Genomic DNA, 105,895 nt, shown 5'->3' on the forward strand with positions numbered 1-105,895 from the left:
CCTTGTCTAGTTCCTGTTCTTAAAGGAAAAGCTTTCAGCTTTTCCCCATTCAGGATGATATTGGCAGTGGGTTTGTCATATATGGCTTTAATTATGTTGAGATACTTTCCCTCTACACCTAACTTACAGAGGGTCTTTGTCATGAATGAGTGCTGAACTTTATCAAATGCTTTTTCAGCATCTATAGAGATGATCATATGGTCCTTGTGTTTGACTTTATTAATATGGTGTATCACATTTATTGATTTGCGTATGCTGAACCAACCTTGCGTCCCTGGGATGAATCCCACTTGATCGTGGTGAATAATTTTACGTATGTGTTGCTGTATTCTGTTTGCTAGTATTTTAGTGAGGATTTTTGCATCTATATTCATCAAGGATATCGGCCTGTAGTTTTCTTTTTTGGTTATATCTTTACCTGGTTTTGGTATCAGGATAATGTTTGCTTCATAGAATGAGTTTGGGAGATTTGCGTCTGTTTCAATCTTTTGGAATAGTTTGTAAAGAATCGGTGCCAATTCCTCTTTGAATGTTTGGTAAAACTCTGCTGTGAATCCATCTGGTCCTGGGCTTTTCTTTGTTGGGAGCCTTCTGATAACAGCTTCAATCTCCTTTATTGTTATTGGTCTGTTCAAATTTTCTACGTCTTCATGGTTCAGTTTTGGGAGCTTGTGTGTTTCCAGAAATTTATCCATTTCCTCCAGATTTTCAAATTTATTGGCGTATAGTTGTTTATAGTAGTCTCAAATGATTCCTTGTATTTCAGATGAATCAGTTGTAATATCACCGTTTTCATTTCTAATTTTTGTTATTTGAGTCTTCTCTCTTCTTTTTTTTGTTAGCCATGCTAATGGTTTGTCAATTTTATTTATCTTTTCAAAAAACCAACTTTTTGATTCATTGATCTTTTGAATTGTTTTTTGGGTTTCAATTTCATTCAGTTCTGCTCTGATCTTAATGATTTCTTTCCGTCTGCTAACTTTAGGTTTGAATTGTTCTTGTTTTTCTAGTTCTTTAAGGTGAAGTGTTAGGTTGTTCACTTGCCATCTTTCCATTCTTCTGAGGTGAGCATTTAATGCAATAAATTTCCCCCTTAATACTGCTTTTGCAGTATCCCACAGGTTTTGGTATGATGTATCATTATTTTCATTAGTTTCAATAAATTTTTTGATTTCCTGCTTGATTTCTTCTTGGACCCATATGTCATTAAGTAGAATGGTGTTTAATTTCCATGTGTTTGTATAGTCTCCAGAGTTTCGTTTGTTATTAATTTCTAGTTTTAATCCATTGTGGTCTGAGAAGATACATGGGATAATTCCAATTTTTTTGAATTTATTGAGACTGGATTTGTGACCTAATATGTGATCTATCCTGGAGAATGAGCCATGTGCTGATGAGAAGAATGAATATTCTGAGGTTGTTGGATGGAATGTTCTGTAGATATCTGCCAATTCCAATTGGTCTAGAGTCTTGTTTAGATCTTGTGTTTTTCTGCTGATTCTTTGCCTAGATGATCTGTCTAATATTGACAGTGGGGTGTTCAGGTCACCTGCTATTATGGTATTAGTGTCTATTTCCTTCTTTAGGTCTAATAGAGTTTGTTTTATAAATCTGGCTGCTCCAACATTGGGTGCGTACATATTTATGATTGTTATGTCTTCTTGATGGATCAGTCCTTTTATCATTAAGTAGTGTCCCTCATTGTCTATTTTTATGGTTTTTAGTTTGAAGTCTATTTTGTCAGATATAAGAATAGCTACTCCAGCTCGTTTTTCTTTTCTGTTTGCATGGTAAATCTTTTTCCATCCTTTCACTCTTAGTCTATGTGAATCTTTATGGGTGAGGTGGGTCTCTTGTAGGCAGCATATAGTTGGGTACTGCTTTTTGATCCAGTCGGCCAGTCTGTGTCTTTTGATTGGGGAATTTAAGCCTTTTACATTAAGAGTTGTTATTGAAAGGTGTTGATTTATTCCTAGCATTTTATTGGTTGTTTGGTTGTCTTAGGTGTCTTTTGTTCCTTGATTTCTGATTTACTGTTTGGTTTCTGTGTTTGTTGGTTCCTTAGGTTGTAGATAGCATTTTTGTTTGATTGTTTTCTCTTCATGAATGACATTTTTATTATACTAGTGCGTTTTGATTTTTCTTGGGTTTTTATGGCAATGGTAGTTATTTTTCAGGAACCAAACCCAGTAGTCCCTTGAGGATTTCTTGTAAGGGTGGTCATGTGGTAGTGAACTCCCACAGTTTTTGTTTGTCTGAGAAATATACTATTTGCCCTTCATTTCGGAAGGATAGCCTTGCAGGGTAGAGTATTCTTGGCTGGCAATCTTTGTCTTTTAGTATTTTGAATATATCATCCCATTCCTTTCTAGCTTTTAGGGTTTGTGATGAAAAGTCTGATGTTAGCCTGATTGGGGCTCCCTTATAGGTGATTTGACGCTTCTCTCTTGCAGCTTTTAAGATTCTCTCTTTGTCTCTGAGTTTTGCCAATTTGACTATAACATGTCTTGGAGAAGGCCTTTTTGGGTTGAATATGTTTGGAGATCATTGAGCTTCCTGGATCTGAAGATCTGTGATTTCTCCTATACCTGGGAAGTTTTCTGCCACTATTTTGTTGAATATGTTTTCCATGCAATCTCCGTTTTCCTCCCCTTCTGGAATACCCATGACTCGGATATTTGAGCGCTTAAGGTTGTCTGATCTCTCTCTGAGGTTTTCTTCAATGTCTTTGATTCTTTTTTCTTTCTTTTTGTCTGCTTGTGTTATTTCAAACAGCCCATCTTCACGTTCAGAGGTTCTCTCTTCAACTTCCACAAGCCTGCTGGTTAAACTCCCTGTTGTGTTTTTTATTTCGCTGAATAACTTCTTCAGTTCAGCAAGTTCTGCTACATTTTTTTTCAGGACATTGATTTCTTTGTACATTTCCTCTTTCAGGTCCTGTATACTTTTCCTCATTTCATCATGATGTCTAGCTGTGTTTTCTTGTATCTCATTCAGTTTCCTTAGAATTATCACTCGAAATTCCTTGTCAGTCATTTCAAGGGCTTCTTGTTCTACAGGATCTAGAGTTTGAGATTTATTAACTTTTGGTGGTGTACTTTCTTGATTTTTTGTATTTCTGGTATCTTTTTTTTTGATGTTTATTCATTGTGGCAGGGGGTTTCACAGTCCACCGGTTTGAGACTATTGACTAACTAAGATGTTGCTGTGGTTGCCAATTTGGTACGGCTACCTCCGTGACTGCTCAGTTGGCCTTTAGTGCCTTGTGTGTGTGGTTGCCTCGGGTCTTGGGCCTCTCCGGGGAGCCACCTTTCTGGTCAGCTTGGACTCTGCTGGGCTGGTGGATCACGTACCACAGGGTGTGTGATCTCTGTTGAGCTTTCACTTCCCGTGCAGGACTTCTCCCTGTTCCGTGTGCTCTGGCCCGGGCTGTTGGATCGTGCAGTGGTGACCCCACAGGGTGTGTGGTTTCTGTCGAGTCTCCACCTCCCTGGCCACATGTCTCTCTGCTCTGTGCGCACTGGGCTGGGCTGGGACGTGTCTTCTGCAACTCTCGTCTATCAGCTGGGCCTTCAAGACCCTGCTCGGCACCGCCTCGCCCAGGAAGTCTACCAGGATTCTGCTAGGCACAGACGACCAGTCGCTCTGGGTGCCTTTGTAGCACTGTGTAGATCTTTCTCGGGACTTATCACCTTCCTCTCTGGTGCAAAGAGAAGAAATCCAAAGCAGTGTTATTTTTTCTTGTTCAACCACAGCACCATAGCATTCCAGCCAGGAGTCTCATTTTAGATATAGAAGGACGTTCTTGCTTTGCAGGAAGGCTCTGGACATCCCAAATTCTTTATCCTGCTTGCCACCTCTGGCTCCAGCTGGAGGGTAAGCACCAGCACTCCTGAAAATGCTTCCTGTGATTACTGTCCTTTGCTCTTCCTGTTTACTCCTGTAATGTAGAGTTTCTGAGCCTGAGAAGTCCAAAGTCCATCTGGTGGTGGTGATAGTGACCCAGGGGTCTCACGTTGCAAGATGGTGGAAGCAGAAAAAGCAGAGAGCAACCCTCTGATTTCTTTTCAGTTATAAATTCTGGCTTATGTCATGCCTTCTCTGCCATAACTCAGGATAGGCTGTCACAAATAGCCATGCAGCTGGCTGAATGTCTTGCTGCTTAGAAATTTCTTCTACCTAACATTCTGGCTCACAGCTCTTAAGTTCTGCATCACATAAAACTTTGGGGCATGAACAGAATGCAGCCAGGTTTACACCACCACAGCGAATGTAGAGGACATCCACTGCCCCAAGAGAACACCCTTGTGTCCATTTGTACCTAAACACCCCCATCTTTAACCACCGATCTGTTTTAATTTACCAGACTGTTCCTTTTCCATGTCATATAAAAGAAATACTGTTATAGCCTTAGGAGCTCTTTTTTTTTTTTTTGTAAAATTAGACGTCCTCTTTGTAAAATTGAGCAAGTATACTTGTCTTTCAGTGTTCTAAATTTCAAAGTTTCTACAGGGCCCAATGCAGGTTAAACACAGATGAAGGCTTCCAACTTGAGTGGTTCCATTGTTATGAGCTACATAGTTTACAAAACTCTGTGCTCCCTGTACTTGACTTTTTTCATTTTCTGATAAGAGGTAATGGATGCTGAGGGAGAAGGTTTAAATGAGATACAAATGATTGTCAAGTCACTCTGCCCTATGGAGTGCTAAGAAAATGTGAGTTAGCATGGAAGATAATGGAGAGATTGGATATTGTTTACTCTTTAATAAAACACTGCAGTGTGGCGGCATTTTTCCCTCTTCCCTAGCTAGTGCTTGAAGTCTAGAAGTGGAAAGGATGCCTATGAAAAGTAAAAAAGGCTTTTGGGGATTTGTGGGTCATTAAAACAAAAAGCTTCCACCCTCGCCTACAAAACACATTAACGTTTTTCCTCTTTGAGGATGTCAAACTTGTCTTCTTTTCTAGTAAATGTTACTCAAATTGATACTCTGTGTTCTGGAGCTCACCTTGAAACCATAAAAATGATCAGACATCTCCTCCTCTTCCCATTATGACCACTGCTGCTGCTTTACCAGTTAGTTTTAGCTCCACTCACTTTTTCTGCCTCCTAGATAAGAACTTTTAGGATTCCCAGAGAATTATATTCATGACCCAAGAGCAACCAATCCAGGCCAAAGACTGGCTTCCTGGAACACTCACCAAAACCAACAAGCACAAGACCAGATCTGATGATAAATCCTTTCAAACGTCCTCTGCCTCATGCAATCCACAGTCCTCCATCATATGTTCAAATCACTTTGACTCAGTGTAGCCAATTTTCTTTGACTACCAGTGTGATCTTGGGTTTTGGCTAAAGAGTACTGACAAAACCATTATTGAAGCTTTTATTATTATTATTATTTTTTTAAAGATGACCAGTAAGGGGATCTTAACCCTTGACTTGGTGTTGTCAGCACCACGCTCTCCCAGTGAGCCAACTGGCCATCCCTATATAGGATCCGAACCCGTGGCCTTGGTGTTAGCACCGCACTCTCCTGAGTGAGCCACAGGCTGGCCCCCATGAAGCTTTTATTATTAACAATGAATAAGAAATCATTTTAAGGGCAAATGTTGTACATATATAATAATAAAAAATTAAATTTATGTAACAGAAAAGTACCTACACTTGTATACCCCTGGTAATATTGATTTGGATTGCATAGTGCTTAACTTAACGAAACTACAAACTTGATTTGAAATCCATAGTTCATAATTCTCTCAGCAAGTGAAAAAATAAAGAGACTAACATGTAAGTGTTATGGGTTGGATTGTGTTTCCCCCCAAACCCATATGTTGAAATGCTGACCTCCCAGCACCTCGGTATGTGGCCTTATTTGAAAGTAGGGTTGTCCTAAATGTAGTTAGTGAAGCTGAGGTTGTTCTGGACTAGGGTGGGGCCGCAACCCAATGTGAGCGGTTTCAGTCTAAACAGAACATCACATGAAGAGCTAAACCTGCACGCGGGGTGGATGCCATGTGAAAACTAGCTATGCTGCCACAAGCTGAGAAACTACCAGAAGCCAGGTGAGGCCTGAGCAGATCCTCACCCGGTATCTTCACAGGGAGCAGGTCCTGCCAACACCTTACTGTTGGTCTTCTGGCTCCAGGACCATGAGAAAAAATTTCTGTTGTTCTAAGTCACTCAGTCCTTTGTTAGGGAAGCTCTAGAAAACTCATACAGTTAGCACACAACTGATTTGAAAGCATAGCAAAGAAGATATTTCTATGAAATAGCTATAGAAGGTTTTCCTTGAAAAAAGTATACATTGTTTTGATGATACATTATCAAACATAATAATTAAACCCATATCAAGGAACTGCATTCAGCTCTGAATAACAGAAATCTCCCAAAATCTAATATATGAGGAAGGTATTTGTTCTTATGTAGGACTGGGTCAGCACACTTAGAAATACAATAGGGGAACAATCTCTCATGTGTTGTTTTCTTGTTTTGCGGTGACATTGTAGCTTTTTCTTGGTGGAATCAGAGTCACAGAGCCACTAGAAGTGTTAAGAGAATAAGATGCCCACCATACAAATTAGACCTTATACAAATATGTTAAGATCGAGAAAGGGGACTCAGAACTTCCGAGACTGCAACTGTGACAGTCTGAGTCAGTGGTCTGAGGGCAGGTAGGGTTTGCAGGAAAATTCAGACTGTGGGTGTCTCGCCACACAGATGTATCCTTGTCACCAAGCTCATGGAGAAGTCTGTGGAAGGCTGCACCTCTGAGAAAATGGACATCAAGCACTTGCTGTTTGTTTTCATGATACTCTTGATGGGCAGGGCCAAGAATCCAGAAAATAAGCTGAAGGCTTCTACCCACAAAGCCCACATGCATCTGTCTGTCTATTTTCATTTATTGGGACCTTAACAACAGTAACGACTTCTTAATTCCTCCCTTCTACGTCTCATGCAAGTGAGCTGTTGGTAAGTTCAAATGTGGAAGCAGAAAGGGAAGGGATTCTGGCAAATGTGGTTTCTAACATTATCCACATTGACATTACACAATCCAGAAGGACTATCTCCAACTCTAGATTTCATTGTTGTATCACAGGTGTTTCTTAAGTCAAAATCTATTGTCCAATTCACAGTTGCAAGCAAAGACAAATAGCAAAGGGCTAATGTTGAAAATAACAATTCACTTGAGACCGTATTCTTTGAAGAATGTTGCATAATTACAAATTTCTGCCAATTATTTGTTAGGAAAATGGAATAATGCCGAGCTCCAGTCACTCCAGGATGAGAGGAGTTTCACTGGGAGTCGCCTGGTGCCCTGACGCCCCTCGGAGCACCAGCTCTTCCTGCCTCACTAGAGGAACCCAGATCCTGCAGTGCGAGCAAGTCCACTCGTCCATTAAAGCCAATTCACAAACATCAGATGCAACGTGATTTGATTTTTGTACCACCGGGAGACTTTTCTTATCCACAAATTTGCAGACAAGGAACCCACAGGGGACGCTGGCCATGCCCTGCCCTGGTGCTTGAGGCTGGCCAGGCTGGGCCACGCCAGGTGTTTGTGGACCAGAGTGGGTGGGGGATTCCCAGGACAGTCCCTGCCAGTGAGACCCTCTGAGAGGACCCTGAGCTGCCAGCCCAAGGCCAGGCTGGCACTGCCACCCACGGCCACCCTCCTGCCCCCACACATCTCTGCAAGGAGAGAAGGGGATCCTAGACCACTTCAGGGGATGGTGTTCAGCTGCAAATGGGGTTGGGACCGGGGTGCCGCCCCTGCCTGAGGTCAGGTGGCTTTGGGGCCCGGCCTTCCTCCCTGGGTGCTCGCTGTGCTGTCACGTCCTCCTGCTCCTGGAGGGTCATGGGCTCAAGGGCGTCCATCTGGTCTCTCTCACAGGCATCCTGGAGCCCAGGCCTGTCTTCAAGAGGGGAGGCAGGGACAGCAAAGAATGAGAGAACACCCTCACGAGAGAATGCCGATGACATGGCCACTCTGCCATGTCGGGGGACCCCAGGGGGTCTGTCCCTTCGCCCACGGCACCCCTGACCCACGAGCCACACTGGGCCAGCCCACCCTCAGGCAGCACAAGGTCCCACCTGGGGGCCCGAGGGAGTCCCCCATGGCCCCACCAGGCACACTGGGCGGGGCTCTTCCTGGCCATGTGCCTGTGCCATGTGCACTTGTGCCTGAGTGTGCATGCGTGTGCCCCTGTGCGTGTGCCTGTGTGGGCACGTGTGAGCGTGTGTGCATAGATACATGGTTCCTATGAGGGGCCCAATGCTTTATCCTCCTTTTTCACTTAATGTCATCCCGTGTCACTAGCAATTATGGAACACCATTTTGAATGTGTGACTTCCACTTGTCCCAAGTGCACTGTGATGCTCTCTCTTCCTCCCGCTGTTGTGATGAGACACATCGTGTTGACCAGCTGTGCACACGCCCGTCATCTGAGTTTCTGGCTATTTCCTTTGTATGTTCTCAGGAAGGCACTCACCTGGGTGGCTCTGGGTGGCCACGGCAGGCGTGGCCATCTAGAACAATCTACTGTGCTCACAGACAGAGGGCAGATCCCCTTCCTGCTGCAACTGGCCTTCCTCTGCCCTCCCTGGGGTGGACGTGTCCCACTGCCACCACCCATCTGCTTTCTGTGTGTGAGGCCCATGCCTGGCGTGGGGGACTGTCTTCCCTAGTGTCCATGACAGCGGCCCTCTGTGTACTACGGCTACTGCCCTGGGCCTCTGCAAGTTGCTGTCAACATGCCAGGCTCTCCATCCACGGTGACTGACCTGTCAGGAGCATCCCTGTGGTCACACACTCCAGGACGCACCTCCCCGGGGCTCACGGGCCTGGTCGCACTGCTCAGGGCCTTCTCCACCAACAGCTCCGTGGCCTGGGCGGTGGGGCCTAGAGGAGACATGGTGCTTTTGGGGAGGCCACGGCCAGCCCCCTCCCACTGGAAGTGGCTCTACTGAGGCTCAGCCTGGGGAGGATCTGGGGGCCCTGGGACAGGGGGCCCCTCCCGGCTCTTTCCCTGACCCTTTGAACTTCTGCAGAGGAGGGTGGCCAGGGGGGCATCTGCCACTCCTGGCGCGGCAGCAGGCAGGTTTCTTCCCCTCTGTAAGCCTCAGTTTCCCCACCTGTGGCCCACGGTACATCTAGTTGGGGTCACACCCCCTCAGCCATGGTGTGTCCCCTCTTCCAAGGAGCCCCCCACTTCCACCCCACAGGTCTCTGTCCTGCCGGCTCCTGAGGGCAGGGTGGGGAGGTGCACATGGTGGCCCCCAGGGCACAGTGTGTGGTGCATGTGGGCGCTTCCACATTCACAGGAGGAAAATGGGTTCCGGGGACTTGGGGCCTCTCAACATCCGGATGGCCCCATACTAGTGACCTCCTCAAGGGGCTGGAGCGGACATTTCCCCTGGACACTGGGCGGACACTGAGGCCGGGGTTGTGGCTATGTCAAGGGTGGGCCGGCCGGGAGAGGGGCGGGCAGCGCCTGCTGCACGCAGCCTGCGACCTTCCTTCCTCCACATGCCAGGCCCAGCCCCCTGCCCGAGCGCGGATGCCCAGGCCGAGTGGCTTTCAGACCTACATGTGGTGTCACCTTCTGGACTGAGAAGGGTGGGTGTGTGGATGAGGGAGGGACAGATCAGAGACAGATTGGTGAGGGGCGCAGTGACAAGACGTGATCCCACGACAGACAGGGACCCTGGGGGCAGGGAGGAGGAGGCTGAGCGGGGGTGGTCGTGGTCGGTGTGGCCAGTGGGGAAGGTGTGGGGGTCAGGCAGGGACATGGGGGGTCTCACTTGGGGGCACGGGGACTGCTCCATGAGCCTCTCGGGGATCCGCGCATCCTCTCTTCTCTCTTCTTTCCATAGGGATGGGCTCAGGGGCCTATCGACTGGGGGGCATTAGGGCTGCAGAGCAGGTGGATCTAGGCCAGGCCACCTGGAAGTCACTCAGCTCCCTGCCCTCTGTCTCAGTCTCTCCCCCCCGGTGCCACCAGGCCTCGGCAAACACCACACACTCCCATGGGCACGCGTTTGCATGCCATCCTGGCTTCATCTGTGGGGTTTGAGGTCAGGTAATGACAGGCAAATGTGGCCGTGGTGGAGTCCTGCTCCCTTCCCATGGGGCTCTGTGACTCCCCACCCTTGTCACCCTCACTTGGGCGAAAGCATACGTCGGCCCCTTTGTGCAAAGCTGCACTCAGGGGAGAGGGCATTTGTCTCTAGGTCACCAGGGCTGTGGAGCTCCGCAGGGATGGCAGCGGGGACCAGCCACCATATGCTGCCTTACCAAGGTTGGCAGGGCCCCCCAGGTGGGCACACACTGGCAGAGGTCCTGGAGGACCCCGAGGACAGTCACACGTGGCTGCAGGCCGCTGGCTCGTGCCTTTGGGGAGGAAGCACACTGATAGTGCTCGGGCACCACGGCCCACGGGAGCCGGGCAATGTGGCCACAGGTGGGAAGAAGCCTGACTCACGGAGCAGGGGGCCCTGATGCGGGTGAAGGCCAGGGAAGGACACAGGGACCGTGACCCAGCCAGCCTCGAGGGCAGCAGGTTGAAACAGAGTCCCCTTCCCCATGAGCACAAGACATTGTGAGACATGAAAACAATCTAAATGTCCCTCCACTGAGGAGTGACAACTCGGCCCACTTGTTCCTGCCGAGCCCTAACCTGACAAGGGTTGGTGCTTGGCTGATCTGGTCAGGAAACTTGGAAGGAGTGACTGCTGCTCTTGGGGTGGGGACACTGCATCCTGCAGACAACCACCCTGGCACTGGTGATTCACTCGAGCTCTCAGTGACATTATGTCCCCTGATTGCTTAATCACTCGTGAGGTGGGGAAGATACCTTGGAACCTCACTGAGCTTCCTTTTGCAGGTGAGGAAACTGAGGTTTACAAGGATGGTGAATCCTTCACGAACTCCATTTTTGGATGCGCCTCTGATAGCAAAAGGGAATGTCTGCCGTTAGAACAACAGTTGTCACCAGCTGCCACCGGACCTCGCTTGGAGCCTCAAAGCTCAGGCTCTGAGATTTGGGGAAAGCCCCAGCAGGCCACAGGGGGTTCTAGGCTGATCAGAGGTGGGGGCTCCCAGCTCTGGCTTGTCCTGAGGGTGAGCAGGGCCTTGGGGAGGGACCGAGGTGGGGATGTCCCCTCACCTGGGCTCACTGCCCTCTTCCTCCTGGCTTCTGCAGTTCTCCTGGACCAGCTTGTTGGACACCAGCTTGGGGACCAGCTCCACATGGGACACAGCCTTCTGGATGGCCAGGAGCTCCTTCTCCATGGGGTAGATGGTGGCGTGCCTACACATGACGTGCCGGTGGATTCCAGCCACCGCCCAGGCGGCAGGGACAGGCAGCGCAATGTGAGTGGAGGGGTCTTGGGGATTGAGGGGGCAGGGGACAAGATGGTTGTATCGTGGTGGCAGACAGTGCCCACAGCAGTAGGAGGACTCAAGAGGGGGCCCCAGGGCCAGGCTGGCTTCAGGGAGCGAGGGACAGGCAGGCAGGTGGCCATGGCCGGCCAGGTTAAGAGGTGGGCAGATCATGGGCACTCACCATGGACAGCCACGGGGTGGTGAACAAGGGAGGTGCCCACCGCCCATGGCCGCAGGCAGCGTGGGTCTGAGTGGGGGCCAGAGGACCCCGCTTGGGCAGTGTTCCCACATTTCCAGCCCAGAGCCTTCTGAGTGAACCTGAGGGTCCTGTTCAAGCTCAGGCGACAGATGCTCTGAGAGGCGGTGTCGGGACAGAGGAACGAGGCTCCCTAGGGGATGTGACAGCCAGGGCCGGGGAGCTGGGGCCCCCATCTGTGGAGTGAGGGGCCAGGCCGTGGAGCCCGGGCCTTTCCAGCCCCCGTACCCTGGAGTTTGGGAGTCTTGGTGCAAGGCCGGGAGCTCCTCATTCCTGGAAGAGGCCAGGTCCTTCCATTGAGGAATCGGGAGGGAGGGAAGGTCCCACTACCTACCGGGAGCGTGGGCATCCCCGGCCTACCTGTGAGCGGAGGCAGGGGCCAGCCGGGCACTGTGTGCTGCAGCTGCTGCTGCCGCTGGTCCTGGAGCTGCGGCTCCTCTAGCTGCCTGCAGCGCACGTCGTACAGCCTGCCGGGATGAGACGGGACAGCGGGAGGTGAGGCCAGCGGTGGGACCCCTGAGCCCATCACTTCAGAAACGCTCACGCCCCATGCCCCACTGAGTGGGCAGAACGTGGCTCACTCTGTGTGCGGCTCCCCACTGCTGAGGGCTGCCCACGTTGGCCTGCAGTGTGCACAGGGAAGCTGAGAGCAGGAGAGGCCAGCAGGCGGGAAAGGTCACCCCTAGGGGCGGCTGGGGGACACAGTAGACACCAGAGGTTGGGGACACAGCAGACACCAGGGGTAAGGAGACACAACAGATGTCACGAGTTAGGGGACACAGCAGAGGACAGGGGTCGGGGGACACTGCAGACACCAGAGGTCAGGGATACAGTAGACATCAGGGGTCAGGGGACACAGTGGATGCCAGGATGTCAAGGGTCAAGGGACACGGAAGATGTTACTGTGTCCCTAGTGCCAGCACAGATCCCAGCATGCAGACAGTGGAAGTGCCCCGGTGCCAGTCTACCCTCATTTGCTGTGTGGCCCCGGGCAAGTAGCTATCCCTCTCTGAGCTTTGGTTTCTCTGACTGTAAAACGGGATGCCAGCACCTTTCTCCTAGCCCAAACTGCACTGAGAAGGCAAAGAAATCGTGTTGTACAAAACACGCTTGGCACCAAGGGCAAGGCTCAACAGATACCCCGACACACCTACAGAACAGCCAGAATCCAAAGCACGACCGACGACAGATCCTGGCGAGGATGTGAAGCAACAGCAGCTCTCGTTCATTGTTGGTGGCGATGCAAAATGCTTCAGCCACTTTGGGGGACAGTCTGGCAGTTTCTTACAAAACTAAACATGCTCTTACATAGGATCCAGCAGTCACGCTCCTAAGTATTTACCCAGAGGAGCTGAAAACCCCTCCACAGAAAACCCGCACATGGCTATTTATGGCCGTTTTATTCATCATTGACAAGACTTGGAAGCGACCGAGATGTCACATCCTTCAGTAGGTGGCTGGATAAACAAACGGTGATGCATCCAGACAATGAAATTTTATTCCGCACTAAAAAGAAATGAGCTGTCAAGCCATAAAAAGACATGGAGGGAACATCAATAAACGTTCCTAAGTGAAAGAAGCCAGTGTGAAAAGGCTCTACTGTACGGTTCCAACTCTATGACATTCTGGAAAAGGCGAAAAGTACAGAAACAGTAAAAAGATCGGTGGTTGCCAGGGGTTGGGGGGAAGGAGGGATGAACAGGGGAGCACAGGGGATTTTCAGGGCAGTGATGCTGTAATGGTGGACACATGTCACACATTTGTCCAAACCCACAGAATGTCCAACACCACAGCGAACACTGATGTAGACATGGACCTTAGTTAATAATAATGGGTGCTGGCCGGTTAGCTCAGCTGGTTAGGGCGCAGTGTTATGACACTAAGGTCAAGGGTTCGATCCCTGTACTCAGGCAGCTGCCAAACAAAGAGGGAATAAGCCTGAGGCTGCAGAACAGCAGCGAGGGTGCGATTTGTCTGTTTGTTTGTGGGGGGGAAAGAAAATACACAGACGTGATTGTTTTGGCAAGGGGACGCTGCTGTGGGGTGGGGGTGGTTAATACTTATTCTAAACACCCTTTGGGATCTTTTGAATTCTATAACCTGAGTCTGTTTTATCTATTGAAAGAAAAAAAAAAACCTGTAAAATATATTCCAGAAAGACTGCTGGGAAAAAAAAAAGTGAAATAAGAGTTTGAATGGGTTTTACAAAGAGGAGTCTGTGGACCTTCGGCAGGGCCAGCGCTCTCCCTCGGGCCCCTGGAGCCTGGGTCTTGGCCTGGCTCACACCTGTCCTGCTCTGGTTCAGTGACTGTTCAGAGCCCAGCAGGGGCTCCCGAAGGTGAGGCGTGGGCTGGGCTGGGGCCAGGACTGATTGAGCCCTTCGTGGCTCAGGCAGACCACCCAGTATTCTGGGAAGACCCCGGGGGTCTTGGCTGGCTCCTGCAAGGGCCCCGTGCGTGCCAGCGGTGGGGCTGGGGGCCAAGCCAAGACTCTTTCGGAACCCAAACTCCAAGGAGGACCACAGTGAGCGGAGGGAGAGTGACTGGAAGGGGGGCCCGTGGGCTGCTCTGTGCCTCAGTTTCCCCATGGTGAAGTCGCTCTCTGCCTGGGTAGCCCTTGTGGGGGCAGGGGATGACCTGTGACCAGGGAACTGGGGGTTCTACTAAGTTCTGAGACTTGGATGTTAAACCAGGTAGGGTGATGGGGTGCAAATCCCCACTCCCCCCACTTTTGGACTAATCCAGCTTTGGGCTGTGAGTCCGGGGCCTCCCACCAGAATGCAGCCAGAAGAACCTCAGGTCTTCTTTCCTAAGACCCCCTCCCTCCAGTCTACTCTCTGCTTCCTCCACCTCCCCCTCTGCTCTGAAGTGGACCCGGTGGGTGCAGTGATGTGGAACCCCATCATTCAGGGCCTGGGCCTCCTTAAGCAGTCTTTCTGGGGGTGCCCAGATAGGCTAGTGCTGCTCCTGAGGGGACTCTTAGCCAGGACAAGGTCACTTCATCCCACCACATCGGCCTCTTGGCCATTATGGGGGTGCGCCTACCTCATTCCAACCTCAGGGCCTTTGTACTTCTGTCCCCTCTGCCTGGAACACGCTTCCTCCACAGTCCCCCAACGCTGGCTTCTTCTGGTCCTTCACGTCTCTCCCTGACTGACCTCACCCCTTTCATACCATCCTGGTTTTCTCTTTCAAGTATAGTCTGGGTAAAACACTATTTTTTTGGGTGGCTGGCTGGTACAAGGATCCGAACCCATGACCTTGGGGGTTGTAAGGCTGCACTTTAACCGAGCCTAACCGGCCAGCCCAAAGAATTTTTTTTAAAAAACCATTTAATTTAATTATTATTTTGGCTGGTACGGGGGACCTAAACCTGTGAGCTTGGTGTTAAAAGGCTGCACTCTAACCAACTATGCCAACTGGCCAGCCTGGGCAAAACACCTGTCTCTTCACTTGGCTCATTTTGTCTATTTCACACTCCAGTTCAGACTGTGAGTTCCAGGAAGGTGGGGACCTCATCAGTCTTGTTTGCTGATGTGACACTGGGCCCGAGACTATACCTGACACATGTAGGTGCTCAATAAATATGTGTTAAATGAATTTTGAGTCTGGACTTGAAACTCTCAGGTCTGGATGGTTTCCCTCCCCCGCCTTCCCCTCCCCCACTCTAATCATCTTCCCATGGGCAGAGAGCGAGAGGACCCCCGACCCCACCCAGAGCCCTCACCCAGGAAAGTGGGAGCCATGGAGGGCTGAGGGCAGAGGAGGGATGGGACCTGATTCAGGTGCTCACACGTGCCCTGTGGCTGCTGTGGGGAGGGCAGACTGTAGGGGACAAGGGTAGGAGCCTGAGGACCAAGATGGAGTCCGCTGTGTTGGTCCAGGTGGGCAATGCTGGGCTGGATCAGGGGCAGATCCGGGTAGATCCTGAAGGCAGAGGGGCTCTTGAGGGGGTAAGAGGGTAAGGACCAGCCCCTCAGTCCTAGCAGGGGCAAGCCTCAGCCCCACGGGCCTTCTCAATAGCCCCGCATGTCCTACCCCGGATGGTGTCAAACACATTTACAGGAACCCCCAGCCCACATTCAACCTTTTTTGGGGGGGCAGCTGGCTGGTACGGGGATCCAAACCCTTAACCTTGGTGTTCGAACACTGGGCTCAACTGAGCTAACAGGCCAGACTCAACCCAACTTTCTAGAGGACTTGGTGGGGGTATAATTTTGCTCTTGAGACCACTTGGCCATCGTGAGAACACCCCCCTTTCCACATTGGGCTGTTTTGGTTCTGATTACCATGACCATCTGTTAAATCTAAGAACTTATGTGTTGTTTCCAATAATAACCAATAATAGTAAAAGAAGTAACGCTGAGTGCCTGCTATGTTGCAGGCCCTGGGAAGTGACCTGCTTTCTGGGCCTGTTTCCTCATCTGTACAGCAGGACTAACACGCATAATAGCACTCACATAGAGCTGTTGTGAGGATTAAATGAGCCTTTAAAATAATAACCTGGCAGGTGGGAAGGGCTTGGTGGTTTCCCCGTTTTGTCTCGCTGACATTTTCTTTGTTCACAGAGAGCTCAGAGACCATTGGTGGGGCCTCAGTCAGCTGCAACCCAGCCACATTCTTGCAGCCTTGTGCCCAAAGGGGTCATGTGCCTCCAGGGCTGGGTCCTTGGGGAGCCTGTGCCCCACAACTCCCCAATACCTGCCTGTGGCTAGGAGGCCCTTTATTGCTCCCCGGTTCTGCCCTGTCACACACACCAGGCCTTTGCTCCTGCTGTGTCCTCTACCTGGGCTGCTCTTCCCTCCTGGACACATCTGGAAAAGCTTCCTCCTCCAGGAAGCCCTCCTTGCCACCCCCAGGGAGGCCTTTGCTCTCCTGTGTTCCAGCCCTGACTGCTTGGGCTGGGAAGGGCCAAGTCAAGCTTGAGGGAAACTCCAGAAGTGTCCTCCGCTGCCCCATGCAGGGGCTGCTGGGGCAGAGGGGTGGGGAGGGGGACTGGATGTTCCGGACAGGGGCCCTCCTTACAGGGGCCTGTGTGTGGGGTGGGCATGACATCAGTCCCTCATGACCTAGTAAATGTTTATGGGCAAGGGGGCCTGGGTTTTGGGGCTCCCCCGAGCCCAGCGAGCAGGCATCCCTTCCTGCCTCATTCTGGGGGGCCTGGCAGGCCTGCTCCAGCACTGGCGGCTGGCCCAGAAATGAATGGGTGGGCGGCGAGCATAGCCCCTGGTCTGAGCTGCCACTCCCTCAAATGCGGAGGGGAAACTGAGGCTGGGAGGTGGGAAGGGGTTTACTGGCTTTGAACTTCCCTTCTTCCCCTCCCTGGGCCTCAGCTTGCACATCTTTGAAAGGGGGCCTTGAGATCTGGTATGGGGTTTGGGCTCCACAAGAGCCAGGACGGCTGGGGGAGGGTGTGCAGGAGGCAGAGGCCTGGACAGGTGGTGGTGCAGGGCTGAGAAGTGACCTCTGTGGGGCTTTGGACAAGTCCCTTCCCCTGTCCCTCAGTGTCCTCAGACAGAGATTATGGGCTATACTGTCTACTCTTGGAACCTGTCACCTCCCGGTTGCCACGGGCAGGATGGACGGGAGGGAAAGGAGGTGAGACAAGGGTGAACTGCAGGGAGGGATGGAATCTGACTCCTCCGTGGCCATCACAGGGCCCATCAGGTCAAGCCGTGGTGGGCTCTGCCCTCTGCAGGCCGCAGTGGGGACAGACGGGGCTGGTGCAGGAACTGGGCACCTGCCGAGTGTGCTCTTCCCAGGCTGGAACTTTCTTCATGGAACCTCTCTGAGGAAGGTACCATCATTCCCACCTGCCAGGCGGGACAGCTGAGGCTTGTGGGGGGATTCCGTTGTCCCAGAGTGGGGAAAGGATCAACCGCTGGGATTTGAACCCAGAGCCCTCGTTTTAACGGTGGCTCTATTAAGGCTTGTAGGGCTCCATCCTTCCTCAGGGAGCCCAAGTCCAGGCTCAAGCACCCAGCCCGACGTGACCCTGAGCTGGCGTCTGGCCCCCTCAGCCCGAATGTTTGTGGACATCTGTGCCAGCTCCAGGGAAGATCCAGGGCAGGATGTCTGGTGTCACATGGGGCATGGAGGGGGTCCAGGGGAGGCTGGGAGGCTCGGCGTGGCAGGCGATGAGGCAGGGCGGAGGAAGGGACCTGGACTCACTATATAGGGGCAATCAGAACAAGGTGGGGGCCGCTGCCGCCGGGCGGGCCATTCTCTGGGCTCTGCACACGTTTAATTTTAGCTGCTCAGCCACTGGCTGAGTTATTACCCGGTGGACAGAGGAGGAAAGCGAAGTCTGGCTTTCAATCATGTCTAGGCCCCGTGGGGGTGCTGGCGAGGAGGAAAGGAAAGGGGCGAGGCTGGACACCGGTGAGGAGGGGGTGCAAGGGCCGCCGCTGGCCCCGCCTGCCCCTGCTGTCCCCACCCAGAGCCACCCAGCCCCCTGCCTGGCCAAGCACAGCTCTGCTCCTGGGTTGGGGCCTGGAGAGCCCTAATTTATGGGCCGCTGCGGTGAGTCGGGGCTTGCCGGGCCTTCCTCTCTGGCTGCCAGGAAGCACGGAGCCAGGGCCCTGCCAGCATCCCGGTGCCACCTAAATCACTCGGCCTGACAGGCTGTGGGCGAGGACCACACGTCTCTCACTGGTCACCACTGCTGACCCCTCACCTGGCCGGGCCAACAGGGTCCTGTCCCATTACACCCCAGCCCCAGTGGCTTCTGGTGACCTGCCCGATGGGAATGAGGCTTCCAGGCCAGGCCGTCCCAGACTCTCTGCTCCAACGCCCAGGAATTTGGAGCTGGGGCCGTGTTTTCCACATGCTCTTGGCTTCGGGGACAGGCCCAGAGAGCAGATGGCCCACAACCTGCAGGGGGGTCATGGCCAGAGCTGAGGAAAGGGCTGTGGGCTGCCAGGCCCAGTTTCTACTCACTTGGTGGCCCCTCGCAGGCTCCCACCCTATCCTGAGAAGCGGGGGAGGTACGGTGACCGGGAGTGTCCTGGCCAAGGCTCACCTCCCAGGCTGGAAGCCTGCTGCCCTCCCTTGTCTGCAGGGCCACTCTGGCGCCCTTGGTCCTGTCGGAAACAAGAGCTGGGATGGCAGGGGGACACGTGTGTTGGGCCTTATCTTTCTCACTTCCTCCCAGATCTGCCCTGAGCCTCCCTTGCTGGCTGGTGCGATGCCATCACAAGCTGTCAGGGACACTTACACACACACAGACACAGAATTTATTTCCAGATGCATTTCGGCCTGCTGAGATCCCGGCGGAAGGCAGGGCTCACATCTTGGGTTTCGCGAACACGTCCCAGCCCTCCAGCTGGCCCATCTTGAACAAGGCGGCAGCGGCGCCCATGTACACGCAGCTGCTGGCGGCGATCCCGTAGCTGTGAGCTGCAGAGTAGGAGTGAGACTGATGTCAAATAGGTGGGGACTTGGCCCGCGCCCACCCCAGGAGCTGGTCCGAGACCCCCAAGAGCTACCTCCGCCTTCGAGTTTTGCTTTGCTCCACCTGGGCTACGGGCTCTTCAGGGATGAAGTCACTCAACCCTCCAACAAACTCAGGAGGGGTGGGAGACTTCAGAGATGGGGAAACTGAGGCACACAGGGAGTCTTGAGCCCAGTCCCTTTGTGGCAGGAACTCAGGCTGTCGGGTTCTCACCACTGCTGCCCTGGCTCTGGACTCTGGGCTCTGGAACTGCTGGGTGCCAGGCAGTGGTGACACTTTGGGGTGTCTCAGCTTCTCCCCTGCCTATGCGTGCCAGGCCAGCCCATGTATCCCCCATCGTCTGTGACCCCAGAGCACAGACGGTGCCCCTGCTTGCCTGGGATTTCGAGGAAGAAGAGTGTCCCATCTTCTGCCTGCTGGGAATGCACACCCCATCACAGATGAGGACAGGGAGGCAGGCTGGGAGCAGTAGCCAGTCCCAGCCAGGGCTGGGCCAAGCGTCAAATCCAGACCTTGGCTTGCCCCCAGCCTCCAACCAATTCTGGTGGGAGCTGGGGAGGGGGAGGGCCTCTCCAAGGTCTTGACACAAAGGCAGCAGCGATGGCATGGGCTTCCTTCCCCGGCACCCTCTCTCTCTTCCCCACTGGAACCCGCCACAAAACACAAGGGTTGGCAGGCTGGGGGCACTGACCCTGGAGCCTGGGCCCAGGGGAGGGGCAGGAGTAGCACCCACCGCTTGTGGTAGGAGGGCTCCCTTGTGCCAGGCTGGCCTGGGCCCTGGCCCTGCCTCCCACCAGGGCTGCACCTTTTGCTGGCTGCTGAGACCACTTGCTCCGGGGTGACCTCAGGCCACCTGAACCCCTTCCCTGAGCCTCAGTTCCTGAATCTGTAAAGTGGGGGTGGTGAGAGCAGCTTCCCTACAAGGCTCTGGGTCTGGCCCGGTTCTGGACACCAGGAGACAGTGTCGTGAGGAGGACGGCAGTGTGAGGACCCCCACCTCCTCTCTGTGCTCACAAGCTAGGGGTGGAGACGGGCACTGAGAAGGCGTGGCAGACAGGAGGGGGTGTGGAGTGAGGACGGTGGGGGTGCTAGGTTGTACACAGGGTGGCTGTGACAGTGAGGAGGAGCCATGCTGACATTTGGGGGAAGAGCATCCCAGGCAGAGGGCACAGCCCATGCAAAGGCCCTGGGGCAGGACCGAGCTTGGTGTGTTGGAGGAACAGCGAGGGGGCCCATGTGGCTGAAACAGAGTGAGCGAGGGGGGGTGGGGAGAGGCGACAGGGCAGGCAGGGAGGGGACAGAACAGGTTGTGCAGTATCCTGCAGGCTGAGCCGAGTGCTGTGGAAAGCCGTGGGGAGCAGTCGGGGGCAGGAAGGCCTAGCGTGGTAGGCATGAAGTAGGTGCTTAGCAGCAACTGCAGTTGTGATCACTGAACTGGCTGGTGTTAAAGGACGCAGGGAGGCTTCGCAGCGACTGCCCTGTTGGGGCAGTGCTCTGTGCACCCCGGCCTCTGTTGGCTCCCCATCCCGGATGGAACAGAGAGCATAGAGGATCCGTGGGTCAGTGGAGATCAAGGGTCATTGTACAGGTTGGGAGGGGGAGGGTTGGGGGAGCCCACTCACTGCGTGCTCCTAGCGTCAGTCCTCCGGCGCAGCCACCAATGAAATAATTCAGGGGGTCATCGGGCTTCTCACGGACCTGGGCGCTGATGCAGGATGTGAGGCCAAACATGGCTCCGATGGCGGCTGCAGGGATAGATGGAAGGCGTGGGCACTGAGTCGGACCCAGAGGGAGCCTCAGTAGAGCACCCTGGGCACTCACTGCCAGAGGGGGCCGAAGCGTCCAGTTTGGATGGAGAGAGACGCCACCAGTCAGCTAGCTGCTGCCCTTCTGGGCATCCTGCTCCCAGCCCCGGAGCTGGTCTCCTGGTGTGTGTCCCCCATGAAGGATCATCCTCTTTCCCCGTGGATACTGGAGGGAGCTGAGGTAGCCCTGGAACATGTTCCGAGAGCCGGGGCAAGTGATGGGGGCCAGGGCAGTGCCAGGAGAGCCCCCCAAAGAAGTTAAGACACCCCCAGCCTTGCCTGGCCCCACCTGGCTCACCTGCAGTAAACGTGTATCGTCCCACCCTGGCCACTCCCTCGAGGATGGAGTCCGCGGGGTTGAGTGCGACACTGTAAGCAGAGACGGTCAGGCCTGTGGACAGAGGGGACAGAGTCTGCTCAAACACTGTCCACCTGGCTGATCTCTCCCCCTGGGTCCTCACAATTTCCTCCAGGCAGCTTTGGCACCAGCTCTCTTTGCCCAGGGCCTTATAGCTGCTGAGCGGCAGAGCTGGATTCGAACCTGGGTCCACCGCTCCAAAGCCTGGGCTCTTCCTCCCAACTCACCCCCAGGCCTCCCGCCCTGCTAAACTACATGTTCTCAAGGCCTGGTCCATGCTACCTCTTGCAGGACACCCGCCTTCAGCACAGCACCAGCCAGCAGAGGTAAGGACTGTCCACACTGTGGGCATGAGACAAGGCCCTGGAGCCATGCGCCACCAGCTCAGACGCCACAGTGGCCTGCAGGTCCCGACTCCAAGCTCCCATCAATGGCTCTATTCTCTTGTGGGGCCTGGGGCTCCTCAGCCTAATCCCCCTTGGCAGAGGCTCTGCTTCCGGGCTGCCAACGCCTCCTCCTTGCCACTCCTGGGCCCCTCTCTGCACCGGCAGCTCGGGCCCGGGCCTGTCCCTCACACCTGGCTGACTTGGCTGCCGCCCATGCCCCCTCGGCCTTGCCACTCTGGTCAGCTTTTTTATCCCTCCCGTCTCCCCTGCTGCCCTGCGCTGATGCTGGCTTTTCTGCATGAGGGGCAGGGCCTGGAGCCTCATCCTGGCCCACCAGCCCAGCCGGGAGCCTGGGGCACCCTGAGTAAGAAGGGGCAGGCCCTGGGGCCACCTCCCTGCCTCTCACCCCCCAGCCCCTCTACAGTGGCGGGCAGAATAAGACTCGCTGGCTGCTTATCACCGAGGCACAGGCTCCCCCATCCTCCAGCCAACCCCACTCAGGGCAGAGAAGCACCCTTCCTCTCCTACAGCCCCCTCAATGTGGTCCAGTTGCTGTACAGACCTCCTGGGGCCAGCCCATCCCAGAGAAAACAACTTGCCACGGGTGGGCGACAAGGGCAGCCCTTGCCCTTGCCCTCAGGACCTGATGGGCTCAGCCTTGTTATGCCCCCTGCAACACTTCGGGGAAGTGAGGGGACCTCAGAGAGGTAAAGTGAGCCTGGAAGCCAGGTGAGTCTGACCCAAGCTCACATGCAATCCTTCATGATGTCTCCAGGGAAGTGGGCTGTACCCCACTTCCCCAACCTCAAACTTTATGGGGCCTTCCAGGCTGAGCAGCACCATCCCCTCGCCCCCAGCCCCTGCCACAGCCTTGGCTGGGACTCAGCTCAGGCTGGTTCTGTCCCACGGGAGCCGCTGGGGGCACTGCTCACATCTGGCAGTGGTGCTCATCTACAGAACGATCCTGAGGAGAGCCAAGACTGCTCCCCCACTGCACAGATGGGGAAACTGAGGCCCAGGGATAGGGGAAAAGAGCTGCATATGGGTAAGGAGTGCTTTGCGGATCTTGTTTCTCCCAATCCCATGACAAAGCCTAGGATCCCTAAGTGAAGTGCTGGGGGCATGGCGCGGGCGAGGGCAGCCTTGTCCAGGGTCAGGGGTGGGAGTCTGATCCGGGGCTCCCTCCAGCCCTTACCTCATGCCCCCTGCCCCGCAAGCTGCCATCCTCAGTCACTTTGGCTCACACACGCACACACCCCAGCTCATAAAGATTCTTAATCAGATTCCCAGCCCACCTGGGACCTATGAGTCCTAGTCCAGGGCTGAGCAGCCACAAGGGTCTTTTAACCCTCTTGCCCACTGAAGTGTAACCACTGACATGATTCAGTGATGGCTTCTGGACCCAGTCACAGAATGACGCCTGGGGGGAAACTTATTGACCTCACCCCCATAGGCCAGTGGTTCCAGCCCAGGGACACCCAGGTTACAGAACATGCCTGACATGGTGAATGCTCCCACCAGCCTATGTCCCCTCCAAAGTCCTTGAACTGGGAGCGGATGCTCCAGGCCTCCTAATTATGCTGTAGAATCCAAAAGCCCCACCCCAGCTCTTCCCCAGAGATCATTCAATATGGTGACTCACCAGACCCACCCCTCCAGGAGTCCCCCAAGCATAAGGATCTCTACTGGCTCGGACCTTTCCACAGCCCCCCATCGCCCTTCAAAAGCCATCCACCACCACCCTGACGCCGCCTGCTGCTGGCTCCCTCTGAGCCTCCCACAGTGACCTTCCAGACACAGTGAGCATTCATTCATTCATTCATTCATTCATTCAGTTACTGCCATTCATTCGCTTGTTCTTTCACAGTGTGCCCACAAGGTGCCTTGCTGGTTCACTCATTCATTCCCAAAGTTACTGAGTACCCACAAGGTGCCACATTCATTCACTCACTCAATTACTGTATGTCCAAAAGGTGCTTTATTCATTCATTCATTCATTCATTTGTCCATTCATTCACAGTTATGTGTCCACAGGTGCCAGACTTCGCTGAAAGTACAGGCTCCCTGCTGTCCAGGGGTGCATCATCTCAGAGAAGCAGACACGAAACAAGTTACCTCCCTCAGGTGAGGAGTAGGGGGAGGCAGAGAATGAAGAGGGGTTGGGGCAGTAAGAAGCACATTTAAGCCAAGGCGTGTATGCTGAGTGGAGTTGGCCAGTGACAAATTCAGGGAACGTGAGCAAAACAGTGTAACACTCAAAGCCCCCTGGGCACCATGGAGGGCTCGTGGAAGAGAGTGACCACCCCGAAATCTGACTCCCTTGGCAACTCCCCGACATGGCACCTCTGTCAAAGGTTCCTACCCCACCCAGCAAGACTCTCAGCAAGGCCCCCAGAGTCTCCTTACTCAGCAGCACCCCACACCCAAGACAAGCTCAGTCTCCCCCAAAAGCCTCCCGAGACTTCAGTCCATCCTACAGCACGTGCATGTGTGAGCACGGGCACGCGCTCCTTCTAACACAAACACCAATGCTCATGTCTTTCTCGTTTCCACCTCTACCTCTCAAAATCCCCCTGAAGGCCCCACATGCCCCTCAGGTGATTCTCTCCTGCTTTAATTTCCCCTGAAATACACCTATGATCCCCCACAAAAAAGCTTTGTCAAAATTTCCCTCAGTGTCTCCCCTTAAGAATTTGCCAGAATAACTTCCCCTGTGTGACACCCCAACACTGCCCAGCCCTCTGAGGCTCTATAAGTGCTCCCTCCCCACAGACCTACCAGACCCTATCACACACTCTGGACTCTCTCAAAAACTCATCATTCAAGCCCACTCCACATAATCCCATCCCTGGGAATCCTCCTTCAGCCCTTTCTCCTGAAGACTGTCCATAAGGAGCCCATGGGAACATTCCTTGTCTCAGAGACCCCTAGGGGCAGGTCAGCAGGCCTGGATTTGCAGTCTGGCTCCAAATGACCCCAAGGCAGTTAGCAAACCTCTCCACACCCACTTCAGTTCCCATCTCCGAGACATGAAGATAATAATGATCAGTCTTATTAAATACGCAGAAAATGATGCCTCCCAGTGGAGACTCTGCCAGGCCCTGTTTCAGAAGCTGAAGACAGGGAGGTGACCAAAACCGTCATATCTACTCCTCAGGGAGACGGAGAATTAAAGGAGACTGGAAGGAGCCAGATTTTGGGGTCTTCCATATAGGGGAATGACAGGGCTGTGGATCCCCTCATGACCCCCCAAGGTTACCCTTATAATAGCTCCTGACCTCCTTCACCTAGGGCCCCTCTGGTGGCCCCAATAAAAGCTTCAGATGTCCCTGTCCACCCAGCAACTCTTGACCCTAGAAAGACCTCATTCCACTCCAAAACTTTCTCAAACTTTTGTACCCCCACAGACGCCCCCAAACGACCCATGACCCCCTCAATCTCAAACTTACCCCGTTGGCAAGTCTCATGACTCCCTCGTTTCTTCGATCCCGTTAAGGGCCCTGCCTCACTCCACAACCTCCCGGAGCCTGGTGGTCACTCCACCAAATCCCTTCACGCCTCTCCACCTGACCCCAGCACCCAGGGACCGCCTCTGACGACCCCAGTGACCAACTTGTCACATGTACCACGACCTTCCGGTGCCCTCCAACCCTGCCTGACACTCCCCCGCACCGCCTACCTCACACGAGAGCCCCCCGTGGCCGCCCCAGACACCCCGGTGACGACCACATGCCACCCCGCGAGATTCCCAGGCCCCCGTGACCCACTGAGACAGCCCCCAGTGACCCTATGACCTCCCTGCGCCCTCCGCCCTCGGCGCCTGGGTGACGCTCACCGACGGCGCCGCCGATAGCGGTGCTGACGTAGGCTTTGCGGTGGCACTCGGTGCCTTCGGGGATGTCACTGTACTGTTGAAAAAGCCTTCGCGCCATGGCCGCGCACCCCCCTTCCCGCACGGAGGACCCCTCCGGCTCCGCGCCACCAAGGGCAGCCTCCGCTGGCTCTCGCGAGACTTCCGGGTGGCGCGCGCCGCCTTCTGGGAGGACGGGCCGGCAACAAGAGCGCAACTTTATTGAGCACCAGGGACATGGACACGGGTCTCGCGCACGGGCCGGGAGCGAGCCTGGCGTAAGGGAGCTGCCTCGGGCCGAACTGAGGCCGACCGCTCTCAGTGAAGACAGGTTTCGCTGGTCCCAGCTCAGGGATCGTTTGACTGCCGGGGTGGGGTCTAATTTAGAGGCGGCACTGCGACAGGGGCTAGCCTATCCGCGTGCACAAACCAGGGCGCGGGACAGGCCTCCACTCGGTAGGAGCGAGGTGTCATTATGGGGCGCGGTGTGACAGGAATATGGCCACTCCCGGAGCCAGAATCTGCACGGGGCGTGCTCATGCCCTGTGGCCGGTCCCCAACCCAGAGTGAACCGCGTGCGACTATTTGGGGGCGTGACCAGGACCGGGGCGGGGCTTAACGGGAAAGTGACCAATCCCAGCACTAGGATCTTAGCGGGCCTTGCCGGTGATCAACCTGAGGCTTGGTCCAGCCCCGCGTCGGATGAAGCAAGTGCTTGACTTGCGGTCGTGGGCGGAACCGGAGGCGTAACCTGAAACGGTATTGACCAATCCGGAGGGGCACAATGGTCATGCCTGGGACTGCCCCTGAAAGGTTCGTGGCCAATCACGTGGATCCGAAAGAAAAGTAGCGGGCCCTGGGGGCGTGGTCAGGCTTGTTGTTTTGCGGAGTTCGGACCAATCCCGGTGTTAACTTCTACATAAGGCGGGGCATTTCTCGAAAGTGTGGCCAATCCCGTTGCCAGGGCCCGAGAGGGGCGAGCCGCCTCGGGACAAGACTAACATGGGGGCGTGGCCTGTCTGGATTTTGGCCAATCTTGGAGTTAGGCCGGGCTCAGGGGCGGAGTTTCAAGGTGCCGGAAGCAGTGAGCGTATTTGGGTTTGAGAACCGCAGAACCCAGCCCTGGGGGCGGGGCCTAGAGGGGGCCGCGGTCGATCGCGCCGAGGACCTGAGGGGCGTGGCCCGTCGAGGGGCAGGGCCTTGCCAGTTTCGGGCCGCCCAGGGGCGTGGCCGGGCCTGGGCTGCGTACGGGGCCATGTCGGTGCCGCCTGCCCTGCAGATCCGCGAGGCGAATGCACATCTGGCGGCCGTGCACCGGCGCGCGGCGGAGCTGGAGGCCCGGCTGGACGCGGCGGAGCGCACGGTGCGCGCCCAGGCCGAGCGCCTGGCCCGTCACGACCAGCAGCAGCGCGCCGCCCTGGACGAGCTGGGCCGCGCCAAGGACCGGTGAGGCCCGGGGCCCGCCAGGTGGACTTCTCCGAGGAGGTGGGCGGAGGCAGAGCCGAGACTGGAAAGGGAGAAAGGGCAGGGGGAGCCGTGTGCATTCACGTGGAGGTTGGACTGCCGGTGGGATTGAAAAAAAACACACCAAAAAGTCGAATTAGTCATTAGTATGTGAAGCTGAGAGATGTGCCACAAGTGTGAATTGCGAACTTCAAACAGGTTCCACTTTCCCACAAGGCAAAATTAGCTGGTACTGAATGGTGCAAGGACCACCGACCGCCTGGCGTAGGCACTGGGAGCCCTGGTAGGTTCTTGAGCGAGGGAGGATGGGATCAAATCAGCTTGTTTGAATAGTCTTTCCAGCAGCTGAGGATTGAATGGGATCAGACAAGCGCCTAGGGAGGAGGGAGGAGCTGAGGCCCAGGTGGGAAACAATTCAGAGCTAACTGGATTCATTCATTTATATTTACTGAGCACCAATGTGCCAGGCACTGTGAGGGGTACTGGAGCACACCGGTAAGACCTACATGGCCCTGCCCTTAGGGAGTTCATGGTCCGGTGGAGAAACAGACACATCACTGGCGGTTACAACATGGGGTGGTCAGGAGCTGTGATGGACGGGCACACAGAGCTCAGAGGGGGCCCAGAAGGAAGGCTTCCTGGAGGAGGAGCCATCTAAGAACAACAAATGGGAAGAGATGATGAGGAAGAGGCAACTGCAGGAAGAGTGAAAGGGAGTGATGAGGGTTGTTTCAGCTTGGGCTGCCATAACAAAAGACTATAGACTGGGTGATTTAAACAACAGAGATCTATTTCCCACAGTTCTGGAGGCTGCAAGTCTGAGAGCAGGGTACCAATATGGTCAGGGTCTACTGAGGACACTCTTCCTGGCTTGCAGACTGCTGCTGTCTTGCTGTCTTCTCATGGTAGAGCCAGTGAGTTCTTTGGTGTCTCTTCTTGTAAGAGCACTAAACCCAACCCTTGTGACATCATCTAACCTTTATTATTCCCTCCCAAAGGCTCCATTTCCTAATACCACTCCATTGAGAAGACACAAACATTTTCCATAATAAGAGGGGACCTTAAGGCAGTGGCGAGGAGTATGGATTTTAACCTATGGTGATGGGCAGCCTCAGGAGGGTAGGGAGCAGGGAGGAGCTGACCCTCTGGTCCCCTAGTACCTTACTGTCCAATCTTGCCTTCCTGCCAGTGAGATTGCTGCTCTGCAGGAACAACTGCAGACCTCTGAGGCCACTGTCCACAGCCTGAAGGCTGCTGTGCACCAGAGGGACGAGCTCATCCAGCAGCTGCAGCCCCGGGCCGAGCTGCTGCAGGACATCTGTCGCCGCCGGCTGCCCCTGGCTGGGCTACTGGCTGCCCTGGCTGAGGCCGAGCGTCTGGGGCCCCTGCCAGCCAATGACCCAGGCCACCCACTCCCTGGTGGGCCTGGTCCACCTCTTGCCAACAGCACTGCGGACGAGAGGGACAGGGACCACCTCCAGCCTGCCGTGTTTGGGACCACAGTGTGAGCCCCGAAGTACAGATTCCAGAATGGAGACTGAAGGCTCCTCTCTTTAGGGACTTCCACTGCTGTGGGTGTCCTTTGGGGTCACCAAGTGTCCTGGAGGGGACCCCATGGCAGAGTGGTAATCCTGTCCAAGTATCAAAACAAGCTAAAAAGTCAAAGTTTTGAAACAAGCCCACAGGCCAAATGCGGATGTTTAGCTCAGACAAGTTTTGTTTTGTTAAGTTCTGTTTTGTTTTAAACTTTGAATCAATCACCCATGTTGAGAAACTGGCAATGCTTACACAAAAAATCTGGATTTCTAGCTTCAGACTTGGCTATGCTTGCCTGGATCAGAGTCCTGGGTACGCTCTGTAGCCAGGGTGTGAGTTTCCACTTGTCCTCTCCCCTTTCTTAGGTTATCCGTCTAGCCCCCAAAGCATCTGAGTTTGAGACCTCTCTTTTTTCTGTCTGGTGGAGGCAGATGGTATCAAGTTCCACATTAGTTTGAATTTTCCTTCCCCTTTTCCTCCTGCCCTGATTCTTATTCCTCATTAAGTATTCCCCATCCTGGGGCTAAAGCTTGAACTTTTTTTTAACCCAGACCAAACTTGGGAGCTTCAAGCCACATGCTATCTATCTTACAGTGGTATGAAGACAATTTTTTAATCCTATATATTTTCCCTAACTATGTCCTTCCCTCAACCTTTAACCCAGAAGGAAGAGCAGGCTGGTGAGAAAGGCTGAGATGCTGGCAACTGGGTTGCCCAGGAAGAAGTGTGCATCCTTCAACCTTTTCCTGATGGCGGCATGCCTCAGGACTTTGCACTGGCTGTTTCCTCTGCCTAGAATGCTCTTCCCCCTGAGCTCCACATGATTGGTCACTCAGGTCTTTTCTCAAATGCCACCTCCCCAGAGAGGCCTTTCCTGACCACCTTATCTGAAGGAATTCCTCCTCCCACCCCCAGACCTTGCCATTACCCCATTTTATTTTCCTTAACAGAACTTTTTACCATCAGAGTATAAGCTCCATAAGGGCAGGAATTTTTGTCTCTCTTGTTCTATTTTTGTCTGTCTTTTTTCTTTTGGGCAGCTGGCTGATAACAGGGATGGAACCCTGAACCTTGGTGTTAACAGCACCAGCCAGCCCTCTCTTGTTCTGTCATCAGTGCCTGATGTATTCTGGAAGCCCCAGCAGGAACAGGATGGGTCCGTGGGCCCTGAACGGAGCCGGGGCTCCCCAGCACATCTGATGAAGCCCCCTGGAGCTAGTCTAGCTTTTGTAGCAAGCAGCTATCTCCTTTTTATATCCCCTAGAGAATCTATTTTTTAATTCCCTCTTTCTATACTGTCCTTCTTGGCTTGAGACATTCAGGGCGCTTTGCTTTTTATTAAACCAGGGAAAGGAGAGAAACTCTGTGCCTTTCTGTGCCCAGCCTGGTCGGCAGCTGTCTCCCAGCCTCCTTACTCAGGGAATTGCCACACCAGGAACCGCCAAGGGGCAGGGCCTGTTTCAGCCTGGAAAGGTCGGTGGCCATCCCCAGCCCTTGGGACAGCGCTGCCTATCCGGCTGGCATCTCACAGGGACCCCTCAGTGCAGTAACAATGGCCCCATTTTCTACTCTGGATGAATAAAGGGGGGCTGTTTTGTACAAAGGGAAGGCAGGCTGGGGCCTGTCTGTGCTCAAGAATAAACCGGATGATTTCTCAGCCTGGGTCCTTCATGGTTTCTTCCTGGCATGGGGGCTGGAGAAGTGGCCTTCTGTGTTTCTCATGGCCTGGGGTGGGGCTCTGCTGGGCCTCGAGAGAGGCGCTTGTGCCAGGCTCTCTACACACACAATTACATCTGATCTTTACAGCCGCCCGTGGACACAGGCCTTGCCCCCATTTTACAGCTGTGGAAAGTGAGGTCTCAGAGAAGTCATTGAAACGGCCTCAGGGTCCGGAGGGCCAGGGCCACTCCCAATTGTGGGCAGTTATTGTTGAAATTCTTACTCTCTTTTAAAAATGAGATGACAGATAAAATAAGTAAAAAGAAAAAAACCAAAACAAACAAACAAACAAAAAATGAGATGACAAAACAGAACTACAATAATTGTGGTTATATTTTACATTTTTCTATAGAAAAAACAAACTGATGCTGCCTAACACTCAAAAAAACACAACGAAGTATTTCTCTGCCTACTTGAAGAATTTTGGACTGCAGGAAGTCATCAGAATTTTTGCAGCAAAATGTCACTGTGGGTTCTCATACAACCAACGGTGTTACTTACACCAGCTGGGGCTTGGAACACTTGAGTCGCTTGTGATCTACTGATTGCTTTCTGACTGCAAAGGCAACACAATGGGGCTGTGTCTGAGATAAGCCCAGTCTTGGAAAAGCCTCCGATAATCCCCGGGTCTGGGCCGGTGGTGGGTCTCCAAACAAGGCCTGCTTTAAGTCCTGAGAAATCCAACCATCTCAGCTGGCAGTTACGTCCTGAGTCTCAATCGAAGGCCCGCTGTGCTGGTGGCCTTGGTGCCTCTCGGTTTATGTTAGGGGTCAGGGCTCATCTATTTGGTATCACAGTGCCCCGGGCCCACCAGCTTGTCCTGAGCGAAACCACCAAATTGTGCTTAAGAACTGAAAACTAGGGCCGGCCCATGGCTCACTTGGGAGGTGTGGTGCTGACAAAACCAAGGCCACAGGCTCGGATCCTGTATAGGGATGGCCAGTTAGCTCACTGGGTGAGTGCGGTGCTGACAAAACCAAGCCAAGGGTTAAGATCCCCTTACCGGTCAATTAAACAAATAAACAAAGAACAGAAAACTAACCCAACAAAATACCTGTAATGAAAAAAATACCATAACTGGCTCAAGACAACAGTAGTGGCTTTGTCTCAATTAACATGGAGATGTCCATAGGACTCGCTGTGTCTTGGCTCAGTTCTCGCTGGTTTGATGACCTCTCACTAGACATGGGTCTAGGCAGGAGGTCTTGGGACCCCAGGACCCAGGCTGCCTTTAGCCTTTTTCAATGTTGATCTCTCAGTAATTTTGTCAGCTCTGGTTTTGGCTGAGCTGCCCAATGAGGCCCAGAGAGGGGGAGGGACCTGCCCTGGGTCACACAGGAATCAGGCCTCCCCCCAGGACACTTCAGCCCTTGCAGGGCTGTGGTCTGCCCCTTCTCGTGGCAGCCAGGGACGCCCACCCGGGCCTAGCTCTGTCCTAAGCCCTGACACTGTGGAGCTGGGAGTGAGTAAGCAAGACCGAGGGTGGAGAGCAGCACCAGGGACAACACAACTCTGCCCCTATCAGCCCCGCCCCCCGGCACAGTGAGAATTACAGCTGGGGCCCCTCCCAGTCTCCAGAGCCACCGTCCCTTAGCAACAGTCTTGCCAGGCAGGACGCGCAGCCAACGCTGGGGAAAGCAGGCAGGACTCAAGACAGACACAGGCCAGGTGAGTGAGGAAGGGGTTGTTGGCCAGGGTGGGCTTGCAGCTCCCAGCCCTGAGCCTGGCCGGCCGGCAGGGAATTCCACCTTGACCTCTCTCCTATTCAGCTGCCCAGAGAGCCCCGACCCAGCATGGATACCGTGGACGCCACTGTGGAGAAGCTCCGGGCACAGTGCCTATCCCGAGGGGTCTCAGGCATCCAAGGCCTGGCCAGGTGAGTTGTCCCCTCGCATCTCCCCGACCCCAGCCCCAGCAATCATTGTCCAACTACGCTTCTTGTCCCCCAGGTTTTTCCGCCGCCTGGACCGGGATGGGAGCCGATCCCTGGATGCGGGGGAGCTCCGGCGGGGCTTGGCTGAGCTGGGGCTGGCGTTGGACAAGGCTGAGGTAGAAGCCGTGTGCAGGCACTGGGACCGTGATGGCAGTGGGACACTGGACCTGGAGGAATTCCTGCGGGCACTGCGGGTGAGGCCTTGCCAAGTGTTCTCTGAGAATGGGGTGTCTGAGGATGCTGAGACAGTGAGATGGGGAAATCACCCTTAAGAGCTACTGTGAAGGGCACTAGCTCAGGGTGACATCCCCAGTGCTCTGCATGCACTGCCTGGTGGGGGCTGGGGACCTCTGCCACCTTCTACCCCTGGTTACTGCCTCTCCCCTCCCCAGCCCCCCATGTCCCAGGCCCGCGAGGCGGTCATTGCAGCTGCATTCACCAAGCTGGACTGCAGCGGGGACGGTGTGGTGACTGTGGATGACCTCCGTGGGGTGTACAGTGGCCGTGCCCACCCCAAGGTGCGCAGCGGGGAGTGGACTGAGGAGGAGGTGCTCCGCCGCTTCCTGGACAACTTTGACTCCTCTGAGAAGGATGGGGAGGTAGGTGGCTGCGTGGTGCCCCCCCCATCCTGAGGCAGCACCCCCAACAGCTGGGTCCCCCTCACAGCCCATGTGCCCCCAGGTCACACTGGCAGAATTCCAGGACTACTACAGTGGCGTGAGTGCTTCTGTGGACACAGATGAGGAGTTCGTGGCCATGATGACCAGTGCCTGGCAGCTCTGAGCAGCGCCCATGCACTCAGCTGGTGTCGCCGGAGCTACTGTAGGACCCCCTGCCCAGCACAAGTCAGGGCCCTCTTACCTGCGCTCCGGGTTGAGCAGGCAGGCACACAGCAGAGACATGGGGAGGGGGGTTGTGGGAGAACTGAGGCCGCAGAACCGGCTAGACCAGGTCTCAGACCCTGTGGGGCCACCAGGTGGGACAAGGTTCTAACAAAGGTCACTGGTTCAGGACCCCAAGGAGAAGGTCCCTGCCTGCCCACACCGTGCTGACCTGAGACCCCCCCCTTGATGTCTCCCCTCCCTTATCCCCAGCCTCAGGCTGCTCTCCCAGCCCCTGTGGGTCCCCCGGGAAGCCAGGTGGTCTGAGAGCAGAGCCTCTACATGGAGATGGCCAGTCTTGGAGCATGCAGTTTGGACACCTGCCCAGGTGTGGAGTGTGAGGCAGGGGTCAGGAGCACACAGGCAGCCTGGCATGCTTAAGGGACCTCATCCTGGGAGGCAGACGCCTTTCTGGGCCAGGCCATGGGCTTCCTGTGGCCCTTGGGGCATGCAGGAGGCCAGGGCTTTAGTTAAAAGTTTTAATGTAGTTCCCAAATACATTTCATATGACAATCTTACATAAATGTTCCAAAACACATGGGCGTTATCTGGTTTTACTTGTCACTAGTTGGCTAAGGCTTAAAGCAGAGAAGTGTGACCGGATCTGTTGGGAGGGTCTCTGGTGTCTTCCCTGGCTCAGGCTTGCTCGGGGGCTGGGCAGTGCCAGCCAAAGACCCTGGAGGTGTGGACAGCACAGCTGGAGAAACGAGGCCTTCTCTTCAACTCTCCAAGGGTGGGACAGGGTGGGCGGTGCCGGCTGGCTCTTGACCACACTCCTGGGTGGGGGTGGGCATGGTGCCAATCCTGTGTGTGCTGCGTGTGTGGGACAGCCTGCTGTCTGGCCCAGCCCCCTGGCTCCTCAGTGAAGTCCTAGCTAGGGTCGCCCTCTACCTCCCCCAGAGGCCCTCAGCCCTGGACAGTTTTGGGGGCAGTGACGCCAGTGTTGGGAAATGAATGGCCAACAGCAGGAAGCAGGTTTTTGCCTGGGTGCCTGATGATGGGTGAACCACATGATGTGGACAAGGAGGATGATGGTAGGAGACCCTGGGGACCCTTCCAGGGATCTTTTCCCAGATAGGCACTCTCCAGATCTAAGCCAGATAGGCCCAACACCTCAGTACCCTATGACTTGGTCTGGAGGAAACCAGGGTGAACAGTGGGGGCCTGGTGACACCCTCTCCCCCAGCTCAGAGGCCAGGACCACAAGAACAGGGACCTCGATGGAGCTGTGTCTGCTCAACGCACCAGAGCATCTTAAGCTAAGAAACCAAAAACAAAGCCTTTGAAAATAAAAAAAAATAAAATAAAATCTGTAAAATATAAACCCCAAATCAGAATAGGGGAAACAGGAAATAAAAATAGTAGTTAACGAAATGTCCAACAGGCCCAGTGTTTACACTTCTGTGAGCAGACCCCGTGGCCTGGGCTGGGGTCCCAGGCCTGAGACAAGGGACCTTGGCTGGTAGGAAGGGGTGAGCCCCAGGGTGCAGAGGGCCAGCTGCTCCCCACAGGGCAGGACTCCATGACAGGGAGGGATGGGTGTGGGCAGGAGGCGGTGGTGAGGCTGAAGCTCCAGCTGGACCCAGAGGCTCGCAACACGAGGGGTGAAGAAATCAGGTCTCCCATTCCCAGTGAGAAGCCATGACAAGTCTTAATGTGCCATTTCAATTCAAAGGAGGGGAGGGAAGAAATGTTCTTTTTTGTTTTGCTCATCAATATGATGAGGTCTCGTGTCCCAAGCCACATTCAGGCAGTTCCCGAGTCTGCTTATCAACAGGACGTGCGGGTCCAGACTGTGGCCAACCCGGCGGGGCATATGGTTCCCGGGCCCCGCACCTCGACGCTGCCTGCGGGGAGGGGGCGGGCGGGCGGCAGACAGACGGACAAAGCAGCAGCCTCACGTGCAGCCAGGCTCCCGGCCGCTATGTGCTCACGGTTGTCTGCCCATCCCCTTCGTCGCCAGTGCCTGTGGGGAAGCAGCGGCCTCTCCGTCAGGCCCTGGTCCTGCCCTGGATGGAGTCTGTAATTCCTGGGCCAGGCCACCCCCTCCCAGAGGCCAGCCCTGGGTCAATGACAGCAGGTGGGAGGACCCATGACACCAGCCCACTCAATCCCTCCAGGGCAGGGACTGCCCGGCTCACCAGTGGCTCCTGAGGGAGCCAGGACATCGTCATCATCACTGTCGTCCTCCTCGTTGGATGGGGCGGCCCCAGGCTCGGGGACGGGCACCTTGGCCTCCTGCTCCTGCTCCACACGGCTGCGCAGGGCCAGGATGCGATGGTGCAGGGCTGCATACAGCTGGCCTGTGTCCTTGGAGCTGGCCTGGGGGACGGACAGGGGCTGTGAGGCCCCTGGAACCCCAGTCCTCTCCTCTGCTGCCTGTGATGCGGGCTGGAAGTCTCAAGTACGAAGGCTCAGAGGTGTCTCATCCACAAGGCCTCATGGAGGAGGCCTCCACCCCCCGGCAGCTGGGAGGATTCCACGGGGTCAGGCAGGTCAGTGCTGGTCTGGGGTGGTCGTCCCTCCACATAGGACACATGACAGAGGTGACTGACAGCACAGGACTGTTTGCTCTGAACACATCACCTGATCTCAGCCAACCCCTAACTACTTCTCCAGGTTGGGGAGAAGATGACAACGCTGGATCTGTGTCTCCAGAGGCTGGAACAGGGAGGAACCTGACCCTTGTGTCCCAGGCAACAACCTCGGCCTGTCCCCTCTCCCTACCTCCGTCCTGCCCCACAGTGGCTGATGTCCACAACTGCAAGTCTTGCCCTTGGGTCTGGGCACTGAGCCTTCTCTGGTGTGGCCCGCACCCCGCTACGTCCCCCAGGGGCTGAGCCTGCAGCTGGGCTGGGGCTGCCCCTGCCTCTTTCTTGCACCAACCCAGTCTCCCCCTCACCCACTCTCCCTCCCATCCTGACTCTGCGTGCTGCATGTGGGACCACAGGACCCGCCTCTATCTCTACCCCCAGAGCATGAATGAAGGTGACACAGTGGAGAAGCACCCCTCTGTCCAGCCCAGTGGTGCCCAGTGCACCGAGGTGCCCACACGGCTGGTGGGACACAGGGTCCAGATACCACATGGTCTACCTTTTTGGTAGGCTCACAGGTGTTCCGCCCTGTTTAGAACTCTGTGCTTGCAGCTCCTTTTCCTGAGGGCCTGCTGCCCACATGGGGGGCTTACCGAGATCAAGAAGACCTTCACACCCTGGTCCTCGGTGTCCATGGCCGTGATACGGATGCTCTTCTCGCTGGCCTTGTCAATCTGCATCTGGGCCCACAGCTTGGTGTTGAGGATCAGCCTCAGGCTGCCCTGGGTCCGCATCACTGCAACCAACAAGGCCACTCAGCCCTGGCCCCCCTTCCCCACCCCCCGCCAAACAGCCAGCTCAGAGGACACACACAATTGTGAAGGACATGGCACACTGCAGGGGCAAAAGCCCCTGATTCTCCTAAGACCCACCAGACTGAGCAAGACCCCTGACACTGGGGCGGGCCCTGGCACCACCCTGGCTCCCTGGAGTGGGGGCACTTCACCCCCGGCCCCAGAACTGCCTAGGGCCACTGATGCATTTGCGGCTGCAGAGGCCGCATCCAGCGCACAGAGGGCTTTGTCTGGTCCACACAGGTGGGCGCCAGGACAGCTGTTCCCTTGGGGAAGGAGAGATTATACGAGAGCACGAGGCGGGGGTTGCACATTGGCGACACATGCCCTTTAGGCAAGTGACATGAACTGCGAAGGAAGTTGATGACCTGACTGTCCCCACATGCAGGCCAAGTCCCAGCCCCCACCCTTGGATTTTCTCAGGAGAAAAGTAGAGCAAAACCACTGCTTAGAGCTTCCATCAAGAGGCAGGTGCATGTGCAGTGTTCTGTGGAGGGACATGGGACAGGCCTGGCCTCTCTGGAGTGTGTGACGCCCACCTGTGGGCATGGCCCAAGGCTGGGGGAGAAGGGAAAGGGGCTTGGATAGGTCTCAGCTGCCACCAGCTGATGCCTGAGGCTTGGGGGAGGCGCTGGGGGCTGAGGGTGCTCTGTGCTCTCCATACACACGTTTGAATGTTTCCATGAAAAACAAATCAGGTGGAAGTCTATGGGGGTAAAAAGAGCAGTGCCCAGCAGGAGGAACTGTCCTCTGCTCTGTTCTGACCTTGGGAGTGTTTCTGAGTTGAGGTGTGAGAAAACAACGCTTAAAGGGGACCCCGTGAGCTACTGCTGGACGGGAAACCCACGTTTCTGTAAAGGCCAGAGGACGCTTTGATTTGGGGAGATAAAAAATGAATGTGCACGCGTACACACACATGCTGATTTTCTTCAAGTGTGTGTGCGTGTGCACATGCTCATTTTTGTAACAAGTACTGTTGTAGGAATAAGATTCATGTATAAAGACAGCCCCAGTATTGTTATCTACAAGAGTGAAAAAAGCAAAACCGGGAACAACCTTAATGTCTGTCAACAGGGAAAAGGTTAAGTACATTGTCAATGGAATATTAATGTAGAAGTTTTTCCCAAAACAATCGTTATTTTAACAATACAAGAACATGTTCATAAAATAGCAAATGAAAAGAGCAGAATACAAAATTATCCTATTTCCTTTAAAAAAGGACCAGAAAACAGGAGGAATGGACTACTAAATGTTACTAGCAGAGATGTCTCTATTTATAAAGAGATTACAGTTGATGTTTGATTTCCTTTTTTCCCTTTCTACCATAAAACTGCAACTTTTATTGTCAGAACATAAATTTAAAAGTTACTAAATACTGTAATCCACCTTAATCCTAAATAGGAGAGTCACGGGAGGGCTGGCAGCCAGAGCCAGAGGGTCAGGCCAGCTCCTGAGGGCATCTAGTGGTGGGCTGAGGGGTGTGTGTGCAGGGGGGTGAGGGCTCTCCTATGGGACCCTCTCCTTGGCTCTGACAAGGGCCAAGTTGGGCTGCCTCCTTCATTCCCTCTAGAAACTGCACTTCCCATAGGATCCTAACCCCTCTCCACAGGGACCCCACCACAGCCTAGCCCAGCCTGCCTCCAGGAGGCCTCGGCAGCCCCCTCTTTCTGCAGCTCACCTAGTCGGGACTGTAACGTCCCGTCATCGGTCGATGCCATGTCGTTGAGTCTCAGCAGCCCCCGGCCTCTCTCCACCCACGACTGTGAGGTCTTGTCAAAGACAAACAGCTTACACTGGATCTGGAACACATGTGGGGCCCTCTGGGTGAGCAGGGACCCTGGCCAGGTGTACTGATAAGGACAGACCACCAGGAGTCTCCCTCTAACCCACATGGACTATCAGGTCAGCCAGCAAGGGCCACATCTGGCCCTTGGCCAGTTTTTTATACTGTCTCTGAGCTAGAATGTGTCTTACTTTTTTTTTTTGGCGGTTGGGTGGTACAGGAATCGAACTCTGAACCTTGGTGCCATCAGCACCATGCTCTAACCAACTGGCCAGCCCTGGTTTCACATTTTAAGAGAGGTATTATTTTATTAAAAATAAATAATTAAATAATTAAATAATTAAAACTAAAATTAAAAGAAAAGAAAAGAAACAAATCAAAACCACACAAAACAACACTTGACACCTGCTAGGATGATTATAACCAAAAAGACAGACAATAACAAGTGCTGGCGAGAATGTGGGGAAACGGGAGTCCTCACACCCTGCTTGTGGGAATGTAAAATGGTGCAGCCTATGTGGGAAAAAATGGCCTGACAGTTTTTCAAAGAATTAAACAGAGAGTTAGCGCATGGCCCAGAAATTCCGCTCCTAGGTAGCAACACGAGACACATGAAATGTATGTTCACACAGAAACTTGTATACAAATGTTCATAGCGGCATCATTCATAATAGCCAAAAAGGAAAAACAAGCCAAATATCAACCAACAAATGGATAAATAAAATGTGGCATATCCTTCCAATGGAATATCACTCAGCCATGAAAAGGAATGAGGCTCTGACACACGCTACCATGTGGATGGACCTTGAACACATCGCACTCAGTGACAGACGCCAGACACAAAAGGCCATATAGTGTGTGACTCCATTTATATGAAATGTCCAGAACAGGCTGATCCACAGAAACAGAAAGTAGATTCGTGGTTGCCAGGGGGTTGGGGGAGTGACTACTAATGGGAATGGGGTTTCTTTTTAGGGGACAAAGGTGTTCTACATTAGATGTGGTGATGATTGTACGATGCTGGGAATATACTAAAAACCACTAAATTGTACACTTAAAGGGTGAATTATACAGTATGTGCATCATATCTGCGTAAAGCTGTTACCTATCTATCTATATAAAATAGCTGGCCAGTTAGCTCAGTTGGTTAGAGCACCAACACCAAGGTCAAGGGTTCAGATCCCCGTACTGGACAGCCACCAAAAATAGAAACAAAAAAAAGAAAAATATGCTACAAAGACTGTATGTGCCCTTCACCGAAAAAGTCTGTAGATCCTTCTAAGACAATCTCTCGAGTTGATAAGAAACAAGGTTGAGTGGGGAAACAACAGGGCCCTGCATGGTTCACAGACATGGACATACATGTATGTGTCAAGGGAGGGAAAGCAGATGGATCTGCCCACGAAACCCACCCAACTCCAGGCACTGGCTGTGGCCTGGTGGGGGCGGTATGTGGGGACAATGGGGACAGGGAGGAATGGGAGGGAAGTTCCGGCTGTGTCTGATTTTTTTCCAACTAAAACACCACGGGGTGTAACAAACTAATGACAGCTATTAACCCTGGGTAATGAGAGAAGGGGTTTATAATGACAGTCTTTGTCATTCCCTGAACTATCAAGAATTTCTCAAAACAGACCCTCTCACTCTAAAACCAAAGCAGTACTACAAGTCCCTTGGCACATGCTAAGCTCTCCATGAGAGCCCCACTGAGGTCCCAGAGGGCAGAGTTGGTGGACCCCTGTTGCCTCAGAGGGGAGGACTGAATGCCCAGAGGATGTGGGTCCAGCCCTTGGTGACAGGACCCCCCAGGTGCACAGAGAACCCAGGGGCCACCGAGGGAGGTCCCTGTCCCCTCACCTGTAACACGTTGCTCTCTGCCTCCTCCCCGGTAATGACTTCCACTTTTTCCAGCAAACACTTCCGTGCTGTTGCCTTGGTGTAGGCGGCTGCCGACTCAGCCAGGGACTCTGAAATGTTATTTGCTAAACAACATTGACTATTGATTTGGTGAGGGGAGAGTATATACCTCACAGGAGACCGAGAGGATCGGATCTCGCCTCGAGGATACCAGCTACCCCTGGGCAGGCCAGACCTGACCTCTGGAGTGGCCCTGGGGACAAACCACATCACTCAGCCTTGGAACCTGCTGCAGAGAGACCATGTGGGAGCTGCCAAGCAGCAGAGGACAGACAGCGAGATACTCTTACAAGAGAAGGCACTAAGGAGAACCTTCCCTCACCTGCTGCCTCAGAGAGGAAAGGGAGAGGCGACAGCTCCTCCACAACTCTCCCCTGGCTGTGCCACATGGGCCCCCAAAGACAAGCATCTCCTGTCATTCTGCTCACTGACATTCAGAGTTCTGGAGGCTGCAGCCGCTGCTTTTAGATTGTTTAGTAGCTGGTCCACATGTGGTCACTACCGCTGGGGGAGTAGGTTTCTTCCTCCCTCCCAGAAGGAGTGTAGACAATTTCCCCTGGTCCCTTATCACCCCCACGCTGACCCGCCATGATGATGCCCACGAGGCAGCAGGACTGTAACGCACCTTTCTCAGGGGTAGCTTCCTGGGAAGAGGACTCTGATCCGGACTCGGCCGCTACATGTTCCTTATTGGCATCTGAACTGATCTCATTTAATTTTGGGGGGCTCTGCAGGGAAACGAAGGCACAGGAAGGAGGACATGTTTGTGTGGTCCTGGTGGATGAATCGCTGCAGAACAGAAAGCCCCCAAGCTGGGAGAGCCACTCTCAGCACTTCTCTGCCCAGCCCTGCCTCCACACAGGCATATCCTAACAAGGATCCCCCCGAGCTACTCTGGGAGCCCCTGGTCTCTCATGGTGCTGCTGGGAGGCAAGGGCCACCAGCTGATAGTCCCATGGACCTCACTGTTCATCTTTGCCTGTATGGCAGTCTGTGTGAGGTAATTCTTTGAATATTTCATTGTAACAGCAAAAGGACAGTATTGATAGGACAGAAAAGAAGCAAGAGGCTCACTAACTTAATTAAACTGAGACAAAGATGGAAATAATTGGGTGGGCCAAAAATCGATCCTTAGCCACAATCACAATTGACACAGTGGAGTTGTGTGCATTCAAATGGGAAGAAAAAGGAACAAACATAAGGAAGCAGGTAAATCACTCAAGAACCCTGTCCCAGGCTGGTCACTCTCCCTGGGAATGGAACACGGCCCTTGGGAGTCAAGTGCTGTGTGGTCAGGAGAGCAGGGAGGCCGGCAGCCTTTTTTGCTGGCATGGCTGGTCCCGCCCCCACAGACATGTCTGGCTCTGTCACAGGGAACACAGGGAACCTCTCCCCCACTGAGCTGCAGCCTCGTGGTCTGTGTGGGCCTGACCTCCCTGGGCTCCAGAGAGGGCTCAGGTTGGCCCAGCAGCACACAGCTAAGGACTTGTGTCTGATGGCTGTCACTCCATCTGGCCTTACAGCAAAGAAGCATGGCGCCAGCTTCAGGAAGACCCATCTGAGGATGAAGTCAGCCACTGCTGGCAGGGAGGAAAGACAGGAAGAGTGGATGCCAGCTCCTGGACTGCCTCCCGGGGTCACCAGAGCCAACGGTCCTGCCCCCATCATTAAGCAGAGTCTGAACCAGGCCTGCCTTCCCTTACTTGCACTGAAAACTTCCCAATTTTACCAGTGCGGCAGCCACACTTCACATGTCCCCTTGATTTGAGGTTGGTGCTAAATGCCATCCAGTCTTTAAGAACAGTCCCAACCATGGCCACTCACCAAAACTCGCTCGCTCATGTTCTGGCCAAATATGAATTTGTTGCTGGAGGCGTCGGCACTATTGGTCGAGTTCTCTAAACTGAAGGGAAGATGTGCTGTGAGTGTGCAATTGTCAAGTAAGAGGGGACCAGACAAACATGCACACACACACGAAACACACACACACATGCACTCAGAGTGGATGAAAGCCAAACACCAGTGCAGAGAACAGTCCAGGCACCTCCCGAGCTGCAGACAAGCCGGTGTGCCAGAGACGGGGAGCCACACACTCTGCCTTGTTGTGCCAGATGGAAACACGGACCTCAGCTCATCTTGATGGAGTGTCCCAACAGCACAGGGAAGCCCACATTCTACCCGCTCTGCCAGCCTGTCTCCCAGATAGGGACACGCTTCCTTCTGAAACACCCACTGAGGCGGCCAGGCCCTTGCGGAGCACCCCATCAGCAGTGCCAATCAAGTGCCCGAATGCAGGGTAAGGGGGAAGTTGGAACCTTCTGGCTAACAGAGACAACCTGGCTGCCAACAGCCCATTCAGTTCTGCTGTGGGCACGAGGTCTCTATGACAGAGGTTGCTCCAAGGCCTGGGCTGTGTCTTCCACATGCGCATGGACAGCCCCACAGAACTCTGGTCCTGCCTCAGGTGTGTGTGGGAATCCCACAACAAAGCCCACCATTCTGGCCCCTCCACAGCTGGGCACAGAGTGGGGAGGAAAGGGGTCCAGAGGGTTATCTGGGTTCTATTGGCATCTGCTCTCTCTTGTCCAGCTCCCCACCCCTGAAGGACCTGGCTCCTAGACCAGGTTCTAGGCTCCCAGGCCTGAGGACCAGGGACGCCTCTATGCCCGAGGTGTGCCCCAACTTCCCCACACCAAGGCTGGCCACCGGGCCTGAAACACACACCTGGAGCTGATATACTGAAGGAAATAGTTTGTTGCGGTAGGCGTTTCTGAACTGGGGTGTCCGGCATTCTCCACGTCAGCTACGTCAGTGTTCTCATTTATTAGCTGGGAAATAGAGAGAAAACACTTACTAACCAGAGAATGGCAGAGTCTTGGATTCTACAACTTTGTCTGCATGACCTATACACTATTGGCACAGCTCCAAGATGCAAATCCTACCATGTACATGAGAGAGAGAGAGAGAGAGAGAGAGAGAGAGAGAGAGAGAGAGAGAGAGAGAGTGTGTGTGTGTGTGTGTGTGTGTGTGTGTGTTGGGGGGTGGGGCTGTAATCAACTTCATCCCTTTTTGCTTTTAACAATTAGGACACAAAAACAATTCCTCAAGCATTAGAGAGCTCGGGCTGGCTGGTTAGCTCAGTTGGTTAGCGCACAGCCTTTTAACACCAAGGTCACAGGTTTGGATCCCCATACTGGCTGCCAGCCATCCCCCCCAAAGCATTAGAGAATCTTCTCTACCTTGTTATTAAAAAAACTACACTCAAGCTGGCATCCTGTTGGCATTTTCATCAATGCTTCTGTACCAAGAGAACAGAGAATGCTTACAAATCTGGTATTTTAAAGGGTTTATCATAAACATAATAAAAACATCATTTCTTGATGGTGTCTTTTAAACCAACTGCTGTGCTAAGTCCATTACATATATTATCTAACTGAATCCTCACAGAACCTGTGTGATGGGTACCCTGTTTTACCAACAAGGAAGCAGAGGCTCAGGGGGTTAAAAAAACCACAGCCCAGCTGGCTGTTCAGCTTACTTGTTTAGAGTATGGTGCTGGTAACACCAAGGTCAAGGGTTCCAATACCGGCCAGCCACCAAAACCAAAAAAATAAGCAAAAAAAATCCACCATGCCCCAAGGTTGCTCTCGATGGAGAAGCTGCGATATGACTGTGAGACTCCAAACCTCGTGCAAGCTCTTGACCTCTGTAAGATACTGATTCCATCCTAATTTTAAAGTAGCTCTACCCCCAAATGCAGGTACAGACTCAGCAGGGCCTGAGGTCCCACAACCAAGCCCCTCCGCCTCTCACATTTCTCCCTGGAGGAAGTAGCCCACAGGGGACTCATTATTTTGGCTGAAAGCCAAGGCAGCATCAACACCTATTTTTCGCATCTCTCAGGGGACTTGTGCTTCCGCTGGACAGAGAGTAACAAAGGAGAAAGCAGAAAACACCATCAAGACTTTCTACATGTAAGAGGGATATTTGTTTCCTTGTTTCAGGGTCTGTCCCCCTTGGTGCTACTCACAATTGGGGCTGGATACTTCTCTGTGATGGGGCCATCCTGGGCACTGCAGGGTGTTGAGCAGCGTCCCTGGCCTCTACCCACTCCAGGCCAGGAGCATTCCCCTACCTGCCACTTGTGACAACCACAGTGTCCCCAGACATGCCACAGATATTGCCTCTCAGGCTTCTAAAGAAGCTTCTTGCCAGATGAACTGCTGGAAATTCCTCGGAAAGACATTCGATGCCTGTGGCTGGATTCGATGCCAGGTGCTCCCCACCCCCTGACTCAGTCTTCAGACTAGACAGATATACCTGCAGGGTAGCCGGGAGGTGACTGACACTTTCTCTTCCTTTCAGGAGAGAAAACAGTCTCTTCCCTGCCCCACTCTACTTAAAAAAAAATAAGGTGATAGTTTTTTTTTTTTTTTTAATGACCAGTAAGGGGATTTTAACCCTTGACTTGGTGTTATCAGCACCACGCTCTCCCAAGTGAGCTAACTGGCCATCCCTATGCAGGGATCTGAACCCACGGCCTTGGTGCTATCTGCACCACACTCTCCCAAGTGAGCCACGGGCGGGCCCTAAGGTGATAGTTCTTAACTGTGGGTGAATCTGCCCTCCAGGGTATAACTGGCCATGTCTGGGCACATTTGCAGTTGTCTTGACTTGGGGGAGGTGCTCCTGGAATGGAGTGGGTGGAGGCCAGGGACGTTGCTCAGCACCTGCAATGCTTGGGACAGCCCCCAACAACTAAGAATGACCGGTCCAGGCCTGGCTGGTTAGCTCAGTTGGTTAAAGGGCAGTCTTATGACACTAAGGTCAAAGGTTTGGATCCCCATACTGGCTAGCCGCCAAAAAAAAAAAAAGACTAGGTCCAAACACTGCTAGTGCTGAGACACAGAAACAGTGAAACAACTGAAACAAGGAAACAAGAACTTCACTGGCAGCGTCTATGGCCCTGGGTCACGCTGTCTGCTTTCTTTGCTACGTAAACATGAGTTCTTGGCGATAAGCATATTCAATGACCTCCTGTCCCCTGCTATCAGAAGTGTGAGGGAGCCTGACTTGAGAAGACAATGCTGAGTCTCTCACTCAGAGGGGGAGTGGCAGCAGGCAGCACCCCAGGTCACTGCAGGTGAGGCCTCTGCAGCCTGGGGGCAGGGGTGTGTCCGGAGCTGGGGGCTAATCACAGGGCCATGGAAAGCATGCACGCCAGCAGCTGACTGGGCCATCAGTCACAGGACTGCCCCCGTGACATATTCTTTCCCCTTCCCCCCACTTTTTTTTAAAGGAAAGAGTAGACTTCCTGTTCATTAGGTCAACAGCTCATTCAATACCCGAGCACATACCTTAACTCTGTCCCTCAAGTTCTGCCCAAATACAAATGTCTGCTGTGCAACTTGTCCTTTTTTTTCACAGTTCTCCTCAGACGTATTGCTAGACTCATTTTTCTGGGGCTCTTTCTCCTATTAAAAAAACACAATAACCAAAAACAAGTGACACACTTAGCCCAGATAAACACTGAGCAAATGAGCAATCCGGCACCATTTTATTTTCTCCACACCTCTATGGACATGGATTGGTCCCTGGGCTAAGGGCCAATGTAAGACACGTCAGGGGACCAACCTAGCTAGCTGCCTGGGATAAACATTCTGTAGGTGGGGCCGTGGGAGAAGGGTCCCAAAATCACCAAACATGAGCTGTTAGCCCCCTAAACATGGCAGTCAGTGGGAGGGTCAGGCTTGGATACCTGGAGACTGGTCCTCAGGCCTGGAAGCCAGACGGCTCCCAGGCACAGGCAACAGGACCCGCTGCCTCAGTGGTGCTAGGGGCCCTGCAGTCTTCTCTCCTGACCTCAGCTGGGGGCTAGACAGGGCAGCACAGACAGACAACACTTGGGGAGCTCAGGGACCAACAGTGTCCTGGTTTACCAAGGGCTCTGATGGAAACTGGACCTTGGTGAGGCCAAGCTCGCCCAAAAGATACCAAGCCTTCCATGGATGTCTACAAGTCTGCTTTCTTAAGAAGCTTTTTTTGTTTTTTGTTTGTTTTCGGCAGCTGGCCAGTACAGGGATCCTAACCCTTGACCTTGGTGTTATAAAAACGAGCTCTAATCAACTGAGCTAACCAGCCAGCTCTAATTAAGATGCTTTTAATCAACATTTTTTGGAGTCAGATTTGTTTCTGGTATTTGAAAGTTCCTGAAGAGCAGTGGCTTTTCTATACAGGTAGATGTGGTGCAGAAGGGGAACCTCACTGTCCGACGTGCCCACAAAGTGCTTCTAAGAATCCACTCTCAGAGATACTCACACGAGAGTGCAGACGCAGGTGGCATAAGAGGCACCATAGCACCATTAGTACTGGCGGAGAACCAGAAGCTACATGGATGGTCATCGTTAGCTGAGGGCTAAATAATTTAGAATGCAAAATATAATGAGGAAGGGGCTGGCCAGTTAGCTCAGTTGGTTAGAGTGGGGGTGCTGATAACACCAAGGTAGAGGGTTTCTATCCCTGTACCAGCCAGCTGCCAACTCCCACTGAAAATAAAAAACAACCAAATACCCTGGGGAAAAAATACAATGCAGCTGTTACCGAGAGAGAGGCAAGTCTCTGACATGAAATGATGCCCCAATACAGTGATTGGTTGGAAAAAAGCAAGTGGCGGGATACAGAAGTGTGATTCCATTTCTGTTAAAAGCAAACCCAATCCCAAGCATGTGTATGTGTTTAGAAAGACCCAGGAAAAAAAAATTGAGAGATAAAGTCAAACTATTGACAAAGGTTATCTGGGGACCTATTAATTGGAGGGTGACTTCCACTTTCTACTTTATAGATTTTCCAAGTGTTTAAATGTTTGCAACATACAGGCATGATTTTTGTAATCAAACATTTTAAGAACTAATTCATTTATCCTGGGATAAAGGGATATGAAGTTGCTAGTAATTCATATATATATGTTTTATACATGATAAAAGCTACAGTACAATTGAAAAGAAATACAAAACAGGTTTCAGGTTGATGCTGTGGGGTTTTGTAACGTGGACAAAAACATGAGGCAGGGCTTTCCCAGGAGACATCATGAAGGGGCCAGAGAAAAAAGGACCCCGGCGGGAGAAAGGTGGCACCACGGCTCCTGAAGCTGGAGGCGTTTCCAGCCCCAGGGTCAGAGGATCACAGCGCTAATTACGTTTTCTAGTCCATTGGTCAAAAGTCTAAATGTTTCCCTACTGTGCTCCCTGTAAATTCTGCTACTATTGACTTCATGATGCAGCCTGTGCCTGTGTAAGAGTGAACATGGCCTTTTAAAATGAAACACACACGTCTGGTGTGTTATGGCAACTGTGATGTCAAGTCCATCTCTGCCAACCTCAAAAGTAGGCTCTTCACCAAATGTCCCTGATCGCACAGCTGTTGTGAAATACATTGCTTCTGATCTCCGGAACCCCAGAATGCTGGAGGACTTTTTTCTTAAATGAACTATTTCTGAATTGACTCCCCAGGCAAACTTTTCCCACTACAATGTGCATACATATATGAATCCCCGAGGGTCACTGGGTATGAAAACAGAGAGGGGAGATATTTCTTCATTTAAACTACTGCATGACGTGCACTCACGAGGCTGTTGCTTGGCCCCAGGACTCCCAGAGTTCGGTGGTTAAGGAGCCCCTGGCAGCAGTGCTCCCTCGAGATGCCTGGAAGCCACATGCTCAGGCAACACAGGCCTTTAGGCACAGCTCTGCTTGCAGCAACCTTCTTTCTGATGGAGAAAGACCACCCTTGGTAGTCTAGGAACTGGTTCATCAGTTACTGTTATTCACTGAGATCACTGAGCAAATCCAGAAAGCCTTTCAACAGGGAGCAGTCTATGAACTCAGCCAAACCTTGAGAACTGCCCCCTCCAGCTCACATGGGGGCCCAGCAAGCAGCGCTCCCCCTGCCCCACGACCCACTGACCTCAAGTGTGTGTGCCTCTTCAGCAGAGTCAGAGGGACTTCTCCGTGTGGTGCTCTCAGGGGATGCTGATGTCGCTGCCCCTGTGCAGTCTGCTGGGATGCTGACGCCGTTGGTGCCGCTGCTCGGGACTGCGGGAGGAAAGGAGAGTGGGGAAACTTGAGTGTTCGGTGAGGGCACGTCCTACTCCACCACCCTCCACATGTGCAGCGTGCTGAGGGCTAGACCAAGGGTGGGCCCCTTCCTACTGTGTATAATGTCTCCTTTCTAAGGAAAGGACCTGGAATCACTACTAAACTCACAAATTTTTAAATAAAAAATAAAAACAAAAGACAAAAACCTCACAGAAGTTAGCATGTCTTATCTTTATTCCAAAATGAACTATGTGACTTTTCAGTATGTTCTAGAAGCATTACTGTTAATTAAGTAAAAAAAGAAATAGAAAAAATATATTGGGAGAACAATTCTTTGAGTTTTATAAAACTATTTTTACTAATAAGGTCTTTATGCAATTTTTTCCATTTAAATAATTGAGAGCACATGACATGCACACTTTAAAATCTGCCTTTGACTGCTTAGTATTTCCCACATAATTAAAAACCTTTTAGAAATATTAACTATTTCTCTCGCGTTGGATGCCAAGTTGCTCCTGATATCCTGATAAAGAGTTCCTGAATTACAGGAAAAGATCAAGAGGAAGAAAATCCCTTTAGTACTAAGAAAATCAAGGATTAATAGAAAACCACTACCTGTGTGGATATAATGGAAATACAGTTTAAGAGTTATGTATAAAGGTTGGTAAAGAAGATAAAAATGCACAGCTAATCAAAATGACCTTTTAAGTCTCTCAGACAACATGTAAAATTTCGAGGCTGAAGTCTTGCCTGCAAACACATAGGAACAAATCTAAGTTCTCATGGGAGCCGGCCAGCCTTTATGAAGACAGTGAATGAACAAAGCACCTTTTCACCCACACCGTCACGCTCAGCCGAGAGCCCTGGGAGACTACGGAATCGTCTCTCTCTCCTCCTCTGTCCCGGGCACTGGGGCTACTGTTTCTTACCGGTCTGTGACAACGCCTTCGGTTGCGGAGCTTGTAACACTGCCGGGCGAAGCACGCTCCGTTGCTGCTCCTTGGGCTTCTGGCTTGGCAGACCTGGGTTAGGGAAGTTGGCTTTCCCAGGGCCTGAAGACCCCTGGCAGAAACAACACCCCTGCCCTGGGTGCTGCTGAGAAGGCTAACCCCCAGCAACCCATTTCCTGTGCCTCACAGGTAAGACTTTGCAGGGAAGCACTTTTTTAAAAACCAAATGACCTAATATCATCTCTTTAAAGACAGTTAGACATGCAGATTCTGGTCACTGTTATTTTTATAGATGATTAACTGGAATTCCCAAATGACTGATCAAGTCTGAAAATTAGTTATTAATCCAGTTAGTCCAGTGATACAACAAGGAGAATTGAGGGACAGATGTGCTCCTAGTGCTGGATTTGAGAGTCAGGCAGTTGGGCTGGCCAGTTATCGCCATTGTTAGAGCATGGTGCTGATAACGCCAATGTCCAGGGTTCAACCCCTGTACAGCCAGCCACTAAAAAAATACAATGAGTCAGGAGGAGATGGTGAGAGAGGAAAGCGGTGAATTCAGACTCCTCAGAGGTGTAGGACTCTCCTTGGGGTCATGAAAAGGCACCTCTGCACCTGCTTTTCAAAATAACCACAGTGAAAAAATCTCTCTGGCAAATGCAGAAGGGACAAGGACCATGAGAGAACGTGTCCTGCCCTGTACAGGCTCCCTTTCAGCTTCCTCAGCGGGCTGAGGCGGCTCTGTTAATCAGGGTAAGCACTGTGGCATGCTGGAGCCAGAATGCTCTGGAGGGACAGTCTGAACTCTGAACCAACTGTGCTATTGTTGGGTGTGGAACCCCAACATCCTGCCTGCTCCTGTGCTGCCACTGCCTCTTCTTCTGAGCATGTAATGCTCATTGGTAGGGCCCGACCTCCCTGGTCAAACAGGCTCTCTTTAAAGCAGCTTTCCAGGACTCACGTGACAGGTCGCAGATAACCTAGAAAGTGGGCTGAGCCCACGGGGTCCTGTTGGAGCTGGGCAGAGAGGCCTGGAAAGGTGTCAGAAAGCCATCTCCCTTGTCTCCAAGACAGGCAACCTACCTGCGCTGGGTGCCTGGCCATGGATCAGCGTCGGGGGCTTCAATCGGAACCCGCTGCTCTTTTCCTCTAAAAGCACAAGACAACATATAAAAAGCAGGCTTGCCTGGGGCGGGGGTGAGGTAGCTGAACCTGGAGGGAGGAAGTGCAGGAGAGGACTATGATCTTGGCCTAGGTGACTGTGGGTACAGAGAACCAGAGAAAGTGTTTCCATAGTAAAACAGATACGCAAAAGCCCTGTCCAGTCAGCAAGGCTGTAAGGCAGCCTGGGGGAGGGGAAGGAGATGGGGACTGCAGGAGGGGATGGCTCTGGGGCAAACTGCTGACAATGAGAGACCAGCCTTCCAGCTGCAGGGCAAGTGCAAAGCTGCCTGCTATCTGCCCTGCAGGCCTGTGCTGGGCTTGTAGGCACTGGAGAATGGCAGGGAGCCACAAAACAAAGATTTCAGGGATCCGTTTCCCTTTCCTAGAGGACTTGTCCACCACAGGATGCGTCCGTGGCCAGGAAAAGCCTTGGCATACAGGCCGGAGGTGGCAGAGGATGGGCTTGCTCTCACTTTCCATATGTGTCCATGGAGCTTCACCTCGTTGCTTACTGAGGGCTCTTGGCCCCGTGCAAGGAAGCCGGGTCTCCCCTAGTACTTGAGTTTGGGCTGACAGATACACAGAGCTAGAGGAGGACAGTGAACACCCAGGGGCTCCTGGGATGGCTCAAAAATCTGATTTCAGCTCAGCTACTTGTCCACATGAACCCCTTCATCTGTGTTGTTTTGGTGACTCTGCCCATATCGGGGAGGAAGGGGCCAGTCTAATCTGATCCACGATGGGAAAGATCATCATAAAAGACCTGTGACTCCCAATAGGCCAGGCCTGTTCCTGAGACGAGGGCATCATGGGCTACAGGAGGAGGCCCTGCTTTTGTGCTAACGTTTCACACTTGTCAGGTTGCAGGGGACAAGATCAATATGCAAAAACCAATTGCATTTCTGTACACTAGCAGTAAACAATCCAAGGAGGAAGTTAAGAAAACAGATTCCATTTACAGTAGCACCAAAAGGAATAAAATACTTGGGAATAAAATTAACAAAAGAAAACTCTAAAACATTGTTGGAAGAAATTAAAGACTTAAATAAATGGGAAGACATCCCAAAAGTCACATAATGTCTGCTTCAATTTATACGAAACGTCCAGAACAGGCAAATCCATACAGACGGTTAAGTGGATTAGTGGTTGTCAGGGGCTGGGGGTGGGGGGTTGGGGAGTGACTGCTAATGGGCACAGGGTTTCTTTTTGGGGTGATGAAATGTTCTAAAATTAATTATGGTGGTGGTTGCACAACTCTGTAAATATACTAAACACCAATGAATTGTACACAAAAACAATGACAACGATAAAACCCCAAGTGCCTGTCAGACTGAACTTTCAGATATGAACCAAAATCAAATAAGAATTCAGAATGAAACAAGAAGGCACTTTTACTATTGGCTATGTGCTGGTGAGCCAAACTGCTTTCCTTGGGCACTAAGAGGATTATAACAACTCTTATTACTAGTATGAAGGAATTGAGGCCAATGGGCTTCCAAGAGCCTGTGTTGGTGGGGTTGGTGTCACTCCCATAATAGAGCGGCCAGAAACACCAAACTCAGGAGAACCAGATACCACAGGATGCGGGGTAAGAGATGCCTCCAGATGTTCCTTTTCAGAAGAGAAATACTGAATTACATTTCTAAAGCACAGGATTATTCACAAGACGATGGGCAATTTAAATACATTTTTAAAAGTTGAGGTCAAGTCCACAATTTAGATAATTTTCAGAAAGCTCTTAGAGCCGGCTTTAGAACGCTTAGTTTTGGTTAGACTGCTCTTCAACACTTTGCTCAGTGTAGAGCCAATGCTAACACCCACATGAGCCTCATGGGTCAGCTGAGGCTGATTGGTGCGGGTGGCACGTCCGGGGAATCGCTGCCACTGACCAGGCCACTAACTCTGGGCCCGACCCTGGCCCACTCCGCAGATGAACATAAAATCCACACTGAATGCCACAGTGAACGGACAGACAGACAGATAGGCATGCCACACTTCTAATGGCAATGGGAGATTTGAGACAGAAGGGGTCAGGGCAGCAGAGAGTTGTGCTCACAGGGGGTCCCTGTTGCAGGCCCCACTCCACTAAAACAAATGTGGTCTCTTCTCACTCCTTCCAGAAACTTGCTTTTCCTGCAGCACTGTCAGGGTACACACAAGTTGCTGCCTCATGGCTAGAGCCCGACGGCCACCACACAGCCCAGAGGTGCAGGGGTGTACAGGCCACTACACTTCCTGAGGGCACATGTATCGCTCTGGAGGAGAGAGCCCTGGGGGGAAGGAAAGGGCTGCCCTGGCCCTGCTGCACAGCAAGTCTAAAGCAGGCAGCCTCCTGTCTGAGGGTGCTGCCTGCCTGCATCCAAGAGATCCCGAGTGACATCTGAGGGAAGCAGTGCCCACCCCTGAGGGAACTCCTGATTCAACCAGGAAAGCACATCAGAATGAAACCTGGCGTGCACAGATGGTGAAAATGACCCAAAAGCAGGCAGTCTGTAGGAACTGGGGCCTGGGCAAGGACAGGAAGGTAGATTGGCCATGCACAGAGTACAGAGCAATGAGCAAACATACTGAGGACAAAGGGAGCCAGGTTTCTTACTGTCACAAAAGAGAGGCAGAAACATGCAAGGGGAAAGCTGGAGCCAACACCACTGGTCCTGGACTAGAAGCACTCACGTGCCCCGAGGGTCATCTACATGTGCAGACAGAGACACAGAGATCCATGCAGATGGAGATATGTGCGTGGTCCTTGCTCTGTCCACTAAGACGACCCGGGAGTGGGGAGATACCACAAGATGGTAGGGGAGCAGGGAGTAGGCCAAGCACCTGGATCTTATTTCCTGAAGACCACTCTCTACTACAGAGAACCAGGGCCCCTTGGAGAAATGGTGGGGATCACGGGGCTGGAACAGGGAAAGATGAGCCCGGAGCCCTCTGTTGTGACAGAAAGTAAACGAAGTGCACAAAAGAACAATGGACAGGGCCGGCCCGTGCCTCACTTGGGAGAGTGTGGTGCTGACAATACCAAGGCCACGGGTTCAGATCCCTATATAGGGATGGCCGGTTGCTCACTTGGGAGAGCGTGGTGCTGATGACACCAAGGCCACGGGTTCAGATCCCTATGTAGGGATGGCCAGTTGCTCACTTGGGGGAGCGTGGTGCTGACAACAAGTCAAGGGTTAAGATCCCCTTACCGGTCATCTTTAAAAAAAAGAACGATGGAGACATGCCAAAAGGGCCTAGGAACCTGCCTGACCAGGCTCTCATGGGCTGGATATGGGACACCCTGAACATTAACACAGGAACTAATAACAACAGATTATAACCCACCAATGAAAACAGGAATCCATCAATCCATGTTGATATAATAAAACAATGAATAAATAAGTGGGGAGAAGAGAGAGCTCTTCCTAACAGTAGAATGCTAATTAACTTTTCTTTTTCTTCTCTTTCTGTCTTTTCTTTCTCTTCTCTTTCTCCCCCCCGCCCTCTCTTTCTTTCTTTCTTTTTGAGAATGCTAATTAACGAATGTAGGAGGGACAGTGTAACCAGAAAAGCCCACTTGGCAATGAGCAGAGTGATGTGACTTAAGGAAGGAATCAGCACTGGGTGCGAAAATTGGAAGCAAGAGTGAGACGAGGACAGAGAGTGCCAGAGGACCTCTCCAGAAAACAGTAAGCACAAAGGGGGAAAGAGTCATTTTTACAGTGGTGAAACCAAGCAGATACTGCTAACCATGTGCTCAAAGCCAACCCTGCTAATAGGAGGACAAGTGAGCAGTGGTGCACAGCGACCACAGCCTCACTTCTGTGAGGCTCCCACCCAAGACATGTCACCTGGGTCTTCTACAAAATAACCAACCTGCAACCTTTGGTCATAAAAGTCAAGGGGAGACTGAGGAACTGTTCCTGATGGGAAGAGAGGTATGGAAGGTGCGATCCGGGATCTGATCCTTTTAGAGCAAAGTGGGAACGAGTGAGGAAAACAGAATGGGGTCTGCAGGTCAAAGAGACATAGAACCACTTTATAAATCTTCTGTACGTATTAGAGTTTTTCAGAACTGAAGCTAAAAAACAGAAGAAAGGCAGGCAGGCAAGGATGTGAAATTCACTTTGCAAAACAGATGTGCACTAGAGTCGAACATGACTCTACCCTCCCACGTACTAGGGCACCAGGGACTTCAAATCAAGGCTGTGTCCAGGCCTATGAAATGGATCTGAGTTGCCCTGTCCCCCAGGGTTACCCTGCTCCTGATGCTGGAGGAGAAAGACTGGGGTGAGACACAGGGGACGGAGGCCATCATGCACAGACTTAGGAAGTGATCACAGGATCGTGATAGAGCTCAAAAGCGTAAAAGGAGCATGATACATGTCTTCAGCCACTGATAACCTAAACCACAGGTTGGCAGATGTCACCTCTCCACTGCAGACACCACCCCATGGTTCAGAACACCATCTGCCAAGTGATATTCCAGTATAGCTGATGTGTCATTCCTGAGGACCTTGAAAAACCAAGCTTCTCTACAGGATGAGGTAGGGGGGGCTGCTCAAAACAGTTTGCTTTTAGAGTCAGAATGAATTCGATTATTTGAAATGGTGCCATCCAATCAATCCTCAAAGTCAAAAGACTCACCTCTACCCTTGACCGACATCCTGCCGGCCTATGACTTGTCTCACAATGCTTTTGAAGTTGGCAATGAATTTATATAAGGCAGTTTCAGTTACAGAATTTAGGTTGTTAAACTTGCTAGTTAATTCTTTTATGAGGAATTTCAGCCCTGAGGGAGAAACTTTCAGGAAATCTTGGAGTCAGTCCTCTAGCGAAACACCAAAAAAGGAAGTTTCCATATTCTTCAGGAGGGATCAAGCTATTTTCCTTAAAAGTTTTAAAGCTGTGATTAAATATATTTATCTGAACAGATCTAAGCAATATTAATTAATGTAAGAATTTAATACACAGAAAAGGGGTCTGGAAAATCACACAAACTTTATAGTAGTTGCCCTTCGGGATGGTGGACTGAGTGAGAAAGGGGCAGGGACTTCTTTTTACTCTATTTCTGATTAGTTTTTTTTTTATCAAGCAATATGAATGGGTTGGTCGGTTAGTTCTGCTGGTCAGAGCGTGGTGCTGATAACACCAAAGTCCAGGGTTCAATCCCTGTACCAAAAAAACCCCACTATGAATGTTATTACTTGCATAAAATTTTGAAAAATGAATAATACATCTCTTCATAGTTTTTGTTTTTTAAAGAATTTATAAGTTCTCATAACCACGCCTTACTAGCAGAAACAGAAATTTAAGGGCTATTGAAGCCTTGTCTCACACTGGATTCCAAGTCCATGAGCTGAAGAGTTGGGGAAAAAAAAAAACAACCCAAAACATTTAGGAACTGAAAAAGAATCCTGACTTCAAATGCCAATTCCTGTTGAAGATCTTATTTGTCAACATCAACTGCTTTTCAACCCAGGAAAACCCCCTGGGGACTGGCGGGAAGGCAAAGGACAGCTCACCTGGTTCTGAGTCAGAATTGCCTGCAGTAGACTCGCAGAAGGTTGATGGCATAAAAACATTGTTTTTGGATACTGTCGGCAAGGAGGTGCAGGTAGGGGAGGAACAAGAGGAAAAACAGTGTGAGTAGGTGGGGCGGACACGCACGGCTCACCCCTCCAGCTGGAGAGGTCGCTTCTCAGCCCTACCATGGGAGGGGACAGACAGCACAGGAATAAGGCTGATAAAAGTAAAGCCCAAGACCCTGCTCACAGCAGGAACAGGGGTCTCCAGCACAATGGTATTTGTCTGGTGGCTAGTGGTCAACTCTGGCCTTTTTTTTTGGCTGCTGGCCTGTACAGGGATCAAAGCCTAGATCTTCGCATCATCAGCACTGTGCTCCAACCAAGCTAACTGGCTAGCCCAATTCTGGCCTCCTGGTGGCTGCCCATCTCGTCCTGGTGCTCTGGGCTTTTCCTTGCAGCCTGGGTCCCTGCAGGGGAACTGGCCAGGAAGCACCAATCAGCCCCTGCTCCTCATCAGTCAGGGCTTGCTGGGAGGGTGCGTCCCTTCCCCCACTTGTATAAGATCTTACTTTACAGTAGTGATGGCTTCCCAGGCTGCGGGCCAGCCAACAGGCTTCCATGAATGAAATGGAACTTGTTGAAGAACTAGCTCTGAGCACACTGAGGACAGAACGCAGCCAAGTGGAATTGCAGTGCAGTGCTAAAACAACACTTTCTAAATTATCAGTACCACTTCTGTCTCCAATTCCCCTGAGGACAGAGAGTTGAGTATCTCCTAGGTGCCAACGCACTGGAGGGAAAGCGATTTTAAGTAAGCCTAGGAAGAAAAATGATTGGTGGTTGCTTGACCCTTTAAACTACCGCCATGGCACGAAACACTTCCTCTCTTCTTTGTGGTGCCCTTTGATGCAGAACGTGTGGTTCAGTGGCAGGCAGTGATTGGGAAGGAATAAAACCAACAATCAGGAAACAGAAGCTCCCTCATTCCACAGGAACACCTGTCCAGGTACGCAGAGATCCTAAAGGAAGCCAACTGCAGCCTGGACAGCAAACCATCTGGACATTTCCTTAATATTTGGGTAGGAAATGATGCTGTATCTATTCAGGGGAATCTTATGCAGCTGTGAAAGGGATGTGGCCACATCCAAAATCAATGTTAAAGGAAACAGGTTTGAAATCAAGCATGTTAGGGGGTGACCTTGAAAGGATGCTGATTTTCTACACTGTACATTCCTGTGATGTTTGCATTACTTTTGTAAGCAGAAACTACTTTCAAAAGTATTTTTCCCTTATAGTGATATCCTTTAGGTTCACAACTGTAAAATGCTTTACATGAACTTCCCAAGAATGAACCTCAGGTTGGGTAACTGGAGAACCTCCCTAAATGCATGGGCATCTCTGGGCTGGGGCTACAGACGGTTAAGACAGAGAACACGGGAAAATGCCAGAGTGGACCACGTCAAGACGGGAAAGACAGGGAATAGCCCTGTGGCAACGTCTACCCTGGGATCTGCAGGGGTGTCCCCACGGCTGGGGTTGAGGGTCAGGTTTCCCTAGTCTCCCATTAAGTAGTTCCCACATCTCTTTCTGCCCCTGGAACCTGCCTCTTTCCTGCACCAGCCTTCGTAGGAGTCCCTGGCTGGCTGGCTGGCTGGCTGGCTGGCTGGCCGGCCGGCCGGCCGGCCTCCATGGGTATGCTCAGATCGTGCCTTCTGTCCAGAGCCTCCAAGCCCCAGGCCTGTTCTCTGCCATCCTAGCCTGGCCCTTCCATCCAGGCTTCACTAAGCTCCCCTCCTCTGGGAGCTCACGGCATCACACCATGTGAGCGTGGGGGTGTGTGTGTCTGCGTGTGTGTGCACATGCACACCTGGGCTACTCCAGGAACTGCCAATGTGAGGCACGCAGCTGAAGGGTCAGGAGGACACCCCACCTCCTGCACCTGCAGTCTAAGGCAATGCCCAGCAGCCTGGGAAAGAGAAGACGTAATTTACAGTCAGGGTCCCCAATAGGACTCTCAACAATCAATCCCTTTTCTCTATTTAAGAGGGATGATTTCTTCACAGTCTCCCTCAGTCCACTAAGTTATACCATTCTGTAAGTGTCACTGATTTCAGATGGAGGACATCTGGTGCTACATTTCGAGCAAGCTCTAATCTCATTCCTGTTGAGAACAAGCCTCAGACTGTTCTGACTGGATCTGGGTAGCAGACGGATGATGAATGTGAGGTACTGGAGAACAGTGGGTTTATAAGTATAAACACTTTTTTTTAAAAACGATGACCAGTAAGGGGATCTTAACCCTTGGCTTGGTGTTGTCAGTATCACGCTCAGCTAGTGAGCAAACAGGCCATCCCTATATAGGATCCGAACCCATGGACTTAGTGTTATCAGCACCGCACTCTCCCGAGTGAGCCACGGGCCAGCCCCTAAGCATAAATGCTTTTATCATTCAATATGTCTGCAAATATTACCTGACTGTGAAGGTGGGAACTGGGTTAAAGAGGACGTTCTTTCTCGCTTGACAGGAGGGCAGTAATTTCCATCTTCTCGGTCAGAATCTACAGAAAATAATGAGAAGAGGAAGAGAAAAATCAGGTTGCTTCCATTTTTACACCTGAAGATGGCCAAATGTTTTAAAGATTTCCTTACCTTCACCACCTTCGGGACTGGAGCCTCCAGCTGACCTCTGAAACAAAAGCACACACCACAGGGGTAAGAGGGAGTCCACCTATCTAGGACTGGACAACTCTCATCTCTGTTAATAACAAACGGATCCTGAAATGGAATGCTGGGGGCTAACTCCCTGGGCTTGGCCACCTGAATCATAGAATTTCAACCTAAAGCTCAATTATTAGCTGTGATGAACCTTCTACTTCTGGCTTACAAACCATGTGCCAAGGAATCCTCTTAACAGCTGAAAAAGCATTTACAACCCAAGGATCGGTTTCTTTGTTTCTGCACAGGTTACAACTAACTGGCATTCCACCCCCAAACCCACACGCAGTGAAACTTTATCTGGCCACAGTTCATTCTGCCAAGAGCTGAAAAGCGACCCTGTGCACTATGAACGGCAGCTGGATTGTTTAAAATGGTCGCATAACACTGGGTCATAGTGGTTTCCATTCCTTGCCTTGGAACATTCTATGGTGCAGAGCCCTGTTTCAAGGGGGGCTATTACTTCCAGAACAAGTGAGAGCTCTGATGCTTTGGACCAAAGCCTGTTGCAACGCGTTCAGAACAGAATCGTCAAACACAATTCTACAGAATGCAGAACAAGCACAATCTAAGAGAGAAGGGAGCTAAAGGATTTCCTCCTTTAACAAACTTTAGTTCTAGAATGGAACAACTAGCAATGAGTTAAAATGAGTAGTGTCTCACCTCCCCCAACACACAATCCTTCACATCTGTCCCTTCTGAGGGACTTGTCACTCTTCAGAACTAAGAAGCCAAATGCAAACTGTGGTGAGTGAATACCACTCCTCCTGGCCCACTCCATTTAAGAGCGAGCAGAACAGCCAATTTTCTTATTTTCAGAAAAGCTCCTCAGAGGTTAAGTTTAGCCAAATGTGGACTGCCTGCTTCAATGAGTTGTTAGGGATTAAATGAGATGATGCATGTGAGAGTGCTCTGCAAACTGGAGAGTGGGGTGTAAAAGTAGTAACTGCAATAAATAAAACCAAAGATTATGGGAGTCAGGAGAGACCCTCCTAAAGCAGAGGCAGAACATTTTTTCCATAAAGGGCCAGATAATCAGTACTTTTGGCTTTGGTCTCTGTCACATATTGCTTTTATTGTCCTTTAAAAATGTAAACACTGTCTTGGCTCACAGGCCATACAAAACCAGGCCGAGGGCCAGAGTCTGCGGCAGTGAGAGTCTAGAGATGGTAGGAAGTTTACTAAAAGTCACACAGCTAATTCACAACAGTAAAAAAAGGATCCTAACCTGGACTTTCTCCTCCTGTGTGGGCCAACAACTTGGGTTTGTATCAGCAAAGCAAGCCTGGGCTTCTTGCTTGAGGTCCATGTTCCAAGAGCTCTTTGGAAATGGCTCTAGGGGATGGATGGTGTCTGTGAAATGAGGGCAAGCATCTCTATCCCCACTTGTGAATCTGGGTGATTAGGAGGCTCAGAGGTAATGACTGCCATCAAAGTGCTTGGGAAAATACAAAATCCTCGTAACTCAACAGGGCCTTCTGTTAGTCGCTGGGGCAACTGTGAGAATACCAGAGTCCAAAACTAAATAAAATCCTCATGTCAAGTAGGCTGGCCCTAGAGTCAGCACCAAATAGTGGCCAGGACAGGAGAGGGGAGCACTTGACCCATTCCAGCTCCTGAAGGCTTGTAGAGTTCAGTCAGTTTATCCCAGCTCTGTATTTTCCTAAGTGTGAAACCTTCCCTTACACAGGCTTCAGTTTCTTCCTTTGGAAAATGGGGATCCTGGTGCCTCCCTCGTAGGGAGGGTGTGAGGGTGCAACAAGATAAAGCAGGTGCCTGGCAAGCTGGGAACAGCAAAGCGAAGTGCAGCTCCTGGCTTTATTATAATTAATGCTTATGACTCCCACCTGGATGATGATAAACCTACAGGCTGTGTTGGGGGCAGGGGTGCAGAGCTCAGGGCACAGGCACGAATGGGAGAGTCAAGAATGTGAAGTGAGTACTGGGTACAGCTGGAAGGTGGGAGACCTGAGTTGGGGACCCTTAGAGGGGGTTAAGAAGAGGGTCCCAAGCCCAGGACTTGTTGTGGGGGGCTGAGACACTCTTGCAGCACTTTGATTCTACAGAGGCCAGAGCCTGGGGTTGCATCTGATAATGCAGAGGGATATCACCAGCTTGTCATCATCCCTTTCCTTGGGTGACATCAACAGAAGCAGGCTCCATGTATCCTCATACTTAGCAAAGGTGGGAGGAATATAGAGAGGCAGAAACCACCACCAGCCACTGCCCTGACCGACCTTTCCTTCAGCCTCCCAGCCCTGAGACACGACGACACGTCCTCCTTGTCCTCTTGGTAACTCCCCCTACCCCTACCCAAGCCCCACAGCCTGGCTTTGGCCTCCTAGTGCTCTGTGCAGTTCCTGACCGAGGCCAGCAGCCTCTGAGGGGGCACTGCCTGCCCCACCTTGGGCTTCCCCGGCCTCACCTGTTCCCCCATCTATTCCTAACAGTGGGCCAGTACATCCCCACCCCACCCCAAGGCCCATCCCATGGCTCTTCTCCTCTGCTCTTTTAATTCAATGAGCATTTCAACTATCAAAACTCTTACCCAGTGGACTTCCTGGTCCTGGGAGTTTGTCCCTTCCTGAGTTACTTTGGGACCTGGAGTGCCTGCCCTGTCTCTGGCCTCTGTAGACAACCTGCTCCCTCCTGCAAGGATGACCTTGTTTTCCCTCAGATGAGAACGAACCCCTCCTCACACGGTCTCAACACTCCTTATGCTTTTCCTTCATGGCTCTCATTCTGATCTTGTGATTTTGTGTCAGGGTCCCCATGAGACCCCGAGGTCCAGGAGGTAACTAGTCCTCACAGTAGGTGCTTGCTCTGCATTTGTTCAAAGGGACTCTGCATCCCAGGCACCCTGCAGGCCTTGGAGAAGCAGCAAAGGTCGGGCCTGCCTTATGGTGGGAGCTACACACACAGCCAACGACCCAGCTCTGGGCCAGGGGCCCTGATGGCAGTTAGTCCCAGAGCCTCTTCACATCTACCCAGCTCTGGCACAGGACATTTCCACCCCCACAGCTGTTGCATGAGGCCTCCATACCTAACCCTCTTTACTCACTGCTTACCTAGGTTAGTTTCCACGTGTATGAATTTACTAGTTTTTCTTCTGTTATTGGTTTCTACTTCTATTCTATTGTGGTCAGAGAACATACTTTGTATAATTTCAGTCCTTTTACATTGAGATGTGTTTTGTGGTCTCGCCAAAGTCTGCCCCACAGAATGTTCCACGTGCATGTGAGGAGAATGTGCATCCTTCCGCCATTGGGCGGGGTGCTCGACAGGTCAGCTGGCTTCTAGTGCTGTACAAGTGCTCCATTTCCTCACCACTCTTCTGCCTAGAGGTCCTGTTGATGACTGCAAGTGGGGACTGAAGTCTCCAACTATTACAGTTCAATCTATTCTTTCTCCCTTGGGTTCTGCCGGCTTTTGCTTTGCATATTTGGGGGCTCTTCACAACAGCCCGCACCTATCAAGGATCTGGGTCTCCGTGAGCATTTGGTGGATGCTACAAATCCTCTCCCCAGAGCAATGTTTCCAGGACAAGAGCTGAAGCCTCTGGGGCTCCCGCCCAGCTTCTTGTGATCTCTATGTGACCCTAGGAGCCCCTTGGGGAACAGCAAAGTGCTCCCAGGCAGCTCTGGATTCTGTCCTCCCCTTCACCCACCACATCCAAGGTATCAGCAAGTCTGGTCAGCAAATCTGGTCTCAGGACATATCCCCTCCTCTGCCTGGCTTCCCCACCTGCCCCTACCCACGGTCCACTCTGCACACGACTGCCACGTACCCCGCTTTGTTACCACGCTCCAGCCACACTGGTCTCCTTCCTGTTTTCTGAACATGCTGACTGTTCCTGCCTCACTGCTCCTTCTGTGTGTACTACTCCCATGGCCTAGGACATTTCTCCTCCATGTCTCTTTGTGGACCAAACGCTGTCCTTCTGGCCCGCTCATTGTGACCACCACCTTTAGGGTAAACATATGCTCACTCTCTATCTCACTCCAGCCCCTCTTGGGCCCTCTCCCTGCCCTGTTTTGTTCTATCACAGGTGGAAATGATCTCATGTGTTTGTCTGGCATCTGTCTCCTGCTACAACACAGCTCATACACCCAACATCTGGGACACAATGCACAAAAGTTGCTCAGTGAGGATGCGCTGGACAGATGGAGTCCGTGTCCTCTGCTATATCCCCTTCAGTGACACTGAGAAGAAACGGTGCCCAGCCAGACAAGATTCAGATGCTCCTTGACCCCTGACCTCAGGAGACCATTAAATCCCTGCTCCAAATCTGAGAACCCGCCACCCACAGGAAAGTGGCAGTCCCTTTGGTCTGGGAAAGGCTAGGAGGCCAAGGCTTGGGAAGGACAACACAGGAATATTCCCACTCTGGGCGGGGGGCGGGGAAACAGTCCAGATGCAGCTGGAACTTCCAGTAGGGTCTGAAACGGACGACTCAGAAGCAGCGACAAAACTGCTGCCCGCAACTCTCCTTGACGAGAAGCAGTGGAAGCAAGTGGGAAGACGGAATGTCACAAGGCATCATCTCTGTGTGCCACTGGACACACCGGCCCTCCTAGAAATCCTCACCAGCTTCCCAACTTGAGGCACCGCCTGCACCCCATGCCCTGGCCGTCTTCACCCACACCCTGCTGGTGGGGGCCTCTCCTCTCAGGAGTCTGCGCTTGCTGTCCAGCTGGTTTGTGCATCCTCCCCAAAGCAGGAAAAGGTGTGGGGTGCAGGACCTCCCTTCAAGCTACCCCAGCACCACAAACGTTCTCCATCTCCCTGAGACATGGCAGCCCCGTGGTCTGGACCTCTTTCATGTCAAGGCAGCCTGCGGATCACCCCTCACCCTAACCCAAGAGCAGGTTCTCACAGGTCACTCCAGAACAAAGCCTGGGACACATGCAGGGTCAGACCCCACAGGTCTGCAGCCCAAAGTTCAGGAGCCACGTGATGAGGACCCATGCAAGGAGTATTTTAAGAGCAAGCTCTCAGGACAAGTGCTTCCTGGGGAGGAGTGAGGACAGAAGCAGGGTGTGAGAGCCCTATTTCCTCCTCCACTTTTTCCTAAAATAGAAACCCATGACTGTGAGGATTAGGACTTCAGGACCACACCCAGGGAACACTAGGTTGGTACCCATTTGGGACACTGTGATGAAAACATTTCCAATTAATAATTAAATAAGGAAGCAGAAGAGAATGAAGACCAAAGATTACCCTCCAACTTCTTTCTCTGGCATCAGGACAGTAGGGACGAAGGAAGCAGGTTCATAAAAGATGATCAAGTCCCCCTGCAGGCTTGGGCACAGGAAGGCACTGTCAGACCTGTCAGCTGGGGGAGTGGCTGTGGTGAGCTCCCCCTGCCCCGGAACCACAGGGACTGTGGCAGAAGCAGCACAGTCCTGTGAAGCACATGAGTACCTGTCACCAAGTACAAGAGGGGGTCACGCCCAACCCAGAATGGGACTATAGGCATGGGAAGCATCTGTGCTTTGTATGAAGGATGAAACAGTGAAAATTATGATTGTCACATTTACTAAGAATCAACCCCTCCCCAAACCATGGCTTTTGTGAGGCTGCCTGGAGTGGCCTCAAGGAGGGCAAAGGTGCCGCACCATGCCAGCCCAGGGAAGGGGACAGAGCCCAGAGGCTGCACTTCAGCAGCGGACTCTAGGACACAAAGACACACGGGCAGTAAGCAGGAATGAATGGCACTGTCTTTCTGAGCCCCTTAAAGAGACCAGAAACCAAAGCCATGTCAGGTAAATTCCATGTAGAAAACAGCAGCTAGCATTTGGCCTGACAGAGCCTCGGTGAATCCCTGTCTGGACTGACCAGTTAGAAAGCCTGGCTGGTGTGGCTGCAGGAAAATGGAGGCCCAGGATGAAAAACAGATTATAGGCCAATTCTACGCTGTTTATTCTGTGACTGAGGCAACCAACTCACAAATTCTTATCAAAAAGGCAGAAACTGAGGGCTGGCCCGTGGCTCACTCGGGAGAGTGCGGTGCTGATAACACCAAGGCCATGGGTTTGGATCCTATATAGGGATGGCTGGTTCGCTCACTGGCTGAGCGTGGCGCTGACAACACCAAGCCAAGGGTTAAGAGCCCCTTACTGGACATCTTTAAAAAAAAAAGGAAAAAAAAAAGAGGCAGAAACTGGAAAAAGCAAAAGAGAGGCAGCCTCCAAAGATTTGATGCTGAGGTGTGGCAAGGGTCAAATCCTGTGCAGGAGCAAGAAGGTGAGGGGAAGCTGTCCAGCCAGAGGGGCTCGTTCCAGAATCTTCTCATGCTTCCTGGTGGGTCTAATAAACATATCTGAAGCTCGTCAGTGCCTTGGCATGGAGCTTCAGTCCAGTACAATTCCACCAGGCTCAGAGTAAGCACTAAGAGCTGCTTGCTTTCTCTGGATCAAACAGAAAACTTAATCTGGATGTGGTTTGGTCTTCAAGCTGTCTCCTGAGAGCCAGAAGTCTGATATATAGAGCCTTTTTCCTGGTATTGAGTCTTCAATGGCCAGAGTTCTGATGAGACTGAAAGACGATAAGGGCCCTTTATAAGCAACAATTCAGCGAGCCACTATTATTATAAAGAACTCCCAGCTTTACGTTCCCCCCAGGGACCATGGAATGGAATAAGCAGACGATGGATGAGACCCGCTGGGTAATGTGTGGGAGGATTCCTGTACTCCAGTGTGGTATAGGGCAAGATCCAGATGTGTTTTGATGCAAAAGGAAAGTCCGAGTGAACCAAAGAAAAATCTCAGCCCAAGAAGCTGGGATTGAGTTCTATCTGACATGATTCATGGCCTAATCTGAAAATAAAGTTTTCTTTGCCTTGAACATGACCTATCAGAAGAGAAAGCCAACTAATGGGAGCCACTAGCAACCAGCCAGGGTTTTCTCTGTGGAGAACCCAAGGAAGCAAGCCCTGGTGGCTCAGAGCTGTCACCAGGTGGTGTGACGGTGGTGCTCCTGGGACTTCGGACAAAACTGGGCACTCCTAAAGTTACGAGCCCTGAGACTAAAGACTGCTTGTGTGTATGTTACATGCACGGCCTTCAGCACTGTGTTGGTGCATATATAAACCGCCCCCAGGCCTCCACATCCTGGCTCTCTCATGGAACTTAACAACCCATCTTGAGGCTCCCTGCTGTAATGCTTCACCTCTCATTTGCCAATTTGGGGATTGCTCACATTTCTCAGGGTTACAGTCTCTGACCCAAGGTCCACAGGAATCAAGAAACCAAGTTCCAAAGACACAGGCCAGCATCTGGGCTGGCCAGGCCTCAGAGACAAACATCTGGAATGGCCACAGGTGGAAGGTGAAGCCCCCTCAACACTTCATGAGCAGGGGCACAGAATAGCCTGTACGCTCTTGAAGAGTGGCTGTCATCACAAAGGCTCTGTGATCTACTTGATGTTTGCTACTTCACTTGAAAACCCACCAACTCTTTGGCTGGAAGTCCTACGTAAGCTGTGTTTTTCAGCAAAAGATGCTGGGAGACACTGGGGTGGACCCACATGAAGACAATCTGTTCTCAGAGAGCTGAGGACAGAGAACTGAGACTACCATTTCCTGTACTCTCGAAGGCTAAAGGCACCATAAATCACAATACTGGACCCAGGAAAATTTCCAGGAGCTGCTCTGCTCAAAAAAAAAAAAAAAAAAAAAAAAGAAAAGAAAAGAAAAAGAAAAAGAAAGAAAAGCAACCATCTCCTAGCTCTTGCTCTGTCAGCCCTTATGCATTCTTGTGTGAGGGCTGCACTCCCAGTGCACTGTGGTGCAAGTGCCTCCTGGTGGGAATCTTTCTTGTGGCTTCTGAGTACATCTTGCTACCCCAGAACCACTTCTGCACCATGAAGGGCTGCCCTTTCCCCTGTAGACATGGTAAAGACAATTTCTTCTTTTTCCATCACACACTGATTCCTCCAAAACATTAAAATGGGACTTCAACTTAACCCTGGCTGAACACCACCTCTTCCTGAGTTTCCTAGCGTCTGGTGGCCATACCTGAATTTAAATGGTTTCCTTAAAAACAGGGCACTGGTGTGTGAAAGAAGTAATCACTAAGGTCTGGGGTAAGGTTTGGCATCGTGCTACCCTGGAAGGCTGCCTTGTGCTCACAATGGTGGAGCTGGGTCCCTTCTTTTCTTGTTAAGAGTCCTTTTTCCCTGTCATGAGAATAAGGGTCTTCTGTCATTAGATACCTAGAACATGGAGTTTTCAATCCTGAATGTAACATGATGTTTTACCTTTCCCAATTTATCAAACTTCAAAAACCCAAGACATTTCTTGTTCTTGAGAGTTCACAATCTTCTGCACCTATAATCTTCAAAAGCCTTCTTAATACAAAGATAAAGGGCTCAGGGGGTTCCCTCTGGATTCAAAGGAAGAGTCTTTTCTTCTTCCTGCTTTGATTGAAGACAAGCAGTTCACTGCCTAACCACAGTCCAAACACAATCAGTCTTGCAAAACAATCTGTGTTAGACAACTCCTCTTCCTATATATCAAAGGAAGCCTGAGCTTCTTGGGTTTCTTAGACACTGAATTCGAATGCCCAAATTCAGGGAAAGGAGAAAGAAAAATGGAAGGAGGGAGAAGGAGTTGAATCTGATTTGGAAGTTTCTGCCCCACTCCTCAGTTCCTCCTGTGACCCCTTGTGTCTCTCTCAGGAAACAGGATTAGCTTCTTGCTATGGGTATATATTCCCCCAATTAGAAAAGTCTAAATGTAAAAGGGGGGCTGGCCGGTTAGCTCAGTTGGCTAGAGCACAGTGTTATAATACCAAGGTCAAGGGTTTGGATCCATGTACCAGCCAGCTGCTAAAAAAAAGTATATGGGATCTTAATCTTTCCTGACTTTTCAGCAGCAGGAATTAAAGGGAGTTGAAGAAATCCTTGTCATCTTTTACATTATCATCAGCTGCTTGTGATTATCTAGAGAATGAATTTGAGGGACCGGAAGGGAAGTAGACAGTCTGGGTTGGGACCCCTGGGCAGTGAGAATGCTGGGAGATATGGACTTACCCCTGCCAGTTCTCGTGGAAAAGGAGGAAGCTGGGCTTCAGGAGCGGGAAGCGGAGGAATGCTGGCTGAAGCACTAGCAGGGGCAGGAGGTTCTAGGGCATGCTCACCAGCTGACTCGGGGTGACCCGTGCCATGGTGGGGGGCCTCAGCCTCCCCCCGAGGCTCCTCTCCCGAATCCGACAAGCCTTTTTGCTCTGCAGAGGACTGGGAGCAAAAAAGACAATTTTCCTTCAATATCAATGAAGGCTGCATCAAGGAGCAGGGGCAGGCAGGGGTAGGGGCAGGGGTCAGAGGGCTAGAGATGGCTCCACCTTTAGCACTCCCCTGGGAGGATGGGCCAAAAAAAGCAGGCAGGTGCTACTGTGTTCAGCTCAATGCAACTGGCCCTCCTGACTGACAGAAGGGAAAATGAAAGTGGACTTGTTGCTGTTTGACTTTGTAAGGAGCTATGAGGTGTGCAGGAAGTCCAGACCCTTGTTTTCAAAACTACAGGGCGGCCCAACATGGAGCTATTCTGCTTATGGGCCTCCAGTTAGGAAAAACCCTCTTGGTGACCAAGGAACAGGGACGACTATGCTAAAGACTCTTTAACCCCGTATGTGCTAACAACACACCTCCTCAAAGATGCTGACCAGGCGACCTGGCTATCAGTACCACTTCTGTGTACTAGGAAAGGCGGGAGGGGTCCTGGAACACCCTGCAGTTAGGTGTAAAGGGGGCAGTCCAGGGCCAAAGCCTTCTGCATCTTGCTGCAGTTCATCCAGCATCTCTGTTTGTTCTGCTCACACCTGAGATAAGTAAAGTGCTTTCTTGTCTCAGCGAGTGCAGGTGCAGGGGTTGACAGGGACACTGAGAGCTGGTCTTTCTATCAGTGGCAGGTGGATGGGAGCTCAGCTGAAGTGGGCGGGGGGGGGCTGGGCATGTCAACAGAGCCCCTTGGCCTAGGATTCTCCCAGGCTGATCCCAAACACCCTAGGCAAGGGCTTATATGGAAAACAGCTAAGGTAAGAGAAAGCTAGTTCTGGAAGTCTTGTCCCAAAAAGTACAACACCACTAGTGTCCTTTAAGGTGATTCCTGGGATAGTGGAGGGGCTTCTGTGGGCTGAGAGCTCTGTGGCCATAACTCCAAGACTCTTTTCTTGAGTTATATACCTGGAGTTCTGAAACAGATGGGGCTATGGTCCCCAAATCTCACGCTGGGCACTGTCCAACAACACGCAACCCTTTCTCCCACCCGGTAACCTAATGACTACAGGGCTACCCAGTCTCCCTGTAGACACAGCTGCGTTTCTTCTGAGTGTGAAGTGACCGACCTCTTTAGACAGGGCTTGGGTGCTACTCTTTAAGGTGTGATCCTGTAGGACAAAAGGAACTACATAAAGAGGATTTAAAAGAACTTTCAAAATTTTTAGGAAAGCAAAAGCAACATCATGTTATCTCATCCTTACATCAAAAAGTCACCAAAAGGATACCATCAATTCTTTCTGTCTGGAGGAGACCCAGTGACACAAAGGCCTTCCTAGGCTGCTCTTCAAACCTGCACGGGGCACTGTGGTCAGCCCAGCCCTTAGTGTCTGCTGCTACTTTATGGCTAGAGACTCAACACCCCATAAGAGAAAACTAAACCCGGAGTTCCGTGGCTCTCTAATTAGAACTGCTTCAACTTTTTTTTTTCCAACCCCTGATTTTTGGAATGTAAATGTTCAAACACCCTCATGGCAGACCCAAAACACAGGCCTAAATAGCAGGACCAAAAAGAAATTCATAAAGATGAAAACCAAGGGACCAAAACAAGATCAAATTCTTCATCTTTGGTTGAAATGAATGACTTACAGGGGTGGAGAAACGTCACATCACTTTGCAGATTTAGAAAATTTCTTGGGAGAATTAACAAATGTCATTCCAGCATTTTTTACTTGGGTCCTAGTGTTTCTCCTGGGCAAGGAAAGTAAGCTCTAAAGAACTAAGATAAGGCCTGTAGTTTTTCAATGCACTTGGTAAAATCAGATAAGACTTTGCCAGCCTTTGAAATCTTCCTAAAATATACATGGCTGACAAAAAACATGTGCACACAGAGTAAGCTTGTCATACCAGGGGTAAGCTTCAAAATTAGGTCTAAAGATCCCATGACAGTGTTTTCAGTGACATGGTACTTTCTGCTAAACAGCATTTCTGTAATTGCCTTGTCTTTTTACCAAATGAGCATTATCCTGCCAGTGTAACCTCGAAGCCTCCCCACTTCAGGTTAACAAATGCTCCAAAGAGAGAGTACCTGAAAGCAACATTTAGTCACTACAAATAAAGAAACAACCCCTATAAAGATATTTAAATTTTCTTCACATTAAAAATAAAGAACTCTGCTCTCCATTCAAGGCATTTAAAAAAAAAGAGAAGGTTCCATTTTTGTTCCTAAAACACACATGCACGTAAATATAAGCATTTCTTGAAGAGAGCCACCCAGAGGAAGCAGAGGCACAGGGAAGGAAATAGATAAAATTCCTGTGCTGTCCATCAGGCTACAGATTCAGTTTAGGTATTAGGACTGGAATTAAAACTGTCCACTGCTTTTTCTAACATGGAACAACAGGAGGATTTCGCAACTTGTCCCAAGTCTAAGCGATGCCACCAGCTCTCCACATGCAGGCCACCACCACCAATCTGCTGTTTGCTGCAAATGCAATTTGGCATGTCAACTGGACTGACAGAAAATGCAGTGTGGCTTTGCCCCCGAACAAACACAAAACACTCCTGGGCTGGCAGCTTAACTTCTTTCTTTTCAATTCCAGATCCTTTATCTCGGTCATGATTCTGCAATAATACTGGGCATATGGAGCTCTCTCCTCTGAAGGGGAGAAACTGGCTCTTTTTGGTGCATCCCACTGGGTGGTTTGAGATCATTTACTGAAAGATAAGTTAGTTGGTTGCACAGCTTACAACAAGACTTCTTGATTTTTGGGGATCAAGAAGTCGTTCAAAACATTGCTATAATGAACTTTTGAGGGAAAATTTAAAATAGGGAATATATACTGGAGGATATCACTGAATTAATGATCATTTTCTTAGGAGTGAAATGGTATTGAGGCCCTATTCCTAGGAGACACCCGTGGAGGTATTTAGGGGAGAAATGTCGCATGGGCACAAGTCACAGTCGAGTGCATCAGCATTTATGACGAAAATGTGAACAGTGAAGCGAGGTGAAGTGTTTGCAGTGCCATTCTTTTCTGAGGATTTAAACATTTCCAAAATAAAATCTGAAAAATTTAAAATAAAAAGATGAAGCAAAAAAGGGAAGAGAAAGTCTGCTCAGAAAAAAACAGCAGCAGCCCAAACAACTTTTTCCCAGCTGGACTTCGGTACTGTGAGAGGGGATGGGCTGATTATCACTGAAAGAGGGAATGAAACTGGAGAAGCTGCTTCTCGCAGGCCTGCCTTCCCATCTCCCTTGAACTAGGAAGCTACGGAGAAACAAAGCTACATGTCTGCCCTTCTATGTCTAATTTCCGTCTTACTCTAGAGCGGTCATAAGCAGCAGAGGAAGCAAGACAGACTCTGCATCCATTTGGACACCGTCCTCCGGACTGGGAAGTAAATGACACCAACGAAGCCTCCTCCTGCATCTGCTCTTCAATGCAGACAAATTTCCCGTGTGCCCATTTGGTGACCTTGCCGCAGAAGTGTCACAGAAGTGGGGAGCTCAACCCTGAAGAGCTGGAGAGTAGTTATTCTTAGAAGCCCATTTAGAATGGGCTCTGAGTCAATATTTTGATAAGAATGCCACTTGTGCATTTTTTAAATGGGTGGAAGCCTTTCTAGCCAGTCTTCCAGTTCGGGTTCGATTCTGGCACGGTGATGTAATTTACATAGACCTTTTGAAGGTCATACATGTAAATTAGCCTTCAAACTACAGAGCACACCTTAGCTGTGAGAATAGTACTAAAACAGCAACTAGTGATTTAAAAGCATTTTAAATTCATCTGAACAAATATTTACATTTCAGTGTTTCATCTTGTTGGTTGCCCTAACGTCTTCAGGTTTAAAGAATTACTAATTCCTATTATTTATTTTAAATCAGGGATTGGCAGGGGCCAGCTTGTGGCTCACTCGGGAGAGTACGGTGCTGATAACACCAAGGCCATGGGTTCAGATCCCATATAGGGATGGCTGGTTCGCTCACTTGGGAGAGCGTGGTGCTGACAACACCAAGTCAAGGGTTAAGATCCCCTTACCGGTCATCTTTAAAAAATAAATAAATAAATCAGGGATTGGCAAACTTTTTTTCTACAAAAGGTCACATATTGAGTATCTCTGACTTTGCAGGCCATATGATCTCTGTCCATACAGCCACAGAATACTGGAGTAAGGGGGAAGGGTGTGGCTATGCTCCAATTACACTTTATTTACAAAAACAGGCAGTAGTGGTAGATCTTAAGTTTGCTGACCCCTGTTTGATCTTTTTTGTTTTTGTTTGTTTTTTTCTATTTCATTTTTGTTGTTGTTGTTGACCCCTGTTCTAAACTAAAAGTGGAAAAAAAAAAAAGGAAAAAGAAAAAAGAAACTAAAAGTGGTTCAAATAATAAATCATAATAAATAAATCAAAATAATAGATCATAATAAACTTAAAAATTCTAGAAAATCCTGATTCTAGTGAACCCTGGAGAAAAATGACCTTAACATCTAAAACAGAGATCTAATACATCCAACTCCTAAGACTTTAATATTCTGTTTCTAAAAACTAGGGCCCCTTCATATTGACTGAACCTCCAAAGGACAAATAATAAAAACACACATATAAGCTGTATTGGTCAGGGACCAAATGAGAGGACACAGAAGAGTACCTTGAAATTGTATGCATCTTGAAAATAGCACCTGGATAACCAAATCAAAACTGGAAGAAAGTTTTCAAAGATTTGTTGCTTCCTTCCTCAGCAAAAGAATTAACAATAGGAAAGTTTAATGTAAGAATGAGACTAAATGGTTACTAAAAGTTTGCTAAATAGTAATTAAGAGTTACAAGCCTGGTTGATAAGCCCAGGCTAACACAGATGCAACTTGTGTGTGGGCATGGCGGGTGGCATTTAGGGCTGTTGCTTCTCTCTCCTATTTTCCTCTCCCTCTCCTTCCCTCCCTCCTTCCCTTGCAGAGAGAGCACTTGAATACTGTCCAGGGAAACTAGACCACACAAAAGGAGAATCTCTGGCTTCTTTTCTCAGACCAAGGGATGGGATCTAAGAGCAGTAGCTAGGGTGCCATGAATTCCAAATGGCCAGACCAGCAGCTTCCAGCCTGGGAACTAGTCACCCTGCAAGAGGACTGGGAATCCACCAGAGCACAGTCTGTGGATCATGAACACTGAGCCGACGAGATTCTCAAAATGCTGTTATTATCAAGAGATGCAAATGTACTTCCAAACGTTCTGAACCCAGTATAGCACTTGGTCACCATAAAAAGTTGCAGCCAGCAATACGTTACAACCACCGTCCCAGGGCGTCAGTGGGGAGAGACCATACAATTTTTAGATAAATAGAGGGAGTGCTCATGCAAGCTGGGGAGTCACTGTGACACAGCATCTACTAACTTCTGACACAACTCTGACCTTCCAGCCCGATCTGTCAGGGAGGGGTATAAGCCAACGGCACCAAGGCAAACACCACTGCCTATCATTGTCTCGTCACAGTATCCTACCGCCACACCAGTCAGACCTTGACAGGGTGCTGGCTCGTCACTGTGAGTCCGGCAAGGTGTTTCCAACAACCAACAACAGTGTGATCTAGACACACACAATCCAAGGGAGAAGCAACCTCACAAAGATGGATGCTGATTATATAACGCAAGCAATCTGATAATTATTCTAAGTTCACTTATGCCTCGTTCTTTGGAGCAAAAAGAGTCCCCCTAAAATCTTTAAAGGTCCTGATTCCCCTTTAACCACCATTGCCTCCTTCCCCTTTCCTTCCATCCTTCCCACCTTCCTTCCTTCTCTACTCCCTTCCTTCCACTTCTTTTCTCCTACTCTGTTCCTCTGCTGCTGGTTTTCCTCACGTACAGTGGCATTTCTAAAACAAATGGCTAGGAATTTGGAAGAAACTTTCTAACACTGTTCTATTATAGAGTCTCACTCTCTGAACCCTTTCCACAACAGAGCCTTTTAAATCTCTCTCCATGGTAACCTGAAGCCACTGAGCCTTTTTCCTCTCAGCTCAATGTGAAGGCTTAAAGGCCTCTGGCTTGGGTCTCCCCATCTGTGGGCAGAGGCAGCCTTGGCAATGAGGTCTGGAGCAAAGACTCTCTGGGAGAGAACACATCAGTGTAAGGAAGTGAAGAGAGAACATACCAGCCCCTTACCTTTTGTCCTTTATCCTTCTGAAACACAAAGACGGGCGGAGCAATGGCAGGCTTTTCTGCAAAGAGAAAAATTGGTTTTTGTCCCCCCAACACTATATTCATACAGTAAACAAAGTTACATCTGTTTGTAATAAGTTTTTAAAAAGTATATATATATATATATATATATATATACACATATACACACATACACATATATACATATATAGACCTAGTAACTCCTAAGAACATCAAATCACTTAGAACAGCTTCTTGCCATGGACACCCGAATGTGGGTGTGTTCACTTTATGACAATTCAACACTTAAGGGTATGATACGTGCCCTTTTCTATACGCACATTATACGTGTATAATCAAGAGCTTTCAAGACTATGAGAACAGGCCATGTCATTGAGAGTGGAGAGCGGCGTGGAGTGTGATGAACTGAAGGGCATCCGGGGCAGCCACTATTCAGTGCCATCAACTGTGCCCTTCCAGGATCGCAGCTCAGACATCACATCTTTATGTGGCACTTCCTCAATTTCAAATGTTGGAGACTAATTTTGTTTTTATTTTAGTTTTTAATTGCAGGCCAGATGTGGCCAGAGGGTGACCAGTCTGCAACCCCTGGCTGCACTGCTCCTCCTCATTACTGTAGAGTAATCCCAACATCTGACCTGGATCTCTAAGTGAGCCCTTGTTAAAAAGAAAGAATTTATGGAGTTCCTGAAAGTTTGAGAGGACATCTGGGACAGCTGCTATTGAAGGAAGAAACACTTTGGGATGTTCTGTCACCTGATGGGACAAGAGCAACACAGCCTGTCGTTCCCACACAACACCATTTGTCTCCTATGTGGCGCAGCCAAACCCACAGCCCTTTGCCACTTGGCCCTGGCGTGGGCAGCAGCTCAGGAAGCCCCTGCTGCCCGCCATGGGACATCCAGACGAGGACTGCCTTGACCCCACAGGTCACACCTGCTCCACAGCCCTGGGCCTGGGTACACTGTGATGTACCCTGTGGGGTGAAGGGCCTCCTTCACCATTCGAGGCACAGAGGACCCCATGTGGATGTGTAGTTGTTAATCTGGTTCGCACCTGCTACACACCCTGCCTCAGTGGTGGGCAAAATTCGGACACAGCCCTGCTCTTACAGGGCCCTGATCATGGAGAGCCAAGCCAGATGTTAAGCAAGAACTGTGCACTGGCATGGCATCACCATGAGAGCACTCCGCGTGGGGCGCCAGCTCGGCTCAGTCTGCTCTAGTGTTGGGAGAAGGTCCCTGGAAGAGGGAGTTGTGCTGAGGTCTCAAGAAGAGATGGAAAGGAGAGTGGCAGGCTCAAAAGCATAGGTCCTAGGATGACAGGGAACAGAGGGGCAGATGGTGGCCATGCTGAGGATGTGGGGAAGTGTTATAAAAGGCATGAGGAAGCACGTATAGGTTTAAACAGAGAATGGTCTACGAAAGGGAGAGTGAGGGTGGATGTGGGGAGACCAGTTGGGCAGCAATTACAAGCACCCACAATAAAGATGGGGCTGACAGCAGATTTGAGGGGAGAAGGGACAGCACCAAGACGATCAAAGGGACACCACCAAGACGATCAAAGGGACACCATCCCACTCCTGGAGAGGCAGGACAGATGCTGGTCTTGACCTTTGGACAGCAGTCCATAGGCAGGCAGCCCACTGATGGTGACACTGCCCATACCATGTTCCCTGAAGCCTCACCCCAACAGCGTCTGATTCATAGAACACGGCCCATGGGAGATACCACGGTGAATGACATACACAAGACTGCAGCAGGTGGGGGGCGGAGGGGTCTCCAACCAGACCTCCACGTTCCCCTAGGTGGCCACCTCCCTGGCAAAGTGCATAGCTGCTGCTCGACAAACTCGAGTGAATGAATGAATGTATGGATGTGCCTATGCCAACAATAAATAACGCCAAGAGAATGCTGGAGGGCCTCTGGGGCAGAGGGGCAGCTTATCCACACCACATCTGCTACCAGGAATCCCAGAGGCATTCTGGTGCTGGCCCTGTACCCCACAAGCCCCAGCCCCCACTTCTGCATTTGACTCCCAGCCAGTGGCAAGGTGCCCAGACACACAGGAAGGAGAGCCAGGGTTTTGGCCAGCTCAGCATCCCCCCAACCCCCACTGTCTTTAGGGGACCACCCCTCCTCCGCCTCCCCACTTCAGATGGAGCCAACCTCAGCCCTAGCCCCAGCCTGATAAGGACAGCACTGTCCGTCCTGGCCCTAGGGGACACTGTGGCATGTGAATAAGACGAGGCATTTTGTTGTAGCTACGGGGAAGAGGCATTCTCTTTCTGCAATGCTGCTGAGCTGGTGATTTACGGCCCTGAGGTTGCCAGTAGCCAGGTATCACCCACTGCAAGGGGCCTTAGACCAGAGCCAACCCAGAGGGAAGCAGAGCTGGAGAAGGAGGGAGACTGAATTTTGGCGACAATGGTGGGGGCCCTAAGTGGAGCTCGACCGAGAGCTAAACTTGCCCCCAGACTTTTCAGTTAAGCTAATAAATGCTGATTTTAGCTTTAATCAGGTTGAGCTAGATTTCTGCCCCTTGTTACACTAACAGGCTCCAACCTGAGAGAGGTGCAGTCTAGCCACTGCAGACTTAATTAAACATGTGCTATACTCGGGCACTCTGTAGAAGAAATCTTGGACTAGCCCCAAAGTGAAACTAAAATGCTTTCTTTTTCTTCATATCAAGTAGCACCACCTGATCCACTATGTACTTATGGGTTTATGGTCATCCTCCTCACTAGGATATAAACTCCATGAGATGGAGACTCTGCTTTGCTCCCCTTGGCATCCCCTGGTCTAAGAACAGTACTTGACACATTGTAGGGATTCAATACTGGCTGAAGGGATGAATAAGAAGAGGTGGCATTAGAGAAGATGGACACAAGGCGAGGACGCATGGCACCCGGCTAGAAAGGAAGACTAGGATGGGGGCAGGATTATCTGGATGGGAGAGGAAGGGCTTTCTTGTGAGAACTGTGTCACTGCTCTGCAGGCACACAGGAGGGCTGCAGTGATGTGGCTGACAAAGTGAAGCATGGGCTTCCAGAGTTGCACAAGTCCCATCCAGATCCTTCTGGAGCACCTGGGAGGGTCGAGGGCATAGGCCAGGAGAGGACCCATCTGATGGAGGAATAACCCTGGGGACAGAGCAGAGGGAGACTATGGAAGGCGATGTGGGGGTCGAGCTCTGAAAGCAGCCACTCAGGGAACAGCAAAGCCACAAAGCTGGGTGACATCCAATCTGACACTCCCCCATGTACACCCATCTCCTCTTCCCAGTACCTACCACTACCACTGATCTCAGGTCTTCCTTCTTCCTCCGCCTCTGCTCTCACCCTTTAAGTCCAGCTTCCACAGAGCAGCCAGACCACTGGTGTGAAACACATGCTTAAAACTGCACCGTCCCCCCACAGACTAGGGCCTGAGCACCTTCAAACAGGCCACACCAAGCCGCTCTTCCTCTGCCTCCCACCTGTCATTGTGGCACTGAGGAGTCTGCTGTCCCCTGCACTCCCCATGCTATGGTGTGCCACTGGACTTCTGCTTGGTTTAGTCCCTCTGCCTAGAACGCGTGTTCACCTTCTGTTCTGTGCAGACACTTACTCCTGTACAGACAGCATCTCCTTCAGGGAGCTCCCAGTTTCAACCACACACCTGTCCCACTGTGCTCCCTCCTAAGCATGCCTCTGGCTTCTATCCTGCCATGGGTCACAACAAGGTTACTTGATGAGGGGCCGAGAGACCATGGACACAGCACCCGACAGCTCTGCCCCCAGTATACCACCTGGTGTACACCATATAAAAACCATCCAGTAAATGCGTGCATGAAACCCCCCTCTACTTTTTCACATACATAACACTGGGTGATTATGCTACGTAATCACGTAAACGTGTATTAAACTCTTATTCTGTGCAAAGCACCACAGGACAAATGGAGAATGGGAAGCTGAGAACAGAAACCTTCAGGGTAAAACATCAGATTAAAAAGGAGGGGGTGTGTTTGCACAGGGTGGCCTGGCACTGTGGAGCCCTAGAGCACCTACAGAATTCTTGTGCTTGCTGACAGCATCCTCCCCTAGGTTGTAAGCTCTACAAGAGTGGGCCCTCGTTTGTTTTGTTTATCTCTGTATCCTCAGCCTCAGACTCAGAGCTTCATTCATCACAGGACCTCAGCGAGCAGTTATGGAGTGAATGAAATGTCGCACACCACAAAGACTAGGACTTGGTGAGGCATGGTCAGGGTTCTCCAGGAGAACAGAACCAACAGGATACAGTAATAGGAGACTATGGCAGTCCAGCTTGGCCCACTGGGACCCTGCTGATGGCAGGTATGGTGTTCATGATTACCCTAACAACAGCACTAACTAAAACATAGAAATGAACTGCAGTCCTATCTCCACCAAAACACAAAGCATCAGAGTTACACACACTGCACTGCTGCTCAGCTGTGGTAGCTCCAAAAGTCCATAACCTGGAAACTGGCATTGATGTTACAAAACAACAACATACACAAGCCCCATTCCAGGTAGGATTGCTCCACACTTACCACCGTAGGCACAGACTGTTTTCTGTAACCATCCTGCATCACCAAACTGCTTCTGGTTATGTCAGTGAGTAAGCAGCATTTGTCCCACTACCTGAAACCCAAGTTTGGGGAGCAGACAGGGGACTGGAGGCAGTGAGGCTTATAACTTGCTTTAATACCCAGCCCAGCTTTTCTTTCACAGGTGAAGTGAAAACCACCATCAGAGATTTCTAGAGACCCAGGCCACCATGAAGACTGAAAATACTAAAATATTCATCAAATGCAGATTCTATCAATCAATCACCCCTTTTGCCTTTGAAATACTCCCTGATGAAATTAATTTGAAAAAAATGCAATGTGCCTGGAAATTGGTTTGACACATTATAGCATATGAAAGGATAAGAAAACCAAAAAAAAAAAAAAAAAAAAAACCACTTGACCAAATGCTTCCCAAAGTTATCTGACCACAGAAGCGCTTTCCAGGAACACCCGTAATGAGGCTGCGAATGGCGTTCCATGGACAACTGTGGCTGACACTGGTGTGTGAAGTGCAGTGGGATTCTGCGGTGCAATTCAAATCCCTCCCCCACCCAACCATCCCCCCCCCGCCCCCTCCTCAGCTCCTGTGCCCAGCCTGAGCCCGATTGTGATCACATGCAATGACCACAGACCCCATCCAGGGAGTCACCCCTTGCTCCCCCACACCCTGGGAAAACAGCAAGGGGGTGGCTGTCCAGAGGCAGAAAGGACTGAGCCCCTGATGGCATCCAGCCCACAGCACCGGCTCTCCCTCCTGCCACCCTCCACCCAACTGTGAGGTTCAGACTCAAAATGGGACAGACCAGCTATGACCCAGGACAGGGCCTGTGTCCAGATCCTGGTCTTTGCAGTCCCAGAGATGGCACAGATAGGCAAAGAATCAAGCAAGCCCGGGCAGGGAAAGCTTGGAGATCTCTGCTCTTGTTCCAAACCTCTGTCATATGTCAGGGACCCCTCCGCACTGTCTCTCCCCCATTTGGCCACCTCTGCGTGGCTGTGATTGAAATGGTGCTCTGTCTCACCTAGTTGAGCCTGGGAACCTTCCACAGCTGCATGAGGGATTCACAGATTCAAACATAATATTCATTCAGCAACTACAACTTTCAGCAATTCCATACATCTGAGTGCCCACTGTGTGCCAGGCACCACACTAGCCTCTGGGGACATGGCGGTGACACGGAAAGACATGTCTCTGCCTTCCAGGAGCTGACATTGGACTTTAACTAAATACTACAACACAAAGGAGGCACAGGCCTAGTGCGGAAAGGGAGTGAATCAGGGAAGGCTTCTCAAAGGAGGTGCTGTCTAAGCTGAAGGTCAAGCAGCATTTAGCCTGGTGCCCAGGAACAGGAGGAATGAGACAGCAGACAGCAAAGAGCCCTGGAGGAAACTAGGAGGTTAGGGTGGCACCTGTAGTGTGACTGGTGTTTTGCTGGTGCTTGGGACACAACTGGGAACCCCAGGCCCTTTGGGACAGACTGGAAAACAGACCAGCCCAGGGTAACAGGAGTGGGGCTCTCCACTGGCCTGAGGTTTGCACATGTACACCTGCATGGGCCAGTGTAGAAGCTCCTAGAAGGCAAACATCAATCAAATTCAGGTAGTTCCCAAAATACCTTTTTCAAGGAAATGAGCCAAAGATGGCTCCAAAGGCGGGGGTCCCAGTGGAAGGTGGACTCATCCCCTAGAAGGCTGTGGTCTCCTTCCTGACCCAAGGGGCCATGGATGATTTTCCCTGCAGGGAGTCGTAGGTCTCTGGGGGCTTAGGAGTCTCTGAGGAGGTGGGCCTTTACTCTAAGGCAGACACTACTGGCCTGGGACCCAGGGACACAGAGAAGGCCCACAGATGGCTCAGATGGGTGTGTTGGGAAGTCCATAAACCTTTCACCCTGAAGTCATCTCTGTAATTTGGCGTATAATGTCTTTGTCTAGGGAGAGAGCCCAGACACTGCTTCCTCACAGTGGGCAAGAAGGGTGAGGAAAATAAAAAAGGAGGAGGATGGTATGAAACAGCACCATGCTTAAGAGAATTAAGATAGTGGGCTTCCTGGTACCATCATCATGAGGCGGCCCCCAGAGACCAGGACTCAAAAGGTTTTATCTGTGCCTTTTCTGCCAAGAGACTGACTGGTGGCAAAACCTTTAAAACAAAATGACTTATATGTCTATTTCAGAGGCAGCAAGGAAGGGGGAAGGGGCACTGTAGAGGATGCCCTGCCCCACAGCCAGGCTAAGAAGGAAGAAGAGCCCCTTGAGAGAGACATGAGGAAAGGCAGTGGGGTCCCTGCTGCCTACTGAAAGCAAGAAAAGGAGAGAACAAGGAGCTGGCCTGAGCCCCAGAGGGCGCCCAGGGTAGAAGAGCATGTTTCCCAACCCTGCAGGGTAACAGGGGTCTTAGAATCCTGTCTTTAGATTTCTCCCAGACTTTGCCATGTTATTCACGGCAAAGACATCCACAAATGGGGTTACCCCAAACTCTGGATGGTTTCATAATTGTGGCCAGCACTCACTGAGCACTTCTTTATGTGCCAGGTTTTATCTGCATCAACTCACTGAATCTTCACAACTACCTCAGGAAGGAGGTCACATCAGTGTCCTTATTTTACAGGAAAGGAAACAGAGACTCAGGTGAAGTGACTTGTCCAAGTGGGGCTGGGTCTCCAACAGAAGTGGGCCCGACTCTGAAGCCCAAACTCCTGAGCAGCATGCCATGCTGCTATCCAAGCAGCACAGGCAGGAAAGGGAGAAGTTACTGATTCCGGTTTGATTCCTCCCACCTTTTCTAATCAGGCAGACCTTAGAGCTACAAAACAGACATTCCTTTCTTTTGGGAAATGACATCAGTAATAAAGCAGCTGTAAGCTAACATTCTTGATAAGCACCTGTGGAAAAGCACAAACTACTGGGGAACTAGTGATGAGTTTTGGGGTCAGTGTGAGGCTTTCCACAAGGCATGTCCCTGCCTCGGAGAACACAGTGTGCAATTATGCCAATGGTAGATCCGTGCAGAGATTGAGATTCTTTAAGACTGTCAAGAAAAGAACCAAAGATGCATTCCAAGGTACACACTCAACGGTGAAACAAGTTGCACTCTGTCTTAGTCTGTCAAATGTTTAACCATGGAATGCTTTTTGCGTAACATATTCAGAATCTAAGCTGACAGCCTACACACCTCTCTCCTCTCCCCTCTCCCACATAAACTTTCTTCACTGCTGTGGCGAGAGTAATGCAGAGTACCAAGGGCAGACCTGCCCTGCAACAAGCTTTGCCTCCCCACCCTCACGGCATAGCTGCCTCCAGCATCTGTCTCAGAGGATCTCCTGTTAAAACCAAATAGAAGAAACTATGTAGACGTGCAAAAGAGAATCTGAGATATCTTTGCCTTTTCTATTTACTCCTCTCCTAACTGATGACTCCAACACCTGCCAGGAAACGGTCCCCATCTGGAAAGCCACTTAGAATTCTTGACCAAAATGTCAGTAAGGTACTTGTGTAAAATTAGCTTTAATCCTAGGCTGATGTGTCTTAATCTTCTTATCTGTGAAAAAAATATGGAAAGCACCTTGCCAACACAAATAACAGTCTATTACTACATGGCAACTGCTTTAATCTGGCAACACTTACTATCTCAACCCTTCAAGTCATTTATTCTCTCAGGAATTATTATAAACAGTTCTGTACTGCAGCATAAAGGTAAACGCATCACTAATGTGTCAGCTCTGTTCTCCAACTAATTCTTGGTGAAGAATGGAACTGATCTCAAACACGCGGTTGCTAGGTGATGCCTCTCTGAATCCAGTGTACAGCATGCTCAGTGATCACTGGCCTGGCTGATGGAGGGTGGTGGCCCCAGACAACTCAATCCTTTTTCCCATCCTCAAATATATTTCTCCTCTGCAACTCTCAACTGGTTTCATGGAGATTTCAGGGAGCACAGATTCTGAAGATGATGACATCTTACATTTTATGTACTTCTTTATGGAATGCTCTGCATTCTGCTGTTACCTATGCCTACTGAAATCCAAGCCTCCAGTCTTATCCAACACTCTAGTCTTATCACCAGATACCTCTGTTTCCAAAAGCAAGAGCAACAGATGCATCTTCACAATCCCCATGACGGCCTTTATTTCTCCACTAATCAGTCCTGCAGCCAAACTCTCCTACTGCCTCCACCCCTGCCCCATCCAGACTGTAAGCTCCTGGGGACAGAACTTGTACTTTGCACCTTTGTGCCTTGAATAAACAAATCATACAAAGTCAGCAACTTTGCCTAAAACTGCAGAAAGAAGTGCAGTGATCCAGCTTCAACGGCACTTTTCTGTTCTGCCACTAGGTGGCGAGATATGAACACAGCTGAGGTGAAGAGAAAGTGGCTGAAGATTTGGGGGAAAAGTTCTAGGAAACACAACGGAAATCCCCTCTCTAAAGCGAAGCTCATGGGAAGGAAATCCGAGGACTACAGAACTTCTGCTGAAGTAGCAGACCAAAACTGATGGTATTCGGGAGTGTGGGCTCTGGTCTTTGTGTGCATGCAAACCTGTCTTCACCACTCGTGGTTGGGATCCATGCAAGTTAACTTACCTTCCCTGTACCTCACCTTCCTTGTTTGCATGACACGGATGGTACCTGACCCCACGTGGTTTCTGGAAGCTTACGTGAAATGATGCATATACAGTGTTTGGGGAAGGGGCTGGCACACACTGAATTCCACATTGGCACTAATATCTTATCATAATTATACTCAAAAGGCTGCAAAGCAAACACATTGACATCACCTTAAAGCACAAGCCATAGATTCAAGAACAGCTGCCAGCCCCCAGGCCACAACAGTGATAAATGCCCCACGGCTAGGCACCTTCCAAGGCATGGAATGGTTGGATCTAAGAGCTGCCTGGACACCTGGGACACTCGATGCAAATGCTCAGTTGCTCAGAATCCCTGAGCCCTTCTGAGGCCAAAGAAAACACTGTGTCAAAATCTAAAGGAAGGCTGACAGGCAAGCCTTGCTCTCATCGGTGGGATTTACTGAGCACATACTCTCTGCTAGGCACCGAGCTCGGCACTGGAGACAGGAATGAAAAGGCAGACAAGGCCACAGCTCTCTAGTGGGAAAAGAGAGAAAACAAGTACCCAGCTGCATAGAGAGATAACTGGGTAAGTCTGGTGACAGGTGCTATAGAGAAAATAAAGAAGGGGCACGAAAATAAAGATGGTGGGAGAAAGTGAGTGGTTGGGGAAGGCCTCTCTGAGGTGGCATTTGAACCTCACACACAATGGACAAGAGGACAGGAAGGGATGAGAAGGTGAAGGCAGAGGAACTCGGACAGAGGGGACCCCGAGTACAAAGGTCCTAAGGAGAGAAAGAGTGTCCAGGGGGAGGGTGGGACAGGAGGAGGCTGGAGAGGGCTGGGAAGGACCCAGAGGATGCTCAGCCTTGCAGGGCAAATGTACATGGAGCCAGTGGAGGAGTCCAAGCAGGGCGGTGACACGATCTGATTTATACATTTAAAAGCTCACCCTGGCAGTGTTCCCTATGCAATTCTGCCCACTTTTATGTTAGAATATTTTCCTAATAAAATGTTGGAGAAGATCATCCTGGGAGTGGTGAGGAGACCAGATCATAGGGAGGCAGGAGCGGACGGGCGCGAGGGAACCAGCGAGGAGCCTCCAGGAGTCATTTTGGCGAGGAGCGGAGGTGACAATGACAGCTTGGGCTGGCCTCATGGCCTTGGAGATGGAGCAAAGTGGATGGAATCCAAATATTTTGGAGACAAACAAAAGCTGCTGGTGTCTTAGCTCTGGGAAAACTGAGGGACCATAACGAGCTGGAGAGTGCACCCTGCTCACTTGGTGGCACATGCTGATAGTTACAACAATTCTTGCTCCTCTGACAAAGAGACTTCACAGGCAGGGCTTGCCCCTGAAGCCCTGGACTCTCAGGTTCCCTGCGGCCACCACCATCAATGCCATGGAACAGCCATTCTCCTCTGAGCAAGAGGTAGTCTGTTTTCTCACCCTTGCCCTGAGAAACCCAGATGCCCAAGGGTTATTTCCCCACTCACACTCTGCTCTTGTGGATGCAAGGTTCTGGGGCAAGTAAGTGGCACGGGCAAGACACACACTGAGAATAGTCAGTCCAGGTGCTTCTAACCACGCAATGAGTGGCCAACTGGAGCCTGCTGGTCAGCCCCGGTTTAAAATTCTCCCAGAGCTAGACAGATGGGGGAGAAACTCATGCTGATTTCACTACAGGCTTCACTCAGGCCCTTATGCTGAGGCTCTGCTATCACCTGCCAGCGGTTCTCAAACTTTTTGGTCTCAAGACCCCTTCTCCACCCTTATGAATGACTGAGGATCCCCAAGAGCTTTTGTAAGTGTGGATTATAGCTACTACTAATAATTTATTTAAGACAATAAACCCAGGAAAGTCTTACCTAAATAATATATTTTTATGAAAAATAACTATTTTCGGGCAGACCCTGTGGCTCACTAGGGAGAGTGCGGCGCTGGGAGCACAGTGGCACTGGGAACGCCGAGGCCGCGGGTTCGGATCCTGTACAGGGATGGCCGGTGCGCTCACTGGCTGAGCGCGACACCAAGCCAAGGGTTACGATCCCCTTACCGGTCACAAAAAAAAAAAAATTTTTTTTAAAAATTAAATAAATAACTATTTGCAGAAACAAAATTAGTGAAAAGAGCAGCACTGTTTTACATGTTGACAAATCTCTTTAATGTCTGGCTTACTAGCAGAAGCTGAATTCTCTTATCTGCTTCTGCAGTTCATCTGCTACCATTATCACACATCGTATAGCCTCTGGGAAAAAACCCACTATCCATTCATGAGAGAATGAGAGTTAAAAAAGGCAAATAATGTCCCTGTATTATTATGAAAATAGTTTTAATTCACAGTCCTCTTGAAAAGGTCTTGGGGATTCCCAGAGGCCCCTGGATCATCTCCGAGAACCACTGCCCTGTGCCAGTGTTCCAAGGGCACTGAATCCTGAATTAATTGTGCACCATGAAGAGTTTTACGCTGAGGTCCTCTGCTAAAGAGCACTCCAAGTACAGAGAACTCCAAGTCTAAGAGGCTGTATGATAGGCTGAAACCTAAAAACCAACCAAGGTCAGACAGGCACCGGAAGAGAAGGAAGTGGACCAGGTTCCAAGGTGGTAGTGTCTGGGAGGGTGCACAGTCTATCTCCAGGATGGCAGCTGCTCCTCAGCCCTGCAAATCATTACTGTACAAGAATGCAGGCCAAGGGTAGTTCCTGGTTTTCAAGAGAAATCAGAAATCTGGATTCCCCACCCTACCCACCCACCTCAGAATTTGTAAATGTTGGTTCCTAATTGAAAACAAATAAAGAAAAACCTAAATGGACCATATTATATATGTCTACTTGCCCCTCAAGCAAGTTTGCAACTTCTGCCTGTGGTTTTCAATGCTGGCTTCATGTCATAAAACATCTGTGGAGCTTTTTAAAACTACAGACACTCTAGAGCTCTTGCAACCATCTCCAATGGTGCTGCCCAGGCAGCAGTTTTTATTTTCCTCAACAACTTCCTTAAACAATAGTGAAGTGCAACCAGGGCCGAGATTCACAGTGAGTGCTATGCAACAGCAATGAGTGCCACCACTGCCAAGGAAAGGAAGCAAACCATTGGACACACGGGTGGGAGGGGACTCCATGCTGAGGCCCTATGCTACAGTTTCTCCTGAGTAGCAGCACAGAGTCAAAGAGAACTCCACTCCACCTGGACCAGAGGAAGACTATGTGCAGAGGAAGCAAAATTAAACTCCCTTCAAACAACAAAAAAAGAAACACTGCTGTTGCCACGACCACTGCTAGATCCTGAGTAGATAATGATGCAAACCTACTTGCCTCATGATTGCTCCAATGTACCATGGAGAGCTACCAATGCTCAGCCCAGTCAATGTCAGCCATCTCTGCTCGTCTTGCCTTTCTTGAGTAGCTTTAATTAATGGTGTTCTCTTCTCAGATCCCCCCAGTGAACCCCACCTCTCCCCAAGTGGCCCTCTTCTCCCCCTGTACCCCAGCCTATTCTCTGCCTGAACTCACTAGGCCGGAATTCAATTGGTACCTAAAATGCCTCCTTCCTCACCTTCAAATGCCATTCGAACCTCACCTAATCCCTGTTGCCTCCACTCACTACGGTCCCCTTGGATATCAGCACACTCCAGATCCTGATGGGCTCTAATATCCAACGAATGTGTGAGGGTAACAGGGCTGCTGGGGTAATTTCACCTTCCAGTTGTCTTGCAGAACTATAAGCTTTTCTGTCGATACACAGGATCCTCGGCAAAACTTAAAATTTTCTTCTAAGTGTATGAAGATTTTGCAGCCTCTGATTTTCCAGGCCCCATCTGTTACAGATACATGAGGCACAGGTGAGTAGAAGGCATACATTCTGATCTCGGGGCAAATCCCAGAGTTAATTTTTATCATAAATTTCATGAAAAATCTCAAACAGTTGTTTCTCCCTTATTCTAACAATTAAATTTAGAACAGGAGAACGGGGTGGTGAGAATCAAGTCAACTGAGAATTCCAATTACTTGAGGCCTTGCTAATCAATATAAATTCAGTTGCATCCTATCCTCTCAGTCAACAAGTAAGACACAAATTGAGAAAAGCCAAACCACCCTTGAAAATCTCTAGACTCACACTTGGTCAGGCTAGATAGTGGTTCTCAACTGGTTCTCGATTTTATCCCCCAGGGGACATGTGGCAACGTCTGGAGACATTTTGGTTGTCATGACTTGGGGAGGGATGTGCTATTGGCATCTAGTGAGTAGAAACCGGCGATACTGATCAAAATCCTACAATGCAGCCCTCCATGACAGAGAACTATCTTGTCCCAAATGTCCACAGTGCCATGGTTGAGAAACCCTGGGCTAGATGATCACGCAGTGAAAGGCAGGACAGAGCTTAGGTGGACCAATGGCTCCTGCTGGTGTCCCATCGTGGGCTCTGCCCGAGGCCATCTCTGAGTGGGGCAGATTCACCCGCACCATTTACACTCATTACCTGTTCTCTCACTTGCTCTCTTCTGAGCACTTAAGCTAACTGTGTCTAGAGAGTCCACTGTAGTAAAAACAGCTACCATTTATTGCGTATTTATTATTAGTGCTAAATAATCTTTGTGCACTAATTCAGCCAATGCTCACGGCAACCTCGAGACAGGTACTGTAATCATTATTCCCATTTTACTGGTGAGGAAACTGAGGTTCAAAGAGGTTAAGGAACTTGCCCCCCAATCACTGAGAGTAGATGGGAGAGTCAAAATACAACCCTAGTTCTTTACAGGGCAAAGCTTGTGACCCATGGTCATTTTACACCAGTGAGTCTTACATGGGGGCAATGCTGCCTGCGCCCGCCCCCTGCCCCGCCTGACTTGCTACTGGCATGATTAGGTTCAAGGATGCTGCTATGCTGCTAAACATCTAACAATGTATAGGACCGCCCCTCCCCCACAACAGAGAACTATCCCAAAATGACAACAGTGCCAAAGCTGAGAACCTTGCTTTATTTATACCACCTCCTGGGTTTCCACCATGTACGTCTACAGGTCAGCAAGGAGTTTATGCTACCTCTTAATGCTGAGATCTAGAATCCAAGATTTCCTACAGTTCAAATATACTTTGCTCACCCTCTTCCCATTCTTATTTACTTTTACCACGGACAAAAGTCCACCACCAAATCTTGATGTCAGTCTACAATGCAGAATAACTCTAGAGACAGGAAGATTAATGAGTTTGGGAGGTATCATTAGTGTAATGCCACATGGGAGAGAATATTCCTGGACACATATGGAAAACACAAACACACACTCTTAGTAGAAAAGCATTCCAATAGGACTTTAAAAGTCATGGATTACAAGACTACCAAGAAAGGGGCGGTGGGAGTTGCTCTCAACATCAATGAGGAGATCACCATGGCAACAAGGGCCAACAGGATGGGGTACTGGAGACACAACTGAAAATGTTTCCTTGTACACAAGCACGGCACATCTTACTTGTGGTTCCCAACCACTCAAACCAGTGGTTCTCAACCCTGGCTGCATATCAGAATCACCTGTGCTTCTTTCTAACTGTACAGACAGCCAGGGCTCACCCAACACCTTACAAAATTGAAATCTGTAGGGTGTGAGACTGAGCATCTGTGGTTTTAATCCCCAGGTGATTCTGATGCCCACCCAGGGTGTACAGTCACTGTTCAAACTGACACAAAGGTGGAAATGACCCAGAGAAGAGAGACAGAATGGACGGAGGAGGAACTTGATATGAGGATGGGCCTACTTAGGATCCCAGTCTAGAAAGACAAAAGCCAAGAGGGCATTTGACTGGAGCTTAAACAGCAAAAGGAAAAGCACGACCATGGGGCAGTCTCTAAAGCTTAAAAATGCATAGGCAAGGAAACCCTACTTTACATAGTGGATAAGAAATTAAACATCCTAGCAGGCTGTACAAGCCCAAAACAGAAACAGAGTCTTCAAGAAACACACAATGACTGATTAAAAGATGGCAGGGACATCTGAAGCACAAAAATCCACTAAGATTTGATTTCCTGAGGGCAACTAGTGCTAGAGGCAAAATATTAGCTGAGTGTGGCATTTATTAGGGAGCAATTTGAAGTACAAAACACTCCATTTTTCTATTTTACACTTACCCATTCAATTATGCCTTTTACAATCAAGAGCTCATGTGTACAGCATATGCTAAAAATAGTATCTCCTGGAAAACAGCAATACATAATTTTCCTTGTGCTTAAGTGTATCCCTCAAACAGGGTCCTCACTGATGAATTCATTCATTCATACATTCATTCAACCAATATTTCTTGGATGCCTACTTCATGCCAGGCATTGTCGTCGAAAAAGGAGACCCACCAGTGAACACAACAGATAAAAATTCCTGCCCTCTTGGAGTTTATATTCTAGTGGAGGGGCAGTTAAACAAACAAGTAAAATCTAGCATATCAGATGGTGATAAATGCTGTGGCGTGAAATAAAGTGAGGTAAAGGGGATAGGAAATGTGGATACAATTTAAAACAGGTGGCCAGAGAAGTTCTTAAAAATAAAGTAACAAATGAGTAGAAACCTGGAGGTGAAGAAGCAAGCCAGGAAGGTTTATGGGGAAAACTGTTTCAGGCAGAGGAACCAGCAGGAAAAACGGCTAAAAGGAGGGAGTGAATGGACCATTTCAGGAACACTGAAAAACTCAAGATAGCTAGAGCAGAGTGAGTCAGGGGTAGAGTGGTGAGAAAGGACAGGAGGGTATCAGGAAACCACTCTGGCTTCTGGGTTAAGTAATCAGAGTGGAGGAAAGGGAGGCCCCAAGTGGTGGCAGTGTGGGTAGTGAGAAGTGGTCGCCCTCTGGAAATATTTTTACAGTAGAACTTACAGAATTTGCTGTGGTGTGTGAGAGAAAGAGAAGAGTTGGGGTGAACTTCAAGATCTTGGGTCTGAGCAATTCAAAGAACAGACTTGTTTTTCACTACAGTGGCAGACTATGGATGGGCAGGTATTTTTTTTGCGGGGGGGGATAAGGGTTTTGCTTTGGACGCGCTGTTTGTTAGATGTGCCTATTAGACATCCAAATGGAGATGTCGAATCTGATACTGGACTTATGAATCTTGAGTTCAAAACACTATATAGACTCATGTAAATATATAAAGTATGTCAAATTGATTGCCACTTATCCAGTCCCTCTTCTGCCTTTAACTGGCTCTCTTGAGTTGGAATGCCTCACCCCTCCACAGGCTCCTTTATATTATGAGATAGTGTAAAAGGGCCCAGAATGGGGGGACTCTGAAGCCAGACCACCTTGGTTCACATCTCTGCTCCTTAGCAGCTGTGTGACCTGCCCTGGATAAGTCTCTTAACCACACTAACTCAGTTTACCTCACTGAGCTTTGGGGATGAGTATTACAGGATAACAGCATGTCAAGACTTTGAACGGTATCTGGCACCACCCCGAATGCTCCACGAGGCTGAGCCTGAGCCGTTACTATCATCATTCATGCATTCGTGCAGCTCGGTATGGAAATCAACCTCAGGACACTGTTCAACAGCAGGGAGCATCGTATGGGGGAATCAGGGCCAGACAAGCAGAGAGCTTGCCGGCAGGTGTGCACCAGTTATGCACGTAAAAAAGGAGGGAGCTAAAAATAGGTCTCGGAAGTCCTGATGCTACAGCGATAGCAACACGACTGTCGGTGTAAGCAGACACCAGCCTTACGGAGTGCTTTCTCTGGGGGATTCTGAAGGGTAACCTTGTCAAAAACGCTCAGGTGGGATGTCAGCGCTCCACGGAGGAAGGGGTCACACGGTCTTTCTGGAAGTGCAGCAGAAAAGGGGGTCATAAAGCAGCCAGGGCTTTCGGCGGCCCAGCTCCTGGGGCCGGGCCTGAACGAGGGGAGACGAGGCGCCCCCAAAGGATCTGGCGGCGAAACTGGCGGGAATTGGGGAGCAGAGTTCGGGGCGGGGGTGGGGAGAACACAGCTCGGGCTTCCTCGGTCCTCGGCGTGAGGACGGCCCGCGGAGGATGAGGACCTCCCAGGACTAGGGGACAGACAGCCAGTCCCGGGAAGGAGGCAAGCCGGGTCCCCGAGGACGAGGGAGTGAGGGAGGGAGCGTGGCGCGCTCGGGCCCGCGACCAGGCCCTAAGGTCTATTTACATCCGAGACTGAGGCACTGAGGCCGCGTCTCCAGCCCCCTGCAGCCTCGAACCCGGCCTGCGAGGCGGAAGCGGCTCGGGACCGCGGCCACAACGGCCTCCCGGCTCCTCTGGCCGGACGGTGGCAGGGGCCAGGGCTGCCGGGAGTGACGGGCCAGGCCGGTGAACCGGCCTGAGGGGACGCAATGGGGGGCGACTGCAGGGCCCGCCGGGCCACTAGCTCGGAGCGGACGGGAATCTCGCACTCCGTGTGCTCACCCCTCGGGCCTGTGGCCGCTGGGCCTCCCGCCGCCCGTTCCCCGGCGGCCAGCTGGCCCCCGACGGTGCCTCCCCTACCTTCGTTCGCCAGGTCCGCCATTTTACTTCCTTAAGCCCTCCCACAAGGCCCCGCGCCGGCCCAGGCTCGCCAGCTTTCTGCCAGAAACTCCCGCGCGTGCGCACTGGACAAGCCGACTCTGTGCAAGGTGGGCGGCTCGCGCCTGCGCGCTCAACCCCCGCGCAGAGTAGAGCTCCAGATCGTGCGTTCCCGGCCCGGTCGGGCTCCGAGCACGCGCCTGCGCACTAGCTGCCCCCGCCTCCTTTTCCCGCCGACGGAGGGGGCGTGGGCAAGGCAGGGCGCGTGCGCGGTGCCGGCTCAGCGGACTGGAGGGGTGTTCCGTGTCGTGGTGTCGTGCAGACCGGGTCTTGATGCCCCTGCTTTCCCGCTTGTTTTCTGGAGGTCCCCTGCGGTAGGAACGTCAGCCGTGGAGGGCGTCACAGTTGATGCGCCCCTCCAGGTAAATCTCTGGACTTGCGGGGCCTTACACACGCGCAGGGGACCCGGCGCAAGGGACTTGGCTCAGGACCTCTGAGCCACGAGAATGGGAGCTCGGTGACGGTCAGACCTAAAGCCCCTTGCACCGAGCTGGACCTCAAGTTTCTCCATCTGTAAAATGGGACCATCAACCTCACAAGGCTTGAGTGAGAATATCAGACCCCTTAGGCTTCAAGGTTCTTATCTGTAAAGTGGGTTCACAACGCACAGGGCTTAAATGAGAATATTGGACCCCCTTGAGCCTCAAGATTCTTCATCTGCAAAATGGGATCATACCTCACAAGGCTTATATGAGAATATTGGACTACCTGGACTCGTTCTCGACTCACCTGCTGTGTATCTCTCAGCAAATCCTGCGGGCTCGGCCTCATCTCCAAAATATATCCCTGATCCACCTGTTCTCACCAGCCCGGCTGTCACCACCCTAAGGTCGCATCATCCTCATCTCTCTCCTGGAAGACTGGACAGCCTCCTCTCTCCTGTCCTTTCTTTCATTCTTAAGGATCTCCTGGCTCTTCTGCACATAGCAGCAGGCTGAGGAACCTTTTAAAAATGTAAACTATTTTTACAGTATCAAGGGTACATGCCTCCACAGTGCTTTTAAGGGACTTTCAGCTGAATTTGGACTAAATCCTAAACCACTTGTTCAGGCTTATGAAGCTCCCATGCCTCACCTGTTCCCCCTTGCTCACTGTGCAGCTCAGCTGCATGGGTCTTTCCGTCCTTGGAGTACACCAAACTCATCCCAGCCTCAGGGTCTTTGCGCTTGCCTGAGCTTGGGACTGTGTTCCAGGTCGTCTAGGTTTAAGTCTGCCCCTTCTTCTCCAGTATGATCTAGAAGGGTGGGTACCCTACAACCTGTGGGTCAAATCTAGCCTGTGAGCTAAGAATGACTTTTTACATGTTCAACTGGTTGGGGAAAAAAGTCAAAAGAAGAATAATATCTCATAACATATGAATGTGGCATGAAATTTAAGTTTCAGTGTTTATAAATAAAGTTTTATTTGAAAACAGCCACTCTTACTCATTTATATATTGTCTGTGGCTGCTTTGGGGCTACAACAGCAGAGCTGAGTCCTTTTAAGAGAAACCGGCCAATAAAACTTAAAGTATTCACTTTTTGTGTCTTTACAGAGAAAGTTTGCTAACCCCTAATCTAGGGCATGGATATTTACATGGTTGTCCTACACTTGTCTGTACAACTAGTGGGGTGTGGTAAATTATTAACAACTTCTCTGGGGGAGAATGTATGTGTTAGTATGCATGTATGTATATGTGTGTGTGTGGCTTATTGTAAATTTTACTGATATTTTTCTATCACTTTCTTAAGTCTAGAAGACAATAAAATAATAAATTGTGATCTTCTTGGTGTAACTACTTCAGCCATCACCTATTGCAAGCTACTAACATAATGTCACTAACCACAGATTTGGTAAGAGATGTGTAATAGCATACCAGATTTTTTTGGAGAGGGCTGCTACTTTCTTAGTGTGGTCCCCAGACCAGCAATACCAGTATAACCTGGAAGCTTGTTAGAAATACAGAATCCCAGGGCCGGCCTGTGGCTCACTTGGGAGAGTGTGGTGCTGATAACACCAAGGCCATGGGTTCAGATCCCATATAGGGATGGCCGGTTGGCTCACTTGGGAGAGCGTGGTGCTGACAACACCAAGTCAAGGGTTCAGATCCCCTTACTGGTCATCTTAAAAAAAGAAAAAAAAAAGAAATACAGAATCCCAGGCCCCAACCCAGACCTGAATCAGAATCTGCGGTTTAACAAGATACCTGGGGGGCTTTCTATGCACCTTAGATCTTGAGAAGCACTTTTTTACACGGAACTTTTGTTTATTCTTGTTGGGGGGTAGGATATATTTAATTCTGTTAAAAATTTTTATAAGTTTATTTTCTAAGACACCTCGATCCAGGCACAAGCCACAGACCTTGAGTCAGAAATTCTCTAGGAATAGTTAGAATATCAGGACCCTGGGGGTCATCTGATTCATCTGGTCACTGGCACTGTGTAGAACTCGGTTCTCATTACTAGCTTGTTGATTTCATTATATTCAGATTTCTCCAAACATCTCTTGGGTGGGTCTGAACCTTTGTCGTATCTCTGAACCCCCTGACCCTTAATGAATTTTATATTCTTTTTTTGGTTTAAATTTACATTAAATAGATACTTAATATCACCATTTAAAGTAGAAAACTACTAAGCCATGAATAGAAAATCATTGTAAAAAATAAACGTGAAAACAAAACAATGTTTTTAAGTTTTCGGTAGCTAGGGTTGCCTGCCAAGGAGCTGAGTCCAAAGCCTGCTTTTTCTTTCATGTGCAGGGAGATTAGCAAAGTATTAGAGGGGTATTAAAGGCATATTATCACTCAGTGGAAACTTTCTCTTTGACATGATGAGAAAGAGTGAAAGAGAATTGGAAACAGGGCAACTATAATCCATGTGACTCAGTGTCATTTAACGCTATGTCTACATGTCGCCTGAAGTCATGTCATACACCACATTCATCCCGCAGTTTGGGAAACTCCCAGCCACACGTCATCACTTGCTAAATATAATCCAGTTGTGGCTTTTTAAGGGACGCTGACAGATGCGAAAACTACCAGCCTGATGGGCCAACTACATTTCCATTGGCTTCATGGTTCTCATCCCAGTGGCCTTTCTTTGCTTTATCTGATGTCCTCTAACACAATAACTTGGTCAACATCTATGTAAACAAATATTTATTGATTACCTACCGTGGTGGTTTTAAACTATGGCCCCAAATTCTTTGACTCCATTCCCACCAAGAAGTGAAGTCTCTCTTCCCCTCCCTTGAATGTGGGTGGGCCTGTCAGTCAACAGAGTGCAAACGAAATGACACTATGTGACTTACGAGGATGGGCTATAACAGGGACAGGGATTCAATTTCTGCCTGCTTTGCTGGAACAGTTTTTCAGAGAGAACTGCCCAGCCTGACTTTTCCCGTTCCTCACCCACAGAAACCATGAAAGAAATAAATGATAGTTATAAGCCATTCAGTTCTAAGTTATAAGCTCATTCATCTGTTAAGCAGCAGTATGTATCCACTGTACCTACTATGCTTCAGGCACTGTTCTGCATGTTGACGTTCCTGGAATGAACCAGACAAACCCTGTGGTCCTGGAGTTCTGCATCCTTTTGCAGGGAGACCGACAATAGACAGCAAAATAATGTGGGATCATGACACACTTGTCACTAAAAAGAAAATAAAACAGTGTATTGTGATAGAAAGAGGGAATACTTTACATTGGCTGGTTAGGAAGTCCCCTCTGAAGAGGTGACATTTTAGCAGAAGATCTGTTGGAGGAGCATTCTGGATAGAACAGCGAGTGCAAAGGTCCTGGGGCAGGAGCCAGCTTGGTGTACTGGAGGACCAGTGAGGAGCTCAATGTAGATAGAGCAGAGTGAGTGAGGGGTCAGGGAAGGGGGATGCAGGGCCTCACAGGCCACAGTGAGGCGTTAGACCTTTTCCCTAACTACGAGTATTGGAAACAGGAAATGGGAAGGATTTGAATGATTTGCCCTAAACTGCTGCTTGGCCTCTCAGCTACCTGCTTCCTCTGTGGCTCACCAGGGGACAAGTCTTAGAGGACCCCCTAAGTTCTGAGGATTGTGACCCTTTCTCCTCTGCAGCCAACAAGGACAGTGGCTTCTGCAGCTGGACTCCAGGAAACAGGATCTTCGCAGCTGTAATTCAGCTCTTGTCTTCCCATCATGGGCAGGGAGCCATCAAGTGCAGCTTCTACTCTATGCCCAGCCCATGCTGAGACTGAGGACCCAGAGATGAATCAGGTACAACCCCACCCTCAAGGAGCTCAGAGTCACGTGGAGACGGAAGGAAGTCATCACAAGTGGCCTCCCCCACTCACCACCTTTTTTGGTCCTCCCTTAACCCACAGGGTCAAGTTCCTGACAGCAGATGTTCCATGGGACCAACAGCAGCCCCTCGCCCATGATGGCAGGGACCCCTGACCCAAACTGGGCACATCAGTGTGTCTCCTCTGGAATCTGGGATTGGAATTGCCTCTCTCTGGAAGAAGGCTGGGCAGGATCCCGTTAACTTGGAGGAGGGCCACGTTCTCTCTCACACCACCTGATCCACAGCCAAGTGTCAGCAGAGATGGGAGCTGGAGAGCTCAGGGCACCACAGTCTCCGATTCTCAAACCTTTACTTCATCCGGTGACACATTCCTGTCCCCTTCTAATAAACTTTGCCTTTTCTTTTTTCCTAAGCCACCTAGTAGATGTCTGCTATATTTTTAAAAATTCCAGGTAGATTCTGTTGCCTGCCAAGGTGCCAAGCCTGAAGCTAGCTTTTTCTTGGATGTACAGGGAGAGCAGCAAGGTGTTAGAAGGGAAAAGATAAAAGCGTAATGGGATGTCCACCAACAGGAGTGTGGGTAGATGGTGGTATGTCCAGACCATAGAATACAACTCAGCGCGAAAAAGGAACGACTTGGTGCTAGCACAAAATCTGAATGCACCTCAGAATTGTGCTGAATGAAGAAGCTGGACACAAGAGTACACACCATGATTCCATTGATTTGAAGTTCTAGGACCGGCTAAACCATAGTGACAGGACTAGAAGAAGGTGTCTGGAACTGGAGCTGGGTGATTGAGAGGGGGTGAGGGGACTTTGGGAGAAATGTTCTAAATCTCGATTTGCAGTGTGGGGAGTAGTTACATGGACATATGTGTTTGTCAAAGCTTATCCAACTGTAAATGTGTGAATGCCTTTTGCTCCTATAAGTTTTACTTCTCACACCCATTAGAGTGGCTATAACCACAAAGACAAGAGATAACAAGTGTTGGCTAGGATGTGGAGAAAAGGGAACTCTTGTCCACTTCTGGAAAACGGTATGGAGCTCCCTCGAGACATTAAGACTAGAACTACCCTATGATCCAGCAATCCCCTTCTGGATATATATCCAGAGGAAATGAAATTAGCATGTTGAACAGATACCTGCACTCCCATGTGTATTGCAGCGTTATTCACAATAGCCAAGATATGGGATCAACCTAAGTATCCACCCACGGATGAACAGACAAAGAAAACGTGGTCTGTATACACAATGGAATATTATTCAGCCTTAAAAATGAAGGAAATCCTGTCATTTGCAGCCATGTAGATGAACCTGGAGGACATTATGCTAAGTGAACTAAGCCAGGCACAGACAGATGAATACTGATGATCTCACGTACATGTGGAATCCAAAATAGCTGGACTCATAGGAGCAGAGAGCAAGATGGTGATTGCCAGAGGCTGGGCGGGGGCAGGGGGTGGGAGACGTTGGGTGAAAGGTACAGAGTTTCAGGAGGATGAATAACGTCCGGGGCTCTATCGTGCAGCGTGGTGTGGTTAATGATAATGTAATGTATACTTAAAAGTTGCTAAGATGGTAGGTCTTAAATGTTCTCCCCCCACAAAAATGATAAGTATGTGGGGTGATGGCTATGTTAAGTAGCTTGACTTAATCATTTCACAATGTACACGTATATCAAAGCATCCTGTCGTACAGCTTAAATATATACAATCTTAATAAAGATTAAGATTGTCAATTATATCTTAATAAAGCAGCGGGAAAATTTTTTTTAAATGATTCCTCAAAAAGGCAGATTTAAAACATATTCACTGTGGGTCTCATTGAGCTGCCTGCTACCTTGACTGAGGCCAAGATCAGTCTAGTGTGTGTTTTTGTTGGGTTTTTTTTGGTGACTGGCCGGTACTGGGATCCGATCCCATGACCTTGATGTTAAATGGCTGTGCTCTAACCAACTGAGCTAACTGGCCAGCCCCACACTCTCTAGAAGACAAAAATCCAACTCCAAAAACATTGACAGATGGTGTGCATTTTGCTAAAGGTTTCATGGGAGATGGAGGAGAGGGTTATATCATACCTAAGGTCAACAAAACTTGCCCAGGTCCCCTTTCGCTATTTACCAAGAGCCCGCAGGATGTCAGGCCCTGTGACATGCATGTGGGCCCCCCGGCGGTGAGCAAACACCCTGTCTCTGCTCTCAGGGGGTTGACGGTTCTTGTGGGATGTGGACGTGAGTCAAACAATCCCACTGGAACGTGTGGTTCCAGTTAAGAGGATTCCAGCTGGCTTCCATGAATGCCCTCAGGGAAAGGAACTTGGTTTAGAGTTTGGCACAGGCATTCCCATAATCTTCAACAGCTAGCACAGGACCCTGTTTTTCTCCGTCACTGTGGTTGGAAGGGATTAACCTAGGTGCTATGGTCTGAATGTTTATGTCCTCCCCCAAATTCTTATGTCGAAATCCTAACCCCCAAGGTGACGACATTAGGGGGTGGGTTCTGTGGGAGGCGTTTAGGTCATGAGGGTGGAGGTCTCATGAATGGCCCTTATTAAAAGATCCAAGAGAAAGTCTTGCCCTTCCTACTGTTGGAGTGAGCAGGGCTGAAGCCATGTTGGGACCTAAATCTGCATGAGCTCTAAAAGATTTTAAAAGGACACAGTTGTTTTCTTGGCATGCATTTCTCTGAGTTCCCTCTTTTCTCATAATTATTTGATATTTTGAACCTTGGTTACAGGACAGGTGACATTACTTACATAAACGTAAAGTTGTTTTCCAGCCAGCCTGGAGCTGCAGACCAGAACGTACTATCCAGACCCTGGGAAACCAAGGAAGACATGGGTGAAGCTGTGCTGATCCCACCATCCAGCAGGACCCTGAGACAACAACAAGGACGGGAGCAGAAACAAGACGGAGCCTTGGCGCGACCTTGCACCTGGCTCCTTGCACGGAGCTGCCACGGCTCACGTCCCCTCCTGCTTTTCATTTCCCATGTTCCATTCTCTCATCCCCCTCTTTAAAAACCCTTAAGTAAACCTGAGTCTCTGAGATGACTTTGGCCTGGCCATGCTCTTTCAGGTTTATTGGACAGATGGGTTAGCCTAACATCTTCTCTCAGGTCACTGGTATTCTTGAATAAAAGCCTACTCCCAGTTTCACCAGCATTTGACTTTTGAGTGGTTTGCTTTTGAGATTTTTTTTTTCTTTTGCAGCTGGCCAGTACTGGGATCCAAACCCTTGACCTTGGTGTGCTGACACCACGCTCTAACCAACTGAGCTAACCGGCCACCACGAGTGGTTTACTTTTGAAAGGGGGCAGGCAGCCAGACTTGGGCCTGGCAACACGTCTACTGTGTGAGGACACTGCAGTGAGACTAGTCCATGAGGCAGAAAGTGGGTCCTCACCAGACATCAGGTCTGCCTTGATCGTGGACCTCCAGCCTGTGAGTAATATATTTTGTTGTTTATGAGCCACCCAGTCTACAGTGTTATGACAGCCTGGATGGAAGAAGACACCCAGGGAAGGGGCTGGGGGAGGTGTGCTGGAACGGAGGGCCAGTGGGAGAGAAAGGCAGCCCTGCAAGGCCTGGCAGGCCCTGTAAGTACTTGGTCTTTATCCTGAGCACAATGGGACCTCACCAAGGGGGTTTCAAGGGGAAGCGAGACCTGGTCAGGCTTGTGTTTGAGACTCTCTGGTGGAGAAAGGATATGTGGGGAGGGGTGGCAGGGGAGCCTAGAGGCATTGAGGCCTGAGAAGTCCCCGACCACCATCCAGGCCAGAGACGCCAGGAGTTGGGTCGAGCCGGTGGAACTTGGGGTGGAGATGGACAGACAGAGGGAGTTGGGAGGTTCAGTGTCAGCAAGTAGACTGGACAGATGTAGTGATGGCCACAAAGAAAAGAGGTCCTGGGTGACCTTCAAGCTTCTGGAGGGCATTGCTGAAGGGAGGCACCGGTCCCCAAGGAAGGGAAGGGGGCTGAGGGTTTCAAGAGGTCTCTAGAATGGGTTTTCCATGCGACCTATCTCCTGAGCTGAGCAGCCCAGAGGCCCTTCTAGAAACTGACAGCGCATCCACCCCTTTGGGAGCCCAGGAATGGGCACACCAGGGAAGGTGGCAGTCTCAGGCTCTTTGAGAATACCTGATAAGCTTGTGGGTTCTCTCTCATCAGGGTGCTGATAAACGTCCTGAACCGAAGGCCCAGAGCCCTGCAATCCAGTCCCTGTGCCTATTTGTGCCTTGGTTTCCCCCTGTGTTAGTCAGGATTCTCCAGAGAATCAGAACCAATGGGAGATAGATAGATTATGGGAATTGGCTTGCGTGATTATGGAGGCTGGGGAGTTCCATGACCTGCTGTCTGCAAGCTGGAGACCTTGTAATTCAGTCCAAATGTCAAGGCCTGAGAACCAGGGAAGCTGATGGTGTAAATTTCAGGCTGAGGGCTGGAGAAGATGAGATGAGATGTGTGGGCTCAAGCAGTGAGGCGCAAAAAAGAGGCAAATTCTTCCTTTCTCGCCTTTTGCACTGTTCAGGCCTTCAATGGACGGGATGAGGCCCACACCCAAATGGAGAAGGGGCATCTGCTTTACTCAATTTACTGATTCAAATTCCAATTGCACCCAGAAACACCCTCACAGACACACCCAGAAATGTTTCAGCTGGGCACCCTTGGCTAGTGTCGACCCCTGAAATGAACTGTTACTGCCCCCCCCACCACTAAACAGGGTAGACTAGCCTCTGTCTCTCCAGGATTTTCCTGATCTCAGCTGGTAAATAGGTCTGAGAGCAGGAGATATGGGCTCACCACCCTTCCCTTCCTCCCTCAGGTCACAGGATGTCCAATGTGGCCAAAGCTGATCCCTTGGCCATGATAGGGAGCCCGACCTGGTGTGGGTACATCAGTGTGCCTTCTCAGCCACTCTGGGGAAGACTCTCCTCCACTCCCTAACTCCACAAAATACTTATCTCACTCCATTTTATTGTTTTTGGTGGCTGACCAGTGCCGGGATCCGAACCCTTGGTCTTAGTGTTACAAGGCAGTTCTCTAACCAACTGAGCTAACCAGCCAGCCCTCTATTTTATTTTTAATTTAAAAAACTTCAACTTGAAATAAATTCAGACTTACAAAAAAAAAAGTGCAAAAATAGTGCAAAGAATCCTGTGTGGCTTCCATCCACCTTCCCCAAATATTAACATCTTGCCCAGTGCGATGATCAGACAGACATTCACAGCGATACTGTACCATTCACTAACGAGCAAACCTTACTCAAATGTCATCTATGCATGTCTAGTGTCCTTTCTGTTCCAGGATTTAGTCCAGGAGCCCACTTTGCATTTAGATATCATTACTCCTCGGTCTCCTTTCATCTGGATCATATCTTCCGTCTTCTTTTTTTTTTTGGTGGTTGGCCCAGGGATCAAACCCTGGACCTTCGTGTTATCACTACCGCGCTCTAACTGAGCTAACCGGATAGCAGTCTTCCACCTTTCTTATTTTTTTCTTGACCATGACACTTCTGATTTTTTTCGGGGGGGGGGGCTGGCTGGTATGGGAATCTGAACCCATGATCTTGGTGTTATGAGGCTGCACTCTAACCAACTGCAATGTGACACTTCTGAGTACTGCCTAGTTATTTTGCAGAATTTCCTTTCACTTTGGTTTGTTTCATGTTTCCTTATCATTAAACCCAGGTTATGCATTTTGGGCTGGAATTTCACAGAAGTGATGTGTGCCCTCTCAGTGCATCCTAGCGGGAGGCACGGGATGTCAATTTGTATCACAACTGAGAGAACGGTGATCACGTGGTTTAGATGACGTCAGCCAGATGACGATTTTTCTCTTTGAAATTATTGAGTATCATGTGGGAGGATACTCTGAGTCTATGTAAACAAATAGGGAATACTTGCGAAAGAACAGGAGAGAGGGGAAAGAGGGAAGGGCGCCAACTCATTCACTCGGCTGTGTGTGGTCTTCCCTGTCATGCAACGTTGCAGTGAAGTAAACATCTACGCTTCCAGGCAACATCCGGGCCTGCCCCGCCCCCACGAAAAGAATGAGGCTGTTCACACAGTGACCACTGGGGGGCGGCAGAGGATTGGGATGAATTCAAAGCTGGGCTCCAGGAGAAAAGTTAACTTCCCAGGACTCTAAGGCTCTGCCTCTGTTGAGGGTCTGGCATCTTCTAGGAGTTCATGAGTACTGAGGGTGTGTCAGTCTGGAGACGGGTTGCAACCCCCCCAGACCATCTCTGGCAAATGTAAGCAAAGAGGGAATTTGCTGTAAAGTTATGAGGATGCCCATGATATCAAAGGGAAAAGAGAAGAAACTGTCAGCTCCAGAGGGTCTTGGGAGTGAGGACCTGTGAGCAGAATCAGTGAGCACCTCCCCGAGAATTCCAGAACTTCGACTGCTTTCAGTCTTACAATCCAGTTCGCAGTTGAGCTTCTAAGGAGAAAGTGTCAGATAGGACCGCCACAGCAGGGCACGCTTTTACCCCCCGCCCCCATCCAATCCATTCCTCCATTAAATATTGAGCAAATGCCTCTTTGTGCCCAGCCATGGGTTTGTGATGCCATTTGAGGTATCCAAGTGGGCGATTGCAGATGTGGGGCTGACGAAGGAGAGGTCCCAATCTATTTTGAGATCATGAGCCTCAGGCTTGTGAGCAATTACTCCCAGAATGAAATCCCAACTCCTCCCCGGGATCCAGGGAGCCCTCCAGGCCCCACCCATTCCCCTCCAGCCTCATCTTAGCTCCACCCCCTCTCTCACTCTCAGCAGCCACGCAGGCCGCCTCGCTGCTCCTCACAGGTGCTAAGCTCATCCCCTCTGCCTGGAACTGTCTCCCTCACTATGTGAGAGTCACCCACATGGAGATGGTATTTAAACCCATGGCAGGCAGAAAGGTCATTCCCCAAAAGAGAATCGGGCTGTTATTCCAAAAGAAGGTGGGATGGGCTGGCTGGTTAGCTCAGTTGGTTGGAGCACGCTGTCATAACGCCATGGTCAAGGGTTCGGATCCCTACGCCAGCCAGCTGCCAAAAAAAACAAAAACAAGAAAAAGGTGGGATGGATGCTGGATAGCAAAACCCCACACAAACTCCAGTACAGATGACTCTAGAAGGGGTCCCTGACCTCAAAATGGGTTGAGAATGACTCTCTAGTATTATGGCTTTCAAAGGCATCTATATTCAATACATTTTCCGTTGTAGCCCAATACCTCATGTATATGTATGCATATGAGTGCATGTGTACATACACATGATCTATACTGAAGGGGAAATGGCACAGAGCAGGGCTGGCCAGTTAGCTCAGTTCCGTCAAAGGTTCAGGGTCAGGGGTTCAGATCCCCTTACCAGCCAGCTGCCAAAAGAAAGTTACAAAGTCATATATGTCTTTATTACATTGACACCCCTGATGTTTTATGTCTATCCGGCCCAATAAAAAAAAAGTTAATAGAAAAGAATAAAAATTTTTCAAAAAAAGCTAAACTGGTCATAACTGATGGAGTTTAGATGTATTGTCCTCCCAGAACTCATGGAAATCTAACCCCCAGTGTGGCAGTTTAAGCTACAGGGCTGATCCCTCATGAATGGATTAGTGCTGTCCCGAGGTGGGTGGAGTAATGCGTGAGTTCTCGCTCTATCAGTTCCCACAAGAGCTGGTTGTTTAAAAGACCCTGGCACTTCTCTCTCTCTCTTGCTTCCTCTCACAATGTGATCTGCTGTACCCACCGGCTGCCTGCCGCTTTCCACCTTGATCAGAAGCAGCCTGAGGCCCATGCTAGATGCAGCTGTCCCAGAATCATAAGCCCAATAAACCTCTGTTGTTTATAAATTATCGTCTCAGGTGTTCTGTTGTAGCAACACAAAGCAGACTAATACAATAACCCAACAACTTGATTTCATAACCCCTTGGCCGTGGTGGGGCACATGGCTCCTGCGTGCCTCTCCCTCAGTCCCCTTCTCCAGCCCCACCCCCACTCCCCTCACCTGTACGATTTTAACAAGCACCTAGCTGGCCTCCCTCCTTCTTGTTTCCACCCTGCCACAACTAATTGTTCTAAAGTCCAGCTTTGAATATATCAAAAAATCCCTATGGTGACCTCCTGTGTGGATTTGCATTTCCTTCCTTTGGCCATTCCTCGTGACTCTTGTTTTCTCTTCTCCACGCTGGGGCCCCATTCCCCCCTTCCCTTGGTTACTGTGAAGGACACCTGCTCACTCACTCACCCCTCATTTGCTGAACATACTGTACCGGATCTGGGAAATACAGTATTGAACTAGGCAGATAATAGTGACTCACCCACAGAGCTTATGGGAAAGATCTGCAAGTAATTACTATAAAGTATGGAATGGGGAATACAGGGTGTAATGACCCTAATCTAGGGAATACAGGGTGTAATGACCCTAATCTAGCTGGGGAGCATCCAGGAAGCCTTCCTGGAAGAAGCGCCAATTAAGTTGAGCACAAAAGAGCAAGGTGTCCTCCAGGAGCCACTGGACATGTCTGGGGACATTTGTGGTTATCACAACTGGGGGGCACTCCTGGCTTGGAGTGGGTGGAGGCCAGGGACGCTGCTCAGCACCTGCAGTGCCCAGGACGCCCCACCACAGAGGATGACCTGGCCCCAAATCTGTAGTGCCAAGGTTGAAACACAATTGTGAAAGCTTACTTATTTCTCACAACAACTCTGTGAGGTGTTGAATTGTTATCTCTTTTCCAGATGGGGAAACTGATAGAAGTCATTTACTTAGGACACCATTAGTGAACATGGAGCTGTCACTCAGACTTGTGCAGTCTAGTCCCAGCCACTCTGCCACACTGCGTCTTCTGGCCAGGGAGGAGTTGGGGAGTGACAAAGAGGAAGGAGAGAAGTGACCAGATTGTGGGCATTTTGAGGAGGGAGAAAGGTCAAAGGACAGGGCCATGTGGGTGATCATAGTGGTGCCCATGCTGTGATGGAGACACTGGGGAGGAAGTCTGAATGGCCAGATGCCCAGCTCCTGTCTTGCTGTGCCAAGAGTGAGGCACCCATGAGCCTCTGAGCAGCGGTGGAGTCAGCCAGCAGCAGGTGGGTGTTTCCGTTGTGGGAAAGGGTGAGGTCACCGAGCACGTGGATGTGGAAGAGGGCCTGGGGCAGGACCCAGGGCAGAGGGGCAGCAGCCAGAGAGCACCTCTCCCTTCTTAGCATGTCTGCATTTGTTGTGGGGTGTGGGCACCTCCCGTCTTGCATTGGAGTTCTTGCCGCCAGACAGTACATGAAGGCAGGGACATCTTTGGGGTTCCCCCTTCTCCCTCCCACCCCAGCTGTGGCTTATTGAAGTCTGCCTGGAGGCTGTGGGGGCTGTAACAGCAACTCCATCACCACCAGGGACCCAGGCGCCTGTCTCACTGCTTTGACATCTTTATCATATGACTTCCACCTCAAGGTCCAAGATGGCTGCTGGTGCTCCAGCCATCATGTTTGCATTCCAGCCACCAGCCTCAACTTTCCCATGTGTACAACAGGGGTAACACCTACCTCAGAAGATCATCAAAAAGAGGAGATGGGACAGGAAAAATGTCTAGCATGGGGCCTGTTGTGGTTACAGTCAGTGCCTCCTGGAGGCTCTTGGTAGGACCAAGGTTCTCCTTGTTTGTGAGGCATCCATACCCCAGGGCTCTACTCAGTTGGTCCCTGAGGGACTTGCTGGCCTGTGGACCTTCAGCAGGCTCCCCTCTGTTGGGCAGTAATTGGCCTCACATCCTCACCAACTTCTCAGATCCAGGGCAGGGTCTGGGGCTCCTCCTACATGTAGCCCCGCAGTGGGCCTGGCTCTCTGGGGGGTAGGTTCAGGTAGGGACAATTGCTGCTCGGGGAAGTGGCTTGATTTGGCTCAGAGGCCTTGGCTGCAGGGAGCCCAGAGTTGGGAAGTTCTGCATTTGTGACCCTCAAGAGGGTGGGGGCGAGTGGACTCCCGCTGGGTGCTCAGAGGCTGCAGGGAGTGGCATGATTGGGACGCAGTTGAGTCCTGGGAGCTCCCCAG

General features: G+C 50.6%; 4 protein-coding genes and 1 non-coding gene across 10 annotated transcripts; 3 read left to right on the top strand and 2 right to left on the bottom strand.

The window, feature by feature from the left end:
- Positions 1-18,851: 18,851 nt before the first annotated feature.
- On the bottom strand, positions 18,852-25,677 carry NDUFA11 (NADH:ubiquinone oxidoreductase subunit A11). 2 transcript variants are annotated; one of them, XM_063112375.1, is made up of 5 exons: positions 25,477-25,677; positions 21,196-21,288; positions 20,914-21,084; positions 20,715-20,837; positions 18,852-19,037 (listed from the first exon to the last, which is right to left on the bottom strand). In XM_063112375.1, exons 1-5 carry the CDS (start codon positions 25,571-25,573, stop codon positions 18,925-18,927), a joined length of 597 nt encoding a protein of 198 aa, XP_062968445.1. In that variant the 5' UTR covers positions 25,574-25,677; the 3' UTR covers positions 18,852-18,924. The 2 variants fall into 2 exon arrangements, with proteins under 2 accessions (XP_062968445.1, XP_062968446.1); XM_063112376.1 differs by lacking the exon at positions 20,914-21,084 and having other exon boundaries at positions 25,477-25,676.
- A 1,069-nt stretch (positions 25,678-26,746) lies between these two features.
- VMAC (vimentin type intermediate filament associated coiled-coil protein) lies at positions 26,747-30,072 on the top strand. The gene is made up of 2 exons (XM_063112758.1): positions 26,747-26,937; positions 28,145-30,072. Exons 1-2 carry the CDS (start codon positions 26,747-26,749, stop codon positions 28,461-28,463), a joined length of 510 nt encoding a protein of 169 aa, XP_062968828.1. The 3' UTR covers positions 28,464-30,072.
- Positions 30,073-31,988: 1,916 nt separating this feature from the next.
- Positions 31,989-32,926, top strand: CAPS (calcyphosine). 2 transcript variants are annotated; one of them, XM_063113007.1, is made up of 4 exons: positions 31,989-32,086; positions 32,160-32,337; positions 32,536-32,742; positions 32,825-32,926. In XM_063113007.1, exons 1-4 carry the CDS (start codon positions 32,004-32,006, stop codon positions 32,924-32,926), a joined length of 570 nt encoding a protein of 189 aa, XP_062969077.1. In that variant the 5' UTR covers positions 31,989-32,003. The 2 variants fall into 2 exon arrangements, with proteins under 2 accessions (XP_062969077.1, XP_062969076.1); XM_063113006.1 differs by having other exon boundaries at positions 32,004-32,086; positions 32,536-32,661.
- A 563-nt stretch (positions 32,927-33,489) lies between these two features.
- RANBP3 (RAN binding protein 3) lies at positions 33,490-91,653 on the bottom strand. 4 transcript variants are annotated; one of them, XM_063112015.1, is made up of 18 exons: positions 91,538-91,653; positions 73,920-73,975; positions 67,578-67,781; positions 58,479-58,515; positions 58,301-58,387; positions 55,827-55,898; positions 50,239-50,304; positions 49,135-49,227; positions 48,075-48,202; positions 45,470-45,586; positions 42,837-42,940; positions 41,937-42,015; positions 40,738-40,840; positions 40,053-40,162; positions 38,091-38,211; positions 36,212-36,354; positions 35,166-35,346; positions 33,490-34,990 (listed from the first exon to the last, which is right to left on the bottom strand). In XM_063112015.1, the coding sequence occupies exons 1-18, from the start codon at positions 91,557-91,559 to the stop codon at positions 34,947-34,949; spliced, it is 1,767 nt and encodes a 588-aa protein (XP_062968085.1). In that variant the 5' UTR covers positions 91,560-91,653; the 3' UTR covers positions 33,490-34,946. The 4 variants fall into 4 exon arrangements, with proteins under 4 accessions (XP_062968085.1, XP_062968087.1, XP_062968086.1 ...); XM_063112017.1 differs by lacking the exon at positions 67,578-67,781 and having other exon boundaries at positions 91,538-91,637; XM_063112016.1 differs by lacking the exon at positions 55,827-55,898 and having other exon boundaries at positions 91,538-91,637.
- A 1,990-nt stretch (positions 91,654-93,643) lies between these two features.
- Positions 93,644-93,716, top strand: TRNAV-GAC (transfer RNA valine (anticodon GAC)). The gene has a single exon. It is a non-coding gene; the product is annotated as a tRNA-Val (tRNA).
- The last annotated feature ends 12,179 nt before the right edge of the window (positions 93,717-105,895 follow it).

Source organism: Cynocephalus volans, chromosome 10 (genome assembly GCF_027409185.1).
Source record: "Cynocephalus volans isolate mCynVol1 chromosome 10, mCynVol1.pri, whole genome shotgun sequence".
Taxonomy (NCBI): Eukaryota; Metazoa; Chordata; class Mammalia; order Dermoptera; family Cynocephalidae; genus Cynocephalus; species Cynocephalus volans.

Coding starts and splice junctions, on each gene's coding strand:
- NDUFA11 (XM_063112375.1), bottom strand. CDS start 25,573: ATGGCGCGAAGGCTTTTTCAACAGTACAGTGACATCCCCGAAGGCACC. Junction 21,085..21,195: donor ACGATACACGTTTACTGCAG/GTGAGCCAGGTG, acceptor AACATGTTCCAG/GGCTACCTCAGCTCCCTCCA. Junction 20,838..20,913: donor CGCTTCGGCCCCCTCTGGCA/GTGAGTGCCCAG, acceptor CTATCCCTGCAG/CCGCCATCGGAGCCATGTTT.
- CAPS (XM_063113007.1), top strand. CDS start 32,004: ATGGATACCGTGGACGCCACTGTGGAGAAGCTCCGGGCACAGTGCCTA. Junction 32,087..32,159: donor GGCATCCAAGGCCTGGCCAG/GTGAGTTGTCCC, acceptor CTTGTCCCCCAG/GTTTTTCCGCCGCCTGGACC. Junction 32,338..32,535: donor AATTCCTGCGGGCACTGCGG/GTGAGGCCTTGC, acceptor TCCCCTCCCCAG/CCCCCCATGTCCCAGGCCCG.
- RANBP3 (XM_063112015.1), bottom strand. CDS start 91,559: ATGGCGGACCTGGCGAACGAAG. Junction 67,782..73,919: donor AGAAGGATAAAGGACAAAAG/GTAAGGGGCTGG, acceptor TTTTGCTCCCAG/TCCTCTGCAGAGCAAAAAGG. Junction 40,841..41,936: donor ACATGAGCGAGCGAGTTTTG/GTGAGTGGCCAT, acceptor GTTTCCCTGCAG/AGCCCCCCAAAATTAAATGA.
- VMAC (XM_063112758.1), top strand. CDS start 26,747: ATGTCGGTGCCGCCTGCCCTGCAGATCCGCGAGGCGAATGCACATCTG. Junction 26,938..28,144: donor CTGGGCCGCGCCAAGGACCG/GTGAGGCCCGGG, acceptor CCTTCCTGCCAG/TGAGATTGCTGCTCTGCAGG.